Here is a 104,946-nt window from a genome sequence, read left to right as displayed (position 1 = left end):
CATCAAAATGAGATTGTGTGTGTGAAATATATACTACAGAAAATAATAAAAGAATAGAAATTTTAAAATTAAAGGAGCTGAAGTTTTACAAAGTCTTAAGTCGTGCTGCACTGCCAGAGCTATTCATTGTTCATTAATAACATCCCCCCATTTCCTAGTGAATATAGAATTACATCTTAGATTTTCTAGATAAGACTATCAAGTACTAGCAAATAACTTCCAAAAAATGCTTAACTTTGATTTTTTTTAATCTCCTTTTAACTCTTAATTTCTCTGAACTTTGTTGAAGGTTGAAAGGTACAGAAGTCCTGGGCTGCACGGGCATAATTTAAATCCATTTGTGGTTTTTACTGTGTTCCTTCTTGCTCTGCTACAGATGGTGTTAGAAAACTCAGTACCACCACTAAGATACGCAGAGTAGAGGTTGACAGTGAAGTTTTTCAGAATAATCATAGACCCTAAGGTGAATGCCAGAAAATATTTTATTTAACCTGCTTGCCTCCAGAAGGCCCAATGTTATACCAACCCAAATAGCCCTGTAATTGCTCAGAAGAGAGCAGCTCCCAGCAACTGTAGTTAAGTGATTGTAGATGCATGACTGAAACACAAGGTTTGCTAAGCATGCTGAAAGCTTAGATGCACTTAACTGTAGTCTTGTGGTCTATGTAATCACAGAAGTCTACTGCTGCCCATCACGTTGGGGTGCTGGAGCATTCCCACACATCTCAGCTGAAATGCACCCTGGCACTGCTAAGGTCAAGTGTTTTCCTTCTGGAAAGGTCCATGCAAGAGGATAACAGTGAGTCCTGGAAGAAAACAAGACAACGAAGACACGGAAACACAATGTCGTTCATCCCTGGAGAGTGCAGCTCCCACACGTGCTGACAGTCCAGCAGGCAGTCACAGCTCTGGAATCTCAGGCTGGAATTTGCTTTGGGATATGTCACTGGCTCCATGTGCCTGGCTGGCCAACAGCCACAGAGGTGAGCAATGCCTCCCGGTGATTCCAAGGGGTGGGTCACACTTCAGGCAACCAAGTGCTGTTGTTAGTACTTGGGAGGGTAACAGCAGCTAATGGTAATTAGGACTGGACTTTTTCCAGAGTATCTGAAACAGCTGAGCCTCTTAATTCAGCCTTGTCTAGTGCTCTGGTTGTCATCTGAGGCTATTATACTGGTAGCTGTAGATTAGATATTTGTCACTAATTGCTACAATATATGATTGATTGAGCCATATGTATGCTACCCATCCTTCCTCTGCATCTTCTAGCCTTATTTCAGCATTCTCCCACAGTGAAGTGGTGCAGGCTGGAACTGCATATCTACATTAATAATAAGAAATGGGTAGCTAGCTTTCCAACCAGTGTGGCACCAAAATGGCTGTGTCTTTGAGTCTGCTTGGAACATAGCACTAATGCCTCTTTATAGAAATTTTGCTTTACTGTGGGCATCAGTCTAACAATACTTGCACTAGACAGCCTGGGAATACCCCCTGTATCCACAAGGCATGTAAGGCTCAAACTTCAGTAAGAAGTATCTGCCTTCTTCTTGTCATTTGGGCTTAACTAAAATACATCTGAATCCTTCTGAAATGACACAGTTTGACTAATAGCAGCATCCTACATTCAAGACATTTGTCTCTTGCCAGTAGCAATATCTTTGCTACTAGCAAAAAGATTTAAAGTACTTACCTGAGCTTTCAGAATATTAAAATTCCTTTTTAAAACACTGTGGCTAACACCAGAACTGATGCCATCCCTTCTTCCTGACCCTCCAAAATCATTTCTGCTCCGTATACAAAGACGTGGTCTCTACTAGCAACCAAAGCAACGGGAAGCTGTGTGTTTAGTAGCACTTTTCTCTCCTCTCCTATTGAGGACTTCCATCAAAACATAAGTATTTTTACTAAATGTTTTTTTCATTGCAAACAACATAGTAACTGATGTTAATCAGTGGCATGGGCCTCTATTAGGGACTCATGCCATTCTGGGTCAATGGCTAGAGTAGGTATTTTAGTGCATTTCCAACCTTAATGTTTCTAGAATTACTGTAGCAACATGCCAGAGCAGCATTAAAACATCCTCCCCAGACATGTTGATTTAAATAAAGGGTTATTCATAACTACCCATCTTATGAATATTCCTTAAAATTTTGGGGTCAGCCCAGGACTTAGCAGAGAGATAATTACAAAAAGGAATGGGTTTTATTTTCTCAAGAGACAGAAATGCTATTTTAATCTGCTAGGAATGATCAGGGAAATTGTATTTCAAGGAATTTTCTTCAAAGTGGACCACTGTGATAGCAGACCTTCCTTTCCAGCCTACTGCCACTAGAAAGGTGTAACTTGCACGTTATGTTTCTTTCTGCTGAAGTTTCAAATGTTTCCAAAGATCAATTGTCATCATTTAGCTTGAAATTTTATAAAATTTCTATTTCTGTAGAGTTTGGATTATAATTATTATTATTTTAAATACAGATGAAGTCTAACACATAGAAAAGTATTTATTAGTATTTTCCATACATATGGAGAGCAGGCAATGGAACTTCAAAGAAACACAGAGGCAGTGGTGAGCATAAGTGCTTCAGCTGCTTGAGGAAGAGTCCAGCCCTGCACACAGAAGTGAACTTGGGCAGACCATTTAATCTCTGTGTCTCAGTTTCCCTACCACAAAAAAGTAAAACATGCTTCATAATATAGGAGAAATGAAAGAACTGAACTTTGCAAAGTTTTCTGTCAGCTTTTGATGAGTTGGGAAAACCAAAACTTTTTTGTAAAATTATGAAAATATTAAAATCCTGCCACCCTTCATTATCATGATGATTAAAAACAAATAATAGCGTATTGCCCTCAAACAAAAACATTGTATGCTCTGGCTGAATTCTGCAAAGCTGCAGAAGGTTTGTTAAAACAGCTGTATAGGCAATACTTTGCTAGGTCTTGTGAATGATCAGCCTTTCAGAAAGGCTCAGCAATTCCAGAGAAATTTAATTCAGCACACAGAGAATATTTTGAATATATCCTGAAGTTTATTTTTCTTAGTAATTTTTAGGTCAAATGTAGAGTACATAACTGAGGAGTGCATAGCACCAAACTCATCCCTTTGGCAAGCACAGCTCAAAGGTGGGCAAAGAGACTGCTTAGATACCTCTGTGCAGAGTATGTAACATCACCGGGTAACACCTGTGTAGAAACATATGTGCAAATGAAATCTGTAACATCTTCAACTGTACCAAGTGTCGTCTGTTGTGTAAAAACAAAATCTGAAAAATATATAAATATACAGCTGCATGTCTTTTTTTTTTTTTTTTTTCCTATATACACTATATAACAGGAGAATAAAACCTGGGAGTTTGCAGTAACATCGTTGAGATCAGACTGTAGTGATGCAGAACTTTACAAACACATCCTCAGCACTTTTTGTCTTGCACCATGGTGATAAAGAAGTTGCATAAAGACAGCAAACTCTCTGGGCAGTATTCCTCAGCCACCTTCTTCTGATCGATGTAGTCTACGTCTTCCACGCAGTCTGGGGGGCTGTGTTCTGGCTGCTTTCCAGTCTCAGAAGCTGTTGGGACCTGGACATCCTCTGTAGCATGGTGAGCTGGGTGCCCTTTGGCAGGGCCCTCTGCCGCCAGGAGGCTTGAGCGCGTCAGCTTGAGGTGTGCACCTCGTGGGCCTTTCCTGCATATTTTAGACTTTAGCATGCTCCTGGGGTCTTGGCAGATCTGCTTCTGCTTCTTCAGGGAGCGGGAGACCTGCTTCCAGTAGGACTTCTGGTTTGCTGCATAGTGCGGGCAGGCGGAGGGGTCCCCTGAGAACTCACACCAGAACGCACTGTCCCCATTCCTGCACTCAACGTGCACAGTCGCAGCACTCGTGTCGGTCACTGCCCAGGTGCAGTCAGCGTTTTCTTTGGATTTAAATCTGCCTTTAGGAGATGCCTTTCCTCCTTTTGGCTTCCGCCCTTTTTCTCCCTCTGGGTTTGATTCAGTCTGTTTTTTCCCACTGTGCTCTATGCCTTGTTTCCCCTTTCTTCTCTCCTTCTGCCTTTCACAGCTGGTGAGCAGCATCTGGGACACCAGAATCAACACACACAGGAGCCCAACATTTTTAATCCACATGTTTTGCTCGTTATTTGCCTTCAAAACAAAAAATACATTCATTAAAACATTTTCACTTCCTACTGGACTCTATTTGATAGGTGCAGGATTTCAGACTTGCTCCTTGATATCTGTTAGAATAATACTTATTAGAACCTCTCTCAGCCAGGGAAGGTTCAGGTGGGATATTAGGAAGAATTTCTTCTCCTAAAGAGGCATTGGCACAGGCTGCCCAGGGAGGTGGTGGAGTCACCATCCCTGGAGGTGTTCAGTAAACACTGAGGGACACGGTTTAGTGGTCAGTACTGGTGGTAGATGGATGGTTAGACTAGATGATCTTAGAGGTCTTTTCCAGTCTCAATGATTCTATGATTCTTTGATGTTACTGGGGAGATCCTCTGTCCTCCATGTGCACAATACCTGGTTTCTAGAACCATTGCATATTAATATATCCAAACAGTGTGAAACAGAAGAGACTCTTTCCCAGGATACGCTCCTGTGTAGTGACTGACAAACCCTAATTGCAATCCCTCCTGCAATCCCAGATAGAATTTGGCCACAGGACTTGTCAGTTTGAGATGGATATGCCATACAAAGCTGCTGCTGTGCCCATGATCTCCCATTTTGTGAATGTCACATGAGTCATTTTGACTCCAGCCTCTGTGCTAAATAAAAATTAGAGCATAATTATTTACTAGGCATCCTGTCAATTTTCTTAATTCACTTGGTACGCTGGTATGTAAGTTTTCTATTACAAATAAAATAGCTTTTTTATAGACTGAAAAGTTACTACAGATGCATTTTTTTCTTGTCTTGCCTACTACACAAACAGAACTGCTTTTTGCTTTTGAAGGCATCTGTAGTACAATTGGATGTGTCTAAAGCTGCCGTGTACAGAATGCATTTATTTCTGGAGGTATTTCTATGAAGCAACTTTCAGGATCAAAGCTCTGGTGGAGCACACCATAATAGCTGAGGGTTAAATGTGGCTCTTAGTGCACAAAATGTACTGTTCAGATGTTTCCATCACGCAGATTTTGGCAGCCAAGTTGCCATGTTAGAAAGCAGAAATTCATGCAGAGGCATGCTAATAAGGAGCCTATTTCAGCATTCAACTTTCAGCACATAGAACACATAGACAGCAGCAGATGAGAGTCAGGTCCCACTTCTGTGAACCTCTTACCTGACTCGCTTCATGCCTTATTCTATTCAAAGAGATTTTCACAGCATAAAACCCTCTTTAGAAAAAACCACGTGGTAGTTACAAATGTGCAATTATTACAAATACGCAACAAGTAAAAATTAAAGCAGCTAATGATGTGGCAATAACTTTTAGTTACAAGTAGAACAATGTGAAAGTAAGAGAGCTGAAATAAGTACCTTGCCCAGGAGCCAGAGGTATCCAAACTCCACTCAAGATGCAGCTCGTCTCTCTCAGAAGGACTGGAGCTGCTCGTAAAGGCAGTGAGGTATTTATAAGGGCAGAGACACACCTTCTGGGCTCCAGCAAGACTGTTTCAACACAATAGGATACCTCCGTGCCATGTTCCTTCACCTTTGACACACCCCCTTGGAGAAGTGCCAGGTCTTAGCACACAAAGCATCAGCTCTGGTGGGGTGACAAGGTGTGTGTGTATAAATTAGATGTTCCTTGGGCCAAGTTCTTCCCTCTTTATACACAGTGATAAGAACTTCCTTACATCGTGAGCTTCTCTAACAAAGCTTTTCCCAGCCATTGAGAGACATATCCTGCAAGTTGCTCTGCTACCCTGTGCAATTGACTTTGGGTCAGCATGCAGTGTCTCTCTGCAAAATGAAAATCATTCCACAGAGCACTTCACACCTACCTTCAGAAGATTTCATCACCTCCTGTCACAAATAAGTAAATTAATAGTGAAGAAGTGTTAGAGAACAGTTTAGAACCAAAATAAGTCATTGTACTGCATTAGGGACAGGATTCATCACTGGACTTCTCTCTTTCATTATCTTCAGTGATGGTCATAAGGATGAAGCTCAGAAACAAATTCATATAAATACATATATAAATGTGTATAAATATGCATTTGGAGCTGATAATTGACTTTGCTTAAAGAATAGACTGTAGTTGGTGCTTGTGTAGTGAGATTGCTTTTGTAGTGGGGTTGCTTCAGGAGAATTTGCTGGGTAGTATAAGTGTGACAATTGTTGTATGTGCTTAAGAAGTAGTTCTAAGACAAATGGTTGGGATACAAGAAGATGTGAAAGGAGATATCTTTTAAGACAGGCAGCTCTTCCTCCTCATCTCTCCCGTAGTATATTAATGGGATGTGACAGAGGGAAAAAGCTGTAAGAAAAGCATTGTCTGGACTGGTGATAAGGAGGCTGTTGACATTCTGTAAAAAAATCAGAAGCCAAAAAAGCCCAAATAAAATGGGTCATTCTGCAATGTGTGAGTGACAGAATGTGGGGAAGAGGACTCGAATATCCAAAGTACTGAGGATGTAATCTATGAGCCACAACTATCTGTTTAGCCATCCATGTTCAGCTCCCTGGGATGCTTCTGATCAAGCTGAGGCACCAGATCTGCCTTGTGTGTGCTTTTGGCTGGCATAACTTAGTATGGAACTATTTGCAACAGTCCACTAAAAGTGCAAGATGTATCCTTAGCACTGCCAAGGACTGATAAATGGGGTAGGAGTGACTCGGGGATCAGAAAATGTTTAATAGTTTGTCAGGCAGGGAATCTGAGAATGAGGATAATGAAAGAGAGATGTCCAGGAGGGATTGTCCTGCTCAGGAATCCCAAAGTGACACTGCACAATACAGACAGCAGTGTCTGCAGACTGTAGCTTGGATCCTTAAGCAGTGCAGTTGTGTTAGTATGGCCATGCATCCAAACTAATGAGCATCTCATCAGGGCTAATTACTTCGGCAACAGAGTCAAGCCAAAGTGGTTACATGGCCTCATGTTCTGGCTCTAATTCAGATACAACTTTATCACATTCCATTGCCTCATGTATGCACACTATAAATGGATTTTTAGGTGACAAATCAGGAAGTTGGTTTGGGCATATCACCAAAAATGAAACCACAAGCAAACCAATAAAACATTAACCTTTGAAACTTGCAATCTCCATGCCCTTATCAGCAAATCCATTTCTTTCAATGTCCCAATATGGTCTCCGTTTTTAACCTCTTTCTAGCTTTTTAATTTCTCTACTACCAGCCTTTCCTTCTTTTGTTTCTCCTTGCAAGAGAAGGAGAAGCCATGCAAACTAGAATCTATACTGGAGATATTCTTTCCATTTCTTCTGAAGATATTGCCTACCTTTACCTTTAAGAGCAGTATTGTAATTAGGACATCTCCAAAGTAATTGTCACAGCATTAACATAGCATCTTTATTTCCTAATCGATCATACCCAATCAGCATCTGTCAGTCAACAGCAACAAAAATGATACAAAAACTTGTTTATAATATGCTTTTCAAAGAAAGACTTTTTTTTTTCCCGCTCTTCCCTTCCCCATATTTTAAAATACACCTTCATCTTGCTCTTTGCTCAGTTGAAATGCTATTTGCCTGTAAACTGCCATCACAGCATTGCCATGGAACAAACGGTGCAGACTAATAGCTGAGAAACAATTTGATCCGTGCAGCATATGGTGAATTTGAGCAGCTAATTTGGCAAGATCAAATTTATGGGAATCTGCTTAGTTACTAAAATCAGAAGGAGACAAGCACAGAAAGATTTGGCAATACTAACGCATAAAAGTAATAATTGGAAAATACAAACATGGGTGCTCAAATCCCAGTGGGAGGAAAAACCTTAAAGCAGATGAATTCCTGCTACGTTTTGGATTGAAACTCGAGAAATCAGTGCTTCGTTTTCATTAGAGCTGACAGAATTAAATCTCTTTGGTATTTTTCTGCTGTTGATATGAAGGGGTTTTACGCATATTCCTGTCTGTAATTCACAGACTTGGAAGACATACAGTATTTTCTATATGCTCATATGCTACTCACTCATCTCTAGGTATTCTACATAAGAATTTGTTATTTTTTAAACATTAATTGCAAACAGCAATTAACAGTAAATTAAAACGGCACTGCTATTCCTCACAGAATAAAAAGCTACCTGAAAACAGAAATCAATGAGGTAATTCCCTTGACCACATACAGGTACATATAAGGTCTCCTCCCTGGAAGCATTAAAGGCCAGGCTGGATGGGACTTTGAGCAACCTGGTCTAGAGGGAGGTGACCCTGCCTATAGCAGGGGGGTTGGAAATAGACGATCTTAAGGGTCCCTTCCAACCCAAACCATTTTCTAGCTAAGATTATTATCTATTTGCCAGTCATAGATGTGGCACCAGGATGCTGTTCTCCATACCAATACTCTGGTGGAGCAAATTAAGGGCAGTGAACAGCTGCTGCACTTCAAATTAATGCCCCCGAGTGCCGCTCTGCAGCATTCAGGTAGTTCTGGAGACGAGGAGTGACTCAGTGCATAGGTATATTCCAAGGATATAACAGAAGGAACTTACTTTAATGGGACTCAAGGAACATCTTTGTCACAATTCAGTACATGGGCTTCCTTGAAGACTGTCACTGGCACAGTGTGCTTCACAGCAGTTCCCTATAGCATGTTGTAAGCTTTGGTAAAAGAACAGAATCAGGCACATATCTTATAAACCTCACATTAAAATTCTAAATAAATATTAGAAGTGCATATATATTTGCTGCATGAGCTGAAGAAGGAATGACATTAAGCACTCTATCATGGAATCACAGAATAGCTTGGGATGGAAGAGACCTGAAAGCCCATCCAGTTCTGATACCCTGCCATGTATAGGGCTGTTGCCCACCAGCTCAGGCTGCCCAGGGCCCATCCAGCCTGGCCTTGAACACCTCCAGGGATGGGGCATCCACAGCTTCTCTGGGCAGCCTGCTCCAATGCTTCACTACCCTCTGAGTAAAGAATTTCTTCCAAACATCTAACACAAATCTCTCCTTTTTTAGCTTAAAGTCATTCCCCCTTGTCCTGTCATTACCAGACTGTGTAAAAACTGGGTCTTCTTCCTGCTTGTAATCTGCCTTCAAGTGCTGGAAAGCTGCAATGAAATCTCCCTGGAGACCAGCTCCCTCAACCTGGAGAAGTGCTCCAGCCCACTCTATATGTGGTACTTTTTAAAAATTACCTGCCCTACTATGTGGATGATATTAGCTGTAGTTCCTTTCAGGTTTGTTGTTTTTTCTTTTTAAATATGACTAGTATTCAAGAGTTGAGTAAATAAATTCCATTAATATATGTAAATCAGACACTTGCGGTGTATAGGTACACACATTGTTAATATGTGATTCTTACTACAATTAAAGCAGACTTGTCTGTCTGTGCACAGTTTATTAACAAAATATAATCATGCTCAGTCTGCAGTCTGTATTTTGCTGAAAGTATGTGCTGAAAGACTCAGTTTGCTAACAGATGTGAGAGCCATACCCAAGTGCATATCCTATTTTGTGTGTCAGTGAGCTGCTTGCTGCTCTCTGGCTCTGCACTTCCATTCCTGGCTAAACAAACTCCAGGCAAAGAACCCGGGTGAAGAACACGCTGCCCAGAGAGCCACCATCCCTGGAGGAGTTCAAGAAAAGGGTGGATTTCACACTGCATGACATGGCCTGGTGCAGTCATAGGCATAGGTTGATGTTTGGACTAGATGATCTGAATGGTCTTTCCAACCTTAGTGATTCTAAGATTCTATGATTCTTACCCATAACTTTTTTTTTTTTTTTTTTTTTTTTTTTTTTTAATTCTGTCCATCCCTTATCTTCTAAAGCAAGTAAAACAACAGCCCTACCTGCTGAAGCCCTCTTACTATCACAGGAGCAGTGGCATCAATGCCAGCCTTTCTGTATCTCACCATGCATGCCCACACCCCCGAATAACCCAGTGCCTCTTGGCACAACTCCGAAAGAGGCTACTTCATTGCAAACATGGTGATGGCTTCAGGGCATCAAGGTCTGCTCAATACTTTTCAGCCACTTCTCAACAAGAGTTAAATTCATATTCATAACTATTAAAAAATGTCCAGATTCACACATCAGCTCAGCTTCAGTAGTGACGATTATTTCACAAAATGCCCCAAACTAAAAGCTGAACTGACAGAGCACCATCCAGGTGAAAAATGAGATCACAGTATTACCTGAAATCCAGGACGAAAACTCTAGCTCCAATGTGATGTAAAAAAGTGGCATTCCTTTATTCCTTATGATACATACCAGGTGACTTGACCCATCAAGTGCACACTCTCAGAGTTCAAGTGCTCCATTTAAACAGTTAAGACATACATATGCAATACATTTGCATATATATTAATTCTTTTCCAAAAACTCATTAATATGGGCTAATGTCCCTCTGGGCAAGTACAGCTGCATCTAAGCTGGTCGTATGACCATTTACTTTCTCCCCATTTTTCCATCATGAGCTTCGCCACAGAGATTTCAGCTGTTCTTTCCCAGTTTGGCAAATTCCCATTGCTTGTTGAGCCATAATGAGCCATCTCAGTGCACTCTAATCCAAAGCAATGTATGTGAAATCCAAAGAAAAAGTCCTTGCACCTGATGGATGCAAAGATAAAAGTAGTTATTTTGACACCAGTGCTCCTGTGAAGCAGAATCACTGAGAAAAACAAGGCTGTTCACATAGCAAGTAAAGTTAAAATTGAAAGTCCTGGGACTAGCACTCACTGATTTCTTTTGCTAAACTAAGATATTGGTCCTTAAACTGATAAACTAATCCCCATTGCTAAACCAGCCGATATCAGTGGACACAAATAAGGAATTAAAAAAACCTCAAGTGCCAGCTTTAGGCTAATCACAGAACAACAGAAACTGGGTGACAGTTGTGTATTAATAGTAAGATAATAAAAAGCAGAGCACCTTGCAACACTCAAAGGCAAGGTTCTTTTGTAGCAAACTCTGAGATCATGCCAAGGTTCTCATTTGCAGATGCTCAGATATTTCCATTAAGGAATAAATGCATGATGCACCAGTACGTGAAATGAACACTGCCCCTTTGTACTTCAGTGTGAATTCAGCAGTCCTTACTTGTAGGTTTATTCTTCGTTTTGATGCATGATGTGGGCAACATTTTTATTAGACCCCGTCCTGGTTCCCAGCTCACATGCAGCCATCAGCAGCGCTTCCCCCATCGCTGAGCTGCTCACCAAACACATACAGCTAGGGAAGGGTGAGGCTGTTTTCAGATCCGCAGAGAAATGCTGTATCTTTGTAGGCTACAATAGGTGTGTTTACAAAAACAGTCCATCCTTTTAATTAAACCAAGGAAACTCAAGACAAGGGTGGAACATGGCCATTATGAGTGTGTTTCTAAAACGATGAGGAAATATCTGTTGTTTCATTAGATTTCTCTGTTGTTTCGTTAGATTATGTGGAGGAAAATTCTGAGGACCATGGGAGATGGAGAGGTTTGCTGCCAAATGGGGCTGACAGTTTGGCCTTGGCAGGAGGAGGCTGCCTGAACTCAGGGAAAGTACAAGTTGGAAAGCCTGTTCTGTCTTATTTCATTGTGAAAGCTTGTTGAACTGAACTAAAAGGAAGTTTGTCTTCATTTTAAAGTAATTAAAAGACGAAGAAGATATAAAGAATTGCCTTTACTAGCTAAACTTGCTGATTACCCTAATCTATACAGGATATTAAATACTGATGCCAAGATAAAGATAATTGCTGCTATACAAGAGCTAATGAAAAACACATTGCGATCTGAGCAGATCCATGAGACTTTGATCCCTACATATTTGCATCTTATGGTGCTAAAGGGTCACCAAGCAGAGCTGGAATAGGTAGATGCAAATCCTCAAGCTCCTGGGCTGCTCTTTCTAAATGTGAGATATTCAAAGAGATTTAAAATGTTATTTCCTACCAAAAAAAAAAAAAAAAAAAAAAGAGTTTTTTCTTCTTCTTTAAAAATTAACTTTCATTAAATAAAAAATTTGATGAAAAAAAAAAGAAGAAAAATCATAAAAATGGAGGGATAATGTACAAAAATGTGTTTCATATTAATTTTTCCAATGCCAAAAAGAACTTAATCTCAAAACCTGATTCGTACATATCTTTATATAATTTCGGCTCTAATGAAAACGAACACTTCCATTGTCTCAATCATGGCGAGGGATTCTCCCAGCACAATCACCTCATTATCCTGTGGTTTTGTGTGAGAGAGCTGGCTGCTGGGTTTGCTAGCACAGCTTCACCATGCTTGGGGTGTGCTTAAGTTGCCTTGGCAGCCAGGGAACACTATTGACTACTTGCCATCTGAACTTTCCTCCCACAAGATTTTTATTGCTTTGAGCAATGCAAGAGCCTGTCTGTCTGACCAAAACAGCTTCAGAGATACAGTCAGACAAAAGATTGCTCTCCTAAGAGCCATAAAATGAGTAAAATAACAAAAAGATGCCATTTTAAATTACTGCCTGCCAACAGACTGGGGTCTGCTCAGAGTAATGGCGAGCCATGCATACCAATGAGAAGGAAGAATTGGATGAAACCATTACGCAGGTCTCACTGGGACAAAGGGACAGCTTTAGCTTTAGTGCTGCTTACCATAGCACTGAATTCAAAATTCCAACAACAAAAAAATTCTTTCAGCTGTCACGGATCCCTGATCTCTCTTTAAAGCATTGCAGGAAAATATTACCCATGTCCAGCTGAATGGTCAAAAAAAGTCTATTACACTAAAGTGATACAGGTAGAACAGCTAAAGGCAGCAGGGGAAAGAAATGAAATGCAATTTCTTAGAATGCTAATCCATCCTATCACAAAGGTAAAGCTTTTTCTCAGTAAGAATTCGAACTTTTTTTTTTCCTGGGGCATCTACAGCTATCAGCAGTCAATTAGTTCCTCTCCAGGTGGCACTCCTGTTCACTGATCCCGCACAGGTGAAGTGAAGCAAGGTCAGGGGAGGGCTGTGGTTTGGTTTGGAAGCACTTCAAATGTCGACCAGAGGAGTAGTGAAATTCCCTCACACCTTGGCTGGTTGTGGTAAGATACAGAATGAAAGGGAGGTAAAGGGAGGCTATGTATGGGCGAGGCTGTGGTCATTAGGAAGGTCTTTCTCAGATGCTTACCACTTCTTTGAGGCCATATCTGGGCTTCTGTAAGCCTCCTCTGATCTGAACTGATGCAATCAACAGAGCTTTTTTGTTGTTGTGTTTTTTTCTTTTTTTTTTTTTTCCTGAGAAATCAAATTCATTCAGAGCTCCTTTCCAATTTTTCCCTACTTCAGTCCTGGTCAGACAGCTAAAGCCTCAGCAGAGTGTTTCGCTGTCAGCGATGGCTCTGGGCTTTGTCTGCTCTTTGGGTCTCTTCTATCAGGCTTAAAGTTGTTCTCCGGATATATTAAGCTTTACCAGGAAATACACATGTGCATATACTCTGTTATATAATGTGTAGCACTGATTAGTTTTCTCCCTTTTATTGTAGTTCATTAACCTTAGTGGATTTATTTGTATTTTTTTTAATTTATTTATTTATTTATTTATTTTAAGTAAATGTTGTGCATGTATGTGTGGAGGGAGAGAAACAGAAGAACCTATGCTAACTCAGAAAGTATATTGCATGAACTGTTATGAGTTTATCAGTGACTGATAATTCTGTGGGTTTTAGCACTGGTTCCAAGTACAACAATAGGTTTCTAGCTCTGATAAGAAGTGTTTACTTCAAGTGCACCTTTTATAGCACCTGGGAAGCATAAATTATGAACTGTGTAAACTGCTCCTGCAGGAGTGTAACTCCAGGGTCTTGACAGTGTATGATACTGTGCTGGTCTAGCTGAGATGGGATTAATTTTTTGAAGCAACCTGTAAGTTTCACCAGGAGAGCCTTGGGTTGGATATTCAGAAAAATTACTTTTCAGAAAGAGTGGTGAGGCATTGAACAGGCTGCCCAGGGAGGTGATGGAGTCACTGTGCCTGGAGCTGGTTGAGAAAGGTGGAGATGTGGGACTGAGGGATGTGGTCAGTGGGCATGGTGGGGATGGGTTGGGGTTGGATTAAGTGATCTTAGCAGTCTTTTTCAGCCTTATTGATTCTGTGATATGGTGCTGTGTTTTACATTTGTGACCTGAATGATGCTGATAACAGAGCAATGTTTCAGCTGTTCCTGGTCAGGGTTTGCACAGTGCTAAGCTTTCTCTGTTTCTCACTCTGCCCTCACTGCAAGGAGCTGGGGGTGTAGAAGAAGCTGGGATGGGACACAGCTGCGACAAGTCAACCCTCACTGCCTCGTTGATATTCCATTCCATATAATGGCAAGTTCAGCCACGAAACTGTCAGCAGCCTTTCCAGAGAAGCTATTGCTTGGAGACTGGCTGAGCATCAGTTTGCCTGGGAAAGGTACAAGTGAATGTCTTGGTATTACTTGGTAGGAATGGACAAATCAAATTATATTTGAGATTTTCATGTTTCTTCGTACTGATTTGGATGTGTAGTGAATAGGAGCTATTAACAAACCAAAAGGTTTCTTTACCATTTTCCCAAGGTCCAGTGCAACTTGTTATGGTAGGAAAACCAGTAAGAACTCACAGCCCTCATCAGTTACGACAAACAATTACGGGGCTTGCTCAGTTAACCAGCGCAACACGACATCTCCGACGAGTCTGTTCTTTGAAAACTTACCTCATTCCTAACTCTACAGCTCCGCCATGTGGAGACCATCAGTAGGTAAGAGATGAATGCCTTGAACAAATAAGGTTTAATATATATATATATATATATATTTTTTTTTTTAAAGGGGGGGTTTCAGAGGATTAGCTGTGTTCTAAATAGCTAGAACCCTTTTTTTCTTTCAGAGGAATTCAACCCTATTAGGCCAGGCTGACGTGAAGCCATTTTGTGAAAAGAGGTGGAAAGCAGCGCACAACATCAGAATGCCATTGCTGATGCTGTGGTGTTACAATTCCAATTCTAATGAAAATTACCCTTTTCCTACCGATCATCTACCTCTTTTTTAATAATAGTAATTTTAATTAGAATTGTAACACCACAGCATTAGCAATGGTACTGGAACAAAAGTGAGAGTGCATCCAGGCTTCTTTCACTCCCATGTTTGGTTAAAATCAAGAATAAAAGTAGTAAGATTCAGGCAATTTCACGCTGGCAGAATAAAATGAAGTTTTAAAGATGGAAAAAGAAAAATTAAAAAACTATCTCACAAAATCCTAGCTAACCCAGACCAATTTACTATTTGTACAAAGATTTTTTTTTTTTTTTTGGTACAAAAACACAGACTAGGTTTAAAATATTATTTTTGTTTCTCTCTTTATCAATTCTTACCTCCTTCCTCTGAATCAATACATATAAGGCATTGAACTGAGAGAACCAAAGAGTAATTATAAATATTTAATTAAAAATATAAACATAACTATACCAGAGAAACACTGTTGCATTCAGATGGGAAATTTACATTAAACTGTGCTGACAGACATCACAAGCCTGAATTCACTGGGCACACTGTATACATTAATCTGTTCTTAGCAGTGGCTGTTTCTCATTTTGAGGAATTAATGAGATGCAGATGGACAGATAAGCATGGAGACAACATTATGAACAGCAAGAAAGATCTGGAACCTGCAGAGCAGTATTTCATTATTATATCTGTTGGATTAGACGACCTTAGTGGTCTTTTCCAACCTCAGTGATTTCTATGATTCTATCAAATGTACATAACCTATGGATCACAAAAACAGTATAACTGTGGATGTTTATTCATTTTCAGAGTGCTCAGAACAGCAGCAAAGCGGTGGAAACGTAACACAGACAATAGGAATGACATTTCCAGGGCAGCACTGAAGGAGGATATCTGATGGAAGTGCTGCTCTATCTCAGTTGGACTGTCTGCCCAGCTCAGTGCCTCGCCAATGCCTGACGCTCAGAGAATGCCTCAGAAGATCCAAGTGGAAGTGCAACATGCTAAAGTGAGGAAATCCATACCCCAGCTCAATTACAGCTTAGAATTTGATTGTTTGTTTTTCTCCTAAGGTCCCACTGGCAAAAACTGGATCCAGGTTGAAAGTGATGGCTAAACTGCCTCTGAGCAACCCATACCAGCTCCTGTCTGAGCATCTGCTGTCAGAGGCCCCTTACGTTCTGTTTCCTACCTTTTAAAGGTGGGTATGTCAAAGAGATGTGAGAAAGTTAACCTCCTATTTCCTTTCTTTCTTAATATCCTCAAATTGTTCAAGTAGAAGGTAAGGCAAAAATAAGGTATTGCAATTTTAAACTATTTATAGTATTTGAAGTTAGTATTTGAGTTGAGCTCAGTATTCCGTTGTTGTTTCCTTTCCCAAGTCCACAAGCTGCCAAGTGATGCGCTTAGATGTAGGTTCTCTGAAAATAGTGTCTCCTATTTATTTCCATGGGAACCACTGCAGATAGAAAGAGCTCTAACACTATAACTAACACAGTATAACACTATTTGATAGAGCAAATTCGCAGGTACAAGTTTAATGTGAGAATCCAGTTTGTGTTTGCAGCCTGGGAAGGTTATCCGATGCCCACACAATTGCACAGGAGACCAGTCAGTGTTGGAAGAGAACAGGAAGAAAGCACAGAGCAGGGTTTCTACATCTGTGTGCAGAAAACTTTACCAAAGAAGCTGGTAACAGCTTTTAGGTGCCTCAGAGAGCACAGGGAAGCTTAGGTGTTAAGCACCTGCTCTTGGGCAAAAAGCTGCATGGCCTCTATGCGGGTCTCTGTGTAAACTCTGTGGCAAGCTGGGATCAGCTCAGTACCTGGATGATGGTGCTGTGTGGGCTGCATCTGCTCTGAAAGCAGGGCGAGAGGACTGAGTGGCCAGCAGCACTGGGCTGCTTTGGCAGAGGATGCTGTGAGGTTGAGCCTGAGTTCTGCTAACCACTTCTTTCAGCACAAAGTTCCTAGCCTACTTCAGTTTCTAGAATTCTCAGCTTTATTGCCACCACCTTTGTGGGGAGAGCCTCCTCACGCACCGTGTGGACCAGTAAGACAAATAAAGGGGGTAACAAATTTCACAATTTGCACCTTAATTTTTACAGGTAGCAGCAGCAGTGACTGAGTACTGCAGTTACTTTCTCCCGGCAGCCAGCAGACCTAAAAGGCCGTCTGTTTTCTCTCCTGACTACAATCATTGTAAGCCTGGAGGTGCTGGAGGCACACCGCAGCACAGACACCTATGGTGAGGAGGCTGTGCAAACACCTTCCTAACATGTTGGGGAGAGGGAAGCAGGGTGGGAAACTGAACTTCCGCTCTAACTCAGACTCCAGCTTCACTTTTTTTCTAGCTCCTAGATTTACTGAAATACAGCTATCCTAAAAATTCAGCGGCTGGCCTCATGCCAGGTATTTATACCTTCAACTTTGTACGTGAGATGTGAAAAAGTAAATTCTCAGAATGACCGATACGTGCCCATGAGGTAGTGTCTTAATGCAGATAGGATGAGTGGTAACGGCTTTAAGTTGTGCCAGGGGAGCTTCAGGTAGGATATTAGGAGAAAGTTCTTCTCAAAAAGAGTGGTGATGCATTGGCACAGGCTCCCCAGGGGTTGGTGCAGTCACTGTCCCTGGGGACAGTTCAAGAAACACATAGGTGTGGTACTGAGGGATGTGGTCAGTGATACGGCAGTGATGGGCGGGCAGTTGGACTAGATGATGTTAGTGGTCTTTTCCTATTGTAACGGTTCTATGATCAATCTGAACGCATCTGTTCTGCTTTATCTCCTCATTCATGTTTTTATCGCATCACATGCTTTTTGTCATTTTAAAGTCATCTGTGAAGTCTGGTCGGAGCAATCCTCTTGTTTTTAAGGGCTGAGGAAGCCAAAAGAAATCTGTCTTTGTGCATCTGACTCGTCTTTGGAGAAAAAGGGAGAGATTGGAAGAAGTAAAAGCAAGAGGAACAAAAACAATGCTGAAGTTCCTAAAACAAACAAACAACAAAAAAAAACCAGGTATGTCAACAGGCAATTTTGGGAGATCTTAGTATGCTTCTTTGTCGTCTTTTCATGCGAGATCTTTTTTCCTTAAAATCCATGCCCTGTCAACTAAGGCACTTATTGAAAAATCAAGAATGCAAAATGTAAGATTGCAAATCATGCAAGAATGACCAAGGCAAGCAGAACTCAACAATTCTCTCAGAAAACACCAGAGTGCACTACTGCTTAGTTGGGATAATCTGAAGGCAGACAGAGCAACTTTATTGAGGAGTGTGTCTACTTCAGCACAAAAGGCCTATAGATTGCAAACGGTGATTTCCTTATGTTCAGACACTTGACTTTTTTGGCAAACAGGTTCCTTAATACCTGAATCCTTTGTTAATTGTTTCCAGTGTCAAAATTAGGCAAAATAAAAATACATACCAAAAGGTGGAAGCACCACACATGAAGTTTTGTAAGATAGTAACAGTATCATACAATTTTAGAAAGTAGTAATTCAGAAAATCCTGTTGTTTGACTTAGAGTAATTAGTACAATGGATCCAAGAGGATTACTTTTTTTAAGGAGACATGGATGCTAACAGAGGTATACGGAACTTTTAAGGTGTTTTTTTTTTTTTTTGTATTTTCACTGTGAATTTACAGAGTCACTCAGAGCAGAAGGCTTCTGAAGAGTCCAAACTTGTGCTCAAAGCAGGGTCATAGTGAATTCATATGCTGCAGCTCTCATGGTTGTTCACACAGTGACCACCTTTCTGCATGCCAAGGCAGAACTTTGCTTCTAAGCATTTATGATTATGACACCACCATCTCTACCATCACACAGGTCAGGGGAGAGCATAGCTGTATATTCTCTTCAGCCTCCTCACAATTGCTGGGGGGCTGCTGTTAGGTCTCCTGAAAGCCTTGCCTTCTCCAAGCTAATCCATCCCCCATTCCCTCAGCCCTTCCTCACAGGAGCATGCCTCAACCCCAACCATCTTGATGGCTCTTCCTTAGACTCGCTCTAGTTTATTATCATCTCTCTTGAATCTTAACTTCACGTGCTAAATGCACGTCTTTTTGCACAAAAGTTCTCCAAACATGTCTTTGTTCTTCTGGAAGCTTACCTTGTTGAAGCAGCAAGTACTCATGCTTCTGTCTGAGCCTATATGTGAGGACTTGAGGCAGGTGCACTACACTACCCCACGTCACAGCAGAAGTTGTCCTTAATGTTAGGAGTCTTCCTGGCTGCAGGAATCCAGACGAATATTTCAGCGTGCAGCTCCTCTGTCAAGAAAATAAAGACAAACTGCATCTCCACTCGAGCAAACTTCCTTTGGTACTCGCTATGGGGAGTAACAGGTTAACCTAAAATGAATAAAACAGCAGGTTTCATTCATTTATAAAGTACTTGAAAAGTGTGCTGAGCTCACCACAAACACGTCTCAATTCATCCTTTCATTAATGAATAGCACTTTCATACAAAATGGTAAACTGAAACATTGTGATTAAATTTCTAGTGCTGAACACAGGTAAGTGGCAATGTGGCCAATACAATCACAGCACTGTTAGGCTAAGGTGGGGTATTTCACTTAACATCCCTTTTGGTGGCAACATCATTATAACTAGCTGGCTTGCTGAGGGTGCATAGCATTGCCCAATCAAACATAATGCAAGTGCTCCCTCACCTTGGTGCTAAAACCTGTACCTTTCTATTTAATACAGTGCTTAATCGTGCATTTTGGATCTTGCAGAAAACATCTGATGACTGAGGAGCTTTTGGTACGAGAACTAATTTCCACTTCAATGATGAAGCTTCGTGTGGCCACTGTGGGCAACACAACAGCAAGCGCACACAGCTCTGCTCTGCTGAAATGAGGTATGAGTTCCCAGGGGAAAAAATGCTCTACAGACATGATGTTTGGCCTCTACTAACTAGAATTAGTGATGGCCATGTGTTTTGTATCAGGAATTAGGTAAAGCTTTGCTCTGCTGCTTTTGGTGTTCAATGCGAGAGCCTAACAAGGGTAACAGAAACTACAAAATGAAGACTAATCTGGTTAGATTCAGGGGTGACAAAAACATATGCTCGCTTGAGGTCAAGTTTGTCAGAACTCAAGCTTATATGTAAAATAGAAAAAACAAAGCAAAACATTCAGTGATTGGGCAGGCAAGCCCTGGAATCAAAGATTGTGAGGCAAGAATTGCAAATCTGTGAGTAAAGATGGAATAAGTAATTAACTATGCATTGCAGAAACTGTTTAATTGCAAATATATACTACTACCAGTGTCTGTGGTAGCAGGTTTTTTCATTTATTTACATCCTGGCTGAGAAAGCTCACTTAGAAGATAAGATAAAAGAGCATAAATGTTTTGTAAATTCTGCTAATAGGCTGTTAGCTCTTTATGTTTTGATGGGGTTTGTGCAGGGGATATTTACTTACATAAGCACAGACACATGAGTTACCTTCCAGAATACTGACTGAACTAAGTGTTATATTACTACTCACAGATCCTGGCAACACAAAACTTTACAGATGCATCAGTGATGCACTTCTAATCTGCTCTGTTTAGAACTGCGCTCTTGCAATATTCCTCCATTTCTTCAATGTCTTTCCTGTTAGCTGAAACTTATTGCAATATAAATGTAATGATGTTGAAAATATTAGTGAAAACATGTTAACAGTGGAAAAGCAATTTACTTCTGTAACTTCTCTCATACATTCTGCCAAAAATCTTTTAAGAAAGATGTGCCAAGTATCACAACCTTACACAAGTACCATCATTTATTCAAGATTATAAGAAAGCACATGAGACATGTTTCCAAAATCATTAATTTTATTGTTTGCCTTAACTGTAGCATCATGTACAGCCCTCATCTCTAGCACAGCAAAGCAGCTCAGCATGCACAAAGCCTTATTCAAGACCAGCAGAAGTGGAACCTCAGTTATATAATGCAGTACATGCAGGAGTTGGTTTATTATCATATCCAAGTACAGTTACTCTGATTCTTGCTTCTTTCAGGGCTGTTGAAAAGTTTCATTTTAGGAGTGCAAAGAGAAAATAGCTATAACTTTTATAGAGATGACTCATGTTTAAACCCAAATTCTTAAGTCTCAGTTATTAAACTACAGCAGGGACCCTTCTTCAGTTGTGAAAAAAACTGCAAAACAAAGAGAACAAAAGAAAAAAATTAGTTGGTTGTATGAAGTACAACTAAGAACATCAGCGGACTAAGCCCTGGCTCGTGCTAAGTATACTCCCATTTCTGTCAAAAGTTTTTCAGGTTTACTTGCCAGCTCCTGGCAGTCTCTCTAAGGTGAAATGTAAGTGGCAATAAAGCCAATTACTTCTGGAGGGCTTTGCCACTGTGTAGCCTGGCTGAAAACTTGAGACTTATTAGAGGAGTCTGCATGGGATAACTGTGTGGCTACAGAAACAGACACAGTTTTGGTTTTATTAATGTCTGCAAGTTGATTATGAATTGCTTTTAAAATCTAAATGGTTAACTACTAAGCAGCAGTTCTGATAAACAAGCTTTATTCTTCCAAATTCTGAATATAATTATCTGAATTGCACTCTTCACATGCATCTGTTGTATTTATTATTTACCACATTCCATTGGCTTAAATCCAAAAATCAGCACAAGAGGGAGGAAAAGACAGAAGGGAGAAACAAGCCCAATTCAAACAGCTAGAATTGAAATACTATAGGATTCAGACATACATTCTAAGAGGCAGCAACGTACAAGTGATGTTCAAAATAACACTAATTTGTTATCAACAGATGGAACAATTATCTCAGTATGTACTAAAGACTCAGACTTAGTCTGTCAGGGAGTCCTGAGCTACCAGACACTCGGGAGTTGAGGTTCTGCAAATCCTCAGAAGCTACAGTACAAATTTCCAACATTAGCTTTGTTAGTGATCTTGGAACACCCCTGTTCATGCCCCTGAAAGATCCCCAACATTAAAATAAATAGAATTACAGCAGGGTTATTCTTAGATACATCTTACTGTGCTGCAAGATGGAGCTTTACCTGAAGTAAATCCTTAGCCTCTAAAGAAGCCAATAATGTAGGAGCAGAACTCGTGCAGGGATTCCCAGCAATGTTCCCGTGCCAATTTCATTGCTTCGGTTTCATTTTCAGAACCTTGACCAGAGTGGGTTGGTTTTATACGAGGTAACATTGCAGGTTTCCCTGTTTTCTTAACAGAGCTCTTCCCAGCTCCTCTCACAGAAGCTGAAGTTTTCTGGGATGATTTGTCCCGATTTGCTAAATCTTCCGGCTCTACGCCAGCAGCTACTTGCTTCATGAGAGCATCCACAGGAGCCTTTTGGCACATGCTGGCCTTCAACATTTGTGTAGATTCGCAGGCATGAGGGAGCTTTCTGAGTTCCATGACGATCTGATTCCAGTACATCTTTGGATTGTTTCGGAAAGGACTACAGAGCAACGGCATGCCAGTGTATTCACACCAGTAGGACTTGCCTTGGCCTTTGCATTCAATTCTTGCTTTCATCTCTTCATCCCCACTTATGCTCATTGTACAGACGTCTTTGTTTTTAGTCCGAAAATTGATTTCTTCACCATTGCTTCTTTTCTTTGGTTTCAGCTTTTGTCCCAATCCTCCCATGCCACAGATCACTACCAGGAAAAGAAGAGCAACTCTCTTCATGGCAAGAGGAACTGACTGCGATCTTTCAGCAAAATGATCTGAAAAAGTGGAAGTAGTAAGTACCCAGCTGCTCTCAATTTAAAGGTTTGGTGCACAAAGAAGCCTCTTTCCAGCTACATGTGGGATGGATGTAATTTTTTTTATATTTATTTAAATAATAAATCACCCTTCAGTAGGCATGCACCCGTAATTTATAGCCTGAGGAAGTGTCGAATAAGCTGTGAACTCTCATGAAGGTAACAAGACAAATCTTGTAAATGCAGTGAAATACAGAACGATAGTTGTATAACTGAGAAGCACATTCCTATCCAGAATGAACATGTCATATTTGATTTTGAACAGGACTTTTCCATTCTCCAGCTGCTTTACAGCTTTCTTCAAGACTGAACTTGTAATGCAATTCAAAAGTAAAAAAAGATAAAAGTGCCAAAACAATCTATGCAGCTACCTCTGGATGATTATGTACATGTGAATCTAATGAGACTCAACAAGGCCAAGTGTAAGGTGTTGCACTTGGGTTGGGGCCATTCCAGATATGTCTACAGACTGGGAGAAGAACTCACTGAGAGCAGCCCTGCTCAGAGACTTGGGGGTCTTGATGGCCAAAAGTTGGACCTGAGCCAGCAAAGTGCACTTGTAGCCCAGAAGGCCAAAGTATCTTGGGCTGCATCAGTAGAAGCATAGCCAGCTTCAGGGCTTGCCTCCCTCTGCTCTGCCCTCGTGAGACCCCAAGTGCGGTATTGTGTCCAGGCCTGCGGCCTCTGGCACAAGAAGGACACAGTGTTGTTGGACCAGGTCCAAAGGATGCTCAGAGGGTTGGAGAACATCTCCTATGAAGAAAGGCTGAGATAGTTGGGCTTGTGCAGCCTGGAAAGAGAGAGCTCCAGTGAGACCTCATTGTGGCCTTCTAGTACATGAAGGGAGCTTATCAATTGGAGAGAGACTGACTTTTTATTGTGCAGATAGTGAAAGGACAAGGGGGAACAGATATTTCTATTAGATGTTAGGAGGAAATTTTTTATTTAGAGGGTGGTGAGGTACTGGAGCAGGCTACCCAAAAAGTTGTGAATGCCCCATCCCTGAAGGTGTTCAAGACCAGGCTGGATGGGACCCTGGGCAGCCTGAGCTGGTGGGTGGTAATGAGCCCAAGGCAGGGGGGCTGGAATTAAATCATCTTTGAGGTCCATTCCAACCCCAGCCATTCTGTGATTCTATGAGTATTTGCGGGACAAGTAGGTATCCCCCACAACTGATTAACTTGAGTCCTTACATCTCTGCATAAATCACATCATTTGTGGAAGGCAGAAGCTCCCTCACACAGGGTCAATGATGTTCTTTCACTCCTTCCTGCTCCTGTCCTTGGTCTTCTTTCTTACATAGATAAAGTCTTCACAGAAAGTAAAATGCACAGCAAAAATTTGTTATTGAGGTAAAAATCTTAAAAAATTATTCATTTTTTTTAACTTACTGCAAATATTCTGAAACAGGTTTATATGACAAAACAATCAAGAATCAAACAGCAGCTAGTTAAGCAAGTTATTTTTTATTTAAATGAACTGGGAACATCTTCTCAAATTAAAAATAGAAGCTTTTAAAAATCTACAGTTCTGAACATTACATATACACATTATGCTACATACTGTCAATTAGAAATGCTTCAATTTATGACCTAAAAATAAAAAAATAAGGTTATTGCAGATTAAAGATTGGTATGACTTGTCAGCATTTTTTTAATAGTTATTTGAATGATTTCAAGATTATACATACTTCAAGCCAGTGAATACTGACCTATTAAGAGACACTATTTGAGATCAGTATGCCCAATTATTTCACACACTGTAAAGTTTTACACTAGTAAGATAAACACTTGTGGCCCTTTTGATGAATTCTTCTGTTAACTAATTCAGCAACACACTCATATGCCTAAATTCAAGGCAATAAGTCTAACAGTAGAAACATTAACTCCTGTTCTAAATGCCTGAACTTCAACATTGGAAATCATATTTTGAAATTGTGAGACAAAATTACTATCACTGACCTCTGAAAGAGGTACAGTTGAACAGTGATGCTATTAAGGACGTTAAAGAATTGGGTACAGATGAGGAAAAGGGAGACAGGATGTAAAGCATTCTAAAAATCACCAGCATTATGACGTCTTTCATGCTCTTTTTGAATACTACTGAACTTCAGAAAGCTTAGCTTTTTGCTGCATGAAGCATTACACACATTCCCAGCCCTCCCACCCAAATACAGTTTCAAACCAAACGTCTCCCTTTTAGGTCTATACTGCAAAAATCACTAAACATTAAATAATAATTAAAAAAAAAAGGGAGAAAACAGAAATGCAACTGACCTTTTCAGAGACACAAAGAGACACTGTGCATCCCATTACACACTTAAAATTTAGTCCAAAGTGGTCATTCAAGAGCACCAATAGCAACACTGATCATGCTGGTAAATTCATTTGTGAAACATACTATACAATATTAAAATCTTAACTAAACACTTAGATGTTTTAAGAAAAACATATATACAAAAGTCTCTGTATACAAAATGTATTTTTATGTAAACGTGTCTGTACCGTATTTAACACATCTCAACAATTTAAGATAAGAATTTGACCAGCTGTCAGAAAACTGCTAAGCAAAGTCAGTTAATCTAATTAATTCATATCCTGTGATGTAAGATAGAAAGCTATATGTAAAAAAAGTAAAAAAAAAAAAAAAAAAAAAAAAAGATAATAATAATTCAAGCCTTGAACAGTGGTATTTGAGAGGCAGTGCCCTGGTCACAAAATATCCTGTACAGTAGCTTATGGCATAAAAATCAATAGTACATTTGTGATTTACAGTACAGGTCACACAAAACAAGTGGCTCAGTATTTTGAAGATAGATGATTGCAAATGCCAGTGCACGTGGAAGAATATCAATATCTTCCCGTAGAAGAATCTTGAGCCTCATTTCTATAGCCTGCAAATAACCACAAATACAATTCAGGAAAATTTGACAGACAGAATCATACTGTAATTCAAAAAGAATGAAGGCACAGATTTTCATATGGACATGAATATGGTTCAGCAGTTTTTGAAAAATTATTTTTAACTTGCAGCATTCACACTAAAGAAAACAGAAGAGTTCTCATAAAAAATACGAAAGCAGTAGTAGGTCTAGAATTCACTCTAAAAGCTTTCTGCTTACCCCTTTATGATTCCAGTTTCTGTTACCACTGTTCCACAGAGCTACACAAGAAAACAAACAAACACAAATCAAACCCATAAATTTCTCTTGTCCACAAACAGTATAACAGAAGTACCATGTCTGGCTGTAAAGTGAGACAGGCTCAGTTGGCACAGAACAATCACAGATTTAACCATTTATTGAAGAGAAAACAGATTTATGGTTTTCTCCATCAACCTTTCCTGTTATTACATTTATTTTAGGATGAAGAGAAGTGCTTTCATTACCAATTCAACACCACTGACTTTCTCTGAAGAGACCAATCCAGCCTCGAATTCTGCTCTCACAAAAATGGTGCCTGAATTTGAGGATATTTATATCTTTCACAAAGATATCTATGTGAGACAAACATATATCATATGGATCTCAATCTTGTATTTTACATATCCCTTCTATGAAGAAAGATATTTATATCTTTCCAGCAAACCAATCCAGTTGATTTCCAAGGACAAAATCTACTTTTAGGATTGTTCACATCTGCAAAAGTACCGGTGTACATAGATTTTATCAAATTCATCTTTCCCAGAGTGTCTCAAATCATTTGCAGAAACTGAGAAAAAGCAAGGACAGCATAAAGGCAAATGGTTTGCTCAAACAAAAAGGAAGAACAAGACTCCTCTCTCTCTTGTATGGGAACCGTGGACTGAGAAACAAAAAGCACGTATCTAATACAAGCAGTCATTTTTCAAATGGTCTGAGTTAAAGCATCAGAAGAAAGTACTGCTTCAAACTCAATTCTTACACTGTATAATGGAAGCCACCTTTGAATAACTCTATTAAAATTTAGTAAAAGGAAGACAGAATTGAACTAGTGGGTTTAAAAGATTAATTTATGTTAATATTCAGCTTATTCAAGGACACTGTCTTAAACTATTCATCAATCACTGAAATATCATGAAATATTGTGCTCTAAACTCCAAGGTTATTAACAGTCATGTTAAAGATTCAAAGATCAGAAAGGGACTTCTAAAGCCTGAGCAATTATTAGTTTCCTCTTATGTAAAATATCAAAAGTCTTAAAATGGAGTTCTTAGATGTGCCAGTAGAGATTAGTTTTTAATTAGACGCTGTGTAGGTTTATTTAGGGAGTCCTTAAAGTACAGTACAGGCTATGACAATCCGGAACATTAAAATCACTATAAACAGTTGTTATATAAAAATACATCCACACAAGTTAATGTGGAATCGAAATTTGGTCACTAAATAATTACTGCAGAATACAGTTCTAATAAACAATAATATACAACTGATGCAGACATAAAATTTGGCAAGGCTTCCAAACCATCCCCTTTTTTAACCATTACTAAAAGAACAAAGCTATCTGATTTGTCTGCCAACACTCAACCTACATTTTCAATCACAGTGTTGTAAATTAAGGCACAGCGAGCTATAGATTTTAATCATAGATTAGATCCTTCCTTAAGCAAATTGGGTATCTTGCAAACCCTAATATTAAAGTTGTGGGATGCCCTATGTTATCTGTACAGGAATGGTGCATCTCACAACTGGTTAAGGTTTTAAAGCACCAGCGTTGCAGAGCCAGCAGAGAACCCAAATCTCCTGCCTTTTAAATATAACTTGAATTTCTTGTTTTGTGAAGTCACACTAGTTCTACCCATGCAGAAACATCCATTTTATCTGCTCGTGTCTTCTGCATATCCTGCATCATCTGCTTTTTGCACAGCAAAAGCTCTTTACCACATCATCTAAAAAACTGTAACATAAGTACGCTTATTCTGGTGACAGAGCAAATGAGCAATTAAACATTATGTTTATCTGCAGGGTCTCTACTGCTCCTCATTAGAATTTTGAATGATCAGGAGAAAAAGCTGATTTTATAAAATCTGGCTTTGTGTTCCATGCATTGCAGAGGAAGAATATGTGAAATTAATCAGTTTGTAAATTTGCACCCGTTTCTGTCGAAGGTAATATATACAAAGATGTATTTGCTACAGATCTTGTAAGAAGATTAAAAAAAAGACTCTGAAGCAAGAATGCATCCTGCCCTACCCACTCTATATTCCTACTGAAGTATTTTAATACACTTACTAATTTAAGACCACCCTCTATACTAGATACCTAATTATATGGACTTATTTAAGTTCAAATGTAGGCAACTCATTTGTTAAATCACTGGAAATCATTACAAAATCTGCTGTTGCTTCCAGAATATTTGAGAAATATAAATCATATAGCATTTTTTATAGAGAATAACCATGCAAAAACATAAGTAGAGAACTAAGTGATTCACTTGAAAACATGCAGAAAATTGGAGAGGCGATTAATACAGTAGATTAGGACACATGGAAACATGCAGTTTCAGACTTGGTTTACCTTGTAATAACAGGATTGTGTATACCATATAAATGCTCTTTATGATAACCATTATTACCATTTTCCATACTGTAATAAAATAAATACACCAAGAAAAAACATGTTAACTATAAGATGCACTATGTACAGTATGGCTTCCAAGACATGTAAATGGATGATGGTATTATATGCAAAGGTAAACTGTTTATGTACAATAAAAGGTATCTTTTCTTTTGTAACATTCAGGAGTATACAGTAACTATAATCTTAATATTCTCCAAAAATTAATTATTAAGATATTTCTGTAGACTTGGATAGTCTAATGTAAAGTCTGGTGAAACAGACTTTGTTACTTCTGTTGAAGTAACAAGTTAAAAGAAAAATATAAACCCTCCCACCTGCATAAAGTAATTTTACCAAATACCAACAAAAATGTCTTACTTTTCCAAGGGTATAGTTTCAACACTAAAAAACACAAAAAAGGAGTCGTTAACTAGACAACAAAATAAGTAAATAATTTTAGCTGTACATGCCTGTTTCTGCTCTACTGACTTCTGAATGTGAAATGAAAAATGATCAGTGTGAAACTGGAGGGATGCAGTGCACAGGCTAACTGAACAACGAGCAAAACAAAGAGCAGAAAAGAAAACAGTAAAAACAAAACTGATTGGAAAATATGTAAGAACAGTTATCATAAAGTAAAATGCCAAGTCCCTGAGACAGAGGAACTGCAAGTGAAAAAGGAAAGACTAGTTAGGAATAACTAAGACAATAAGGAAGTAAATAGTTAATTCAAGATTACAAAGGAGGTATAATTCATATTAAAGGTAACTTAGCAAAGCTAATCATCTCTACACTAGCAGATATTTATATAAAGACTGTACATAAAGCTACGAAGACTCATTCTGAAGTAAGTTTCTCATAGTCAGAGCTGGCAATATCTACAGTCATGACAAGTTGAGTTTATCAAAGTCCGTCAGCATGAAGCACTTTGCAGGCACCAACCCAAGCCTGCGGTATTTCACAAGCACGTGCAGTTCTGTCTGACAGCACAGCTTAATGATTATTAGCACCTTCATGTGAAACACCAGAAAAAATATTTAAACCCATGTGCCATTTAGCTGGCTTAGAAGCATATACTTACTCATCATACACATCCTCTGTATCCATTCTACGATAGTATTTGGAGAGTTTCACAGCAAAAATTATGGCAGGAATTAAAAATATTGAAGAGCCTCCCAAACCAAACCAGAAGGTATTCTGAAACAAAACAAAATCCCAGATAAAAAGATTGCAGAGAACGGCTACTCAGAGAACACAGCAGAAATTATTGCCTGTGCCTGTGCGCTCTCTGAGGCTCCCTACACTAGTGTGGAACAGGGCACGTTAAGCACTTCCACAGGAAATGTGAACTAAAGCATGAACAGCACTATCTTACAAATGTGGCCAAAAAGAACACTGTCCAAAGATGCTCAAATTCATACAGGCATAGTGTCCTAAGCAGTAATTTCAATGCAATCAGCACTGAGCTATAAAGTGATTTTGTCTCTCTGCATTAATTTGCAGCCACATTTTTTCTTGCTGAAGTTATTATCTGTGATTCTTTAAAAACCGGAGCTTCCAGCACTTTCTCAAGGTGCTGAACTCAACTTGCTAGCTGAAGCATGCTTACAAAACTTATCACACAGGCGAGGTGAGTTACTATCTGATGTTAGAATCATGATTTTTCAAATTTGATTTGAAATAGCTGGAGGCATTTTGACCTATATGTGACTCAGCTAAGTTCTATCACCGTGAAAACTGTAATCCATTTACCACTGGATGGCTAGCTGCTACCCCAAGAACAGAAGCTCTGTAACTTACGAGTGATCCATCTGGCAGAAGATTTCATAATAAACAATTATCAGGGTTAGAGTAGCTTTGATTATTTGCATACATTTATTCTGTTATTATGATTATTACTTGGCCAAAATTGTGATACAACAAAATAATAGCTAGGAAATGTTTTAGGTGGTTCCTATACATTACTTGTTGTTGTTGCTTATTCTGTTCTTATTATATGCTTCTCTTTTGCAAGATGAAAAAGCCAACACTGGCCTTGCATACTGCTAAAAGTCATGCTCTAAGTCTACATTGTACAGGAATGATTCAATATCAGTCTGTTGCAAGTCATGTGATAAAAAAAAATCCTTTTGTTTATTTACAGTTCAAATTTGAATAAATTTAGTAAAATAGTTAATTTTACAGCATTCTTTCTACTTAAATCCTAATTTTAATGAAAACATAAATCAAGTCCAGCGTTGGTTGGTTGATCCAGATTGGAATGTTCTTTTCTTGAATAACATTGGATGTGATCCTTTATCATCATACTTAAAATGGTCTAGATGAAATAATCAAATGTAGATTTATGTTCAAAGACTTTTCCACTTGGTGTCCTGATTTTGAGTAACAAAAAAGATTTCTTACCACAGAATCAGTTACATAGCTGCATAAAAATATATCCACTGCTGTATCTATCACATTGGCAATTGGCTTGCATGCTGCTACCTCCATGGCAATCTGAAAGACAGACATTAAAGAAAACAGTTTGAGGTACATAACAGACTAAAAGAAGAATCTCACATCTTGCTTACAGCTACAGTTACTGTTTACTATATTGTTGTCTCACTCTCTCTAAATTTAGAATAAATTCCAGTGGGATATGCTATCTACTGAATTTATAAATCTTTAAAACATCAGCTCAATTTCTCAAAGACTGAAGCTGAAGAAAGAAAAATAAAGATGCTAATGATATGATATTAATTTGAACTAAGCAGGGTCAAGCTCAGTACATTAGCACCAAGAGTAGACTGCAGGCTAGCCCTGGAAAAAAGATAATATACTAAATTTGCATTTTATTCCAGTCAGTACTACTCATGATTTCTAGTCTACTTCAAAGAAAACTATTTATAGAAGACAGGTTTCCCTCTTCATACCTAGCACAAATATCTTGAAATTACTGAAATCACAAAACATGCTATCAACATAACTTTTCTATTATTACTATTGAGTTCCTTCATGTTTTTAAAAGCAGTGTCTCTCAAAAAGCAAATGCACCTTACCGACTCCTTCACCCACTCAATGTATTGCTCAAAGTAGCCAACGATGGTGTCCATGTACTTCTTTGTTTCCTAAAATCAGACAGAAGTAAGTGAACCGTGGAAACAGCTCCATGACACTGTGAACGAATGCACTTAAATTAGATAAAGCTTACCTGGACAATAACTAGAGAAGCATTGTTATTTATGAGAAGCTGGGCAGCATTAACAGCACTAATGACATTTTTCACCTTTACCTGGATTGAAAGAAAAGGCTTTTAATATAAATGAACCCCTTTCAAGTAGTTACAGTGACTCTGCAGCCACTGCCATTGACCTATTCTCTTGATAAACCAGTAGCACTGTCCTGATAAAACTTGACAAAACATGCAATTTCAGATAGAGTCTGAGCAACTTCAGACACTAAGCCTCAGCCTAAGGATTCATGACCATCTGACAAAAACCTCACACTACTAAAAGAAGAGGAGTATCAGTGGTTATGAACAGCAACTTATGCAACTGAATTTATACACAAGACCAGCTTTCTCTTCTATTCTGTTTGGCTTATTTTTTTTCCTTTCCATAGGTCCAGAGATACTTTCATCACCTGGGACAGACAATCCTTGGGACCTACAACAGTGACCAAAATCATAAGAAAACTAAATTTAAGATTTTACTTAACCATAGAATTTAAAGCGTGCTCTGTTTCAGGACACATCAGTATATACACATGTACACATACACACACAAAGCATAGAGGAACAACTCTTGATTACTAGCTAAAGCATTCAACATCCAGAAGGTTGGACACATTCATACACTTTGTCAATACATGTGTAATCCCATCAAGTCTCCCAAAAAACATACACACATACAGCCTTTACTTGTATTTCTTACATAAACTTAAGGCTCAAACACCATCTTTTTCTTATCAGCACCTTATTTCCATGCCTCTTACACTCACCATCCAGGGTTAAAACTCATATTCTGAAATCTGCTTGGTCTGCTGTTGTGAACAGGTCAAAAATCTTAATGGGAAGAACCATGGTAGGGGAGGACCATCAAGCTGTTCTAACTAGGATCTTAAGTGCTAGCACAGCTACAGGAGCCAAAGCAGACAGGAGCCAAAGCAGACTGGAGATGACAGAAAGCTTTGCTGCCACAAAAGTAATCATCCTGCTGCTTATCCTCCTCAAGCTGGCAGAGCCTGAAGGCAGCTGGTTTCAGTATGGTGCAAGCACTAGCTGCTATTTACAGGGGAAACATGAGCTGCTCTGGAGAAGCCTTCCTACAAACCCACCTTCCCACAGTTTGGCTGATGCTGCAGAAAGAGGAAGGGGATGACTATAATGCTAAAGTCACAGGACCTAGTGGGAGCAGAACACTGGATAAGAGCTGGGTAAGAATGTGGATTTCAAAGCTCTATTTTCTCAGATGTATTTTGGGATTTTGTTTCTTGGTTGTTCTCCCACTCCAAGTTTTGCTTTTGATGACTCTATAAAAAAATCCTACCTTTTTAGTAACATATAATCACAACATATTGAACTGTACTTAAGTGTATTTTATCACCTGATAATCAAGTTTACAATCCGTGTTTTAAAAAGCATTCTATTTTACCCCTCTGTTCTACAAAGAAGGGAAGATCAAGGTAGAAAAAGCTGTGCAGAAGAGATGTGTGAATCTCTGTTACCACCTCAATGCATTAAGTAGCTTTGTAAGAACAGAGCAACCAGAAAAAGTAAAAGCTGTACTGAAAATATACTCTATGCATATGTGGTGGATGATTTAAAAAGCAATAAAATGTTTCTGCTGACAGAGAGAAAAGCTTACCATAAGTTCAGATGATGTCCTCTTCAGCAGCCTAATGCTCTGATTTAAAGTGCTCTATTAGAGAGAAGGAGAAGAAAAAAAATTAAAGATTTAGGTCATCCCTGTAGGTAAGAGCATACTTGTTTTAACACTGCATGTATGCTTTGATTCTGGACTGATTATTTTGTTTCTAATATGACATAACACATTGTATATAGTAAATGCAGTTGAATTATCTTAAAACTAATATATTGTGTTTTTAATTGATTCAATATTTCCAAAAGAACTAAGTAGCTATAAATTATGTATTGGAAGACTTCAAATTAACTGAAAACTAATAGCAATACAATGAGAAAGATTTATCTGGGGAAAGAAAGAACAGTGAAAAGTCAGAACTGAGCCTTCAGAGTACTTCTATATTGTGCATTCTTAGAAGGGAAAAAGCACTTACCCTAGCTTTAACATATTTCTTGACAGTCAGTTTTGTTAAAGGAAAAAGAGATGAGAATAATTAGGAGTTAATTAGAAAGAACAGCATTGAATCAGAGGCCTAATGACTTTTTCTTTTTTTTTACAGGCCTTTGATAGGGGCAGCAATACTATATCTGATGCTGAGATAAAATAAAAGCCTTCACATCATGTAGAGGAAAAAGCCAACAGTTACAAGCTGCATGAATGAGACTCACAGCTGGATGTGATACAGATCAGTGCCTGGCAAAAGCAGTCAGAAAGAGCCCTTTCACATCTTGTACTGCATCAAAAAAGATTTTTCTTTGGCTCTAAGTGCTACTATTAGGGGCTCCAGTTCCAATGTTGGTACATCACTGTGAACTTCAGGAAATAAAGCGTAAAAGTCATAACTGCTTTTATAACAGATGACAAATGATAAGGAAAAAGGAAAAGGAATGATTTAAGGTTAGAATTTTGGAAAATTCTCCTGCTTCATCTTCTATTCATATATAATCACAAAATAGAAAAAAAAGAGCTCCCAATATTAGACAGTATTATAAGGTAGAAATATCAGAAGTAGGTTAAATATTTATTAAATGCACACTTTACCCAGATTACTCTTTGATGACAATATAAATGTAATCTGTGCTTACATACTACCAACTACAGCTTTCTAAACTGTATTCAAGATTCAGGGATTCATATTTTTTTTTTACAAATATGTTTAAATATCAATTTAATATTTTACCATAGCTTGCTCCAGTGGAACAACTTGCTGGCTATGAATCATCCGAATGCTGTTTGCGTGTCCTTTTAAGGCATTTTCCAGTGCTCCTTTTGGCTGCAAAAAAAAATGAAATTATGCCCTATTGTTCAATAGTTTCACCCCTTTCAAATAAAGGAAAAAAATACAAACTGCAGTGCAAATTGCACATTATTTGCTGCAGAAGAGCTGATGCTAACAACAGGATACGGCAAACTGAACTCAACATAGAGAAGGGAAAAAATCACCGTATTAATGATTCAAAGCTCAGTAATGAAAGCACGCATATTAAGCTGCTTCTCTGTCTGTATCATCACTGGTTTCATAGAAGGGAATTTCCAGAGTGCACTGTTACTTTAAAGAGGGAACTCTGCTCTGCTCCGGCCTGTCCCTGGTGCAGGGGTGCCCTCCACTGGGACGAGTGTTCCTCACTGATGCTCACTGCTTTTATTTTCTGCAGTATGGACAAGGCTCCTGCCTTCTGAAGCGCACAGAAGTTTCAACACTTCCAGTCAGTAAACTGGGAATGTATCATCTGTGAAGGATGCTGTTCCTTTGAGCGGCTTCCACTGCTCGGTCAAAAGATGTGCTCATAGCCTGGTTTTGCAGCCTGCACACATACCTACAGCTCACGGCAACATACTGTAAAATTTGATTTCAATCTCATAAATACATTTATTTTCCATTTCTTTTTCATGGCAAAGTCACTTGGCTCCCATTGTTAACTCCATTTTGGAAATGGAAGAATTTTAGACCTAGACACTGCTGAGAAATCATTAAACACTGGGGATGGTGGGCAAGGTAACTGTGGGTCTGTCTCCACAGGACACAGTTCTGAGGATTCAGAAACTGCTGGAACTGCAGGAAGAGCTTTCCTGAATGCAAATCCAGACTTGTTTAGAGTTGAGACCTCTTTCAGAAAATGTATTTCAAGATGTTTTACCCCAGACAGTCTAACAGTGCAACTTTTACTGAGAAAACTTCAGCAAACATTTTGTACTGATCTGACAAAAACAAAATGGAAAGAGCCATTGTTTCATTTGTTGCATTTGTTGAAAACGTGCCTTTTTTCAAAAATTATCTCAGGAAAAGATGTGCTAGTGAAATACCAGAGAAAACAAATGACTAAGTGAATGGCCATGTTAATTTTGCTTGAAGACAATGACCTAAGAAATAGATGTACTGTAAAACCAAAAAGCAAAAGAACAACATTTTTAGCTGCACGGCTTGCAGGTGTTGATGTGCAGACGTGTTTGCTTCCTGGAAGTATTCATGTGAGCAGTTATTTCAGGTTACCTCTCTGTTCTGAGAGGCAAGAGTGCTCAATACTGAAGTAAGGCTACAGAGCAGCTTCAGCGTGCTTTGTACTGACGAGCTGAATCCCCTTACCTAATAACATCCATGGGCAATATTGCTCCCTCCTCCACACCATGGTGTCTTGGTTTGATTGAAGTTTTTTTTTTTTCCATTTCAGTGTTAAAACATGCATTTCGTGTTGTGAAGAGTGCCAGAGAATTCAAACTAAATGCTCAAAGTCAACTCCAAAAGTTTTTAGATGCATCTATTCTCACTTCTAATGCTTCCTTTAGTGTCTATTACAAAAAATAATGAAAAACCAAGCTGCCAACAAAATGTATTTTCCTTCATGGATCTAACTAAAGATCTAACTAACAACCTTTAAAGAGACATCTCAATTCTATTAAGACACAACATGTCTGAAGAATCTCAGCTTCCACTTAAAAAACAGCCTCTCCAAACAAAAACTTTCCATCTGATAACCTTTAAAAAGGCAGAATAAAAATGGAAAATGGAAGTGTAGTGTAGCCAAAGCTATTGGTATCAGTTCCAGTTAGCAGACATCCTAAGTGGGTAAAAAGGCAACATGTGACTCACCCACTGTGTTCAGAGGATAACTACAACACAAAAAAATCATGAATGCAGGTCTGACGGAAAAATAAATGCAACAGAAGTGATTAATTTATGTAGAAACACAACAGTGACCTTTACTAATGCTGCCCTCTCTCGGGAGAAAGGATGGAAATCTGATGAATTCCAAACAGCAAGGTCTCACTCTGCTGTCTCTGTCCTTTTGTGATCCTAATGACTGTACAAATAGTACACATGCAGCATAACTCCCTCTCCCATACCACAGTGTGGGGATTTGTCTTGGGCCAGAGCAAGGTAATCCGGTGTCCAAACTGACTCTCATTTTGAAAAATAAATGGAAGGTGATCTTGACACAGATACAAACAAATCAATCACGTATTTATTATCTGTTAACACAGCTGTGTCATTCTGTGCACATTCATCTGTGGGCAAGTTGTTCTAACCTTTCAGCAATGCCAGTGTGTCTACATTCAAAAAGTACTACATAACAGACTGGATTTCTTTTGTGAATTTTGCCTCCACAGTGGAGGCCCAGTTCCCAAGAGAGGCCTTATGAGTTACAATAGTATTTATTTCCTTGTAAAATCTTCTGCTCAGTAACTGAAAGAAAACTGATTCAAATCCTGTTTTCCATCATGAACTAAGCAATTTTTCTGCTGTCTGAGACATAAAATATAGAAAACATCACAGGAAATACTGCAGTGGACTTAAGTGACTTCTTACGGAAACTGTGCAGCTTCATAAAATTAAATTCCAAAGCAGAAGTTGTACAACTGTTAATATACAAAACTCAAGGATTAGTTCATATACAACACTGTTTTATCAAAGTGTTTCCTCATATGACAATGAACCAGGCATATGTGCCCAAAGTACAAGAACCCTCCTGTACAAAGTCTAAATACTTGGCAATATATAATTAGTAAAATGCAAGAAATTATTATATTGCTGAATTATACTTACCAGCTGGTCTGCTCTTGCTTCTAAGTCATTAGCAAATGACAAAAGATCAACCTTGGTAACACTTTTATTGATCTAAAACAAGATTTGAACAGCACAGAAAGAAAAGAGTATTACTGCACGTGCAGAATGCACTTAATCACATCTCTTACATTGTCCATCCTTCATTTCTTCAAATGTTTAATGAACTTAACTTCTTAAATGCTTTAGCACCAAGTTTTATGCATCTTCAATACCTCCTTTTCCAGACAAAGGCAGATTTGTCTCTGTTTTGCCCACTTTTATTTTTATGCTTCATTCCAGCTACGTACCTAGATTACGGTGGTCTCACCTCTGTCAAGTATGCTCCAAAGTTTATCCCTTCTATTCCTGAAGAGCTGAAATTCAGAAGATTCTCTTTCCCAATTTCATCCAGCAGAATGATTTTGCTGAGGTTTATCTGAATGTGTTCAATTCTAAGCGTTACGTCTTCTGTATACTGAGAAGGAAATAAAACACAGAGGTAGTTTGCACCTGGTACATCTCTGTATCCCTTCTCTCATATAAAAGCATCTTTCTTTTCCTGACTGATCACTTCCATGAAGAAGCACACAAACAACTTCCCTTTCACTTACATCTGGTTAGTTTCATTAACTTTTCCAGAATCCAGGTTAGGTTCCTCCCTTCCCTGTGGTATCGACACAGCCTGTCCATGGGACATTCTAGCCCACCCGTGCAGCTTTCATTCCAATGAATTACTCCCTTCCCAGCCTCTACTACTATGCAAACTCAGACAAATGTCAGTAACTCTTACTCTTCACTGTATAATTACCATATATTATAAATGCATTGTATTGTATGAATACATATATATGTATATATATAATGGATATTATATATTATCTGGGACAAAGACTATACGTATTAAGTGTAGAAACAACACTTGGCAGAATGGAACGCAGACTCCAAAGTGTTGCTGTAAGGCAGGACTGTATTACTGACAACCAAAAATTAACACACTCATGTATTATTACAGCTTAACTGAAAATATTTTATCTTATCCCTCTCTCCTCTCTTCCAAAGCTGGAAACACTCTTAAAAGCATAGCATATTGTGTCCAAGACCACATAAATATGATTGGAATTCTTTTTAAATTAGGTTGGACAGTTTTGTCTCCTTGCAGAATGTACTGCATATTAACATCTAAAATCCTTTAAAGCTCGGACAAACTACATCATGTTCAAGACCAAACACCTCTTTAGCTCTCAAAAATATTCATGAACCCACCGAAACTTTCCTTACTTACCATACTAATATTCAAAAATTCATTGATATTGAACAGGTGGTCCAGATGAAGGGAAGTATAAATTCCTTTGTTTTCCTTGCAATCACTACAAAAATAAAAATACATGCGTCAGCCTGGAAATCACCTTAAGGACAGAGAGTAAAGAGAACAATTAACAATATTTTCACATTTGAAGAAAACCAGTCCCTTAAAAAAGTGTTCTGGCTATATTTTTTGAAGCTTTGTCTATAAGAACACAAGTAATTAGCAATTTCTGATGGTCTCAAAGATATGAAACAGTATTTTGAAGAGCTCAACTGCTGCTGTTACACCATATTACGTTAAGATCACCCCTAACAACTCATTGATAGAAGATCACTTTTGCAAGCAATTCACCAGAAAATCAGAACATGGTCTGGGCCATGTGAGATTTGTGTGTGTGCCTGAAATATAAGGCTGGAGTATAATACAAAACCCAGATATAAATGGAACTAAATCTTGACCCACAGTTTCACATACCTGTATACTTTTTCAAAAGTCAAGTTAATATTTGGATTTTTAAAAAGAATGCCAGAAAGATAGTTTTTCCAATGCTGATTTAGTAAGTAGGGAGTATCCAAAACCTACGAGACAAAATTCAGTGATGTTACTGTAATACTGTGTTTTCACTGCATGAGTATATTCCTATGTGATCTTTTGACACATTTCCACATCTAAGCTTATCACTTGCTGATGGAAATAAAAGCAGAAGAGCAAATTCAACCTCTCTGGTGTAGAAAGTGTATATTAAAGCTCCATGTCACCAAGAAATGCTAAATTACAATTCAATTCATCTCCGATAGAAGACAGGCATGCAGTATTTACATGGCAAAGCAAATTAAATAAAAAAAGGATGAAAGTCTCCACTCAATGTACAAATGGAAAGTAAAAAACAGATCCAAACTCACTTGAGGTGTCCCCAAAAGAATAATAAACCATGCATAACTGACAAGACCATTAAGACTTACAGGGAACCTATTCATTGTTCAATAATTTGAATATGAGTAACTTCACCTTGAATAAAGTTTTATCTTCAAAGGGCTCACACACCAGTTTTTCTATATTTCCACCTGTGACAAAAGTAAGCACCACTACAATCATCAGCACCCAGGAGAAAAGAAAACTGAATCCAACGCCACTGAAAAAGAAATAATTTACATAAGTTTTTGTTTTTTAAGAAGAAAATGTACATACTTTGATTAACAGTGAAACCAATGATAAGCAGCTGTAGCATTTTTAGAGAATAAGGCCTGGCGGATGGCAAAAATGCTTTTATTTTCCAAGAGCTGTCTGAAATTTCTTGAATGTTCCAGTCCTGGAAAGTTTTCAGTTAGAGTGCAGCTAAAATAGCAACACTCAACATTGCAGTTGGCATGAAAAGTCCTTTAAGAGTTAAGAGCAACAAAAGCATATAGATTTCTTTTTTAAATCCAAATCTCTGCCCCTGTGCTCTCAAAAGACTGTAACACAGATTTCAGATGCTATCTTCTGCACACCACACAAATGATACTAAATTCCTTCTGGGAACTTTCAAGAGCAGCCCCAAACCTTCTGAAGTGACTTGATAAAATCATGTGTTTGAAGCCTCCTCATATGGCTTATTTTCTTTTATTTATTTTGAGCAAGTGCTTCAATATATTAAAAAAAAAAACAAAAAAAACAAAAAAAACAAAAAAAAAAAACCAAAAACCAACCCTATAAATTCCATTTATACTTTCAATTATTTGATACAGTTCTGGAGTTTCCAAATGAGTTTACACTGACAGTCACTACCTATAACACTTTTCATACAAGAGTAGATTCAGATATGATCTGGAATCTACTGCAGGAAAGAGCAACCCAAGGCCTAACTGTTTCACTGAAAGTATGTTAGGTAAATGTTGATGTTCTAATTATTTCAGAACATGTACATTGGTAATAAAAATTCTCTTCATACATATGACCTTTAAAATCAATTTAAAAAAAAAAAAACAAACAACCCTCTACATGTATTTTCTTTTTCACAAGTAAGTGAAACTCACGCCATAAGAAAGTTTCCTCCAGTGTTGGAAATGCAGCCTCTGGTTGTTGGAGAAGCATGTTTATCATAACCACAGGTTCCACATAGCAACCCAAGATAGTAAAAGATCACAATCAGGACCACCATGCAGCAGAGAATGAGACAACCCAGCCACCTAAGGAATAAAGCCCAAATGCCTGGTTATGTGCAAATAAAGAACACACTGAAGACCTGCAGAACACTTCAGGCAGTGCTATATTCCTCACTGGCCCATCTGTGGTTCTTGCTGGGCAACAAGTATCAGCAAAAAAACCCCTCTTTTCCTACACCGGCATACATTTTGGGCTAGGAATCCAATCTCTGATTACAGACTACTGAAGGGCTGGGGAACAAACCTTACAGGTGTTCTAAGGTCCAGCTGCTATATGCTGCTTGTACTGCAGTGTCAAACTCGAAGTGAAACAAACCATGAGAATCTGCCTCTGCTGCGTCAAATGGTAATTTGTTGAAGAAGCAAATGAGACATTTATGTGTACGGATTGGTGATTAGTCATGAAGTACATAACTGCTTTTGCTGTAGGCCTTACTACATTTTGCTCACCATTATGTTGGGCCTGAAATTGAAAATAACTTTATTTGAAGCTGTTAAAACCTAGACTTTATGTATGTGTTCTGGAGTGCTTTCAGTGAGCACCTTATGAGCAGTTTATGGAATTTGATCAGGAGAAAGATGTCGGTAAGAACAGAACTTTAGCTCTTTTTAATAAAGTTATGAAATATTTCCAAGTCACATATATGGAGCACATTCATTTATTCACATATTTCATATCTCCTCCTAGCTTTTTATCCTCCCCCAATTCCCTGTGCTCTTTCTTTTTGCTTCCACCATCAATGTTCCCAGCTTATATTTCTGACATTCCTTTTCAAGTCTCATCACAAAAACTTAGCAGGTAATGAATAGGCTAAGGGAAAGGTTATTATGACTACAAAAAAGGGTTCTTAAGGTTCAGCCTCCTTCTCACTTTCATTTAACACTGCATTAAAACCATTGGCACATGTATTCTGTAGCAGTGAAGTAGTTTAAAACACAAGCAGATTTTGATAAAGGGTCAAGAGAAATGTCAAAATATAGGGAGAACTTGATGAGCTTGAAGATTGAAATAAATTCTAGACAAAGTAAACAGTTTGAAATAAAAAGCTTTATGCTTCAAAATATGAAATTATTTTTCAATTATAGAAATCATACAGGTCTCAAACAGAAAGAATGTGTGTAATAGACCCAAGGACAAGTACTACATCAATTTGAACAAGCATAAAGATTCACAAAGTGGGAAGCAAAATCTATGCTACTACTACTTTGCAGTAGGAAGTCCAGCACCTTGCCTGCAACTCAACAAAAAGAATTCCCAAAAAAAGGAGTTACCCTAGAATTATGAAACTATCTGTTTCTTCATGTATTACATCTTCTGACGTATATCCTTCCTAAAAAAGATAGGAAAGCCTGCAGAGTAGAAGTCATCTCTTGCTCTGTACTGGAACAGCACCCAGCTTGATTTGCTGCAGTCAGGGTCTTTACTAAAACACCCAAAAATTTGCCTTACAGCATCTTGATTTCACTCTTCATCATTAATAGTTTCAATGCCCTTTCAGAATATTAAAATATTACATTAACACATTAGTTACATGCTACTGCATCAACTGTAGGTAGCACTTCACTCCTGCACTGTTTCCCATTTAGTATGTTCGTACCTGTAGAAATCATACTGCTCCACTACTGGAAAATAGTCTTGAACATACGCTTCACTCTGTGTCAGATATACTGTCAAATCTGCTATAATCTTCTGGACAGGGAGAGTTTTTGTGAAGTTACTGATATTTGAACCGATGGATTCCAGCACATTTTTGATATCTAAAAGAACAAATGTATTTCACTATTACAGATTCACAGAAGAAATTTACATTCCATGTACGCACTATAAAATGCTGTTAGGCCTTTCTGCACATACACCAAGGCAAGCCATGGAGACAAGCATGAGGAAAAGACAAGCAAGCAACAAAAGCATTTAGCTTCAAAGTAACACAATGGCATTTAAAAACACACACTTTATATTTAGCATTCAGTTTAATGATGAAAGATGTAGATGTTGAGCCAGAATCGCTTATCTTGCCAGCTTAAATCTTGCTTTTCATGCAACACTGCAAATGGTAACGCTGAGTGAGACAATTAGCCACCAGGTTTATGAAAGAGAAGATCAAAATCTATTTAAACTTCACCCCTTGGGAACACAACACTGAAACAAATTAGACTGCTTATATTGATAATCTATACCACTTATTTCCAATCTCATTTAAAAAGATTAGCTAAATTCATTCCAATTAGTTAGCAACACTCTTGAGATAAAGATCAATTAAGCCAATTTTTTTCCCGAATTATGAAGAAACCCTGTGTTTACGATTTAGATACACACTACTTAGATACACAAAGATGTGATTCATTCACTTATCATACATATTCTTTATTTGTAAAATGCAATTTCTGTCTACTCTTCCCCTTATCTCAACTTGGAGAAACTGCAGAATGTGTAACTGGAGGTTGCTACTTGGTAGTACGCAGCACCTTCATAGAATCACAGAATGGCCTGAGCTGAAAAGGACCATAATGATCATCTAGTTTCAACACCCCTGCTATGTGCAGGGTTGCCCATCACTAGACCAAACCACTTCCTCCTACTCCAACAACAGCTGGACATGTTTTCAGGTGTGTGTTCTGATGTTTCTCTTCCAATCAAGCTCAACCAGGTACCAAAATGCTCATTAAAAAATTAATAAATGAACATGAAATTTCTCTAGTAGAACTACTGGTTTTGTTTGATTTGATAATGAAATTCAGTTTTTATAATAACAAAAAAGTGCAGAAATAATAATGGATAAATTAAGATGGTCTGTGTTTATGGATATTGGCAGTTATTGAAAATGAGCAAATCTGTTAGATTTCCTAATGAAAAGTACATCACATTTTTAGAAAACTGGCTCATTTTAGGCAAGTTCACACAGTATACTACAATTCTATACATACTGTGTTTTATTTTGCCAAAAAAAAAAAAAAAAAGAAAAACTTACAAGGAACAGCTGTATATTTATGCAGAACAGGTCCACAATGCAAGAACAAAAATTAAAACAGATTAGTATGCATACATTATACTACATTTCAGTCAGTGTCAAGTGTCCAGGTACTGTCAAAAAATCACAGTTCAAAGCCAGAGTAATAAAGCATTATCAAACAGGCATTACGGTCCATGTTTTACCTCTCCTTTGACATCTGCTACGTTTCAATTCAGCAGCAGGCAGGATCAGCTAGTTGTTTTGTTGCTGTGGAGTTTTTTTATTTGTTTGTTTGTTTAAACAACTAAACAGCTAAATACATCATAGATACACCACTGCTCATGCAAACTAGTCTTTCAACCCAATAAAAGTAAATATTAGAATGCAGTTGGGATCTCACCATTTCTCATTTCTTGAGTAGTACAATGCCCAGCAAACAGAACTCTTCTTCCATAAAATAGCACATGGTCTATTTTCAGACTATATTTTGGATCTTACATTGAGATGTACTTACTTTCTATGCTTTTCATGGCACCAAATCTTAAAAGAAGATTTAAACTTAATTTTTGATACCCTTTAGCCCAGGAAATATATTATCAATAAAAGAAAACAAATGCATCCATAACTGATGCAAAAGCATTAACATTAAACAGTTGAAGTGGAAAGGCAGTTTCCATTGTCCTTACCTGATAAGATGTTCTTAGTCTGATTCACTACTAAGTCTGGAGTATCATTAAATGCTGCATAACCCTAAGAACAAAAGTTGGGAAAATTAGAATAAGCTTCTCATGGACACATTACTTGCAACTTTTTCCACTGTGACTGAAAGTCCACACACGGTAAAATACACATGGTAATACAAAAAAAACATACCTTATCACTGCACATTAGAAAAGGTCAAAGCAAAATATAAAGTCAGGTGCATTTCAGATTTCATTCATTCACCAGGATATTCCTTATAAAATCTCTACATTTAATTACACACACATCAGTCACCATCGTTTCAAACTTTATAGTACTTTTGCTTGACACTTCTCACTCCTACAAAACTAACACGTACAAGAAGACTCACTAAGTGAAGGGAGTTACTACATACCAATAAAACACCCTCTGCAATCCTAAATGTTTCTTACAAACAATGAAATCCAGCTACCTCTGATAACACTGTAATCTTCAGTAAGAAGGGGAGAGGAAGGATTAATGCTGTGGGGACCAAGCTCAGTAGCTCACACTGACAGAAGGAAGAAGCTACTGCAGTGGAGGCCTGAAGCTTTTTCCTGCACACCTGATCCCTTCATAGGCAAGCAAGGGTGCAGGTCTCCAGCACACAGCCTGCAGTCCCCTACACCGTCCTTTTATTCCTAGCAAATATTATCAGATTGCTAGGTTCTTACACTGCTCTAACTACTCCAGATTTGCAAAAATACTAATAGTAATTGCATTAGATCCACTGTACTAGATTTAAGATTGAATATGCGCATTTCAAGATGACGGGAATAAGCTACAGTTGATTAGAAGACCATGGATTTTTATTTTTTAATTATTATCTTGAACCAAAAATATAGAGCTTACTAGCATATCCACGTTTCTGCCTTTTGCTTTTTAAGGACCGTTCTTTCAAATAGACCATTAGCTACACACTTTTGATGTGTAATATCCTGTGGATGTAAAGCACCACATTCATACTTTTAAACACTAAATCTTGGTCAAACAATGGAATAATACAGAGAGATATCTACCATGAGCAACAATGAGGTGGGAACAACAGAATTCTGCTTGGGAAAGCCAAGGGAAAACAATGGATACTCATGTATCCCAGTTTATTAATTACAAGTTTATAAGCCTGTTGTGAAACATACCTTCTGAACTAGACTAGAAAGGTCTATTTTAAGGACATCATTGACCTTCGCAAGCTGTGAGCTCACCCCTGGCAACTAGGAAACAAAAAGCATCCTTAAGTCACATCAAAGTAGCAGTCTTAATACTTTACTCAATATTTCAAAGATAGGAGTGAAGGGTAAAGAAACTAGAAAGACTGTTTGTCATAGAATCTTTGTAGCATACCCCCGAAACCTTTGTTGTACAAAAGCAAAGCTTAACTTCAGCATTTCTGGGAGGGCAGATTCTTTTCCTGCCCATAGCAGCACTTTAATGTAGCTGCTTGACACACATTTTATTCTTTTCCACACAGAAAATGAGAACAGTGACTGTAATTACCCAGAAACACAGAGTTAGTGAAGGTCACTTATCTCACAAGTGCCAGCATACACTGAGCCATTAACTTGCAGAAATATTAGCAGGCTTATTTAAGGCAATCACACTGTGAGTCTGAAAACACTCTCTTACCCCACTGAAATTGGCATTAATGTTCAGTTGATGTAATGAATTCCTGATGATATTGCAAGTTGAGGCAGCCTGAGCTGCAGCGCATGCAGAATCATTGAGGGTGTTGCTCAGGTGCATTTTAACATCTGTCAAATTTCCATGAAGCCTCTCGGTGCCTTCCTGCAAAACTTCTACAGAGACACTCACGTTTTCCAGTGCTTCCTTCGTTTCTCTGATGGCTGCAAGAATGCAACATCATTTAAAAAAAAGAAATTTGTTAGAAACCAGATACCATTACAGAGGGAAAGTGTAAATACACATGTGTAAACACTATGAGCTTCTTGACAATACTGATTTAAATTATCTTTCCATCCCACCCAGAAAAACCCTCTAGTACCAAATACAAGTTTATTGTTCATAAAAACAGATTAATTACATTCTCCTACAAACAAATTAATGTGCTCAACCTACTTTTACTGAGATTCTACCCACTTTTCAGATTACTCTTTTCTACTAATTCCCTCTTTCTTCTAACCTGGTTGTTTTAATAAAGAATTTCAATGCTTGGTTATCAGAAAACAAAAGAAAGCCCATATCCACAAAATAGTATTTTTAAGGTCAGTTGTAGTGCAGTTCAAGAATTACATGGCTGCACGAGGAAAGGAAAAGAGATCAAGTTGCATCAGCTAAGCACTTATGCACATTAACACTTGTCTGCCTTAGATTTTGTCCCAATCACACAAAAGAACGCTAAACACTAGTTTTAAGACAAAAAAACCACACAACTAAAAATGCACAAATGTACGAAAATAAAGCACACTTCACACAACACAAGGTTCTCTCTCTTTTTTTTTTTTTTTTACCTTTGATAGCCCTTTCCACTTTGACTTCAAGACAAATAAGAGAAATAAAGCAAAAAAGGAGAATGATAATGAATGAACGAGAAAGGATTCCAAAGAGAATTCATGGATTAAAAAACCCACCAAGTGACACACGTTTAAGGATGATTTTCACTTTACTCTATAATGTGTACCTGATTCCTGAAAAAAGAAAATCTTCAAAAGAAAAAAGAATAAAGGAATATTTTCTTTAAAGGGAGATGGAACAAAGCACAAACAACATTGAACTGAAAGATACAATTAAGAAATGACGGTTGTTGGCACTCTCATACTAGGTTTGACACTGATGACACTCAACCATAGACCTGTCAAAGACTAACCTGCAAAGAACTACAGACAGATCTGAGAGCACAGCTTTCCTAGTCTCCTTTATAATCCCTGGAAAGGGACAAGCACCTGAAGTGGGGATTGCAGATTTCATTTGCCTTCAATGACTGCTGAAACTAGACATCAACAATGGCACTTATGTCTTTGTTTACTTTTTAAATACATTTATAAATCTCAGAATATTGGATAACTACATTTTAAAAGAAACATCAAGGCATTGAAAAATGGACCATGGTACTGCATAAAGCAATCTCATGTTGCACACCAAAAAAATGAAGCTTGTCTTAGGGTGGCAACAGAATATTAATACAAGAACATGCACATCTTTACCTCCTGCCATTGTCAAAGCTGCATCAAGTGCGGGACGTACTTCTTTCCCCAGCTGCTCTTGAACTCTGCTACCAAGCAAAGGTCCAACATCTGCAGCACAGAGAGATGAAAAAATCATCACATCCTAGTTCAGCTTTAACTACTTTTTAGTATAGGTGCTATCAATCTCTTACTGAATGAAGTATACATAAGGGACTACAATTTCTCTAAGGCCTGACACAGTTTTTTTAATGGCAATTACTACCTTTTATGGAAACAGATTTTCTTCACAAGTAGTCTTAACAAGGTCTAACATCTGACAGGAATTTTGTGGCATACTCATTCACTATAAGCTATGGTTTTGTTGTGCAAGAAAAAGAAGAAAATAGTTTCCCATTCCTGATGTGTCAAGGTGACCCACAGCCCAGACCTGACAACCATCCTCGCCAAAATCCCTTAAGCGTGTTATGCATGGCTGCCAGCCTGCCCTCAGCATTCAGTGCTGGCTTCAGGCTCACACAGATCCATCTCCTCCCTCGAAGCCCTCCTGCCTCACTGCCCACAAGCAGAAATCATCTTAGTTCAGCAAAAATGAGAAGGGGCGGATGCAGACAGATGCAGAGTTGAGATTGGTGAAGCATCATAATGCAACTTCAGGTAGTTGCTGGGTCTCCTCTGTATTCAGGTTACTGCAAACAGCTCTTGGAGCTTTTGCTCCTGATGAGATTGGAATACTGAATGCTACAGAAGCATCCATTACTGTCAAGACTGCCATTTCTAGCTTGGGATGCGAATTTTTATCAAGCAGAAAAGACTTTTCAGCGTTTCCTTAGGGTGGGCAAACCGAATTCATCTACATTTCTCTCAAGGTTTATTTTACTGTTGATTCCCTTTTAATGAAATCCTTTTGTCCTCAGGTGTCACACACTTAATTCTGGTATCTCAGTACTGTACAAGAAAATAAAAGCTATCTTTATTTATTGATGAGCACTCCTATCACAGATCCAGTGTGTTAGTTCCCATAAGCTAACATATTAAACTTGCACCGAAAGTAAATAAATATTTAATTTGAATTCTTGGTTTGAAAGCTAGAAGCTAGTACTTGAAGTGCAGATATTAATTTATTTTTCAGCTAGTGTTCTTGTTTTTAAAGGCTTACACAATGCCCAGTTTTTTTAGATATGAGTGTTCTTGCACGGAAATAGTTAGGAATATGTGCAAATACTGCTTTGGCTACTGCCTTCAGAGTGCTTTAGTAATCCTTAGTAGACACACTGACTTGAAGGTATGTCAAGCTTGCTGCACTGAAAACTGTCATTATAACATGCTTTAAACTGATACCAAAGTATAGACTCTAGGAATCAAAAGTTACTATCTTTGCTTCCAGCAATCCTGTTCACAATCAGTTTTGGTATTTCTGCACTGCACTTCAGTCTGAAATGCAGACCTGTACACAAGCTGACATCCTTATCAGTACATGTTAATAATGTATACTGAATTCTAATCTACACTGAATATGATTGCCCTTTTCTATTATCACCATTTTTGAAAATTCTGAAAAAGTTCAGTGGTTTGGTTCTGTCTGTTTATTGAGAGGTTTAAAAGGTGATGCCTCCTATCATGACTGTACTGAAGGAGAAGGTGAAGCAATTGTATTTCAAGTGTTATTTCTTGTTCTTCAACTGCTCATCCTGAAATGCCAAATACAATAAGCAGCTTTGGAAAGAAGATAAATGTGTATCTCAACTTCTAGCTGAGCAGAGGACAAAGAGACAACAACAAAAATAAACAAACGCAGAGATCTACAGTTATTGTAACCACAGCAACAGCTAACAGCTCTTCTCCTTCACATTTGGCTCCACAGTAAAAACTCAGGAATAGTACTCTAAAAAAACACAAGTATTAGTGGTTACTGCATTGTAAAAAAGGGAAAAAATACTGCCTTGATTTATTCAGTAAGCAATTTAACAAAAGACTTATTTCAGAAAATAGTCTGCATTACAACAGCTCCAAGTCATTTTATACGGATAGAATCTCAGATTTTAGTCTCATTTAACACTAAGAACAATCATTATGTTTGCAAAACATATAATTTAAATTTCACTTTGCATTATGAGCTGTTTACATTATCTTATTGAAGGCTTTCAGTAAACAACACATCACTAACCCCCTCTAAATCAAAGTACTTACTATTTAGGTCAGAGAGCGCTTTATCCTTAGTTGTGTTGTACTGGCTCACCAAGTAGTCAATTTGCTGAAAAAAAAAAAGATGATATGAAAAACCATTAAAGTAATTGGGGAAAAAAAAAAAAAAGTAATAGTTTCAAATAATGAGTCAGAAATTGCCACTCTGAAACAACCCAAATATCTGTGCAGCAACCCTCTCCCTTCCCCCAAATTCTGGAGTTCTACTGCTTTCAGTTAACTAAATATTTTAAAACCCTGCTTGGCACAACTGCACATAAAAAGAAGGGTTTTATTGGGAAACACTGGAAGATCTCTGGGGAAAAAGACTCAACGTAAAAATGTTAAGTGGCAGGAACTGTGCAATACAAAGACTTCAAGTCAGTCAGGCACAGTATGTTTCTGCATGTCTTCATCCTTCTGATTTGATTTTCTACTAGAAAAAGATGATTTCTCTTGAAATAAGAATTGTGCAGCAAATTTATGGGATAGTGGTTCTGAAGCAATTCACAGTCTAGACTGGCTTTTATGGGGACAGCCTGCCAGAGTTTCCCTTACAAAAGAAGCTGGTCATTCTGCCTTAACACAAATGGTTTTCACTGACAAACAGATCTGGTCCAATTGCAACTTGGGTTCTACCACGGCACTGTGTCAATATGAAATATCAACTTAGTTATCACCAGTTCCTGGTTCTGTACAAAAGGCTATTAAATAACTATTCCTGGAGGAAATCTTGCTACAGGTATGAAGTAAAATTGATTTCTACATGTTCAAAGTAATACAGTGTGAATCCTAAACGAGTCATGCAGAAGTTAATATGCACAGTAAACATGCTTCCAATTCTAAACAGAAGTGACTCAGATGTGCACAGAAGTGTATTTGGCTTGCAGCCTCAAGTTTTCAGTGGAGTGAAGAAAAAAAGAAACTAAAAAAACACCCACAAAACAACCCATACACCATACAGCAGTAGATGTAATTAAATCACAAAGTATGAGACAGACTCCTTTTTTTAAAAAAAAAACAAAGGAGAAAAGAATAAAAAGAGCTTTTCCTACCAAGAAAGATGTAGGCTTTTTTTGCAATGGTTGGTTAGTGTTTCCCAAGCAAACCTGATGACTAACATTTTGCAGGTCTGTAAGGCTTGCACTGTTTCCAGCAATGTCATAGACAAAATGCGATTCATATAACTAATAGTGTTAGCATCAGCATTCATGTAGTCTGCTAATCTGCTATGACAAGAACTCTTTACGTGTGACTACTTTCAAATCCTCCTATATGTTATACACCTCATACTCACGAGGCAATGACATCAGTTAGGATTTCAGAGCTTATAGCCAATGAATTGGATTCCACAACTTGTTAAAGAAACGGAAGTCCTTATCTTCAAGAAGTCCTTACATGAGTGTGTCTATACATGGTATCAGTGTACCTCATCTGTCAGAAATGACTTGTAAGATGTATCATCTAGTGATTGCATAATCAAGTGCTATCAAGTCTAAGAAAGAAAACTTAATTCTGCATACGAACAAAAAACCTACTACATAACTGAAACTTTGGGGAACTCCTGGCACGAATGTTCAAGTCTTGACACTTTTAAATTCCACAGTTCTAGTGTTCTTCTCAACCTTTTAGCTAGTGTCTCTTTTTTTTCTCTATTAGAATAGTTTCTTCCATGTAACAAGATCTTCTACTCTGATATTTCCTGTCACATGCCTATGACTATAATCGCTCAGTGGAGAGGAATCTAGTGGGTTCTGAGACTATCAGTTTTATCTTTCAATGCAAGCTTTCTCTCTGTGCTCCAAGGCAGCTCCACAAAAGACACCCCTGTCTCAAGAGTTTCTTGATGTAACCTCCATTTCCTGACATACACCTGCACCACCAGACTGTCACAACACATTGCTCAAATTAATCAACTTCCAATATTGAAAAATTAAACTGCGCTTCTCAGATGCAGTGTAGTTCAAAAGCTGCTCTAATAATGTTTGTTCTCAAACATGTATGGTCATGTGAAAGCTTCTAACCACATCTCATTCACTCTACTTTATGAGAGTGACACACAAAGAATTAACACCACACTGTGGTTGTAATTTCTTTCAAACAGAAAGAAACAATTATTTTCTGCAATACTTCTTCCTTATACATCTCCCCTCCCACCCTCATTCCCCATAAAGAAAAAATTCTTTACCGCTGGAGTGTCGTTAAGGAAAACTTTCAGATCTTTAAAATTACTGTTGACCAGTTTCTTTGCTCCTCGGACTTGACTAGTTAAGTGTTGGTTGGCAGCATATGCACAGAGCACTCCAACGCTACAAAAAATACAGATAAAATATTTATTACAGTGAATGCCTGCCCTAACATTTTAAATCAGAACAAAAGATACAGCAAAAAAACTCTAATGTTATGAAAATAAAGGTCTCCCTAAACTTATGCTTTGTCTTTTTTACTGTGATATCTCATATCCACCACTTGACAAAGTAGAGGAATAAGCTGTCAGGGCAGATATGGTGCTACTAAGGAAAACAAAAAAGCAGTGTTAACCCACAGACTTTAGAAGTTAATAAATTTACAGACACTTACCCATCTGCACTGACAGCATCAGCAAACATGTAAATTGTATGCAGCTCATCAATGTTACACTCTTTCACCACTATCATTATTGCTGACATAGCCACAAGCAAATGTTCATAAAATGAATATGAAAAGGAATATTTTACTTTTGAAAACTTCAGCAACATTTGCTCATAATGGCTCTATTTATTTACATAATTATATACATCTTTTAAAAATAGTTCCCATTAGCTCTAAAAAACATATAAACACTTCCTGATAATAAAACAAAAGGTGGGAAGCAGAATAAGACTTCCAATCAGCACTGCCGCTAATTGCTTCCTATTGGATCATCCCCACTGCAAAATTCTAATCAAAACACAGTAGATTTGCACAAACATCAGATAAAAAGGCAATTAAAAATCCCATAAGAGCCTCCAAAATCTTTCATAGCATACAAACTACTCAGGTTTTTGTTTTGGTTTGTTTTTTTTTGTTTAACTTAGATGTAAAATAAACAGAAGCATGATTTTTTTGTTTGTTTTAAATCCATCTCATACTCACAACAGCTAACCTTTCAATTGGGAACAACCCTTTGCAGTTACAGGCACCAGGAGACAAGCAGGGCGGTCTCAGGTAGGGATGCACTGGTGAGAGCTCCAGGGCTCCAGGGCTGAGCACAAACCCACTCAATGCTGTAGGGTTTAACTGGTAGACAGCACAGAACCACTCATCAGAGGCATGACGCAACCCCAAAGGGGGAAGCACTGCCTGAAGCCAAGCAGCCAGATGCATTACAGGCATTTCTGGATGGCACATTAGTTCAGGCCCTCAGTTGTGCTGCAGTGTAACAGCTCAGCACTAGTAATTAGGCAGTATACTGAAAACAAACATTATGGACATCCAAACAACAGAAGGGAGTAACCATCACAAAAGGCACTGGGCTCCTCCCAAACTGACAAACTTCATGTGATGGCATTAAGAGGACCTAATATTTTAAAATAGGACTTTAAGGAAATTTATACTACCTCCCTACTGGGCAAATAAAATTCCTGCTCCAGAGAATTTAAGCTCAAAGTAAGCCATAATATAGGCACTCAAATGAGAAATCAGATGGTGGATGCTGAGTACCTAGAATAATGTGATACATACATCTCAGGAAGAGAGGAGCAAACACTCTGATGAGGCTCATCTCTTCTTTTTATCAGTGATCCCAAACAAATCTTCATCTGTGTTTCGCTTTTCCTATTTTAGCTTAACCAAACACGGTTAAGGCTTGCTCTCCTTCTTTCAAGTACAAGACCTTTTGCTGCTGACAAACACTCAGTATGAAAAGTTCAGTTTTAGAGCATGACAAAGTTAGAGATGGCTTCCTCCTGTACCAAAATTGCAGCCCTGCCTTTAATGCTGACTACCAACTTCCCCAAAAGAAGTCGCTAACAAAGGGCCACCAACATTCTCCTTACTACTTAACTAACAGCAAACAACAGGCAGCTATATTTCCAACATGGCCAAGCCCTTGTGCAGCCATTAACATCAGCTTCTACTACAGAACAATGAACTTAGGATGCACAAAATGCCAAGAACCTGAACAACCTCCAATGGCTTGCATTTTGTAAATAATTTACACTTTGGACACGTACAACATAATTTGTCTTCTTTCTACAGTAATGCTAATGGTTTTGAAAACATTTTTCTATTAAAACAGTCAAATATTTTTCTTCCTCCTCAAATCTGAAGGCAAACTATCTGAAGCTATCAGGAAAAGCAAACATTTGTGTGTCCCTCTGTGGACTCAGTTCATAATGCCATCTTTGTTCTTTGGGCTGCCAGCATTTTTATGCCTTTTCAGAGTTATGCTCACAGGCTAGAAAGGTCAATTTCAAGCTAACAAAACAGTACTTTGTGAGATTTGAGCATGATCATTTTTCTCTTCAGTCTCCTAAATGGAAGGGGTGGGAGGACATGGGACAGGGGGAGACACTTTATACAGCTGATGTATCCGGAACAACTGCAGCTACATTCTGAATGCAACTAAACAAATACACAGCACGAGAGAGGAAAGAAAAATCTATTTATTATATAACTGAACCTTGAGTCAACATTCAGTAAGCAGCTACAAGGAGAAAAGCATAAAGGAGGAAGAAAAAGGATGTCTGACAACTGTTTAAACAAGCTCCTCAGGAGTCGGATCCTCTATGCTCAGTTCCTAGTCAGGTGTCATCAAGATACAGAAGTCACTACTCCAGTTACAGGGGGGTCCTAAGCCTTTTCTTCAGCTGTGCTTGTTAAAAAAATTCAACTCACAGAATAGAAACAGAACTGATTTACATTTTTTACTAAAAATAAATTAAAATGTCCCAACTTTGTATGGCAATATCAATACAGGAAAATGAAAAACCATGAGGTACTTCGGACTCGCTCTACCAGGAGAAGTATTTCAAACACAAAATGCATCTTCTAGGGAATGTAAGGCCTATATACTTTAAAATAAACAACTGAGTACATAAACACAACTCCTACTTGCTTCCTTACACTTCTTCTTGAGGAAACCCCACTGTAACAAGCATACTCTGCCTTCAGAGAGCACATCTCTGTAGAACAGCTTTTTGTTTGCTTTATTTAGACGAGAAAAATAATGTAATCTTTTTCCTTTCTTTACACAACTTCTCAGTAAACTTAAACCCTCATCCTGATATCCAGAGCACCATCAGTGGAAAGGTAAGATAAAATCTGCTAGTTGATATCTCCTAAAATCTGAACTGACAGCATACACAGGCTGGTGTGAATATGCACACTGACACATAGAAAAGCCATCCAGATGTTACCAGAGTTTCCAGGAGTTGTTGTCTATGTACTACTTATTGCAAGCTCTGTGCTCAACATCTTTTCCCTGCTAATACTCTTCCATCATGCATTTGAGCTTCCTCTCCTAGCCAAGAAAAGACAGTTTGGATCTGTCTGGATGTCACCCAGTAGCAGCAGGGTCTGCTCTTTTGGCTGTGTCTGCAATTAGCCAGAAGCATTTTACTTGCTCAGGATGCAACTCTTTCCTGTTACTGACACGGCTAATGTACAAAGCTGTGGTCCAATCTGTGAGAAGTGTGGATTTGGGAAAACCAACTACAGGTAAATCTTCCAACTGAGCTGAAACTACAAGGTAAATGGGGAGAAGAGTAGAAATGCACCCACAAAGAGACTTAAGCTGAGAACAGTATGTGAGGTGGAGAATCAGGTACATCTCAGGTTCTCTTTTTTATGTGAGGTGGGTGGGGAGGAGAGATGGCTACCAGCATAACTCTCCTTTGTATTTCAGCACAGTAATAAGCAAGCTGCCATGGATTTAAATAGATCCAGGCATAGCACCCTGTCTTCCCTTTTTAAAGAAGATCTGGGAAGGGCAGCAGGCTCCTGCTTTGTTAGCCATATACTGGAAATTTGAGAGCCAGACCTGCCTCATCCAGGCTGAGATCAGCAACACAAGCCGTACAAAGCCCCTCTTTGCCTTGTGCAGCACTTACAGCATTACAGACTTAGCTGCAAGTCCTATGGGATCATCTCTGCCCATGGCAGCCTGTGGAGAAAGCTCAGGCCAAGCTTTCCCTTGGGGTATGCACCTGACATTCCCGATGCCTGATAGAAAAGATGAGTTAAAGAGGCAGTCTCCCCTGCCCTGGAAAAGTGTATTAGTATGGCTCACTGATCTCCCATTCACAACCAGGGGTTTGCTTAAAACCACAGCAACAGCTGGCAGCAAACACACCAGTCAAAGACTGACAGGGGAAGGATCCCTTAATGCACTCTCTGCTGACAGGCAACATCCCCTCAGGCACTACAACTCGAACACAGTGTCCTGAGACATGATGTAAAGGTGCTGGCAAGCTTTGTCAGCTCCCTGAAGCTCCAGCATGCTGAAGGGTAACTTCATAATATATTTTCTTTGAGCACTGCTGCACTAAGAAGAACTTTTGTCCTGTAACTGTGGCAGGGATGTATCACCTGCTGTACTTCCTGGCTTTCTGGAATTCAGGTTACTTAAGTGTCATGTCTGTCAGTGACATCTGGCAGAAGAGAGCGTGATCTAATACAGGGTATCCCCAAGTGCTACAGTTAAGCATAAGGAATGCCTTAATTCAACATGACAGACAGCAGTAAAAGGAAAAAGAAATCAAGGTTACAGTGAAGTGACAAGGTAAGTCCCACCGGATTGAACACTCACATAGTACAGATGAAAAGATGTGAGGGATTTTTTGGAATAGAAGAAAATAAGAAAAACAGGCATGTGAAAAAATGAAGAAGTTGAAGGAAAACTAACAAAAAGATAATAATTTAAAAAAAAAAAAAAACACAAAAAACCCCTGAAAGTAAACAATATATTTTGAAAGCATCTGCAGGGAAAATAAAAGCCTGGGCTGCAATCCCTCATCACTCACTACATGCCCAGCACAGAGCAAGAGGATGCTAATACTCCCCATGCCAACAGCATCAAAATGTAACTAAACTCAAGCATATACAGTGAGTACATGCACGGCTTAAACAATTCAATCAGTGCCCAGAAAAAAACCCATTAATTTGAACTTATTTGAACTTATTAGACAAATACCATAGGAGGTAACACAATGACTTTTCTCACCACTTTCAAGAACAAAACAGTACGTTGTACCTCAGGTTCTCTATAGGATGGACTGAACATAGGACAGTATCATTCAAGAGTTTAACATAACATTCTGCAATTGCCACTTTGAGACTGGCAGAAACCTCATTTGTCACATTCAGGCTTAATTTCTGTGTTCCGTATCTGCATTCCTCCCAAGTGAACACATAGTGACCTGGGGATAACAAAGGCAGCAGCACTTTTATAATGCAGTCGCATTTTCTTTAGTAAGTACTAATATTATTTAGCATAATAAAATCATTTCTGCACCCGTAGGCTAATACAGTAACATCATCTGTCACATGGCACTGCAAAATTAGTGCTATACCAAGCTTTGTGTTGTTCTATTACACTTGCCTTATTATTAAAGAAGCAACAAAAAGAAATGTTGCAAAACAGCTCCTCTGACAGTCAGCATTTTTCTTCTGTCTTTGATGCATTTCCCCACCACAGTTGTCACAGCAACGACACATACAGAAGCAAAGTCCCACAAGAGGCAGTAACAAAATAAATAGCAATCCCAAGGCTGCGGAGACTATAAAACCGATCTCATAGTAGATGGCCTGCAATTCAGACAAAAATAGTGGTAATAGCAGGTATCACACAGTCACTGCAATCATACAGAGCAAATTAATAACAATTAAACTAAAGACTAAACCATCTACTACGTCTCTGAGGTTATGGGCCCGGTGTTTTTGTCAATAATCAACAACTTTTGCAACAAAAATATATCTAACATTGCAGACACCAACAGCTAACAGTTATTTAATGAGAGCACTAGGAAGTAAGCTACAGGAATGCATTCTAGGCGAGAAATATGTGCATGTGAAATGAATGCAAAGTGATGCAAATGAAGTAGATTAAAAATGAACAAGTTAAAATTCTTGGACCACAAATCTAATGTTGTCCACATCTGTTTCCAAAAGGCCTCCATAAATGTCAGCAAGGCTGCCTGGATCAATGCTGGCTGCACTGGGGTGGGAGGGTATGTTGTTCTCTTTGTTAATCAGGTAAGGAAAGATTCATGGGACCAGCCAGTGATGTCCTTCCGGGATGATGGATTGCAATAGCAAAGTTTTCTGCAAACTCCAGATGAAAAAACTGCTTAGGGACTGAAAAATGTAATGGCGTGGATTTTCAGCTCCCTCCGGTAAAGACAGTTATTGTGGTGCCAAACAGCAAAACATCAGCAGCTAACAGCAGGCTTTCCAAACCTGGAAGGAAGGAAGGAAGGAAGGAAGGAAAGCCTGCAATGCAATGCCCTACTGGCTTGGGGCACAGTGCCTGTGAGGCACTGCAAGCCTCCCAGGGACAGCTGCTGCAAACATAGGGCAGCACGGCCCAAACCAGGCCAGCCATGTGTCTGACAGCTGGGCAGCATGGGGTGGCACGTCCCAGCTGTCCCTCCTGCCTAATAAATCTCTCTTCCCAGATTCTCTACAATTTTGGGAGAAATAATTATCTCGCTTGTACTTTGAATCCTCCTCTGTTTTACAGATCTGCCAGCACAAGGTCAGCTTGGCAGTCCCAGATGAAACTGGGGCTGCGTATTGTCCTGCAAAATAAGTTACAATTTCACACAAGCTATCTATCATGCTCCAGTTCCAGCTTCACTGATGCCCTTCCTCGCAATCCCTAATTACCAACTGATCCAAATACAGCAACCACCACCATTAGCAGAGTTGCAAATTTCTGACCTAATTACCAATTCTAGGATGAAATCTAGTTTTTGTGTTGTTTTTTTTTCCTTTAATTGTCATTACTATTAACTGCTGGTTTACACCTGCTCTCCCTTCTGAAGAACACAATCTAGATACTAGGAAGAGGAATATGGGTATTTTTCTGAAAGAATTACGCAGGAACCCACAAAAATATTCCTGCTTTCTTTTTTAGTTAGCTGAACACTTCAGAAATTATTCTACAATGTACATTTTAAAATAGGTTAGATGGAAAAAAGCTAATTAAAAATAAAACGTAAGAAATAGTTATGGATGTTTTAATAGGAGTAGTGCATATCGACACGGTTAGTTTTTTGTCAAAGCCGTACATCTACCAGATAAGACATTACCTGGAGTGTCAGGACAACATTTTCAGGCTGTGGAAGTCAAAACAAATGGAGAGTGTGTGTAACAGGCAGCATGCACAAAAACAAATCGAGTAATGAATAATTAACCACAATCAAAACAATTAACAACACAGAAACAATAACAAAAAGCCACTGAAGTAAAATAATGCATAGAAGCACAACTATGTAATGACAGAGAATTACATACAATAAAATACACAGCAGGTAATGTCTGGTTCCCTTTGTAAGTAAATGGAATCTAAGATCTGTCCAACAAACACTTCCATCTTAGAGCAGTGCAAATCAGTGTAGCAAACATCTGTTTCTTTTAATTCCCAGCAATCTCAAGGCCAGAGATTGCATTTCTTTGTGGTTTAGTGACTCTTTCAAAAATTCCACCAGTTGTAACTGACCTGTGATATTCCTGACTAACATTTTCTTTTCAATGCTAATTTTATTTTGGCATAAGTGCAGCATTTTCAGTAGCAGTTTTGGGAATGTGACAGATTACACAGAAAATTCACTTTCAAGTAATTATGGAGAGATTATAAATTATGCAAAAGTAAAAAAGAAGGCATTCAGGAAGGAATGGGGAAGTGTATTTAACAGGTTCTTAATCCATTTTTCATCTGTATTTCAAGAAAACACTGAAAGTGAAATACACAGTGACAGGAATTTCTGAAGAACTTAATTTTCCCCTTGTTTTCACAGTGAAAACAGACTTACTGTATTATCCTATTAATCTCCAAATGACAAATTCACACCTGATAATGCTTTTCCTTTTCTTGACAGCAGAAGAGAAAAGCTACATAGGTAAAACAGCAGACCCTCAACCTGAAGTCTGCTGTGTGTGAATCAGGAATGTTTCCAAGTTGTAGTCAAATTTCTTCTTCAGCATTACACACACCTTTGTGGAACTTCTACTGTACGATATGCTTTGAAGAGTCGCAATCATATTTGGTACCATTAAACTCTCTTAAAAATATGGACCATGTATGATTTTGAATGGTTTTAGCAAGCCTTCTCCCAGCAGAACTAAGGCTGTTGCAGCAGCAGTAGTGATGAGCTGAGTCCCTGTGAGCACACAGCAACTGTGCTCAGCTGTCAGGTTATCCTGGCAGCTTGGGGTCCCTGTCAGGGGATGATGAGGCATCTATGCAAGAGTCCAGCTGGGATCACAGGGACACACAGTGCAGAACTGGGGAGGGCCTCTTGAGTCACTAACACATTCTACAAATAGCTTTAAAAAAAAAGGAGAGAGAGATGAAGGAATGGCAGCAGAAATTTAACAAGATAAATGTCAGAAGCAGTTAGATTTCCTACTTCTTTCAATTCCCTGGTGAACTAGCGAGCCTTCCTTTAATGTGGGTTCACACATGGCCCACTTCTTCCCCTCCTTCTGTGATAACATCACCATATTCCGAAATAGGAGCCTTTTCTTCCTGGTGTTTCTTCTCCAAATATATGTATTTATCAGGAGTAATCACACCCCTTGTCAATTCTTTTCCTAAGCTAAACAAAGACTTCCACTGTCCTCTGGAGACCAATGCGTTTCGCAGATCATCCTAACACTCCCTGAGCCCATCATATTCAAGTTCATTCCTTCTGGCTGAGCAACCAAATCCAAGGCAACGTTTCCAGTCTCCTACTCGCACCTTTCAGGGACATTCCCATTTCCCTGCCTCTGCTGGGAGCTCCTCCAGAGGCACATTCACAGCCACACTTACCTCTTCATGGCTACATCTCTCTGATACTTCTGGCTTCTGCAAGTCTCTCCACTTGCCCTGATTTATTCTCAAAATTGTTTCAAGGTTTGGATTATATTCTGGTCAGAATTAGGTCCTATAGATGGCCTATATCTTCTTAAGCACACCTGATATTGTATCTGCCATCCTATAATCACACAGTATTTTACCAAAGGCTTTAACTACAGATAACAGCTATTAGTCTCAAGTTTCTCTTGACTTACATAGTGGTAATCACTACACTGAAGCTCATGTCTACCATCTATGTTCTAACACTTTATCCAAGGGCCCAGCCAACAAAGCCCACTTCACGCTGCTCTCTAGGAGTGCCCACACCACAGACAGGTGTTGCACTGCTAAGGCAAAGAACATTAGACGAGCCCATAGGATTGGCAAGTGCTGCTTGATGCAGCTGGAGGACAATATCCAAGCATTCGAGTGTAATGCAGAGTGTATCAAACCCCTGGAGTGATAAGCTCGCCGTCAGAAAGGCATAGAAACACAAGGTCTTCCCACTGCAAATCCCAAGGTCATTCAGCTCATCCTCAATCGAGACAATAGATTAATGCCTGTACGCCAAGCTCCATGCTCATCTACCTGTCAGAACACCATACTAAGCTCACATGGAACACTTGCTCATTGCGTGGACCTGGTTATGACTCCTACAGCACAAGGAAGAAGGCCCAAGCAGTGACACTGCTTCAAAGATGGGGCACTGTCCTCAAGAACAGCCTGAAATCAGACCCAAGCTCTGTTCTACTTCCTCTTGCTAACAGACATCTTAAGAATTTCAACTGTCACAGATAAATAAAGAGAGAACGGAGAGTATACTTAATGTGATCAGCATACTCTAAAATTCTTTATCAGTAGACTATGGAAACTTAGTTTGACCAAGTCACCAGAAGCAGTATATAAACTGAACTTTATGAGGAAAACAGCTGAAACTAACATGAGAACTGAGCAGTAATGGCTCTCGCTATAAAGCATTTTTAAATAAAAGCAGTACTTTTCAATACAAAGGGGCTTCAACTTCTGCATAATAAGGACTGCAGTCACATTACAATTGGAATTTATAATGGAGCCTTAACTGTGCGTTTTTTACACTGGCATATGAAATTCCTTTGTGACATTTTTGACACATTTCAGTCTCAATTTTTATAAGAAACCATCAGTCTTGTTGCCCTCAAATTTCATTCCCATATCTTTTTGTTATAACTTTAAAATACTACTCACTGTTTTAGAAATAAAACTGAATTTCAAAGTCACTGTTTTCATTACATTATGCAGATACACACAGACAATTTACCTTTTGATAATCGCCCTGTGTATTTCCAAACTTCTGCTGTGCTAGTTTTCTGATGAGATCTGAAAATAAGCAAGAACATTCCAGAGTTTTAAACAAAATACATTACAAAAATGGAGGAAAGAGGATGGTATGAATTCTACTCTTAAGCAGGCAAGATGTAATTAAGAATAGACATCTACAGGATCAGCAAGCACTTACGTCTTTCCATAAACTTGTCTAGTACCAACATTTTTAATTGACTGTGTATTTTATGAGATCACCAGGGTATACATCAATTAAACCCCACTGAAATGCAATGAAAGTTTTTCTGAGGTCACCTTTCTGTAGCTTAGCAACATTATTAAAAAATTTAAGTACAAACTTATCAATTACTTGGACAATGTTCTGGGTGCCAGCTTTGCTTCATTTCTAAGACAAGCACGTACATAGATACATATAAATACATACACAAAATTACATAGATAATGTGCAAAACAAGCATGTTAATGACTTCTTGATTGAAGAGTAGAAGGAAGAAGACCCTTATCTCACCCACTTCATTCTAGTTTCTATTCTTTCTTGGTTTTGGGACCAACAGACCTTACACAAGGGTATGCAACACAGCCAGAACAAATCTACATGGTACTGCAAGTGCAACTCCATTTCACTCACTTCCACAAGATACCATCCAAAAAAGGAAGTAGGAGTTCAACATCAGTGCCACTTCACATCAGAAATACAACTCTGCCACACTTATTAGCTGCAGTAAACCCCAGCAGCTGAAGGAATGGATCTCCTTTTGCAGACATCAGCAGCCTGCTCTCACAGAAGTGATACTATCCCTGTGGGAACTACGCTGGGACCTAAGGCTGCTGGCCACTAGTGTGATGCCCTGCACCTGCAAGCACTGGGAGCTCTAGCTCTGCTCCCTGCCAGGCTGCACACAAGAAGCCCTGCTCAGATGTCCAGGAAAAATGATGGACTGAGCTTCTGGTCTCTGAGGAAAAGGAAATACATTAGGAAGGAACAGTCTGACCCCGTGCTCATACAGGACTAGGCTCAGTGTGTTCAAGGGCGCTGTGATCTCACTCTTCTCCAATTCTGCACAAGCCTTATAAAAACAAATCCCCAAGCAGGCAGCTCCCCCTGTCCTCATCACCAGCACCCAACTGATCTGCAAGTTCAGGAGATTTTGAAAAGTTCCTTGCAGAAAATCAAACACAACCGCAGAGCAACAACTGCTGTTTTCAGTGCGACAAGGAAGGCTTTCCCTGCAAGGAAACTGCAGCCACCAAGACTGCAAATTAAAAAATTAAAGGAAAAATCTGTTAATGTTAACATACACAGGAGTGTCAAGCAGCAAATCATTCACAGACGGGAAGTGTATTTTAAAATGCAGGAAGCGTGCTAGCAGTTGATGATAAAGGATTTCATACAACCCCCTTTTTGAAAGACTATACAGAAGCTAGAAGACAAGGCTGAATCCCACAGTAACAGAGGTAGAACAAAAACATCAGTAAAATAATACCTAGGTAAAAGAAAGGAGCTCCAATCCTAATAAACTTGTTCAAGCATTGCTTGGCAGGGATCAACCAACCTCTGCCAAGATGCTCACAGCATCCCCAACGACCCCTGGAGCATTCCTCAGGGAGTTTCAGTAGCAAGGAGGTGCACAGCCAAGTGGGGCAGCACTGCACAAAGCCCAAAACGTAATGCACAAAATGTCTGCTGTCTCAGACAGTATTTTCTTCAGCAGCAAATGCAGAACATCTTTCCTCTAATTTAAATCTCTATCCCTCCCAAAGAGGTAATTTTAAGTAAGATTTGGTGCATGAATCATCCAAAGCAATGAATTTTCTCTTGATCTTACAAGCAGAAGAGCTAAAATAACCCTTTCATTTATGTATTTATTTACCCATTTAGCATTGTGTAACAATACACTGCAGTACAGCCACTGAAGATGGGTTTTAAGGTCCCTTTCAGCCTAAGCCATTCTATGATTCTATAACCCCTGGAGATCTTCCACTCAAACCCCTGGCTCAGAGCATGGGTAGCTACATCATGTTTCTCAGGGCTCACTCCTGAACTTGATCATCTCCAAGCAAAATATCTAATATTTAAAAAAAAGATTAAAAAATCTCAAACTCTTCTGACTACGTGTGATACACCTAAATTGCTCAGAATGTTTCTGATTCACAGTTGTTATTTATACCCTTTCCATAATTTATATCTTGCAGGTCAAAAACAGTACCTGAATACACTATGACAAACTGATACAAAAAACAAGATTTTTGATGTGTTTTCAGAATTTAGAGGCTCTAAAGCCTTTTCATCAGAAACTAAAGCCCCGTTAGGTTTATAGTAAACAAGAAACACCTGAAAATAGGTACAAAAAATTTCCCATATGGATTGCATAAATTAGATACTAAATAGTAAGAGAAAATATGGGTATTATGCCATACACAGCACAATGACTGCTATTACACAGCCTGTTTTTTTCCTTAATTTTCAGAATGGGAGTTATCCCTGCTGAATAAGGATTTACTACTTATATTACTTGGTAAAGATTTTTTTTTAGAAACTTCAGCATGTTCTTCTCAACAGGCAACGCATAGTGATTGATCATTCTTTGCAATGAATTTACTATTTCAATAACTTTCAGTATCAACTGTTAGATATTTTACAAGTTAATTCATTTGGAGGAATCTCAGGGGAGAACTTATTGCCCTCAACAATGACCTGGAAGGAGGTTGTGGTGAGGTGGGAGTCAGCCTCTTCTCCCGGGTAACAACAATAGGATGAGAGGTAATAGCCTTAAACTGCACCAGGGGAGGTTCTGGTTAGGTATTGGGAAAAAACTCTTCACAGAAAGAGTGATGAGGCATTGGCACAGGCTGCCCAGGGAGGTGGTGGAGTCACTGTCTCTAGAGGTGTTCAAGAAAAGCATAGGTGTGGCAGTGAGGGACACTGGGGTTGTGGTTGGACTAGGTGATCTTAGTGGTCTTTTCCAGCCTTAATGACTTTATGCTTTCACATGACACATGGAAGCTATTCCCATAAAAATTAATACTGGCTGAATCCAAATGTAAAATTACCTTCAGTTACTCACCCACACACCTGTAGGCACAAACATGCCTCAGTGGTTTTGCAGGAACTCAAGTTTTATGCACATCACTAGTAATCATGTTTAATACAACAGCACTCAGAGGTTAAATGGTAGAGCATCCTGTGCTCCCTTGTATACTGTGTTTTCACATACACTGCTCATTACTGCACAGTGAAGAAACACCTCAGTCTGCATTTAATTCCTAACCCCTGTGATTTAGATTTGATTTAGATTTAGATTAGATTTAGATCTTTCTATGAAGAGCCATTCTTTCCCAGCAAGAACATCTCAAATCTAGCACTGAAATGCATTTTTATTTTAAACTGAACTAAGACAACTCCACCTGATACTATTCTGCATGATGCGTAGAGTACCTCAGAGCCAATCCAACATTCTTGAGTCTGGTTCCCAGTTCGAACACAAAAGTGCTAGGCAGGTGTGGAAAGGAGTGGTGCCCTCTATTTTCAAATTAAGTAGATTACTTCTGAAATCTTGGCTTGACCAGCTGCACACATTGTTTCACAGGAACAGTAATCCAAGGCTTTAGCACAGAACACATTTCCTCACTGGGGTTAAAGGGATTTACCTTGTGAGGCTCATTTACACAGCTAATTACATTATTGCTCTGCACTGTCCCCTTCCTGCTCTCATCACACATGCAACATGCCATCTGCCCTGGCAAATCTAACTAGCCAGATGAACTGTTCATTTACCAATGCAATTTGTGATGAAATATTAAGCACCTCTGAGAAGCTCCTGTCAATGAAACAATCACTATCTTCTGCATAATTTGAGTGTCATGCACATCCAGCCAATAACACCATACTGTTCAGACAAGAAAATAAGGTTATAACTAGGCTTTCTTCTTGGAACTACTCTACAGAAAGGGAGAGCAAAAATCATGCAGATTTAAAAATAAACAGTCTGGCTTTTAGTCCCAACATAAATTAGTTATAAATGCTTCTTCCACGAAAGCTTTTCAAATCTAGGTGACAGGAAAACAGTTGGAATAAAACCTTTGGGAACGCTATGCTTAACGGCTCAAACAATTCCATTGAGCCAGTTCAGTTATAGTGCAATTCCAGCATTAATCAAATTATGCCAGAAATTCATTTATCCTTTTATGCATAATGTAACATACTAAGTTTCTATTCTGAAAAAAACTTCAAGCTAGCCAGTAAGTACCGTGACTGAAGCATTCAACTCGCACTGAATGGAGTTCTTCAGAACAACAGGAGAGAATTATATTGATAATATACATGATAATAACTGCTTTCACACCATCTCTTATCACAGAACTTCCCCCCATTCCCCTTCATCTATAACAGACAGTGTCAATGGATTATGTATACACTGCTCAGTTCAGTGTTTTTCTGAATATGGATCAGTTTGACCCCATTCAGTGTTGTGAATAAACAGCAACAATTAGTGTGAAATTAATTAATTAAAATAGCTTCAAGACTGTTTTTTTCCTCTCTAATTATGACTCAGACTATAAACTACCTCTTGCAAGTCCAAGAAAACCATAAAACATTTCAGATTTATTAGCAGAGAAAAAAAAATCTTTTGGGTTTTCTATAGCAAATTCAGTTTATTGACATTTTAGAAAACTTGCTTTGACCTGAGTGGAATTTTCATTGCTTCCTCAAAGTTAGAAGGCCTTAATTATAGTCAGATTCAGTTTCCTTTGAAGAAATCTCCTCCAGTAGATAAGCTAGGGTGTTTTCCTTTACTGCTGCTTAACTACTTCATGGATCCACACGCTTGCTCTGTCCCTAGTCCCAGGTCGACTCTGCACTGCTGGGGCCTCAACTCAAGCACTAAGTGCAGTTTTAGGTACTACAAGAAGGGAAAACCTACAGAGTGCTCAAAGTAGGGCTACTAAAATGAGGAAGGGTCTAGAGAGCAGGATGCATGAGGAGCATGTGAAGTCCCTTGATCTGTTCAGCCCAGAGCAGAGGAGGCTGAGGGGAGCAACACTGACATTCCCTCAGTTCTAAAACCCTCATACAAGAACCTGCTTACCCTAGAGATAGCAAAAGGAAATTCCCTGCCCAATCATGTTGCACATTAAAGAAATAAAGTGCAAAACACCATAATCATAGAAAAAAAAAAAAAAAAAGGAACCTTGTCATTGCACTTGCTTTCTGACATGTAAAATGATGCCCTATGACCTGATATTCTATGGTAGGTGGTTGAATGGAGGTTAAAACCAGCAACTACAAACTAAATTGCCTAATTACTTTAACCTCCCATCACATCTGCAATGTCAGTCTGCCTTGTTACCTTCTCCTCTCAGTATGGTGCTTCCTCTAACCAATATGATCATCTCCCATTCACATTCTCTGGCTGCATTCTTCAATTACATGGTCAAAAGCAAGATATATATGCTACATTCCCAGCTTATCCAAGAGTACTCTGTTTCTGTCTCTAGCTGAGACAAAAAGCAAATACACAGTGAATGCATTTTACATCTTGTTAGACTTGGAAAGCACACACTGTTTTATTTGTAGGTGAAAAGACAAGTTACTAGACCACCTAAAAAAGAGCCTTAACTTATAGTGGATGAGGTGAAGGGTGATGTGAGAGGGTAAAGGCAGCAGGATCCTACAGGCAAAGAGATGCATGAGTAGCCATGAACAGGAGTAGACAACACTGAGTGAGTTTTAATCAGCACAGGTAGGAGCAGGTACACTGTAATTGCTGAAAATGCAGAACTGTAGTGCAGCAAGAGTTGCATGCTGCAATAACCAGGATCTGAAATATCAGATTCCCTTTACACCCTTAACAGAAAATAAGACAGATTTACAGAAGAAACTATAGAGCAGTGGATTAGATTAGCAACATCTATGAATGCCATTCACGCACAGAAAAAAGTTCCCTAACTTCCCCAAAGCACTGATGAAACTACAGAAGTTTTATTAGTCAGTTGTTATTAGTCAGGAAGACCAAACAAATAATTGCAGTGTTCCACAAACTATCCTCACACCTTACAGCTGCCCCAGACCAAGTATATTCCTTTAGTAGAGTTACACACTTTCATTTTTGGGCACATTCTGCTTTTACTCAACGCACAAAGACAACATTAAAGAGCCATACCAGGAAAAGGTTTAGAGACAAAAAATAGCCTATATGCTATGTACTATAGCTACTATACTGTCTGTTATAGTGCAGCCAGAATGAAAGATTTCTCCTTTGAAAATAATCTTTGCAGAGACTTTCTAGCTGTTCTTTGCTACAAAGAAAGTTCTGTTCTTGTTGAAAATTTGGAGAAAGAAGAGAGAAGTCTTCAGAAAAATCTCTGGAGTTCACAATATATTTGCATATATCATGAAGAAGACACCAAGACAAGTAAAAAGCTCTGAAGAAGTATCCACACAGAAACTGCATCATCTCATATTCTGAAGACAATGAAACTTCTGCAATGCATTGCTTGTGCCACAGCAGCTACTTTTTGGGCATTTATTTTGTTTGCAGTAGCTACCTAAAGTTCTCTCCAGGCCGCCATCTGGTAAGGATTTACAGCAGATTACAAGCAAAGATTTAACTTGGTACGCTGTGCACGCTTGTCTGTTTGAGCACACTGCAGGGAATTAATCGTTCACAGGTTGTGTAACATACTGGACTTCACTAGAATTGTACATATTTCCATTGTATGAACAATACCATTTTTCCTGCTCTTCACTTCTGTCCTCAGAAGCTCCAAAACTGAGAAAAGCAAGAAAATCCTCTCTCTATATTGCTACAGTGAATCGCTGAAAATACGAATGCACGTGATTGGTAGTGATGCACGGGAGCCCTGCTGGTACCACATTTTAATTACTTCAAGAAGTGGCTTTCTGGCAGCTTTACTGTGGTTTCTCAGAATTCCGTCGCTATGTTCTTTCATTTTTGCAAAGGTCAAAATCTTCCACATTTGCTTACTGTGGCACACACGTTGGATCCAAATCCTATACAGATCACTCCTTCACTCAAAACTCAAAGACAAAGGAAAGGTGCCACACTGAAGAAAGGCCTCACCTTTCTATTTGTTCTATATGGCAGCTTTCAGCTGAGCTACACATCCAAACCAGTAAAAATATTCACCACCTTAACAGTTGCTTACTGTTCACAAAAACAAAATAATCGGTGCATTTTCAGAGAACATAAAGCTCTCAACTATGTTAAAATGCAATACGGGTAATAATTTACTCTTTTCAGACAAGCAGAAAATATATCTGCACAGTGCAGACAGGTAAGCTTACACTAAGGTGTATATTCCCATAAATTCAAACTACACTATCTGTGGCAGCTGACTTCCCTTCTCAGAATCACAGAATTGCCAGGGTTGGAAGGGACCTCAAGGATCATGAATCTCCAACCCCCCTGCCACACTCCTGACTCGCTTCATGTTGTTCTCTTCTCCCAGGAAAGCAGTGACAGAATGAGAAGTAATGGCCTAACACTGCACCAAGTGAGGCTTAGGTTGGATATTAGGAAAAAATTATTCTTTTAGAGTGGTGATGCATTGGCACAGGCTGCCCAGGGAGGTGGTGAAGTCACCATCCCTGGAGGTATTCAAGAAATGTGAAGATGCAGCACTGAGTGATGTAGATCAGTGGTATGATGGCAAGGGGTTGACAGTTTAACTAGATGATCTTAGTGGTCTTTTCCAATTCAACAGTTCCGTGATTCTATTATTTGAATTTAAGAGACTTTCACTCTCTCTCTCTCCACAAACATTCCATGAACTAGAAGTTAGAAGAGAAAACGAGGTCCAATACTACATAGAGAACATAGCACATAAAAATAAAATGGAGGGGGGAGAAGAGAAACCAGAATCAGTCCCAATGTCAAGCCAGGAAAAACAGGGAGCCTTTGCTGGTGGCCTAAAAATCCACTTGTGATATACAACCAGAGAATGCAGCTGACCCAAAACCTATTCCAACACACTTCTCACCATACAAGACACTCAATGTTTCAGATGCCCTGACTATAATTTTGCTACCAGAGAGAGGGATACAAACTACCAGCATATTCACGTGGTGTGTTCTAAGACTGTCACTGTGCACTGGTATCTGAAAGGCAAAATGCAGACAAACTGATGCTTAAACCTGCTTTTCTCTTTCTCATGAAATACTATGTGGGATAGCCAATCCTTTAGAGACACTACACAAAATGAATGCACACAGGTTCTCAGGAGTTTAATTCAGCATTTCAGTGTAATTCCTGGTACACGGACACCATGCCACATCCAAAATAACTTATGTTACTCACATACACTACACATAGGAGCAATAATCAACCAAATACTTATATTTTTAGGAGAGGTTTAATAAAATAGTCAATTTTTTTTCCCCAGAACAATAAACAAGGCCACCCACTAAGATCCTGTCCTGTACTTCTCAATCCTCCCATCCTTACAGCTAGAACCTCCAGGTCTCAGCCCCACGCACCAATGCAGGGAAGACCACTGGCCAGCTCTTTGGCTGTACTTCATGTCTCCCATGAATGTTGCACAGTCAGGATAGTTTCAATCCCCACTCTGATATTTCCCCAGACTGCAACAGCTTTCCCAAGTCAGCTCTCCCAGAAAACACCCAAACCACACACCAGCCACTGCTTCCAACAGACAGAGGACATAGCTGACTTATCTGGAAGCTGTTTTTTTGCCTTAATGTTATCGAGGTTGCAATGCTGGATTGTCATTTTTCAATTGCTGTTGAAGTATGTTTTTCTCCTAGGCACAGCCAGCAGGCAGTGTTAAACCAGATCACAATGAGCATTCAGAACACTGCAGAGAAAAGATTCCAGATACATGTACAGCGCTAGATTTTCAGATTATCATATATGTCACACTGGTTACAACTGACTTACATATATTTTGCATAATGCTTGTCTCCATAAGGGACTCCTTGTTTACATAATCCAAATGAAATAGGCAGGATGACATTAGAGAAGTGCAACCTTCTTTTTTTCCCCTCCTGTGATGGCTTCCAATAGACAATCTGTATAAGCTTCCCCCACCCAAAAGCTCTGTCTGTCCACAAAAAATCATTTTGACAAGCTATTTGCTGGATAGTCTACAGTTTGGAATAGCTTTGGGGAAAAAAAAAAAAAAAAAGAATTATGCTTCTGGTGCCTATTACAAGTAGCAGACCCCAAGTCTTTGTCAGAAACTATTTCTGTGTTCCTTGTTTACATATGTATGCTATCAAGCAGAGCACCTCTTAACTTCCCAGCATGAAACGAGCAATGATCTTTTAAACGCTATTTCCTTAAGTGTATGTGAGTGGGCAGAGAAAAGAAGATGCTAATTTATCCTGTTATCTTCCTGCTGCTCAATATTCCACAGTATTTCTAATCTTAGACACAAGGAATTTCTTTCAGCGTACACCCCATATGACCACACAAAGATCAGTATAAGTTCTTATAAAAGTTCATAATCGCCTTGGAAAACTGAGTGCTGCCTTATGTTGCTGAACTGTAGCACCTGAACCAAAGTCAGAAGCAGTATGCACGCAGTTCCTTCTCATCCAACACATCTAATGTATTAAAAAAAACACACCACACAATATCTGGATTTTGCTGGATACACACTGGTACCCAGAAAAGGAGGTACACTTTTCCATTGCAGCTGTACTAGCTAGGCATACTCTGTTTATACTCACATAAAATGATGTGATTTTTTAATGTTAACGTACAAAATGTTACAATTGCTGAATACACTCATGTGAGACAATGATTTCAAGAACAGAAGACACAAAACAAACTTGCTAAACTCCATGATTTGCAGCAGCTTTGAAAGATGCTGAAACTGCTCAAAATAAGAGACTCTGCAAACAGAACTGAGAGGTGCAGTCCAGGTTTACGAAACTGCTCACTGTTCTTTCCCATAAGGAATATACATTTACCTCTCCACACCATGCTTTGCCTAGCAAGGTCCTGCATTCACATTTGCATTAAAGTTGCAATCCAGAAATAGAAGCATTTACAAAGCAGTTGTAATTAAAAGTATGCAGCATAACTGCCTAGTGATATGTTCAGGTACAGCAGAACAAGGTGAACATGCCTTAAATTTTTGTCTTATTTTATCTAAAAAGAAAAGGAACTTCAGCTTAGTTCTTTTGTGAACTCCTTGCATATTAGTTACAAGACACAAGCTGTGAAACTGAAGATTTGTAGTGCAGATCCTGCTGGCAAGTGGAATTTCAGATTAAAATCGTCTTACTGCAACTAACATTAGTTTCCATGGGAACAAAGCCACGCTAAGACAGCCACACAGCCAGGGCTCACACTGACCAGGCCCCTTCTACAGCAAGTTCATATCTGAAGGTCCCCAGCACAACAGGTGACACACACCACGTCACATCTGCAAAGTGACTTAACTTTATTATCATGCTAAGCTGCAGTTTGCAACAAATTCTAAGACAAAAACCGGCAGCTTGTTTTGGTAGATGTCCTCTCAGTTGAGTGCTGGAAGCAACCTATAATTTTTCTGTTATCATCTGTTTATTGTAAATTAATAAGCTGTTAATAGTAAGAAAGAACGAGCCTACAGAGTCTCAGCAGCAGCACCGTCCTCTTCATGTTACAAACAGACAACTCAAGGCACTGCACAATTGAAGAGACCAACTGAGCATCATGCAGCCAGTGACTGAGCAGATTCTTCCACCCCAGTACATCAGTAACTCCATGCAGGGGCAGGTATGCTCCAGAGTGAATCACTCCCTTTGCAGCAGTACATTATCTAGTAAGGGCAAAAGTATTTGACAGATGAAGCTGAAAGCAGATCTGTTCACACTCACTGAAGCACTGCAATCAGATATCCAATCAGTACAGCACTGTTCTTAAAGATTCAGCAATTTAAGCAAACCTAAAGGGTTACAGTTCCTTGCTCAGGTTCTGTCAGTGTGCTTTACTTAACAACTGCATTTAATCCCATTAATAACTTACCTATTAAATCTGAACTTAGATTCAGCTGCATGCCCACAAACGTTATGGCATGAGCAACATACTTAGTCTGAAGCTGTTTATCAGACAATTACTCAGATTTAACTAAAAAGGAAGTAAAAACAAAACCAAAAACAAACTTATAGAATACCTCGTGGCTGATTTTCTTTTTAAATAATCATTTTCAGCTTTAAAGTAACTAATAAGAACATTTAAATAAATTTGCATGCAATTGAAAAACTTAAGAACAACTTTTCCCAAGGACTTCATCTTTTGCTTTATCACAGGCTAGGAAGCTCATGCTAGCTTCCTTCCTAAAGGCTTTATTGGGACTTAAGGTGTACAGAACTGTAACATCAGAGCACTACTGGAAGCACACAAATGATTTGCAAAGGCAGGAATATCTATCTACATGCAGTTAGGCAATCCTGTCACTTTTCATATTTTTTCCCTTCTTTTTCCTCCCAGCTAAGCATAACTGGAGATTGGAAAAGCAAACAGTAAGTACTTCCAAGTACTAGGGGAAAAAAAAAAAATAAGGCTTCTAAGATCAAAGTTATAACTGACTGATACAGAGCTCTGCCTGTGAGCCACACTTCTACCCTGTGTTGTGGTTATGTGCACTACTCTGGGGCATCAGCCTGGAACTAACTCTTCTGGGGCTGCAGACCAACAGCAATGATGACGTTTGGAGTCAGACACACCGAAACAGCTTTCTGTGCATACTTGTGATTACGTTTATTTTCATCTCTGAATCAGAATTAATCCTATTTCAAGTTGACAGTTTAAAAAAAACATCATTTCAAATATTTAACTACACTATTAATACACTGAATGTGAAAATAGAACAGCATATGGCAAAAGAGATTAAGAGGATTAACCAATTAAATGGTATGACTCAAACTGACATGATCCGTCAAATCTGTGTTTTGCAGTGAGGTACGTGGGGGCATGAGGAAAGGACTTCACCTAAAGAAAGCACTAAAAGCCAAACTCCTAAGAACATGTGGTTTGGTTGGAAACATCTGCTGGGAGGGAATGAGATGAGTGACACGTGCAAAACTCACGAGGTAAGCAAAAGTGATTTACTTTTAGATGGTTCCTTTCTCTTTAATGCTGTATTTCACAGAAATCCACATGCTTGATGTAGAACTTAACATGAACAGTTCCATGTGACTTGACAGCAAACTCTATACTCAATCATTTGTATGTTTTGGTCACATGACATTAAATTTGACATACACAGCTATAGACCACATTCCTGTTACTACAGAGGCACAGTAAACATCTCACTGAATTCAAGTTTCCATAACTGAAAGAGTAAAATATTCAAGCGGGCCTCTGGACAGAACTAAGGCCTTTTTCTGAGAGCTGAAGGCAGACAACTCAGCATATCACATCTCATGAGAGTAAAATAGTTCATCTGCACATTTCACGGCAGGAAAGAGGCCACAAAAGCAAAGGCATCTGGAAAGTGTTCCTCCAAAAGGTGACATTCCTGTCAGGTTCACGCAACGGCCCTCAGTACACCTGGAGTAAAACCTGCTGGGAAGACAGATAATGCAGGGAACAGGTCAGACCTTTGCTCCCCAGATTAACCTTGGGATCTCCAGGCACTTGTCTGAATAAAAAGAATTCATTTGATTTCATTCTTCTATAGCTATTGAAGAAATGGCAAAAATACAAGCAAATAATCTTTGGTAGGTATTATACAGGCTTGTAACCGAAGAATTTAAGATGTTAAATTAGTAAAGGATTTAACATAATTGAAATATATACTACAAAATAATATAATCTCCTTTTATACATAGCCACAGCTAAAATGCCAAAATTAATCAGTAGCAAACCAAAGCTGTTCTTAGGTCACTGAAACTTCACCTTGGTATAATTTAAAATATCAATATTATACAAACATTAGCATTTTCTTTGGACAGCTAAATTAAACAAAAAGCACGTTGAAAAGTTCCACTGATACAACTACAAACCCCACAGACACACAGATCCCAAAAGCACGTTTCAAGCAATGTAGTCTCATTAAGCACACACTTTTCTCATGTCTCAGCCTCCCCTTTAGAAGAACTCAGTAGAAAAGGAATGGAAAAAGAAGAAAGATGCAGTTTCATTCTTAACTCTGGATCACAAAGAAACACAAAGTTGCACGTTTGTATAATGGAAATGGATTTAGATGAGAGTTGTCTGGATGAAGATATGGAAACCAAAGGAGTTTATTTCTAGTTGCTAAGTTTCTATGATTCTTCTGAGAGTGCATCTCATAAAGCTGTATTTTAAAAAGAATGTTTATCACAACATACAAATCGTAACGAGCTGTCTTTTATGGATTTAATATTAAATACAAAGCAAATCATGCTTTACTCCTGCAAATTATGCTTTACTCCTAATCCCACATTTCTGAGTGCACATAAGAGAAAACAGCCTCGAATGTATCAATGACAGCTTTGAGATATCTAAGAAAAGTGCTGTGAAATTTCATTAACGTTTCATTTTCATTAATAACATTTTTCTGTTCTGCATAGTTGGGTGTTATCTGACATGGTAGTGTGCATATAGGCCACGTGGCATGCTACTAATAAAGCCCCTACTAGCATTTACTTCCAAATTACTGTCTTGCTATCTACAATAATGTGAGTGAAACAGTAACAAATCTTAACATGAAAAACAAAAACAAGTTTATCTGCTTACCTTGAGGAAAAGGATTGGGCTGCACTAGATACAGGAAAGCATGGACTACTTTAAACAAAATTCCTATTGGCCCAGGTTCATGGTATGCACCTGTATCATATGTCTTGGCAGGTACAAATCCAAAATCCAAAGTCCCAGGAGGCGGCTTGTATATAGGCTGAACCTCTGAAATAGTACTTCCACAAAACAACAGCAGGAGCAGACAGAGTTCCACAGCCATGGCTAGCAGTATTCATAAAATTTGAGGTAGAGGTAGTTGTCCCATCAACTCCAGAAATCTTCAATACATTCACTTAGGAGCTAGATTTCTCAACAGCAAAGCACTGGTACCCTCACACCCTTATTCTTTAATGCCTTCTTGTTCTGGAGTGGTATAGGAGCCTCTCATGGAAGTGACTCAGCGCACCATCTCTAGGAAAAGAAAGAAAGAAAAAAATTCTGAGCTCATTAAGGTACTGGCATGCAAGCAGAAATTGCAAGATACCTGCAGACACTGAACTTATCATCACTTGTAAAAGCAAGCTTGGAAGGACAGAGGAAAAAAAGAACTGAAGTCTGTGAATAAAATGGTCTGCTACACATGCTGTACTTGAAAGAGGGATAAAAACAATTACGCACAGTTCCAGGTCAATGAGTTTTCAAAAACAAAGCAGAGCATTGGGACAGCTCCAGAGAAAATATGCAAAATTAAGGTAGAACATACAAACTGCAGTTCTAACTAAACGCTGTATGTCACTTTACAGTAGTTTGCATCTAGTCAGCTACCTGTAGTTACTATAGAGGATAACGACTACTAGCTGTATCTTGCAGTTTCTTTAATCTGTAACATTTTAGTTTATAGGACTCCCTTCCCCACAAACAACCTTGCAGATGGCACTTCATGACACCCATTTCATAGCTAAGGCCAAAGACTCATCTCAAGAAAGAATTTAAGCTTCCACTTGTTTTGACATTACAGTAACTTTTTATCACTGAAAACTTAAGGAGAAAAAAAAAAAAAAAATCTCCTGTCCCCCTGAAAGATAACAGTGTATGTCCTCAATTGCTTTCAGTAGAAAGCAATTAATTCAAACTTTCACAATGTTCTCCTTCAGAGCCTGAGCAGCCAATAGCTTTTATAAAACGTCTTGTTGAAGCTGAGTAGCATTAAGATGACTCTGGATGCCTGTAAAGTGTTAAGAATGTTGTCAGTCTATAAAACCACAACACTTTCATCAACTGTCAGAAAAGAAAAACAAGCAGAAAATCCCCTAGTTTCCAACAAAACACTTGGCCACATTTTCATCTACCTGGAGCTAGCTAATACTCCTTCAGCGCAGTATGGGCCATACTGCAGCACGGGAGTGCTCTCCAAGGAAAAACTCCCTCTCTTCAAGAAAAAAATAAAAAATAAAATCACACAACAAAAAAAATGACCCAAAGAAGTCCGCACAACCAATAAAAGGCAGCGTTTGCTCCCTCTTGACTTTGGAAGTCATCCATCAAACTGGCTCACTTCTGGAAAGCCTTCACCCACTGATCAGAATGCCACCAGTGGGGACGACTGGGAACGCACCGCTCACAACCAGCCACCACCTCAAAGCAGGGAGCACCCAGTGCAAAGCAACAACAGTGGGCAAAGCAACACTGCAATCACAGCTGCAGCCAGCCCAAAGCCACAGCAGCTTCTTCACTTCCAAGGTGCTTCCATGTCAGAGGAGGTCTGAAGACAAGAACACTTCTGAAGTTGGAGCAAGGTGAGTCTTTGTCTCTCCCATGCTTTACAGTCCCTAGTAAAACACATCTGAAAGCCAGCACTGACTCACTGGAAATCATATGGCAGGCTTGTTTACTGCTCCTTCCTGTATTCAGAAGTCTGATTAGCATCAAGAAAAACATGGAACACGGAAATACAAAACTTGATCAAATAATTAGGGACAGTCTTGTTTCCCTGAAACCCAATCTAGCTAAAAAAGAAAACTTAAATCTATTTTTCCACCAATGCCCAGTGAAAACCAAGAAAAACAATTATAATCCCATGAACATCAGAGTTACCAAGCCATACTCAAAGAGCCAGTGTTATATGTCTCTATATACAATGTCCAACACTGAAATGTAAAATCTTAGCAGACATTAAAAAATACGGATTTCCATATCAGAAAGATATGCTTAATTAAATAATAATGTCAGAAAAAAAAAATTATCATAAGACCATTTAGTTGGAAGGAACCTTTAAAGGCCATCTACTCCAACCGCCCTGCACTGAACAGGGACACCTGCAGCTGGATCAGGTTGCTCAGAGCCCCATCCAGCCCAGCCTTGAATGTCACCAGGGATGGGGCAGCCACCACCTCTCTGGGCAACTTGTGCCAGTGCTTTGCATAATTTTTTTTTTTTCCCTTATATCCAACCTAAATCTCACCTCTTTTAGTTTGCAACCATTCCCCCTTGTCCTGTCACAACAGACCCTGCTAAAGGGTCTGTCCTTTCTTACAGAACCCCTTCAGGTACTGAAAGGTTGCACTCAGGTCTCCCTGGAGCCTTCTCTTTTCCAGGCTGAACAGCCCCAGCTCTCTCAGCCTGTCCCTATAAGAGAGGTGTACCATCAGTTATCCAGCTCTAACATATTATTTTTCCCCTTTCAATCATTTCTTGAGTCTGAGATTCTTGAGCTTTCTTCAGCTGAAAAGACATTTTCTCAGCAGAATTTTCTTTAATACACTTACCACACCATGGCTGAATGCAGAAATCAACGGAAAATGAAAATTGCTTTGATGGCAGTTTATTATCAGACCCACAGAAACTCCATGGGATAAAATATCACAAAATCCCAATTAAGTGCAATAGATTTTTATTTTCTCCTAATGACAAATCAGTGAAGGTTGTGCAAGCTCAATGAAATAAACCAAGCTGAATTCTTACTAAAAAGTCTGAACACTTTCCGAGTAAATTTGAGTGCTCTGGAGACTTCTCAATGCTCTCCAAGAGCTCAGCAAGTCAGGAGATAACGCTCACACACCATCACTGACCCCTGCAGAAGTTACAGAATTGGACAAAAAAACAGGCTGAAAACACTACATGGGAATGCTAGGGGCATTTGTGAATGATAAAACTGGAGAGGAAGATGACCATAACTGGAGTCCTAAGGCAGAGATAGAAGACAGGGCAAGTTTTCTGTTGTGAGCTCTGTTATATTAGAGAGAAGTGGGAAGATGCACACAACTGTTTTTTGTATCTCTTCCCCCCCCCCCCCCCCCCAACAGACCAAGTTTTAGGCTAAGGACAATTTAAACTAAATCTAATTGTACGAATGGGAAAACAAAGCACTACCAAAATGTCCTTCTGATGTTGAAAAATAATGCCTGGCAGAAGTGTGAACTCATCTACTAGCTGATACTGAATCCTGGCAGTTTCACAACAAGGATGCTACTGAAATTGCAAGGACACTACCTGTACTGCAGGCACAAACAATATCTTGCTGCATAGAGATGTACAACCATCTTTCCACTCTGAAGACACTACAGAAATGTCCAGGTCTGTATAATTTTCAGCTGAGCCTTTATGAAGTTCAGTATTTCTCAAAAAGCAGGCAGGCATCTTGCAAATCAAAGAACCTGCAGCATTCAACCAGATGTGCTCTTTCTCCCATTACTGGCAAATCCATCACAATGAACTTGGTATATACAGGCTTATTGAGTGATTCCTTCAGGCTGACACCAAATCTTCTCTAAACTATATAAATGCTACATTAATAGTGAGCAGGAACTTGCAGAAGCACTATTAAACCTATAACTCAGGCTACCTGTGAGCATTCAATAGCTGTTCAACCTACCTAAAAATAACACTGATGTAACAAGCTCCCTGTAGTTACCTTCATCTCAGTAACTATTTAAAAAAAAAAAAAAAAAAAAAGCCCACAAAACGTAAGCTGGAAGCATATTAGTAGCTGAATATGCTAGATGAACAGTGCTGAAAGTGAAAAAAAATCAATCCATGAAATTGTGAGAACTGCAAGCGTGGTATATGAGCAGAAATGACATATATACCATTCATGATAATCCTCACTGCAGTGTGTGGCCATCTCATTTCCTTCAAAGCAGCGTGACATCAGTACGAGTTTGCCTGCACAACTCGTGCCACGTTCAAGCAAGCAGGGAGAGAAAAATCAACTGTGTGAACCTTTGGAGTGCTTCCATTAATTATCAAGTAAGGTGTTCATTTTGTTACTGTTTTGATTAAGAAAATAACTGTTTGTTAACTATGGAAGATACGTAGCAATTAAAACTTCATTTTCTGTGCAGTTTGCAAGCATCCACTTTACAAGAATGAAGCTTTTGCTTTTTATTCTGCAGCTGTCACCTAAGTATCCCACATAAGTCACTAAACTGAATTCTTAGGCTTTTTTTGTTGTTGTTGTTGAAAGCACTGTGTGTGGAGAACATCATCACTGCTTCACCATGTGTGCTGCAGTATTATCACATCTCTGGTATATCTCACTTCGTATTAGAAAACAAACAAACTGCAGTGCTTTCCAAAACTGATAATGCTTCAGCAACTGCAGTGCAAGTTTAAGAAGAAGAAGAGACAGATTGAGATGCAGAAGTTCAGTAACTGCTTTTATGATGATACCTATGCTAATGAGCAGAACTCAGAAGCACTGTGATATCCTCCTCAGAAGCATCATGATGTCCCATTCTTTGTTACTACACGACCGGCCTCTCATTTAACATTGCAATCCATGCACATACAACTCTGCAGTGCAGTGATGTGGCTATGATTAACCCTGTGAACTGAAATTCAATCAACCAGAGGCTACATTGCTCAAGCTCAATGTGGGAGCTTCTTGGCAGCAAACCAGGTCAGAACAGGGGAAGAAGCAGCTGTCCGCAGGAAGCCCACCCTGAAGAGCTGGCTGCGTTTGTCATGTTTTTTAATTAGTCATTTGAAAACCCGAGTCCATAATACCACTCAAGGTTCCAGCAAAAGCAACCAGAGGAAGACTGAAATTAATTACGACAGCCACAACACAGGTAGCTACAGCTGGCCTGCAACTCCCGGATGTGCATTAAAACCAAACTGCAAATGAGATACAGCACAGCCAGCTAAGCTAGACACCATCAAGTCCAAAAGATACAGTTTTCTGACACAATCTCTCTCAAGCCTACCAAGGATTACAACCTGTTGCCATAGGAGTAGAAAGCAAACGAACCCAGTAAGCACCAGGGACTGCAGAACTGCCTGACGGCACCAACACAAACAAAATCCCCCACCCCAGGGAGCTGCAGGAGGCACCTGCTGTGCTTGTTGGTGCTCAACGTGAAGCACTCAAGTCAGGAACATGGGTATGTGCAACCCAGGTTAGCTTTGAGCTGCTAGCTGGTTGTGTGTGAAATACACAAATATACACAACCCCCCGCCCCCCAAACAAACAAATAAAACCAAAAGAACCAACAAAACCCACTCACCAACCAGCCAACCCTGCACTGTTTGCTGCTGTAGAAGTCACAGCAGTTTACTAACATATGCACACAAATAAACTCCAAGTGAGATATCTTCCCCAGAAGATCCACGGCTCTGACTTTTAGTCTAAAAGTTTATGTTTTCACTAAACGATCCAAAACCAAATATCTAACATGAGATTAAGCGACACGTTTACCCCAGTGCTCATAAAGCCTTTCCTTGGAAGAGCATTCCTCAGCATCACACAGGACACCACAAAGACATCCCATAATTAGACAGCTTTTCGGCAAACGGGAACAAGCGAGAGCTGAGCGCAGCCCCAGCAGCAGACCCGGACCGCGCTCCCTCGCAGCTCGGACCAAGTTTCCCTCATCTTCCCAATTACTTGCGCCGGCGAGGCTCTGCCCCCTGCCACGCCGCCGAGTCCTCGATCCGCACAGCAGCGCGGGCGCCCCAGCTCTGCCTCCGCCGGAACACGGACCGCTCGGTAGTTTCTCCGGCCGCCTCCCCCCGCACGGCGCTCGGATGGCGATACGCGATGTCTGTCGCCGCAGCCGCGCGCCGCGGAGAGGCCGAGCCGCCCCAGGTGCGGCGTTCGCCGCAGCGCGCTCCCACGGCGGGAAGGGGCGAGCCGCCCTCCTCGCCCGCAGCCACCATTCCGCCGCAGCGCCGAGACGGGGGGGTCTCTCCCCGCGACGAAGCGATGCGGAGGGCCCCGGCCCCCCCACCCAGCGGCCGGACATCCCCGGAGCTCTTCGCTCCTCTCTCCCCGTCCCCGCCGCCCGGCTCTGCTCCGCGGGCGGATCCGCCCTGGTTCCCCGCACGCCGCCGTGCCGCAGCCCCTTCCTTTCCCGCAGCCGTCCCCGCTGCTCCCGCAGCCGGCTTCTCCCGACCCAGACCGAGCCCTCCTCCCGGCTCTCCCGCCGGTCGCCCCCCTCACCCGGTTCCCGAGGAAGCTCTCTCCCACCGCCGCCACCGCCGCACTTTCTCTCCGGGAAGGGCAGCACTTGTGCCGCCCGCAGCGGGAGGAGCCCCGCCCCACCTGCCGCCCCTCCCCGCGCACACCGCGCCCGGCACTCACCGGCGGAGCGGGGTCGAGGAGACGGACGCTCCGGTCGCGGGCTCGGGGCTCGGCCCGCTCCGCCTCAGAGCGCAGCGGCGGTGCCGTCCGCGCATGGATTACGGAGGGCGGGCTCTGCCCCGGGCCGGGCTGCGGGACCACCCCGGCGGGCCGGGGCCGGAGGAGGGAGAGGGGGAGGAAGAGGAGGAGCGTGAGGCGCTTCGCCCCGCTGGGCGCCGTGGGGGCGGCCCGCAGGGTCGGGCCGGGCTGCGGCGCGGTGGGAGCGCTGCGAACGCGACCTGTTGCTGGGCGGGCTGCGGCGGCGCGGGCACGGCTCCGCTCCCCGCCGGGTTCCCTCTCTCATCGGTCGTTGTAAGAACATCTCGTTTCACCCCTCCCGGTGGATGCCCTTCTTTCCTGACAAGGTTATCGCCTCTTTTGGGGCCGGAGTCCATGTTTTTTCTTCAGAGTGACTTTGTTTCTGAGCCCGTGACACCTCGGTCAGACGAGATGCACCTTTCCTTATGCCGTGACACAGTAACACGCTTCCGAAGGCTCCTGTGCTTTCCTCATTTGCCCTCTGTGGTTTTTATTTGCAGTTTCGGTGTTTCAAAACTGTGCCCCTCATTGCAATATCAAGTCATTGGGTTTGGAAACAATTCCTACAATTCCTACCAGGCCCTCCACTGCCCAGCATCACCACTCAGGGCAAAGCAGGAACTTCTGCTGGACATCCAGAATCACACTGACTCCTCAGAGGTCCTGAAAGCACTGATGGAGAGGACACTGATGGAAATGGCTTTGTGCAGGTAGAAAGATGCCAAGGGGAGGGTGGTAAGGGCGGTGGCTTTAACCTAGAAGAGGGGAGATTTAGGTTAGATTTTGGAAGAAATTCTCTACTCAGAGGGTGTTGAGGCACTAGAGCAGGCTGCCCAGAGAAGCTGTGGGTACCCCATCCCTGGAGGTGTTCAAGGCCAGGCTGTATGGGACCCTGAGCAGCCTGAGCTGGCGGGTGGCAGCCCTGCCCACAGCAGGGGGTTGGAACTGGAGGGGCTTTAATGTCCCTTCCAACCCCAACCATTCTGTGATTCTATGAAACCAAGGCTTCTGCTATTGCAGGAGGCTGTCTTGCTATTATAACTTTGGCCAAGGATTGAATATTTTTCAGTATTTTGCAAGGCTGGATTTTACCTGTATTTCAACTCAGGGCATTTGCCAGCACTGCACACTGGAGAACAAGCTGCCACGTTGGCTCCACTCAGAAAGAACAACTATTCTGACCGGCACAGTTCCTGGATTGTTCAGCTTGAGTGCTGCAACCCAAGCTGGAGAGCGTAGCACAGAGCTCAGCCAGAGGCTCTTGTCTCAGCTCTTGTTACAGTTCTGCTATGTACCCAAGCAGTTTGTCAAAGACAGGTGATGCTATAGTTTTGGTGAGACACAGAACATGATGGCAAAAGGTCAAGTGTGCTAAGTTAGGCAGATAGTCTTCAAATTTAGAAGTACAGCTCCTTCTCAAGCTCCAGATGAACATTTTTCTATATACAAGAGAATTTGCCTTCCAAACAATAGGCTGCATGTAACCAAAACTATTAATCTAATGATCTGGTGGATTTGATTTCTAACACTCCTGTGCAGTGTTAGAAGAGAGAAGCTGAATCTTGGTGCCATTTGACTGATTTTTAACTGCAGAGTGAAGGCGCATAGCTACAGCAATAAATAACAGCAGAAGAGTTTGCCAGAAATCAAAGACAGTGATGTGGGATTATGGAAGAGAAGCGCGTGGAATGAAAAGTAAGGACATTGAGCCCTTCTGGAGCTGAAGACACTAAGATTTTCTTTTGGATTACTGATTAACGCAATAGATTTAGTAGAGGTTAATGGTAGGCTACCACAGGACTGTTAGGTGAAATGTGGCTGCAGTTTGCAAGCAGGACAAACAGGAAAAAGACATGAGTGTTCACACAGAAGAATTCAAACTAAACTAAATCGAGAGCAGCTCTGTTAATGGAGGTGCTTTGTCAGTGAACTAAGGCAACACCAGTTTCCTGATGAACATTATCCATGTTAGGTACTGAAAATGTGTTTTCTGAGAAGCACCTGGTTAATGTGTCACTGAGATACGGTGGATGGAAGCCTGACCTCTTCAGCTGCCTCCCACTGTATTGCTGGCAAGCCAAGTGTATGTCTGGCCTGAAAGTGCTCTGAGCAGCTGTTGACCTTTCCATGATGTTTCTTCTGCATGTCAGGTAGGGGTGGACTGTGAAGTGGGAAATACTGCACCAGCTTGCAGTCCCCGTCCAAGTCACAGCAGAGGCCAGGTTTACTTGGCTGCACATTTACCTGCCTGACATTTGGCCACGAACATGTTACCAGATTTGCATGTGCACTGCTGCCACATCAGAAAAAGGAACGTGTGAAAACTGCACACAGTTGGAACAGGCTGAAACAGTATCAAGAAAACTTCTCTTCCAGAGACCACACAATTTTCTTCCTGTGGTCCTTTCTGTTCTGGGACACTTGGACTAAAATTCATCAAGACACCCTCTGTCTTTATCCATTGTGGTCAAAACTTTTAAACGATCTCAGCACTCAGGTCCCCAAAATAGTCAAACCCCTCACTGCTGACATCAGCGAGGAAGTGCTCTGACAAACCACAGCACAGTAGGTTCTACGGCCCTTGAAAACCTGCTCTGAAATACGTGTCCAAAACAGGAACAGCTGGATGAAGAAACCTGCTCTGTGCTTGTTGGTGCCGAGCATTTGGAAATCTGGCTGAGTATCAATCATCTCTGTTATCTCAGAGGAAAATCCTCAGATAACAGGAAGATACATGAGTTTTAGAGCTTAACTATAAGCTGTATCATGTAATTGATTTTTAAGCAGTGATGATTAAAGGTCTATTAGATAAATAACCTTTTTCATTAGTCGTAGTTGCGCTAGGTATAGCATTGCCTGAAGAGAGCTAAAATCAGGTGTCCAAACTTCTCCTCTCCCAGAAAGAAAAAGGTTGAGGCTAAAAAGCCCTTATGTTGCATTTAGACTTCCCCTGGCTGTTTTCTGAATGTTGTCAGGGAGAGAAGTGTGCATGGATGTGGGAGAGAGAAACAGCATGTCTTCCCTGTGCTGGGGCTGTAGAGATAAGTGGTTTACAGACACTGTACCTACCCCAGTTACCATTTTCCCCAAGTTTCTGTAGATTATAACCTCAAAGTCCTTCCCTGCCTCCCCATTATTCTTTCTGCTTAGCCCTGCCCTCTATCTGAGCCAGAAATGCAGGGGCAGGAGGGAGGTCAGGCTCTCACAACCAACTCAGTGCCTGCCCATGTACCCATATCCTCCCCCTGCTCATCTCCCCGTCCCTGTTGTCTGTCCCCTCTCTGACATCCACAGTTGCATCCCTCCTTGTCCTTAATTCTCCTGTGGGATGTGAGGCTTAAAGGATTATGGTCTGTGTGAGTTTGTAGCCCGGGCTCTGCAGACGCTGGGAAAACAGGGGGCTGGGGTGACAGGAGGCAGGGAAATGTCAAGGAAAGTACGTCACACTATTATACACCAACCACACACATTTTAAAGGAAGAATTGGGACTTATAAGAATGGTGGGAAACAGCACAATTGCTGTGTGCTATAGCTTACAATGCATTTGTTTAATTTCTTACTCCTGAGGGAAAATAAGAAAGGAAATGGACAATCTGATTCTCATTCATTCTCAGACTTAGCAAATAACATGGCATTTCATTGTAGACCTTTGATTCATGCCAGTTTGTGATATAATCTCAGTAACGCTTGCCTTCATCCGAACACAAGATTAATGCCGCTGTACATCACTTCACGCCTTCAGAGAGCTGATGCTTTGTCAGCTACACGCCTTGCCATTACACTGCGCTCTGCCCCCTCCTCACAACTGTGATAGATCTGCATGACAACTCCTCAAACAGCTTAAGAATTATATTCATTTCTTTTCATCTGATGGAAAACACTACAAGTTGCTCTAACAGATTTCAGAGATAAAGTTACAAAATGACAGGGATTGCATGATGCATGTGCTCTGCACTTGTCACTTCTTATCTGAGCTCCTCCCACCCAGTTTTGCTATCATCTCCATGTTTTATTTTTGCTTGCAAGTCTTTCTTGATGTGTGACATTCTGATAAATTAGTATGTCAGAGAAGCTTGAAATTACAACGGGAAAGGCACATCTCCTTTTGGCCCTGGAACAAAAGAAGCTTGCCCAGGTTCTAATGTTTCTTTGAAAGAAGACTGGGGAGAAATGGCTAACAACTACTCCAGGTCTTGGTTCCAGCTGCAGTGATGCAGAGGCCTGAATCACGGGCCCTCTCTCTGCAGCAGCTGTATGTAACAAGCAGCTTGATGGAGGATGTGGCCACAAGAGCTAGGACCTGTGCAGTCCCACAGGCAGGAAAGGCTGTAACATACAGTTTAGACAAGGTATTAAAGTGAGTATCTGTGTATCAGTAGGAACAAAACACTGCAGAAATAATTAATCAGCCAAACTGAGTGCACTCCTGAAAGCTAGCACAGAAGCAAAGATGTTGATCCCAGAAGTCAGTTGTCAGGAAGAAACGGATCCATTTTCCTCTCTGTGAGTGACCCTTTGATATACAGAAGTCCCCTCCACACAGAGTGGCTCTCCCATGCCTCCCACAAAACGTAATCCTACCTTATGAGCTTAGCTGCTGCAGTGACCTTCTTTTGTCTGTCTGCTCTGGAGTAAATTCTGCCTGACAGGAGTAAAGAAGATTGGGAGAAGGTTATTTTTAATATCAGTATAGAATATCGGTAGCAAAAGAAAGTACCAGAAAGGGAGGCATCCATCAGTTCATTATGTTTCCAGGGAGAATGACACCACCACAACTCACAACGTCTTGCAGGGAGCACACAAACAGCACACATCACAGCGTTAACCTGACAAGGCCCCTTCGCCCCAGTTTCTATTATTAACTTTACAACTAGTGCAAGTCTCCTCAAATGAACTGCGTGAGGTATCTATTTATCTCACACACACCGTACCTCAGCTGAACATTTATTAACAGGATAGGGTGACTCCTATTAGTCCTTTGCGGAGTCCTTTGTTTCTGATCACTAAGTTTCTTGTAGAGTGGCAGAGAACACTTTTTATTGTAACTTAGCCCAGGTTTCTGGGCTCAGTCGTGAGCTTTTTCTTCCCTCTCATTTGTTGAAGTGCACACTTAAAGGAAGCAGTATTTCTGTCCCTTCCAATCCTGAAGCCTTGCTTTCCATTGACACTGGGAAGGCAGCCTGCTCCCCATGCGCTGTTATCATGCAAAGCAGATGTGCAGCTCTCCTCTGCCACCTCGCAGCTCGTTTCTCAGCCCTCCCAGGGCTGGCACAAAAATCTTTATTAGGGCTGAGCAAGAGAAGATTGCAGCCCTGATGGTAACTTGCTTCAGGCATAAATGCCTGAAGCCTCTATAATGCTATGGATTTTTTCTTATTAAGGAAAATGTTTTTGGAACTTTATGGAGGAGATCGGATTTTTTTTACTAACATTCTCATTAATTCATTATTTCCTGTATTTGACCTCCCTGCTGATTAAAGGATGAGAGACCAAGAAAAGGAAAAATGTTCCCACTGGTAAAAACATAAAGAAGAGAAGCTGACCTTTAACTGAGCTCCTTTGCCTTTTAGCAAGTCAGAATGTCAAATGATTTTCCGCATTAAAGTATTTCATGGCAACACAAAGTATTTGCGAACAAGAAACACTTACAGTGTTGGAGGATGCCTGAGGCTCACTGTCCTAAAGCTAAACTGTACTCTTGAACTCTAGCCTGAGTAAGAGCAAGCCTCACACCCAGGACCTCGGTGTGCTACTTGGATCTGCCCTGCTGCAGGCTGAGACTTCCCTCCCTCTGTGCTTGAGCTCACAGTCGTGCTGATGAGTGCAGCCAGAGCACATCATTGTTGTCATGCTGGTTTGCTCTTCGCAAACAATCTCTGGCTGTGAATGTATTAGATCACATATTGTCTTCAAGGGATGCTGAAGCCCGGGGAACCAGGCAGGGCATTGTTCACCTGAGCACATCCTTTGGCCATGCAGGTACAGAAATCAGAGAGTTTGAATGCAGACTGGGTAAAGGAAAGATGAAACTTTCATCCTGTATTTACTCATCAGCTGCATCAAGTCCTGTGGTTTTTGGTCTGCTCTGTGTCTAATGAGGAAATGAATGATGAAGTGCTATTTCATGGCTTTTTGAGCCAGGGAGGACTGTTCTGACTGCTTTGTGTTATTCATATGCACAACATACATCGAGTCATGGAGGCTCACATACTGGTTTCAACATGAAACTCATCAGACACATCAGACTTCTGGAGGGAAGGCTTCAGACAACAGCAGATCTTTGTGGGAATATGAACTGTCTGAATGGCAATTTGTTCTCCTTATTAACAAATAAAAATGTTAGCTTTCATTTACTTGTCTGTATTCAGCTTCCAATTTCATTTCTACTCTTTTGAACAGCTGCATAAGAGCTATGAACTGTCCCACAGTACCAAAGGATTAGAGTTGTTTTGTTGTGTCTCACTTTACTTGTCCAGATGAGAGGACTTTTCACTACATTTAGGGAAAGCTTTCCCAAGGCTGCCAGCTCTCACTTTCTGTTACACCATGAGCTGCCTCTGCTTCTGTACAGGCTTGTATATTTGCTTTGGCAGATTTGTAGATGTTGCTATTTGTACTGAGGAAAAGAAATAAATTCCCAAATCATATTTCAGTTGTAGAAGCAATCATCCTGTAAAAAGTACTCCACAACGCACCGCAGTAAAACATTTTATATATTAGTTTTTATATTCTGTATGAGCTGAGGGCTGATGCAGTACAAGCAGACAATTAAAAAGTGCACATCGGATGTATTTTTAGCAGCTGTTTCATATTACCAAACATGCACATTGCAGGCTGGTTTTATGACTGTATATATTTCAAGTAGCTTGCAGAGTATCTCAATGTACTGAGCAAAACACAGCAAAATATTATAAAAAAGTATGCAGGTCAGTTCCACTCAACTGTTGCCAAATTGAGAGCAGAGAAATGACATGACAAACATTTCCTGCCCATGTGAAATCTGTGAGTAGGAAAGTCTGCACTGCAACTGGAATGCAGTTTACTTAAACCCCACGAGAGGAGTTCTACCTGTGCGTAGCTGTCAGCCAACCTGGAGTTCTGGTGTACATCAAATGTTACTAATTTGTACTTACTGACACAGCCCTTGAAAAAAACCTCCCAGTTGAATTTCCAGCATAAGACTGTGTATAATGTAACCACTTCAGTACTCATTTTCTGCAGCCTTTTTGCTGCTTCTGAAAGATAGTAGACTGAATATGTTGTCTTTTGATTTTGACAGCGAAACCGAATTTCAAATTTATCACTGAAGTTCTTGATGGAGGAGTGAGCTAGTACATTTTATAATTGGGTGCCTAAAGATTTTCAGTATACATTTTCTCACCAATTTTAGGGAGGGAGAAAATCTTCTACAGCTTTCCTTGCTGCTGAAGCAGGATTTGCAATACTACCAGGCTCTGACGTTCTGTTTGGGAGCTAGGATTACTCACAGTCAAATGGCTCAGCTCCCCAAGGCTCTTACAACTCGAGCTATGCCTCTGCCAGATCCACAGTACTCTCACATTTGTTATTTCTCTAAAAAGAAATAAAAAGGAAGAGTGTGCATGGGCAAAAAGCTTCAAGTGCATCTCCGTGGAACACCTGTGTGCTCAGAAGAAGAGTTTAATTTCCTCTGAAGCAGGGGCTGTCTGTCTCAAGGCTTGAAACAAAAGACTGGGGGACAGCTGTAGCAAAGCTAAAAGCTCTCTTGTGCATTTATCTGCTCCCTCCTCCCTAACCTAGAGAAAAATATAACAAGAGTTGCCTTTCTCCCAGGGTTTTGTCAACACATCTGAAGCTCTGCTTGGAAAGCACTGTGCAGGATAGTGCAGCGTCTGGGAAATCAGACAGAAGTATTCTGTGTTTAGAAATGATTTCTGTATTAAATGAGATCATAATTGGTTAAATTGCCTGGTAATTAAAGAATTTTGCTCTTCTTATTAGATAAACAATTTTTTTATTGCAAACAGTTCTCGTCTTTCTAAATTAGTTCCAGGAAACCCTATAATGTCAGTCACTATTAGCATTTGGAATAGCATTAAGAGATTTATGCGGGCTCATATTAATCTGTCTAGGTTAACCTTTGTATCCAGGCTGCCTCAGTTGCTGTATTTCAAATCTGCAGAATGTCATTTCTTCTCAGTGGGCAGGAAAAGGTTTAGCCCAGATTTAGCAGTGCTTTGATCGTACTATGAAGTCATTTTGAACTCATTTGTGACCAAAATAAAACATTTCTCTGGAGCACTTCTATTCAGCCTTACATTGAGTTGCTCAACCAGTTGGAGCTAACTTTTAGCTTAGCCCCTTGCTTTCTGTCTAGAAGTTGCTACAAAGAACAGACAATTGCTAGGACACAGAGCAGCATCAAGAATATTCTGTTTCATTTGGGCACTGCATCTCGGAGCTCCAGAAATGCATCATCTCAGACACTGAGTAGAGAGGGGGTTCAGCCCCATCTCCCATCTACAATGTCCAGAGCCCCCCAAAGCACTGTCCAGCACTGTCTGGAACAAGAGCAGATGCCCTGTGTCCCTTAGGAGGCTTGGTCCAAAGCTTAATGATGCTCATAATTAGTAACATTTCCTAATATTTAACCTAAATACCGTTTTCTGCAAACTGGGTTCAGTTCTTCTTATCCTACCCCCAGTGGACACAGAGAATAATTGATTGTCTGTTTTTGTAGTACTGTTCAAAATACTGGAACATGTACTGGAGCGTGTTACCATGTCCTTCCTCTGTTCTTCTGTTTTCTAGATCAAAACCTAACAGTCAGGTTTTCATTTCTCTCTTCCAACATCTCCATAATTTCTGTATACCCTTAAGAAACTTCATTCCCTTGTGCCAGTGTGTGATTGCACCACCTTCCTGAAGGAAGCAAGCTGATGGCTTCCCTGGCTGTGCCAACAGTGTTCTTCTTGGTGCACTGCTGAATTTGCCTTTTTGGTAAGAGCACTCCATCTTTGGTGCATTGTTGGTGCATTTGTGTCTTTGCAAATTCCAGAATCTTTTGTTAACCAGGCAATTGTTCACTGCTGGTCTTTATGTTTGTTTTTAATTAATACTATTTTTTATTACATTTGATTCTTCCCTCTTCAGCACTTTCATTTTCTTAACTTCATATATTTGATTAGGTATTTACTCATTTATCAAGTATGTTTTGCAAAAGGCTGCCTCCAAAATGCTTGTGTCTCTCAAAATAGTATCACCTGCATAATTTATAAGGAACACTCCACACCTTGCGTCATAGGATCATAGAACAGAATGGCTTAGGTTGGAAGGGACCTTGAAGATCATCCAGTTCCAGCCCCCCCTGCTGTGGACAGGGCTGACATCCACTAGGTCAGGCTGCCCAGGGCCCCATCCAACCTGGCTTTGAATGCCTCCATTGACAAGGCAAGAATGTGTCATTGGAAGGTGTTGGAAGGCACAGAGCCGGGTCCATAAGGACACAACCTGAAATTCTTCAGAGGTCATCACTAAACAGCTGATATCTAGCTGCCATGCTGAGTGCAGTGAAGATGCTGACATACCCACCAGCTTTCTTGGCTGCGTGCAGAGCAGGGTTGCAATAGCACAAAACTAGGAGTCAGAGAGCTTTGATTTTTTTTTGTTGATTTTGTGACCAATTTGTAATGCATGTGACAGAAAAGTATTACAATCTCTCTTTTCATTTATTTCCTTGCCTGTAAAAAGCAAATGGAAATGTTTGTGAAGTGCATGGCTCCAAGGGGGAAGATGCTATTGAAGTGCAAAATAGAAATGCTGTATCAGCCCTATCACCATTTATGCAGGTTGAAGCAGGGAGCTCAAAAACAAACATTTCCAGATCCAGTGGAACTGCTGCAGGACTGATGCCTGTGGTGTCCAAACCCAGCTCTGCAGCACACTGTCCTTGGGCCAGGACCCCTCATTGCTGTTTCCCCTCCTCACTGTAGGCAGCAGGCAGTGTGTTTGTGTTCCAATGGCATCAGCACAGTGTGAAGCGGTTGGAAATGAATTCTAATTACACTGCTCTGTGTGCACCTGGCACAAGTGTTTGGACCATTAAAACATACCATGGTCACCAGTAGAAACAGAATATGGGATGAGGCTGTGTTAATGGCTTCTATGTTTTTGTAGCACATTACAATAATTGATTTTTTTTTCCTTTTGAACTTTCTAGTGAACATGCAGAAGTTTTTATTTTCAACAAATTTTGTATTTGCAGCAAACGTTATAATAACAGAACAGCTTGATGTTCCAGAAAGATTTGGAATCACAGAGGTAAACAAAACTTGTTCCAAATAAAAATGTGCTGAAACACCTGCTCATAGCTGTGACCAAAGCTGAGAAACAGCATGAAACTGTCATACCAAGAGCTGACCCCGCAGCCAGGGCTGTGCCTTTTGTCCCTGATGGGCTCTGCTCCAGCATCCTGTGCGAGCCACCTGGCCATGGAGACACAGCCCGAGAGCCCATCCATACTGCAGTGACCCCACTGCTGCGCCTTTGAAGAGGAGAGGAGAAATGCAGATGATCCTGGAGGGATGGGGAGAAAAGGAAATGTTTCTGACTGGCTGCCTGCTTGCCACTTAAACATGCAGGGAGATAGATATCTGATAAATATTTAAATATTTATTTAGTGCTCTACATGTTTAACAAGATGAATACTAAAGAGGGTAAATAGATTAAGATTTCCAAAATGATTGGGCCACACGTGTCTTCTTACTTCAGGCCTTTGTGTAGCACAGATATTTCCACCAGCATAACTACCTGTTAATGCATTAACAGTCCTTGTGCTGTGAAACCTTAACCAACATACCCTGCACTAAGCCTGTGCCTCTGTCCTGGCCATCACCTTGAACACCTCTATTCTCACCTTGGAACTTTTTGCTTTTGCATAAAGACTGCTTTATGCTTATTACTGACCCTGCACAGCAGTTTCACCAAATTCTCAAGGAAATATCTGTCTACATACATGGAGAACTTGACCCCTCTGTATTCCTATCAGCCACATTTGGTGGGAAGTGAGTTTGTCTGTAAATTAGATTCTGTACTCTGTATGACACATAAAGCCTTGCTGAATCTCTCTTGATTAGTTCTCTGTTCTGACCTAAGTACAGAGATAAAAACATTGTATGGCCAGTACTAAATTGAGGAGCACCAAACTGTGATTCAAGCATGCATGACTAAATCTAGCTGTCCCCAAAAGAGAATGGCTTAGGTAAATACATGATGAGTCCAGTTACAAAGGAAGAGTTGCACTTAAGCACTTGTTTGCATTAGTCACAAGGCATAACTGCGCAGAAGCCCTCAGGCAGTGCTGTTTTTTTTCCAGATAGTAAAATACACATTAGAAATGAAACAACAGCGCTAGCATCACTGAGAGCTTTTCCCTTTTGCTGCTCTCTGACTGAGACAAAGGGCACCACATAGCTATCATTGCTATCAGAATCAGGGCAGAAGACTACCAGCAGAGAGCAGCCGCTGATTCACACCTCTAACTACTGCTCTGCAACAGCAGGGAGGCACGGCTGCAATCAGTGTCATGGATACAAACACACAGAGGTTCAGCTTCACACAGGCTAAGAGGGGACAAGGATAGAGCAGGTCTTAACAGGGCAGCCCAACAGGAGCATCCACTCCCCAGCTGTAAGCACTGCTCGGGTGCAGTTGGCATCCTACTGAAGGATGGGGCAGAGCTGCTGCAGGGCTGCTCTCTCCTCATGAAGCCAAAACCCTTCCTAAAGCAGCAGTGCCCCAGTCTGTACACAAAGCCTTTTGATGGGCTTTTGCTTTTCCTCTCAGACTCTAGCTTCAACGGCTGCCTGTTTTGCCCATATATTAAGATAGTAATGGAGAGGGAGAGGTTTCCACACAGACTTGGTGCTATAAGAACCTTAAAAATGCTTTATTAATTATGCTACTGTTTATGAGATTCACAGTTTATGCATCCACCTGTAACAAGATTTCATATTAAGTGCATTTATCCTCATTCTGTCATTCACACAAAGGTATTTTCACCATTAAAGTGATGTCTGACAGCTTGTTTATTCATTCTGAATGTGCTGGACAGGACCTAGTGTTCCATATCCAGAGCAAAATGTTCTTAGCATCATAGAATCCTTAAGGTTGGAAAGATCACTAAGATATCTAGTCCAACCTTTGATCCATCACCACAACATACCACTAAGCCACATCACTCAGTACAACAGCTACCCTAATGTTCTTCATCTCCAAACATGAATATTGTGTCTACCTGAGATGGTTGCTGGAGGATTTAACTCATGTCAATTCTGCTAGACAGCTTTCCAGAAAGGAACAGAACTTTGTCTTCTGCTCCATAGAAAGATCTTCTGTATTTCAAACATGCAGTTTGAAAAAGGGTGTTGAAGCTCTCTTGACAGACTGGGAGGAAGATAGAGAGGGACAGCCTTTGCCAGTGAGGCAATGCACAGCCTAATGGGAGGCCACCAAAGACACGGTGTTAATTTTACCTGGGAGTGTTTAGCCAGCATGGCAAGAAGCATTGTGCTGGAGGCTGAAATAAAGACCTGAACACTGATGTCAATGGAAAGAAGACCCAAGCCCACTGATAAGTACCCAGGCTAACCTCTGGAGCTCACAGACAAGGCAAATGGTACTTTCTTGTCCTCTGCAACTGGAACAATACTCAGAGGATTGACTTTCTCAGGATTTCACAAGACTTACATAAACTCTGTAGGGAGAAGGCTGAAGGAAAACACCCAGATGTGTGGCTCTGCTTTGAGAAGCACCAGCTCTTCATGCTCCTACCAGGCAATGGTTATCCGAGACTTCCTCCGCTGGCCAAACCACTGCCATTGCCGTAGAAAGGTAGATAAAAAAGCAGATAGGATACTGAAATAGAGAAAAACTAGTTGCCCAGTGCCTTCTGTCTTTACAATAATTTTATGCTAAATCCTAACTATTGCAAAGCCATTTAGGAATACAGAAAAAGATTAAAATATATATATATATCAGGGTAAATTTGTGCTGCTTTTGAATGGAAATTTCAGTAGCATACAAATATTAAAATGCTGGGTCTCTTGCTGTGAATATCTTTCGTCCTTAGTCCTGGGGTGACTTGCAATACGAGATACAGCCTTTAGAAAAACATTAATTAGCGTTTCCAATCTAGAGGATCTAGCTTGAGCCAGCTGTTCTGTTAGTTTCATGTACAACACATGTCCATCTCTGAGATTGTATAAACAAATTAGACTGTGTATATACTTGCTTTCAGTAGTACACAGAGAGAAACATATTTTATGTGAATTTACCCTCCAGAAACTGAAGTTCAGTATTTAAACATCATGCATTGGAAGCTCCCATCCATATAGGCCACAGAAAAGCCCTCGTGATGAGTGAGGGCAGGAGGGAAAAGGAATCATCAAAATAAAATCCCCAAATTGTCAGTCTGCCTTCTTGGTGGTTGCTGGGACCTGTAAGTATTTATGCAGCTTAAAGGCTTGTTTGGAGAGCTATTGTCAGGCACCTACTGGTACATTCTCCTCTGTTTCAGAAGCAGTAAGCCATAGTAACTAATTTTATGTGCATTACTTACACATCACTTCTGTGCAATTTCCATCATCCACCTACAAAAAATATCCAAATTTAACTGCACGTGTTCCTATTCATTATGTCTAACTTCCCATGTCTCAGATACACACTTCAGGCCATACTTTCCTACATTAATTTTTTTCCCCCATTTACTACTCTACTCCTCCTTTTCTCTGAAAATAGATACAATTCATTCTGAATACTTTATGCAAAATGAAATACTAATGGGATTTGAGTCTTGCTGATAAGGCTTCAGGTTCCATAACTGATATTCATAATATTAATACAAAACTTAGTCTGTAGTATTCAAAATAGATGCAATCCACAGTACAAAGCAGCTTAAATTCACAGAAATGACAATCTTTAAAAGAAAAAAAAAAAAAAAGATAAACGTCACCCATGTAATTCCCTAAGAATTCTTCCTGTATGGGAACAATTCTTTCTTTTCCAAGAAAATGACAGTAGTGAAGCCTCTCTCATTACCTAGAGGAACAAGAAGAAAGAAAATGTCCATCCTCAGGCTGCCAGCTGGATCGTGCTCCTGATGTTCACAGTCCCGTCTGTACCCAGTTACGGGGAAGGTGACATCCCCTCTTCTCCAGTGAGTGCTTTGGAGCAATGTGCAACCTCAAGGCATGTAAAATATAAGTTCTTTTAATTTCCTGTTGCATATTTTTATCAGCCGGGGGCATTCTCTCAATATTTTCTAGGTGCACACAATCACAGTATGCCATGAAAAAAATTATTTGAAATATTAGGCGTCTCATCTCATTTGTCTGTTTCTTTCTGTCTAGTGTAGTTCACTGGAAAGATTTGAGTTTTATTTGCACTCATACTTCCATTCAATACGACAGTACATATCATACATGCCCTTATCACTCAAAATCCCTTTATTACCTATACAGTGTGAATAACACCTTCCTTATGCCATTTATTGGCCAAGAAGAGCTTCTACTTATTGAACCCATTTTGGAGACAGCATGGTCTCGTGTTCTCCTACCACAGAGGTGATCAGCATGGAGCCTCAGGTCTATGGGATGATATTCGGGAGGTATATTAGGAAAACTACTTCTCAGAAAGTACAGTGAGGCACCAGCACAGGCTGCCCATGAAGATGTAGTTACTACCTCTGGAGGTATTCGAGAAACGTGAAGATGTGGCACTGAGGGATATGGTTTAGTGGGCAGCATTGGTGGTAGGAGAATGGTTGGTTTAGATGATCTTAGAGATCTTTTTCAACCTTAACGATTCTATGATTCTGATTCTAATAATTTATCCACATATTTTCATATATATCCACTTGATTATAACAATAACCCACCAACCATACTTGTGCTAATAGCTAAAACAGAAATAATGATATCTCTAAGCAAAGATCACTGGATGAAGCAGTGCCTCCACCACTACTGGTCTGCAACAGTGCCCTTTATTCATCTGCAGTCAGCCTTTTTTAAAAACAGAATCCACAGAGTAAGTGCTGCCAGAAATATTCCTCAGATGCTCCTCAAGGGAATTGCTAGTAACGTGACTGCTCTGTATTTTCACACTGGACATCAAACAATGACTGGGTAGAGCAGCACATAACCCTGGAATTTTCTTCCCTAGAGTTTTTCATGAATAGTCGAATCTCAGCTCCATAACTCTATTGCTGATAGTCTGTGGGGATTACATGAACTACCATGTTTTCTTGAACATGTAAGTGTCCTCCCTGATCATTAGACCTATAAGGAATATTTTAGCATCTGGGAAACAAGCACAGAAAAACCCAGAAGGGTGGGTTCAAAGCCATCTCCCCTGGCATTGCTCCAGCAGCTTCATTCAAACACTACAACAGCTTGAGCAGCACCGGCTGGTCTCCCTGCAGAGTTCAGCTTTCCAACATATGGTGGCCATAAAAGGGTATACCAAATCGCACTAATTGCATGAGTGGAAAATAAGCATTAAAAAATGGATAGATCACGGAGAAAGAGATTGTTAGGATCAGTGACAGGTACTCTAGAAAAATCTGTTCTCAAGTGACTGGAAAAAAAATGTTCTTGATGACTCTGAGCACAAACACAGAGTTTTATTTATCTCTACCTTTTCATAGAATCATAGAATATCCCAAGTTGGAAGAGACTCATAAGGATCACAGAGTCCAACTCCTGGCTCCACATGGCACCACTCCAAACCCAAACCCTTTGTCTGAGATCATTGACTGAAAGCTCCTTGAACTCCATCATCTCTGTGCTGTGACCATTGTCCTGGGCACCCTGTTCCATGCCCACCATCCTCTCAGCACTACTAGTGGCAGAGGGTCGTACATAGCTGGAAACTCAACTTCTGACAACTTTTCAGTCAAAATAAATTGTTCTGCAAACAACAGCTTTATTTATAAAAGGGTCTGTTCTAGTTTGATGCCTCAAAATAAAGCTCCAAGTGTAGCTGAGGCAACACTAACCAGTGTGGTCATGATGGAGATAGGAATTAGGAGTGTTTCAGTTCTCAGTACAATTGCTCTTAATAAGCTCATATAATTATATGGTAATTCTCTGCAAAACTACTTACGTGGGTTCTCTGCAATAGAGGGATATTTAACCCTAGGAGAAAGCATATAGTTAAGGAGGCAAGCCTCATTTCTGCACCACAGTCATGCCAATCTCACAACACTTGCACTTCTTTTATTTCCTAAGGCTTGAACTCCTGGAGTCTTCTGATTGTATGAAAATCTACATTATTTTAAAGAATAAGACTCTAGCTTTCAGGTTACAGACAAAAACTTCCAAAAGTATATTAAGGAAAAAGATTGTGTCCAGGAGGACTGAGAAAAGGGAATGGAATCCAAACGTTGTGTTTGTTTGTTTTTAAATCCCATGACATGTATTGGTCATGCTGCTTCAGGAGGAGAAGAAACTTTCTTGGAAATTCTGGACACTGGAGAAAGACTGCAGGGTGGGTAATAGTAATGCCTGGGCTTGAAACACACTTGCACGTACCCCTGATTAATCCAAACGCAATGTCAGTAAAGCCAATTGTTTCCTCACGCCAAGCCAAAAGAGGCAGGAATTGCTTTTCTTTAGCAAGCTCCAGCTCTAAAGGTCTTCCTGACTTTGTTTCTTACTATAAAACAGATTTTGGATCAGGGACCTAGACTCCCTGTCCTTTGTTTCATGAATTTCTTAAGTGGAAACAGTCTTCTATGACCCACTGTGGGAGAGCGCGCTGCTGTGAAGCTTAATTGAGATTTATTATTTTTGAGATTGTTGTGAAATGTGAAAGCATGGTATTGTATTTTCACAGGGATTTCTTGCACATTTCAAAAAGCAGAAAGGATTGTGGCTCAAGAGAAAGCTACTATAGATTTTGAGGTATACATTTTAATATGCCTATCACTTACAGGCAGACTCAAGCTTTTAAGAAGAGCCAGTTGTTTGCTTAGGGAATTGCCTAGGGGAAACTACAGTATATTTCCTAATTAATTACTTCAGATTAAAGGTATCTTTAAATCCTACTGCATTGAAGGGCAAGTTATATTGGTGCTTTCAACTTAAAACCTAAGAATTACTAATTGAATTTGTTTTAATTAGGGAAAGTCGGCTAGGACTGAAGAGCTGTCCCACATCCCTTTAAAGATTCTTGTAGATTGTAGAGCTCTTGAAATCGCTATCATTTGCCTTAAAATGTGATGGGGTTTCTTTGCTTGTTTTTAACAGGTGTTAAACTTTTTTTCCCATTATTGACAAGAATGGCCTTTACACTGAATTAGCACAATATACAATACATACACTGTACAGGAAACCTGTCAGGGTGAAATACATTTTTCTTATTCTTCACACTCTGGCTGTATTCCACTGAGAGGAAGGCTCAGAAGCTTTTTGCCTGGAGTATTTTACTTCAGTGCTCAACTGAAGATATAATATCAAAATCTTCAACACCTCACTGGAAGTGCAAATGTAAATATTACTGAAGTGCAAAGGAAATCAAGAAAAGCTTACACTTTTCATCTCTCCTTCACAGCTCTACATCTAGGATTTTATGTCAAGACGGTGATTTTGTAATTGGAGCTGATACCAAAGCTTATCTGACTGCTTCGGGTCATAGAAAAAACTGACTTGCCATTGTCTAAAATCAAGGCCTCAGAGTCCTGCCTAAAGCAAAATCAGCAACTGGTATTTATGGCTATTAGCACCTTAATAAAGAAAAGTGGTGTTATCCATAGACATCACAAAAGATCAGTTTCATTTGAATATTCTGGTACCTAAATAAAATCCATTCACACCTAAATCCTTATGAAGTCTTGTTCAGGCTCAGTGCAGTTGACCTACTGTTACAACGGGAAGCGTCCAAAGTTTATGCTGATCAAAGCAACTTCATGAAAGATCTGCTTTGTCAGCCATGAGGCAAGGTAACAGGAGCATCTAATGGAAGGAAAATAATTCTTTGTTCTTGTTAGCAGCAAAGCCTTGACGGGAGAACTGCCTCCGCTTTGGGTATGACATTTCAAAATGCTGAGAAATTATAGAATCCAGAGGAGAGAACATTAGGCTTCATTAGATAAAGATGATCAAGAACAAGTGATACCATCCTTCCACTAAAAATGTTACTATGAAGAAAGTGATTCATTGTGCTCCTCATCTCCCAGGGTTAATAGAAAGGAAATGAGTGTGTTGCAAGCTTCCTCTGCTCTGGATCTTAACAGGAAGCCATCAGATGGAAGATAGTTTAAGTTGATGCTCCAATATCGTGCCAGCAAGTGAGAATTCACTCCTTGTTGCTGGAAATGACAGGTGACCCACCTGAAACCAAGTTTCACAGTAGTAGTAGGGAAAAACAGTAGGAATTGGTGAATTTCAGCTGGGCATGACAAGTCAGCTCCTGCCCAGGATATGGTTTATCCTTTTGTCACAACTTCTGATGGATGGCCCCAAAGACTCATCCAAGAATTGCTCACCACATGACCTGGCTGTTTAAATAGGATTGTCTCGTGAAAGGGTCAAACACCCTTTCAGTGATGGTGGTGCTTTGTACTTATGAATCCTAATTCTTCTGCTCAAAGGTCAGGTAGGCCAACTGAATCCCAGAGACAAACATGGATATGGTGCTTCCTTGATGACTTCCTCACCCTCGGCTATGGGGCAGTGTTGGGAAGCTGTAGGGAAAGGCTGGACTCCTGCTTGTGAGGAAAGCTTCTTTGCTTGCCAGTTTCCAGGATGAAAAGATCAAACCAGCTGTAGTCTTAGCATTTTTCCAGGGCAAATAATCAGATTAAAGTTTTGTTCCTTTCAGTATTTGAAAAATAACGTGACGATGAATGAAAGCCAACATAAATTTGTCAAATCATTTCAAACCACAGAAAGAAAACCACAGAAAGAGATGGTAGAAAAGAAATTAAACTGTAGCAGCTCTAATACAGGGCTTTAGATTTTGGCATCGCTACAGAATAACGTAAGTCTAGGTTTGAGAACAACTAAGCAGTTTCATAGAAAGGATATAGATCTAGCAGTGCTTTCAGACTGTCCTAGGTCCAAAGCAGCATGCTGTTTTTAAGAAGTAAATCCCATACAAGGATGTGATAACTAAAAGCTGCCTGATGTAATCCTCTGGCTTGGCTCAGCTCTGTGAGAAGGCACCAGCTGGAATTCTGTGCCCAATTTGTGCCTCAGGATGAGAATGGGATGAGCAGTCCACAGAGAAGCTCATTTGGGTTGTTTAGCAAAGGAGCCTGAAGGGAAACATGAAACAGTCTCAGCTGCCAAGGATGTAAGAGGAAATGAAAGAGAGAGATTACATTTCCTTTCCATGCCCAAGATGGACAAAAAGTACATTCTATATTGGGACCAATGCTCTTTAATATTTTCATCAATTGTATTGACAGTGGGACTGAGTGCACCCTCAGCAAGTTTGCATATGACACCACGCTGTGGAGTGTGGTTGACAGCGCCCGAGGAACGGGATGCCATCCAGAGAGACTTAGACAGGCTGAGGACTCAAGAAAACCTGATGAGGTTCAACAAATCCAAGTGCAACATCTTGTGCCTGGGTTGTGGCAATTCTCACTATCAGGACAGGCTGGGGGATGAAAGGATAGAGTGCAGCTCTACTGAAAAGAACATGGGGATACTGGTGGTATAGGACATGAGCCAGCAATGTGCAGCCCAGAAAGCCAACTGTATCCTGGGTTGCATCAAAAGAATTGTGGCCAGCAGGGTGAGGGAGGTGATCCTCCCCTCTACTCTGCACAGGTGAGGCCTCACCTGGAGTATGGTATCCAGATGTGGAGTCCTCAGTACAGGAGAGACATGGAGCTGTTGGTGCACATCCAGCGGAGATCTACAAAAGTGCTCCAAGGGCTGGAACACCTCTCCTGCGAGGACAGGCTGAGAGAGCTGGGGCTGTTCAGCCCAGAGAAGGGAAGTCTCTGGGAAAACCTCATAGTGGTCCTCCAGTTTCTGAAGGCAGGCTGTAAGAAAAAAAAGGGGACAGACTCTTGAGCAGAATCTGTTGTGATAGAACAAAGGGAAATCATTTCAAACCAAAGGAGATGAGATTTAGTTTGAATATAAGGAAAAAAATATTTATGATTAGGGTAAGCAAAGCACTGGCACAAGCTGCCCAGAGAGGTGGTGGCTGCCCCATTCCTGATGATATTCAAGGTCAGGATGTATGGGGCTCTGAGCAACCTGATCCAGCTGTAGGTTCCCTGTTCAGTGCAGGGTAGTTGGACTAGATGGCATTTAAAGGTCCCCTCCAACTCAAACAATTCTATGATTTCAATTTCAGGAAGATTTAAATCAGATAGTAGAAAGCTCTCTGTGAGTAATACCATCACCTGGCCAAATTCCTGAGCAGTGTGACAAAGGGGAGGAAATGCAGTTTTGCTAAGTGCCTAACCTCAGACCCTCCAGCCCCCGAGCTCCAGCAGCTGAGGATTAGACTGACCTGCAAACAAGAGGGCCTGTGCTTGCCTATGTACTGAATTGTATTCTGTGAGAGCTTCTTACCCGGTATCAGAGAAGTGCTGCTCGGAAGATGACTTTCACCTGAGCATATGCCTTCCCAAAGGCATGCTTTGAAGCTCAGCCTGGGGAATGAATGCACTTAGCAAGCCACGTTACATCTGAATTCTGTTCAGACACCATTTGGTTGATTTTAATGAGCTAGGCTGACAGTCTCTCTTTTCCAGAGAAGTGGAAAAAGTAGCATGGCTTGTGAGCGTGCAGACACAACAAACAGGCTGACCCTACTTTGTCCTTATCATGAACATACAGAAACATATCTCTGGAACATGCACTGAAATGCATGTTATTCCAACAGTCATACCCCACGTGCCAAGCCCTGCAACTGCAGAAGCTACTTTCAAACATTCCTGTTTTCCAATGGTCAAAGTTACTTATCAGCCTAAATTGTTTTTTAAATTATAAATGTGCTCCTTATAGAGTGCATGAGCAGCCATGCAAGTGACGTGAGCTTCAGAAACCTTAGTCTGCCCATCATTGCCCCAAGTTGGGCATAAGGAGAAAATCAGTCACTGACAATTTCTCTGTGAAAAAACATTATCCTGAGTGATTTCTCTTCAAGACACCAGAGAGGCTTTCAAATGCTCCATGAGACGTTAAACAGATTTAAAGGTTTCAAGCGGCTTTTAGGCCGCAGCTCCCCATTAATTAGGGAGTTCTGGTTTATAGCCTTTGCAGGACTGTATTTGAAGACTACCAGGTGTCCTTGTACCCGTATTATCCAGAAGTGAATTTGTAATGCAGATAATGTGATACTTATCTCACTACTCACTGCAGGCTACTGACGGCTCCTTGGAATTCTACAGCAAACTCAGCACCAGTAATTATGCTCATAGGAAGAAAAGGCAATTCCCATAAAAGCAAGACAGCCAATCTTTAAAAAGTCCAAGAGCCTGTCCCTTTACAGTTTAATTTCAGGGAATGTATTTTCTGCCAAAGACGAATTCAGGTTTTTTTTGTTTTTTGTTTTGTTTTGTTGTTTTGTTTTAAAGCTACAGAATACAGCCAGAATGAACACCAGAAGAACATCAGAATAACCAATAAAAAACTGATGTATCCAAAGTGACAGAGAGGGGAACAGACTAAAGACTGAACTCCTTCCCTTGGTGTTTGAACTGCAAGGAGAATTCAGAGGGACAGCGTAAGACCTGCAAACTTTGAAAACTGTGTTTTGTCTCTTAATACTGGAGCTCGTTAGCCTGGCTTCCTACTCATGGACACTCACTCCAGTGATAAACCAGAGGTTACTTTGCTCCTTGCAGAGGTTAGCTGAGATCAAGCTGCTTATTTTTATTTGTTAGAGTTTGTAGTTTTCTTATAGTATATCAGCACACCTACTGTCCTCAGGCAACTCCAGGCAAAAATCCACAGTATTGAAGACTACAGGAATTTTAATCGTTCATGAGCGAGATCTGTCAGATTAAACACAAATAAATGACCAAAAGCTTCAGACCAAAAGCTGAAACTTACCTCACGCACGTTGCCTTTTTGAACATAAGACCTACAAACAGGTAAATCAGTCCTGCAAAATGCCTCTGATATCATTAGCAGAACACCTGCAAAGAATCACTGATTACATACACTCCACATCTTTCTTCCATTTAAGAAACAGATGTAGCATGAACACTGGCTGCAGAACATATTCATGCCTATATGGAGACAACACAGCATATGGTTACTCAACTACAGAACAGCACCAGAAAGCACTGCCACAGCTGAAGCAGTAGCTCTCCCTGTTCACCTTTACAGGCAACTTAAGTGACCCAAGACAATTCAAAAGGGGATTGCCTCCAAGCAGTAGCTAGTGCCAAGCCTCAGTGTAAGCTCTGTTTTCATGAGAGATCTGCCTTGCAGGAGTCCAAAGAACAATGTTAACTGACCTGAAAACAAGGTCTCATAGCTTCAAGGTTAGCTATCCTTTGAGGATACTTCAGGAACTATTTCCAGAAGAGAATAGTTTAGCACAGCTCCTGCTGCCTTGGTTATAGGAAGAAGTTGGCTGATGGCTATATGTTGCCTTTAGCAAGAACGTCAAGCTTAAATCAATTCTGCATGAAAAT

The 104,946-nt window shown here is 40.1% G+C and overlaps 3 protein-coding genes and 1 long non-coding RNA gene across 11 annotated transcripts; 1 reads left to right on the top strand and 3 right to left on the bottom strand.

The window, feature by feature from the left end:
• Positions 1-2,694: 2,694 nt before the first annotated feature.
• FGFBP1 (fibroblast growth factor binding protein 1) lies at positions 2,695-5,554 on the bottom strand. The gene is made up of 2 exons (XM_031588735.2): positions 5,481-5,554; positions 2,695-4,139 (listed from the first exon to the last, which is right to left on the bottom strand). Exon 2 carries the CDS (start codon positions 4,119-4,121, stop codon positions 3,408-3,410), a length of 714 nt encoding a protein of 237 aa, XP_031444595.2. The 5' UTR covers positions 4,122-4,139; positions 5,481-5,554; the 3' UTR covers positions 2,695-3,407.
• An 8,775-nt stretch (positions 5,555-14,329) lies between these two features.
• LOC149918277 (uncharacterized) lies at positions 14,330-17,297 on the top strand. Its single transcript, XR_016466505.1, has 4 exons — positions 14,330-14,486; positions 14,632-14,813; positions 15,868-16,258; positions 17,165-17,297. It is a non-coding gene; the product is annotated as an uncharacterized LOC149918277 (long non-coding RNA).
• A 4,797-nt stretch (positions 17,298-22,094) lies between these two features.
• FGFBP2 (fibroblast growth factor binding protein 2) lies at positions 22,095-22,762 on the bottom strand. The gene has a single exon (XM_031588737.1). The coding sequence runs from the start codon at positions 22,719-22,721 to the stop codon at positions 22,095-22,097; it is 627 nt and encodes a 208-aa protein (XP_031444597.1). The 5' UTR covers positions 22,722-22,762.
• Positions 22,763-24,262: 1,500 nt separating this feature from the next.
• PROM1 (prominin 1) lies at positions 24,263-82,400 on the bottom strand. 8 transcript variants are annotated; one of them, XM_090139644.1, is made up of 28 exons: positions 82,220-82,400; positions 75,700-76,108; positions 61,983-62,041; positions 58,935-58,961; positions 57,224-57,429; positions 51,851-51,971; positions 49,669-49,732; positions 47,500-47,589; positions 45,965-46,182; positions 45,478-45,552; positions 44,305-44,368; positions 42,266-42,425; positions 40,539-40,691; positions 39,532-39,655; positions 38,998-39,101; positions 38,500-38,584; positions 37,546-37,692; positions 37,218-37,289; positions 34,356-34,448; positions 33,179-33,232; positions 31,525-31,605; positions 31,373-31,441; positions 30,738-30,830; positions 29,416-29,531; positions 28,713-28,736; positions 28,293-28,361; positions 25,920-25,960; positions 24,263-25,691 (listed from the first exon to the last, which is right to left on the bottom strand). In XM_090139644.1, exons 2-27 carry the CDS (start codon positions 75,917-75,919, stop codon positions 25,942-25,944), a joined length of 2,607 nt encoding a protein of 868 aa, XP_089995770.1. In that variant the 5' UTR covers positions 75,920-76,108; positions 82,220-82,400; the 3' UTR covers positions 24,263-25,691; positions 25,920-25,941. The 8 variants fall into 8 exon arrangements, with proteins under 8 accessions (XP_089995770.1, XP_089995769.1, XP_089995771.1 ...); XM_090139643.1 differs by lacking the exon at positions 82,220-82,400 and adding an exon at positions 82,079-82,202 and having other exon boundaries at positions 75,700-76,110; XM_090139645.1 differs by lacking the exons at positions 28,713-28,736; positions 82,220-82,400 and adding an exon at positions 82,079-82,202 and having other exon boundaries at positions 75,700-76,110.
• Positions 82,401-104,946: the final 22,546 nt, after the last annotated feature.

This window comes from Phasianus colchicus, chromosome 4 (assembly GCF_987193195.1).
Source record: "Phasianus colchicus chromosome 4, bPhaCol1.hap1.1, whole genome shotgun sequence".
NCBI classification, from domain to species: Eukaryota; Metazoa; Chordata; class Aves; order Galliformes; family Phasianidae; genus Phasianus; species Phasianus colchicus.
Note: the sequence above shows the minus strand (reverse complement) of the source record. Positions and strands in the feature narration are given on the sequence as shown.

Bases quoted from the DNA above. Each gene is read 5' to 3' on its own strand.
- FGFBP1 (XM_031588735.2), bottom strand. From the start codon at position 4,121: ATGTGGATTAAAAATGTTGGGCTCCTGTGTGTGTTGATTCTGGTGTCC.
- FGFBP2 (XM_031588737.1), bottom strand. From the start codon at position 22,721: ATGAAGAGAGTTGCTCTTCTTTTCCTGGTAGTGATCTGTGGCATGGGA.
- PROM1 (XM_090139644.1), bottom strand. From the start codon at position 75,919: ATGGCTGTGGAACTCTGTCTGCTCCTGCTGTTGTTTTGTGGAAGTACT. The intron at 40,692-42,265 runs GTACGAACATAC...TTTATTCCTTAG, and splicing joins GAGCAGTATGATTTCTACAG to GTGGCTGGGTTGTCTCATTC. The intron at 30,831-31,372 runs GTAAGGTGCATT...TCTGTCTTTCAG, and splicing joins TTGAGTGGGTGAAGGAGTCG to ATTGCCATGGAGGTAGCAGC.